This window comes from Bos javanicus, chromosome 8 (assembly GCF_032452875.1).
Source record: "Bos javanicus breed banteng chromosome 8, ARS-OSU_banteng_1.0, whole genome shotgun sequence".
Lineage (NCBI taxonomy): Eukaryota > Metazoa > Chordata > Mammalia > Artiodactyla > Bovidae > Bos > Bos javanicus.
This window is the reverse complement of record NC_083875.1, coordinates 69961154-70080495: the sequence shown is the minus strand read 5'-3', so window position 1 is coordinate 70080495 and position 119342 is coordinate 69961154. Positions and strand designations below refer to the sequence as shown.

The 119342-nt window shown below is 51.3% G+C and overlaps 5 protein-coding genes across 13 annotated transcripts; 2 read left to right on the top strand and 3 right to left on the bottom strand.

Annotated features, from left to right (window-relative positions):
* Positions 1-12617: 12617 nt before the first annotated feature.
* On the bottom strand, positions 12618-18972 carry POLR3D (RNA polymerase III subunit D). Of its 3 annotated transcripts, none has more exons than XM_061425834.1 (9): positions 18772-18972; positions 18414-18583; positions 17416-17459; positions 16062-16213; positions 15773-15897; positions 15195-15363; positions 14373-14638; positions 13535-13687; positions 12618-13377 (listed from the first exon to the last, which is right to left on the bottom strand). In XM_061425834.1, the coding sequence occupies exons 2-9, from the start codon at positions 18576-18578 to the stop codon at positions 13255-13257; spliced, it is 1197 nt and encodes a 398-aa protein (XP_061281818.1). In that variant the 5' UTR covers positions 18579-18583; positions 18772-18972; the 3' UTR covers positions 12618-13254. The 3 variants fall into 3 exon arrangements, with proteins under 3 accessions (XP_061281818.1, XP_061281819.1, XP_061281817.1); XM_061425835.1 differs by having other exon boundaries at positions 18814-18972; XM_061425833.1 differs by having other exon boundaries at positions 18824-18972.
* A 14182-nt stretch (positions 18973-33154) lies between these two features.
* PHYHIP (phytanoyl-CoA 2-hydroxylase interacting protein) lies at positions 33155-45617 on the top strand. The gene is made up of 5 exons (XM_061425832.1): positions 33155-33664; positions 37121-37314; positions 38722-38896; positions 41196-41313; positions 43469-45617. The coding sequence occupies exons 2-5, from the start codon at positions 37150-37152 to the stop codon at positions 44001-44003; spliced, it is 993 nt and encodes a 330-aa protein (XP_061281816.1). The 5' UTR covers positions 33155-33664; positions 37121-37149; the 3' UTR covers positions 44004-45617.
* Positions 45618-51285: 5668 nt separating this feature from the next.
* BMP1 (bone morphogenetic protein 1) lies at positions 51286-98880 on the bottom strand. 2 transcript variants are annotated; one of them, XM_061426923.1, is made up of 20 exons: positions 98453-98868; positions 90159-90272; positions 86976-87146; positions 86630-86747; positions 86149-86327; positions 85317-85422; positions 83533-83657; positions 82881-82996; positions 71889-71991; positions 70046-70162; positions 69653-69798; positions 69347-69542; positions 67560-67685; positions 66564-66724; positions 65756-65936; positions 61694-61819; positions 57022-57149; positions 56465-56678; positions 54203-54453; positions 51286-52032 (listed from the first exon to the last, which is right to left on the bottom strand). In XM_061426923.1, the coding sequence occupies exons 1-20, from the start codon at positions 98604-98606 to the stop codon at positions 51898-51900; spliced, it is 2967 nt and encodes a 988-aa protein (XP_061282907.1). In that variant the 5' UTR covers positions 98607-98868; the 3' UTR covers positions 51286-51897. The 2 variants fall into 2 exon arrangements, with proteins under 2 accessions (XP_061282907.1, XP_061282908.1); XM_061426924.1 differs by lacking the exons at positions 51286-52032; positions 54203-54453; positions 56465-56678; positions 57022-57149; positions 61694-61819 and adding an exon at positions 62139-62499 and having other exon boundaries at positions 98453-98880.
* Positions 98881-99464: 584 nt separating this feature from the next.
* On the bottom strand, positions 99465-106266 carry SFTPC (surfactant protein C). Of its 3 annotated transcripts, none has more exons than XM_061426958.1 (6): positions 106085-106266; positions 101425-101583; positions 100713-100835; positions 100364-100474; positions 99869-100016; positions 99465-99669 (listed from the first exon to the last, which is right to left on the bottom strand). In XM_061426958.1, exons 1-5 carry the CDS (start codon positions 106163-106165, stop codon positions 99879-99881), a joined length of 612 nt encoding a protein of 203 aa, XP_061282942.1. In that variant the 5' UTR covers positions 106166-106266; the 3' UTR covers positions 99465-99669; positions 99869-99878. The 3 variants fall into 3 exon arrangements, with proteins under 3 accessions (XP_061282942.1, XP_061282941.1, XP_061282943.1); XM_061426957.1 differs by lacking the exon at positions 106085-106266 and adding an exon at positions 102313-102477; XM_061426959.1 differs by lacking the exons at positions 100713-100835; positions 106085-106266 and adding an exon at positions 102313-102418.
* Positions 106267-108525: 2259 nt separating this feature from the next.
* On the top strand, positions 108526-116799 carry LGI3 (leucine rich repeat LGI family member 3). 4 transcript variants are annotated; one of them, XM_061426929.1, is made up of 9 exons: positions 108802-109158; positions 110001-110072; positions 110852-110923; positions 111241-111312; positions 111417-111488; positions 112742-112911; positions 113044-113208; positions 114108-114428; positions 115340-116799. In XM_061426929.1, the coding sequence occupies exons 1-9, from the start codon at positions 108953-108955 to the stop codon at positions 115948-115950; spliced, it is 1761 nt and encodes a 586-aa protein (XP_061282913.1). In that variant the 5' UTR covers positions 108802-108952; the 3' UTR covers positions 115951-116799. The 4 variants fall into 4 exon arrangements, with proteins under 4 accessions (XP_061282915.1, XP_061282913.1, XP_061282917.1 ...); XM_061426933.1 differs by having other exon boundaries at positions 114108-115174; positions 115340-115427; XM_061426931.1 differs by having other exon boundaries at positions 108526-109158; positions 114108-116799.
* The last annotated feature ends 2543 nt before the right edge of the window (positions 116800-119342 follow it).

The following is a 119342-nucleotide window of genomic DNA, read 5'->3' as shown; positions in this document are numbered from 1 at the left end:
TAGAACCTGTGTCCCCTGCATTGGCAAGTGAATTCCTAACCACTGCATCACCAGGAAAGACCTGAGTTGATTTTTGAGGAGGCCTTTCCCATGCTCAACAAGCCCACATGCCTATGGATGGTCGGCCAATAGGAAAGTCCACGTGTGGACTTTCCTGTGTGGAAAGTCCATCAAATACCTTTGGGTTTGAGAGCCCATTGCGATTAAAGGTACGTCATCATCAGACTGCAAATGTATAGAAAGCCAAAAATGTAGCAAAGATTAGTTTTAAGGGCTACAGTGTCTGGCCAGAGTCAGCTGACTGGATTGAGACGGCAACACTACAACCTGAAACAATGTGGATAGCAGTGAGCCCCAGGAGGAGGACACAGTTGGATGGCTTTGCCCTGTGCAATGGGCCTTATTCACCGAGACCAACAGTAGACCTTTTATTAGGAGGTGCAGGTCTGGCACCCCACTTGGAGAAGGAAATGGCAACCCACTCCAGTGCTCTTGCCTGGAGAATCCCAGGGATGGGGGAGCCTGGTGGGCTGCCATCTATGGGGTCGCACAGAGTCGGACATGACTGAAGCGACTTAGCAGCAGCAGCAGCAGCAGGTCTGGCATGCAGTAGAAGCTGGTACATCTGAAACATAGAGCCCTTTACTGGGGCCCCAGTCTATGGTGGTAGGTGTGTTGCATGTCTGGTCCAACGATGGGTCCAGGCAGCAAAGATGGCTATCTGGGTGGTACAGGCTCAATCCACAGCTTCATTCCAGTCAGTCTTATCAGGGAATGGGCCCTCACCAGGAGGGCCAGATGATTCTGCCAGCAGCCATGATTTGTGTCCATGGTTGGTGACCCTGAAGAGGGAAGCCTTCAGTCTGCCAGCCTGTAGTTTTCCATGTGGCAGACCAAACAGCTGGGCCATTGTCAATAGCCTAAACAAGAGTCAGCAAAAATATAACAAGTTTCATCAAGGATTACTGGCTGGAGCTGTGAGAATGGCTTTGAATTTTGCCTACCAAGCAGAGTGATCACATCTGTTTTCTGTTCCATGTAGCTGAATAGCCACAGCACGGTGTCCACCATGGACACCATGCAGTTCAGCTTAGCCAAACCATCAGTGAATCAGGCCCAGACATTGAGGGGAACCACTGAGGCCTAAAACAACATTCAGAAAACTAAGAGCACGGCATCTGGTCCCATCACTTCAAGGCAAATAGCTGGGGAAAAAAATGGAAACAGTGATAGATTTTATTTTCTTGGGCTCCAAAATCACTGCAGACAGTGACCAAAGCCATGAAATTAAAATATACTTGCTCCTTGCAAGAAAAGCAATGACAAAAAGACAGTGTATCAAAAAGCAGGGACATCACCTTGATGACAAACGCTATGTCAAACTATGATTTTTCCAGTAATCATATATGATGTGAGAGTTGGACCATAAAAAAGGTTGAGTGCCAAAGAATTGTTGCCTTTGATTTGTAGTGCTGGAGAAGACTCTTGAGAGTCCCTTGGGCAGCAAGGAGAGCAAACCAGTCAATCCTAAAGGAAATCAACCCTGAATATTCATTGGAAGGACTGACGATGAAGCTGAAGCTCCAGTACTTTGGCCACCTGATGTGAAGAGCCAGCTCACTGGAAAAGACACTGATGCTGGGAAAGACTGAGAGCAGGAGGAGAAGGGGGTGACAGAGAATGAGATGGTTGTCATCATTGACTCAATGGACATGAGTTTGAGCAAACTCTGGGAGATAGTGAAGGACAGGGAAGCCTGTGTACTGCAGTCCATGGGGTCGCAAAAGAGTCGAACATGACTGAGAGGCTAAACAACAACCACAACTGTGGACTGAGAACTGCACTGAGTGAGTGGCTTTGCTTCAGGGTGTGGAGCGGAGGACAACACTTTCCCCAAAGGGAGGCTGCCTGTTTGACATGTAAACCTGAAAACGCCCCCAGGGCCCGAAGACCTAAATACACCATTTCCATCTGACAAGGGAGGTTTGTTTGGCCCTCCCCACATTGTTAGTTATTGAGTCTGAGTCAACCTCCCCTCCCAGCCCCAATATTGATCACAAGCCCTCTATAAGTGTTTGTTTTAACAAGTTTTGACAAAAACCCAAGAGCAAGGTAAGAGGTGCTTTTCAAAAGAGGTATACCTCTTAGCATCATCAGAGAGACAACAAACCCCATCAAGGGACACCTCCCAGTGGAGGCTACCTTCCTTTGCCTCCCAAACATTCTGATCAGAAAAATAATCAGGACTTCCCTGGTGGCCCAGTGGATAAGAATCCATCTGCCAATGCAGGGGACATAGGTTCCATCCCTGATCTGGGAAGATTCCACATCCCGCAGAGCAACTACTAAAGCCTGTTCACCTAGAGCCTGTGCTCCTGTGCTCCACAAGAGAAGCCACTGCAACGAGAAGCCTGTGCACCAAAACTAGAAGATCCCACTCACCACAACTAAAGAAAGTCAGAGCACAGCAACGAGGACCCAGCACAGCCAAAAATAAATAATTTAAAAAAAAGAAAAAAAGAGAATCAATCAGAAAGATTTTTAGCTCAAAGGGATCATAGGGTTATGGGGTCCCAAAGACACTAGCGCCTCTCTAAATGCAGCAATCTCCCATCGGTATCATCCCTTCCGGCATTTATGAGCATTCATGGAACATTCATGAAAAACACCAAATGCCAGTTACACAGTCAGCAGCAGAAGCCACAAGGACAGTCCATTGAATTGGCCCAAAGCCCTACCCAAAAGGTTGGCCAGCTTCTGTCTTCTGCTTGGAAAAGTGAGGGCCATTCTTCCCTTGGGAGGAAGCCTGCTGCTGCTGCTGCTGCTAAGTCGCTTCAGTCGTGTCTGACTCTGTGTGACCCCATAGACAGAAGCCCACCAGGCTCCCCCGTCTCTGGGATTCTCCAGGCAAGAACACTGGAGTGGGTTGCCATTTCCTTCTCCAATGCATGAAAGTGAAAAGAGAAAGTGATGTCGCTCAGTCGTGTCCAACTCTTCACGACCCCATAGACTGCAGCCTACCAGGCTCCTCTGTCCATGGGATTTTCCAGGCAAGAGTACTGGAGTGGGGAGCCATTGCCTTCTCTGGGGAAGAAGCCTAGGAGACTTCAAAAGTCTTTTTTCTAGACTTGCTCAGAAATGTAGTTGGGGTTTCCCAAGTGGCATAGTGGTAAATAATCAGCCTGCCAATGAAGGAGACACAAGAGTTCGGGGTTTGATCTCTGGGTGGGGAAGACTCCCTGGAGTAGGAAATGGCAACCCACTCCAGTATTCTTGCCTGGGCGGTCTCATAGACAGAGGAGCCTGGCAGGCTACAGTCCATGGGGTTGCAAGAGTCGGACAAGACTGAGCAACTAAACATGCACTCACACAGAAATGCAACCGTCAGTTCTTTAGCACACATAGCCTCCACACAGTAATAGTCATACCTTCATTCTTTCAACTAACATTTATTTGGTGTCTATTGATGGACAGGGAGGCCTGGTGTGCTGCGATTCATGGGGTCGCAAAGAGTCAGACACGACTGAGCAACTGATCTGATCTGATGTGCAAGAGTCTATCTTAAGTTCTAACTTCTGTCTCTACTGTCCCATAGCTTATGTTTTACTGGGAATATCAGATTTAAAAAAGGGAAATAGATAATAGGACAGATGATCAATGTTATGGAGAAAAAGAGCAAGGAAAGGGGTTAAAAAGGAGTGTCAGGAATGGAAGTTTCCTAATTTATACAGGATGGTCAGGGAGAGGCTCAGAGACCTGGAAGGAATGAAGAAACAAGACATGAAGTTCTCTGGGAAAACTGGGTTCTAGGCAGGAGGGAAATAACGCAAAACCCAGAAGCAGGAGTCTGCCTTCTCTGTTACACAAGAATCGGCTGGAGTGTCCAGGAGAGCTGGACCCAAGGTCACAGGGATCATAGGAGGATCCTATAAGGTCTTGCAGACTTGGCTCTTAGTCTGAATGAGATGGGAAGTGGCATAATATGGCACATTTTACCAGGGTATCTCTGACTGATGTGTTGAGAGCAGACTGGTGTGGGGTAGGGGGCGGGATTTGGGTATAGAAGCAGGCAGATCATTTAGGGGGTAACTGTTAAAAATCCCACAAGAGAGGATGTTATTTGGTCAAGAGGAATGATGCTGGGAGTAGTAAGAATCAATAACATTCTCAATAGATTTTTTTTTTTTTAATTTCTTTTGGCCATGTGGCTTGGGGGATCTTAGTTCCCTGACCAGGGATTGAACCCATGCCCTCAGTAGTGAAAGCTTGGACTCCTAACCACTGAACCACCAAGGAATTCCCTTAAAATTATTATTTTGAAAAATATAACCACAACACCATTATCACAGTTAAAAACACTAACAATGATTTAATATTATCAAATATCTAGTCAATCATGATTGCCTCATGATTTTTAAAAAATTTTGTAAAAAATATCAAAGATAAACAAAGCCAGGTATTAGTTAAAATGTGTAAACATTTTACTCAGTAACTATTGACAATAGGCCAAAAAGCTGAGCTCCATCCTGATTTGCAAAAAGGCACTGTAAAGGGAGAATGGGTGCAAGGACTCACGTGAAAAATTACAAAGGGTCAGTCCCTGCACACATGATTAGGTTAGCAGTATCTGCTGGCTGGTGATTATGGACTTTAGGATTCTATCTTCCCAGAGACTGGGAGACAGAAGCCCTCTCTTTCCTGATAATTACATTTCAGGAATGGTTTTCGAGTCCTTAAAACATGACAATTCACAGTTAGAGAAGATATGTATCATCTCAAAGGGATAGAGAATGGATTCATAACTATAAACCCTTTCTGAATAAATAATAAAGGGAGGTCGGGGGGGCTACGTCAGGTGTCACCTAAAACAAACAGCAATTATTTTTTGACAAACAATAGATATTTTTTGACAACTCTAAGCTTTTCCAAACAGGAACTCAAAAGAGGCTGGATAGCCCCAGACACATGACCTTAAGCTGATAGAAGAAGCCACATTCAAGTTTGGTCAAGACTCTCAGTGCAAGACTTTTTTTTTTTCAGTACAAGATATGAATGGAGTCTTCATGCTGAGAGTTCATTGCAGTTCTCAGAATCGCTATCCAAATAAGGTTAATACAAATAATGCTATTTGCAGCAACATGATGGGTCAAGAAATTATCATACAAAGTGAAGTACACCAGAAAAAGACAAATACCATATGATATTGCTTATATGTGGAATCTAAAATATAACACAAATGAACACATATATGAAACAGATACAGACTCACAGACATAGAGTACAGATTTATGCTTACCAAGTAGGAGGGGTTGAGGGGGATGGATTGAGAGTTTGGGATTAGCAGATGTAAACTATTAGATACAGGGTGGATAAACAGCAAGGTCCTACTGTATGGCATAGGGGACTATTAATATATTTGATATTCAGTAGTAAACTATAATGGGAAAGAATATGAAAAAGAATATATAACAATGTATAACTAAATCATTTTGCTATACATCAGAAACAAATTGTAAATCAACTATGCATCAATAAATATATAAAATATATTTTATTTATATATTTAATAAATTTATTATTTATATCTATAAATTTAATAAAATATTTATTAAATAAGTATACTTAATAAAACATATAAATTTTAAAAATAAGAATAATATTAAAAAAGGTTTATGTATTACAACCAATTAACATTATTTCTCAAATCTCTTTTTAATCCGTAGGTTCTTCTTTTTTCCCTTAAAATTTGTGGAAGAACCTGAGTCATTTGTCCCATAGACTCAAGGCTTTGCTGATGGGACCCTCATGGGTTATCTTAATATGCTTCTTGGTGTCTGTATTTCCCAAAATTGGCAGTCAAGGGTGAGTTGCCTACTAGACATACATGAAGAGATGAAGGAGTGGCAGCTGAGTATAAGGTTGGGAGATAGGAGAGAGGTCCTGGCTGCAATAATACCTTGAGAATCATAGGCATGCAGAGTTTAAAGCCATGATTCTGGTGAGATAGTGAGGGAATGAGAGCAGATAGCCAAGAGAAATGCTCGAAGGCCTGATACGGAAGGGAAAGGATATGAGGAGCAGATCAGCTGAGTATAGGTCAGCATCTTTTGGGGGTTCCCCTGTGCCTTAGTCGGAGAAGGCAATGGCACCCCACTCCAGTACTCTTGCCTGTAAAATTCCATGGATAGAGGAGCCTGGTGGGCTGCAAACCATGGGGTCGCCAAGAGTCAGACACGACTTCACTTTCACTTTTCACTTTCATGCATTGGAGAAGGAAGTGGCAACCCACTCCAGTGTTCTTGCTTGGAGAATCCCAGGGATGGGGGAGCCTGGTGGGCTGCCGTCTATGGGGTCGCACAGAGTTGGACACGACTGAAGCGACTTAGCAGCAGCAGCTGTGCCTTAGTGGTAAAGAATCTGCCTGGAATACGGGAGACAAAAGTTCAATCCTTGGGTTGGGAAGATTCCTTGGAGAAGGGAATGGCTACCCATTCCAGTATTCTTGCCCAGGAAATCCCACAGACAGAGGAGCCTGGTGGGCTACAGTTCCTGCGGTCACAAAGACTTGGACACAACTGAGCACGAGCACAGCGTCTTTGTTATGTTTATATAGCTCAAAAGCAGAATCGTGATTATACATCTAACTTTACAATTGCACAAGCAACTCTTACACACTGTTGATGGGCATGTGGACAGGTGCAAGCATTCTGGAGGATGCGCTCTGCCAAAAGCCTTAAAGATGTCATAGAATTTGACACTTTTAAAGTCAAAATCCCTGGAGAAGGAAATGGCAACCCACTCCAGTATTCTTGTCTGGAAAATCCCATGGATGGAGAAGCGTGGTTGGCTACTGTCCATGGGGTCGCAAAGAGTCGGACACAACTGAGCGACTTCACTAAAGTCAAAAAAGACTTTTCCCACCACACCTCGCAGCATGTGGGATCCTATTTTCCCAACCAGGGCTCAAACCTATGCCCTTTGCATTAAAAGCTCAGAGTCTTAACCACTGGACCACCAGGGAAGTCCCACTCCCCTTCTCCCCCCCACCACAAAGCCATTTTTAATTTAAAAAAGATCCTAAGGAAATAAACAGGATATCAGAAACAATTTAACTATAAAATTATCACATTTTTTTAAGATAGTGAAAAATTGGAAAGACCAAAATTGTTCAGAAATCAGGGAATATTTGGGTGAAAAAGATGGAGTCTAATGCAGGCATTAATGTTATGTTATATAGTGGAAGAGCTGTTTCTAAAATAATTCCTGTATTATCCTGCCCTAGGGAGAGGTGTGAGAGTCACGCTCAGTATGGTCAGTCTTAGGTATTGTGTTTTCATTTGGAATACACTGTTTTGAGGGAATGAATCAGAGAGAACTTTGTATTGGCAGCATGACATGGTCACAGAAAGCTTTATCTTCAAATCTTGAGTCCTTAAGTCAACTTCTGTGAGTACAGTTGATCAGCACACATCAATTACCACTTCATAAAACGTCAGCCTGGATTACCGGGCCTAGAAGGGGGATGCTACATTTCCCAAAATCTCTTGTGCTAGGATTCTGGGTGTGAACTAGGTTTTACCGTTTTGGATTTGAAAAGTGGAGGTACAGGCCACCTTCCTACTGCTTCAGCTGTTTGATTCTTCCCTTTCTTTCATTTGCCACATTTCCTCTATCAGCAGATCAAGATGAGTCTACTTTTGAAATAAGTGTCTATGATAAAATCCAACTCCTTCCCTATACCTCCACTGGTAACCCTGGTCCAAGCCACTGCCATCAGTTGCCTGGGTCAGTGTAATACCCTCCAAACTGTTGCCCCTGTTTCTACCCCTGCCTCAACCCCACAGCTAATGTGAGCCTTTTGAAACCCAAGAGACACGTGTGACAGCTAACCATTTCCCTTAGTACGTGTGCTCAATCACTTCAGTTGTGTCCGACTCTTTCACCCCACGGATATATGATTATCCCGGCAAGAATACTGGAGTGAGTTGCCATTTTCTCCTCCAGGGGATCTTCCCAACCCAGAGATAGAACCCCTCTCTCCTGTGGCTCTTCCACTGGCTGGTGGATCCTTTACCACTAGCATCACATGGGAAGCCCCATTTCCCTCAGGATAAAGCCAACGTCCTTACGACAGCCTCAAAACCCTGTAGGACCTGGGCCAGTCACCCCACCTCTGATACTGTGTCCAGTCGTGGTGTAAGCTCCAGCCAGTCTCCATGCTGATCCTGATTCTAGCCGCCTCCTACTGATCTGCTAGTTCTTCAGATACTTTTTCATCAAAGCCTACTCTATTTGTGACACTACCAGTCAGAGACTTAGTTTTAAAAAAAATTCCTAAGCACCCATCACCGTCTAAATGCTATTTACTTACTTACTATCTCCCTCCCTCCTGGTAGAATGCAAATTCCACCAGGACAGAGGTTTTCTGTCTTGTCACTGACCATCCTAAAACTGGAACTGTACTGAGCACGCAGACAGCACTCAGTACATGTGTGGGGATTTTTCTTCAAGTTTTCCAGGGTGCAACCTTTAGCTCTGTGGTTTTCCAGGTAGTTGAAGACTGTGGGTGTTTCCTGATCCCTGGATTGCAGTCATACAGGGTGTTCTGGAACCCATAGCTCCATCCTGGTCTCCGCCTTCCTGGTTTTAGCCAAGGCCATAGCTCCTCTGGTGGACCAGTTCTCCAGGGTTCTGATTCCTGGAGATTCAACCTAGGGCTCACACCTCCAGCTTTCCAACAGGTCTAAAAATATGCACTTTCCTGTCTTAAACTTCTCTACTTAGGGTACCTAGAATGGTTTCTGTTTCTCCACTGAATCCTGAAAAGTCTGCAAGATAAAACTGTTGGGCCAATGATTATCAAAACCGCTTTTTTTCCCCGACCAACTGGGTCTTAAATGTAAATTAGCCAAATAGAAGGAAGTCCAACCTCTGCCTCGGCTTTCAGGGTGTTGGACCAGTGAGTGCCCCAATGGAAGGGGACAGAAGTGCTTCAGAAGAACCAAGTCAGCAGTTGGCCACACAGAGGGGATCCTAGAGTTGGTAACCTGTCTCCATGTTTTCAGATGATGTCCTTGAGACCTAACCCCACCCCAGTCTCCACCCTCCATCAGTAGAACTGTGGCAGCTGAACCACAGTCCCAGAGCAGCTGTTAACATCGGTCACCACAGCTGTAGCCCTCTTAAGAGGGGAATGCCCCAACTGCAATGTATCCTGCATGAGGCAAGGCGATGGATGTCACTTTTTCCACTGTGACTAAGGCTTCTCAGGCGGCGCAGTGGTAAAGAATCTGCCTGCCAATGTAGGAGATGCAGGGGACACAGGTTCAATCCTGGGTCAGGAAGAGCCCCCACAGGAAATAGCAAGTTGCCCTGGCATTCTTGCCTGGAAAATTCCATGGACAGAGGAGCTTGGTGGGCTACAGTCCATGGTGTCACAAAGTCAGACATGACTGAGCGTATCACACATACCTAAGAAATAAGCCTATTTTCCTTTAAAGAGCCAAGTGTGAATCAGTTAGACCAGGTGGGTAGGTCTGGGAGAATTAAAGGGCATTGTCTCTGATATTTTCAGCTAGATAAGAAATATCTGAAGTACAAGATACTTATTATTAACCAGGAAGGACTGTATTTGAGTGAGATGAAATCAGTAATAAAACAGCATGTTTATATATGTAACACACAATTTTGTAGTCTGAAAGAATATGCGCTAAAATGTTAAAACTGGTTATTTTTAAAACTGGTATTTAGAGTAAAAGATAACTGAACATTAAAAAAAATTCTACCTAGATAGACTTTATGATTTAACAATAGACAGCATTTTTTTTATCATGGTGGTACTTATCATGAACCATCTATACCTGCCTTTCCTGTTTCCTCCCTCCTAACAAAAACCCTGCCTCACAGGCAACAAGACATTAGTGCTAAGGGACAAACGGGTCCACCCATCCTTTTTTGCCAGTGCCCAGCCAAGGGTGGGTATGTGGTCTGCTGTATCAGACACACAAGGCCAAAGCTCTTTGGGCCTCTGAAGCATATTCCTCCCTGACATAAGCAGAATGAGGAGAAAGTTCCTTTACTGCTATGTACTTTGCTTCCTGCTTTGGCTCTGAACACTCTCATTTTAAGAAATGATGCTGAGTTGTTCTAGCCACTTTAGAACGCCAAAGATGGTGGAACACACGCATCCTAGAAAATCTTGGCTTTGGCAAGCTTTGGCTGCCACCCGACCCTGGAACCATCTTATCTCCAGACTGCTGGCTACATGAGATAATTAAACATCCCATTGCTTACATCACTGTCAGTCTAGTTTTCTGCTACTTGTGCTGATCCCATACTGATAGCAGCACTCTTTTGTCTTGCATAAGAAAAACTTTGTGTCCATTGTAATTTAAAAGAAACTTTATTTTTAAAAGTACTATTCTCTCAATTTTTTAGAAAATAAGTAAAACTGAGCTTAGGGAAGTTAAGTAATTTTCCTCCAAAGTTATACTGGTGGAGTTATATTCAAACTCAATCCAGACTCTAAAGCCGTCCATAGTTATACTGGTGGAGTTATATTCAAACTCAATCTGGACTCTAAAGCCCACATTCTGTCACTTACATAGTTAAGAAACGAACAAGCCTATAGTTTACTTTCCATGTCTTAACATACATACACGGGTTGTAATAAATTTTCATAATTTTCACTCATACGTGAACCTGGCTTTGGGCTTTTTACTCCTGTTACTTGTATTTATTTGTCAGTACAAATGTATGCTTTGGAGGCTTGTCCAAGAAAGCAGATGTGTCCTGTCTTCTCCCCACACTTCTACTGTCCAACCTGTATATCAGGAATATAAGACAGGCTATGGGGACTCTGATTCAGGGTCATAATGTTCAATCCCCAATACACATGAAATGGCACAACAGTGAGCTATAAAGTGATACAAGCTCTTCCTCAAGTTTTTGTGGAATAATCAGAGAATTAAAGGCTGTGAAACGTCAAATGTCTACTGAGGCAGGGACTTTTGGGTTAGCCCAGAAAAGCAGAAGAGTTTTTGAACCAAACAAACCCAGAGAGGGACCACCTCCCTAGTGGTCCTGCAGTTAATACTCCATGCTTCCACTGAAGGGGGCACAGGCTGGATCCCTGGTCACAGACCTAAGATTTCCACACGCCACAGCATGGCCCCGCGAAACCAAGAGAAAGGATTACAATGGAGACTTACTGGCAAGGCATTAGCTGTAGAAAAGGAGCAAACATTAAAGCTCAGAGAACAAAAAAGCAGCTGGTTCATCAAAACTGTCTTAGACCAAATAGGACTTCCATGGCACATGTCTTCAAGACCCTTTCTGCTCAGCTGCCCTCTACAGTGACGAGAGAAACCAGAACAGCACCATCTAGCAGAGCTCAATGAGCTCTTACCTAAAAAGGGGCAATGTGGGGACTACATAGACAATCCCGCCTCCTAGCTGCTGGTGAGGCAGCTTGAAGGGCTTAGTGAAAAGCCCAGCGGTGATGAATTTCAAAAGAGGCTCAAGGAACAGAAGGGCTTCCCTGGTGGCTCAGACAGAAAACGAATCTGCCTGCAATGCTGACAGACCTAGGTTCAATCCCTGGCTTGAGAAGATCCCTTGGAGAAGAGAATGGCAACCCACTCCAGTATGCCTGCCTGGAGAACTCCATGGACAGAGGAGTCTGGGCTTTAGTCCATGGTGTTGCAAAGAGGCAGACACAACACAGGAACTAACACAAGAACAGAAAGGAGACTAAAGAAAGGAGTATCCTTCCCAAACCTCTAGGGCCAGCTACATCAGGAGGGAGCATTTCTCATGGAGCCTGTGTGGTTCCCAACTGTTCCAGAGGCAGTTTGCTAAGCTCGAAGCAAAGGGAGCTGCAATGCTGTGTCTAATGACCACAGACACTGCAGCAGGCGGCTTTCCCTAACCTCCAAGGTGTCTCCATGATCCTGCTCTGCAGACAAGGAATAAACAAAGAGACGCTGCTCCTCAGGGACCACACACTGGATGGGTCAAGAGTGCTGAGCTGCTGAAAGGAACAAGACGACACAATGAACTACAAGGCCAGTGCGGCCAGGGAGAGCGGGATCCAAGCCGATGCCGGGACAGGAGACAGGGGCAGGCTTCTCAAACTTAAAGCTTTTGAAGTGAGAGGTCATCCATCAAGTGTTGATGAGGTCATTATTCAATCATCTCCACTTTCTTTTTCACCCAGGGCTGTTTTTCAGCAGTATTTGAGTTGGTGGGGTGATAATTATCTATGAGCAGTCACAGGTTTCTTCTGAGAAATAATTTAAGTGGAGCTGGAAGAGGTGAGGGTGGGAGGAATGAGTCCTGGGACCACCGTGACACCCAAAGGCACCTGTAGGGCTGGGAGGAGTTAAGTCTTTGCTTTCCTCTCTTCTGATGGCACCTATGGCTAGGGGCTCACAGCAATGAACAGAAGTGCTTGCCTAAGATGCTTAGGAGAAAAAAGGGCACAGAGAGGCCCAAACTCAAACCGTTAGAGCATCAGTCCAGAGGGGTGGGACATGGAGTAAGAATGTGGGGAGCAGTTCCATTCACCTTTTCTGAGAGATCCTTGGAATCTATTGTTTGAAAACACTCAGGCGAAGGAAAACTAAACTAACATTTATTGAGCTCCTACAGTGTGTGTCCAGCCTTGTGCAAGGACACTTCATCGACAGTATTCCACAGCATCCTCACGCCAACCCTGTGAGGTAGGTATCGTCCTCGATTTGTCAGATGAGGACTCTGAGGCTCAGAAAGGTTAGGTAGTTTGTTCAGTCACACAATTAGTAATGGACAGAACTGAGGTTGAGTCTCAGACTCCAGACATCTCTGTTCTCTCTCAAGCGCTGCCTCTTGGGAGGAAGGAGGGAGCAATAGCGTCTCCTACCCTGAGAACCAAGACATCCCCAGAGAAGGAGCCTGTCCTTGCCCAGACCAACACTTCTCCGCCTGGGGAGGGTGCAGTCCGCTGAACAGCTAAGACATAAATATAAAAATAAATAGCAGGGACCAACCCCCTAGCAGCGAGGGTGTGCGGTTTCCTCACTGTGGGAAGGTCATCGTGCTGTTCACAGCTGCCGTGGAAGGGAGCCACGTGTGGGCCCTGTGGGGAAAACTGGGACAATGGCTGGAGTGGGTGGGCTAAACAGGCCCCTTCTGGGTCGAACAGATTTGAGAACAAAACGTCTGGAGCAGGCAGCAGTCGTGGGCACAGTCACCACCGTCCTCCATCTGCTCGCTTTACCGGTGTCTGTGATCCAGCAGGGATTCGAAGTTGGGAGAACAGACAAGTTTGTGCTTTATGTGTCCCAGGACTGTCATGTCGCCTGTCCTGCTGTCTCCAAGGCCCACGGACACCAGCTCCTGCCAATCAACAGAGACGGAGATGAAAGACAAGACCACAGAGCCACTGCTCAGTCCTATGACTTGAATGTAATGATCCCAAGAGCCCTTCCCCCGTACTCAGCACCAAGTCATCAACATCCTGAACAGCCTCCACCCCGACCGGACTCATTCTCACCTGCAGGAAAGAGCAAGTGGTCCCCATCGTCACGTCCAGAGTCACCTTGCCGAGGAGGAGCTGCACCTTCCCCGACTTGCGGATGAGCAGCTTGCCAACCTGTCCCTCTGTCAGGTCAGCCAGGGTGCAAGTGTTCTCTGCCAGCCTGGCTTCCTGTGAGGACGATCAGGGGACGGAAGCTGGCTGAGGAGCTGTCTCCTCCATCCTTCAAGAACAAACCCTTTCCCAAAGGGAGGCATCAGCAGCAAAGATTAGAATGAGCTCCCAGACTTCCTTGGTGGTCCAGTGGCTAAGACTCTGAACTCCCAATGCAGGGAACTAGACCCCACATGCCACAGCTAAGAGTTAGCATGCCGCAACTAACACCCCAACCCAGGGATCAAACCCGGGTCTCCTGCATTGCAGACAGACGCATTACCGTCTGATCCACCAAAGAAGCCCTTTAAAAAAATGAAGAATACTAAAAAAAAAAAAAGAAACAAAAATGAGCTTCCCAGAGAGGGCCTTTTCCTCGGAATGCCTGCCACTGGTCAATAAACAAAACAAAAAAACCCCAAATCACAGATAAATGGTCAAAATATCAGTAACTGCTGAAGCTAGGTGATGGTACATGAGAACTTATATTCTCTCATTTGTATATGTTCAAAATAGTTCACTGTGAAAAATAAACACACTCACAATTTGGGCTGAAGCACAGAGCCCCAAACCCCTTGCAGGCAGAAAGAACAAATGCGTATTATTCTCGAATTTCACTACAGGCGACACCACTCTGCTTCCCCCTCCAGGTGGCTATTTCCCCTCCAGGTCCTGTGCATCTTCACAGCACTCACGAGCATACCCGGTCTTTCTCTTGCTTTATTACCACCATCTGCCCGTCCTCGCTCTGCACCTCCGTCTTGATGGGCTTGATGTCCTGAGTGGGTGGCTGGCCGGGCAGTGAGTCTGGCAGCTGCAGGAACAGCAGCTCTTCCTCCTGCGTGAGGCTCAGCTCCCTGAGCAGCTCAGCCACAGACACGTCCTTCGGGAGGCCCGGGATCTTCCTGGCTGCTCTGAGAGGAGCCTTCATCTTGGCTTCCTCATCCTCATCTCGGGGCTCCTCTTTTACTGCCCGAGATAACAGAAAGGGAAGGCTATCAGAGGCCACCTCTAGGCCATCTCACTACACCCACCCCTTCCACCTGATCTGCTCCACTGTCACTCAGCCAAGAAGCTGGAGGGAAACTTTGTGCTTAGAAAGAGGGATCCAATAGTCATGTGACTTATTTTAAAAAGAGTGGTCCAGTGATTAAGAATCCTCCTGCCAATGGCAGGGGACACAGGTTCGAACCTTGGTCTGGGGAAGATTCCACATACCGCAGAGCAACTAAGCCCACGTGCCACAACTACCGAGCCTGTGCTCCAGAGCCCAGGAGCCGCAACTACTGAAGCCCGCAGGCCCTAGAGCCTGTGTTTGGCAATAAGAGAAGTCACTGCAATGAGAAGCCCACACACCACAACAAAGAGTAGCCCCCACTTGCTACAACTAGAGAAAGCTGGTGTGGAGCAACGAAGACCCAGCACAGCCAAAAATAAATAAACAAATCTTAAAACAGTCAGGCAGGCTCACTCCTGCGGGAACAGCTGGAGAAAAGGAGACGAGACCTTAACTGACACAGAGTACCTTTCACAGCAGGCATGTCCACCTCCATATCCTCTTCCTTGGGGCCAGCCAGCCGTGGTTTAACATCTGTTTCCTCATTCTCTTCCTTAAAAAGCCAGCCCGAGTGAGCCAGTGGCAGTTGCACAGGCATATTTCGAATATCATTCCTAAGCCCAGGGTCATCGATGAACTGCCAAAGAAAAGTTGGGGGGTCACACAGCAGGGCCAGCATACACACGTACCTGGAGGGCAGTCCACCTTGCCCAGTCACTCGGTTGTGTCTAACTGTAGCCCTCCAGAGTCCTCTGTCCATGGAACTTTCCAGGCAACAATACTGGAGTGGGTTGCCGTTTCCTTCTCCAGGGGATCTTCATGACCCAGGGATCGAACCTGTGTCTCTTGCATCTTCTGCACTGCAGGTGGATTCTTTACACCACTGAGCCACCTGGAAGCCCACAGTCCACCTTAGCTCTTTTCTAATCAAAGATTCCTGCCGCTCACCAGACTTGCAGGACATTAGAGAGCTTCCCCCATCCTGGTTCCCTGGAAGTGCTTTTCATCAGAAAAGAAGCCCCTTCCCCTAGTCCACTGGTACCTACATCATCCTTCTCCAGCATGCGCAGGATCTGTTTTGTTTCTTCATCTGTCTCCCTCTTCTCCTTTTTGATGTTGATGATGTGAGAGGGCCCCACGTCTGACATATCCACAGTCTTATCCCAGTTCCCTGTGGAAAACCACCCATAGTTCACCAGGAGGGAGGGAGGAGCCAACAGCAAGGAAGGCTAAACTGGGAGCAAGGGGGAAATACCAGCACCCTGGTCCTTCTCTTGGGCAGTCTGCACTGAAATCCACTGATTCCTTCCTCCCAGAGCCCCGGCAGCTTTGTACCCTTTTTCTTCATCATTTCGGCGGGGCCCTGCTCGAAGATGGAGTGGGACTGGATCACTTCTGGGCGCCCCCGGCCCCGTCCATGGCTGTCTCGCTGTCGGTCTCTGTCCCTTTCACGCTTCTCTTTCTTGACGGTTACTTCTTCCTTGGGCCTGGAAAAGCGAATGGGTCAAAGGAAACTACTGACATCGCCGGCATCCGAGAACTGGTCTCACTCTCCCACACCACTGTGCTCCACCAGAGGGGAGTTTATGAGCCAACAACTATATCATGAGAAGCACAGCACCCACCTGTGTGGGTGGTCTAGCACCTCTTTCACTTCCTTGATGAGGCAGAGTCCTTCAGTTTACGTACTTTACCTTTTTGAAGAATTATAACACAAAAGGTGAATTATAGAGACTGCCCCCAAATGTGGATATTTTTTTTTTGGTATTGACTGAAAGCAGGAAAGTTGCAATGCAAAAGAACGTAAGGGAAAACCTGATCCATCTCTGCCCAAACTATTGGCTCTCAACTCTGGCTATAAAACATAATCTCTCTCTGAAGTAAGTCAAAAAAGAAGAATTGTATAACATCCCTTATATGTGGAATCTAAAAAGAAATTATACATATGAATTTACTTCAAAACAGAAAGAGACTCACAGACTTAGAAATTGAACTTGTGGCTGCGTGTACACACTGCTATATTTAAAATGTATAACCAACAAGGACCTGCTGTATAGCACACAGAACTCTGCTCAATGTTATGTGGAGGCCTGGATGGGAGGGGAGTTTGGGGGAGAATGGATACATGTATATGTAATGCCAAGTCCCTTCACTGTTAATCTAAAACTATCACAACATTGTTAAATGGTTATACCTCAATAAAAAATTAAAAGTTAAAAAAAAAGATAATCACTGTTTCACTGTAAATAAGTTAAAACAATTTTAAGGATGGATTCCCAGGCATCAGTATTTTTTTAAAGCTTGCACATTAGAATCACCTGGGAGCCAGGGTCAGCAATCACTACTGCAAAGAACTAAATCTACAAATTCAAACTTCCGAGCCACCTACTTAGTTATTTCCCCAAAGGTCCAAATTCAGAGCATGTAAACAAAGAGGTAAGGCTTCCCAGGTGGCACTAGTGGTAAAGAATGCAGGAGACACAAGAGATTCAGGTTCAGTCCCTGGATTGGGAAGATCCCCTGGAGTAGGGAATGGCGACCCACGCCAGTATTCTTGCCTGGAGAATCCCATGGACAGAGAAGCCTGGGGGGCTACAGTCCATGGGGTGGCAAAGAGTCGGACTCAAGTAAGCGACTGAGCACACACGCACAAACAAGGCGCGAGTATTCAGGAGGCCTAGCTACTTACTCTTCCTTGATCTTCCGACTGATGATATTTGGGGTGAAGGTTTTCTGAAAGTAAAATACAGGAGTCACTGATTTGGTAAATTCTGGTCCCAAAGTACAGAGGAAAAGAAAAACTTCCAAAGGGCATCTTCCATGGATGAAGACCAAAATGGCTCTCTTCGGCACATTCCATACTGTTGTCAAAGATTTACTGAAATGGACAGGTGCTTGAAAAGAAGGCATGTCATGCCAAGTCAACGGTGAAGCTATATATAGAAAGCTATATATATCAAAAAACATTTAAATGGCAGCCTTAGTTTCTGCCTCCTGAAAGGACAACCCTTCAGGACTCTAACAGTAGAGGAATTTACCTATTCTCACACTTCATCTTCAAACTGCTATGAAGACCAGACAGTATTATAGAGAATGAGCTCTACCAGCAAGGTTCAAATGGCAAAGACAGATCTGCCAGCATTCACAAACTGATGATTGGGTTAGAATGCCACCAGAATTTATAAAGAGAAACTGAGGTCTTCAAAAACTGGCTGCTTTATGCTCTGTCATCTTCCCCACTCTCTTTACAGTCTACCCTTCACATCTACAGTCACAAACATAATAGAAGACACAGAGGCTCTAATATCACACCTAAGACTCAATATTTTGGACCAGAAGTCTGCACACTGGGATCCTGGGCAAATTCAGAACTCTCTTAAATTGCAGGCAAAGTTTATGTCTGCGTGGCTTTCATGGGTTTCTGAAAGGTATCCAAGACACACCAAAAGGAAATAAACCCTGCTCAAGTTGCTTCTGAGCTAATTAGGATTCTCTGCTCTTCAGCCATCTCTGAGAGCCATGTCAACATCTTGGACCCAGTATCTTGACTTGAAGGTAGGGCAGGCTCCCCAGAAATTGCAGGCCGAAGTCTGAAGACAAGATTCGCAAGGCCCAACATCACGCCTGGCACACGGTAGGCCCTTCAGTTAAACCCCCTAGTGCCTGGAATTCAGCGTAGTCGGGTACCTTCTTGACTCCCCCGAGGGTGAGATCCCTGGAGCGGATGGAGGGAAGGCGGCCCGGGGTGAGGGGAGGTGCCGGCCTTCGCCCAATAAGCCCCCGCGCCCCAGAAAGGAGGGGTCGGGGCCCTCCCGGAGCGCTGGGCTCGCCCGCGGCGTTTCCTTCCGACATGATGCCTGAGAAATGAGGCGAAAAGGGGTAACGAAGTCACTCGAGGGAGAAGGACTCGCGGACCCTGAGCGGAACCCCACCCACGTGGCCTCCCGCCCCCCCAGTCGGCGCGTCCCTCCGGCAGCGACTCAGCTCCTCCCCCTCCCACGTGGCGGGACTCCCCGGAACACCCCGGCTAGGGCCCTTGGCTCGCCTTCTCTCCAGGCCCCCGGCCAGGCACGAGGCAAAGACGCACCCCTTCGCACCCAGGCTGTAGTTCCACACCATGCGCGTCCCGATTTCACCTCCGACGCGACGCGCAGTGGGTTCCGAGTCTCGGCGCCGGGCGGAAGTCTGCGTGGCAGGGCCAGGGCGCCGCCATCTTGTCGCGAGGCGGAAGTGATGTTGGTGGGCGGGGCCGGGCCACAGTATTTATCCCGCGGCGTCTCGCTCCCCTCCGCCTTCTCTTCCCGGTTCTTCCCGGAGTCGGGAAAAGCTGGGTTGAGAGGGCGAAAAAGGAAGAGGGGAAGGGTCTAGGGGAGGGGTACGTTCGCGGGGTCTTGGCCCCGGGCATAAGGTGGGGGCGTCCAGTTCAGGTCTGGGGGCCGAGACGCCGTCTGGACGCAACGTGGGAGTTCGCCGCTGGGGAGCCTCGGGGTCGAGACTCGGGATGGGGCGGGGATGCGGGGCAGAGAGCGAGACCCCGACTCAGAGTCCTGGAGCTCTAGGCTGGGCTCGGCCGAGCCTCGATTGCCGGCTTTATGATGACCTTGGAGTGGTCACTGCACCTCCGGGCTGCGTTCTCGCCCTTGTTCAGGGGATCTCTTCGTCGGAATCCTGGTGGGGTCCTGGGGTGGGGCTGTGGACATGGGGCTGTGAGCACAGTGCTGGAGCAGCTGCAGCGGTTGAAACGGGTGCCTCAATCGCACCTGCCCTAGGTTCGTGACTGTGGGTCCTTGTGTACACGCTTGTTCCAATCCTGGAACCTGAAAAACGAAGTTTTTCTACTGGGAGGGACAGATTTAAAGAAGTTTCGTCGTGACTCTGACGTTTGTAATTAAACATAAAAAATGTCCTTTACTGTCATTCCCTCCACTCCCAAACCATGTAAAAACCATGTAACTTTAGAGATAACTTGAGGGAAGGGAAACATTTGTTATAATTTCACACAGAGTAACTATTAAAACTTTTGCAATGTATTCCAGCCCCATCACAGAGATTTCATATTGTACCACAATTTTGAATCCTCCCTTTTCAGATAACATTTCTTTGTGGCTGTATCAAACAACTGCATAATTCTTGGGTGGCTGTGTCATGATTTGCCTGTGTCGCTGTTTGGACACAAAATGGTTCCTTTTTCCTGTTGTAAATACTACTGTTTTGAACATCTGGTGCCTTTAAAGTACTTTAGTCTTTTGGGTTCTATTCCTAGGACAAATTTCCAGACTTGAGATAACTGGTCAAAAGAAGATGTACTTTATTATTTTTTTTTTTTTTGCTTTGAAGTAATAGTAGATACATGAGTAGTTGTAAGAAATAGTGCAGAAGGACTACCCTGGTGACTCAGTAGCTAAGACTTGCGGCTCCCAAGACAGGAGGTCTGGGTTTGATCCCTGATCAGGCAACTGTGTTTCACATGCCTCGAAAGAGATGAAGATTCCAAGTGTGGCAACTAACACTTGGCACAGCCAAATAAATAAATAGGTTAAAAAAAAAGCACGTGGAGATACCAAGTATGCTTTACTTAGTTTCCCCAATGGCACCATATTGTAAACTAGTATAGTATCACAACCAAAATATCGACATTGATCGTCACATGCAAGACAGTCTTTCACCACAAGGATCCCTCAAGTGCCCTTTTATAGCCATACTTCCCTCCTTCTCACCGCCCCCTGGTAGTTACTAATCTGTTCTCTATCTTTACACTTTTGTTATTTCCAGAGTGGAAATCATTCAAAGACGGAAGCAGTGTGTGACTTCTTGGGATTTCTTTGTTTACTCAGCATAATTCTCTGGAGATGATCCACGCTGTTGCATGTTATCATGCATGTATAACTAGTTCATTCCTTTGTATTGCTGAATTTCCATGGTTTATTTATTCATCCTTCGAAGAACATCTGGGTTGTTTTTAGTTAGGGGCCATCATGAATAAAGCTGCTATGAACACACATGTACAGGTTTTTGTATGTTTTTCTTTCTCCGGGATAAATGCCCACAAGTGCAATTGTTGGGTTGAATGATAGTTGTATGCTTCATTTTATCAGAAATTGCCAAACTGTTTCCATAGTGGCTATTCCCTTTTGAACATGCACATTTTATGGTTGTTCGTACATATTGCTGAATTACTTTCAAAAAGGATTGTGCCAATATGCATCACTGATAAAAATGTATACATGAATATATATCATATATGAGAATATACGTAACATTTTACCACATTGTTTTGAGTACTGGCTTTCAGAAATTTAACCTGTCAATTTAATAATATTATAGTAAAATTTTGTTGTGTTGGTTTCTAAACCAGACTTTTTTCAACTTTTCTCCATATTGGTTTCATGATAACTAAACCTAACCAATGGCAACCCACTCCAGTGTTCTTGCCTGGAGAATCCCAGTAACAGGGGAGCCTGGTGGGCCACCGTCTATGGGGTCACACAGAGTCAGACACGAGTGAAGTGACTTAGCAGCAGCAGCAGCAAATCTAACCAAAGGAGAACACTTCCTGTCCCCCACAGAGCTACACACAATAGCTCTTAGCTTCTCACTGAGGCACTAGAACTGCTTTGATTTCATTCTCTGGGCTTTGAGGTCCACCAGCTTTCTCGCAGCTCCTAGGTTTTTGTTTTGTTCTGTTTTTTGTTTTGTTTTTTTACAGAGACACTTATTCACTATAGAAAGTTTGGAAAATTTTAAGAAGCATCCAAATATATAGTGATATGGATATAAGTGTATGGGCTTCCCTTATGGCTCAGTGATAAACAATCCGCCCACAATGGAGGAGAGGCAGGAGACTCAGGTTCAACCCATGGGTTCAGAAGATACCCTGGAGGAGGGCATGGCAACCTACTCCATTATTCTTGCCTGGAGGATCCCATGGTCAGAGGAGCCTGGCGGGCTACAGTCCATGGGGTTGTAAAGAGTCAGACACAACTGAAGCGACTGAGCACAGCACATGGGTATATATGTATATGTACACATAGAAAGACACACACAGTTAAATACTACTCAGCCATAAAAAAGAATGAAAACTTGCCATTTGCATACCATTTACCTGGATGGACTTGAAGGGCATTATGCTAAGTGAAATTAGTAAGACAAGAGAAAGATACTGTATGGTATTACTTGTATATGTAATCTAAACAATACAAAACACTAGTGAATGTAACAAAAAAGCAGACTCACAGATATGAGAACAAACTAGTGGTTACCAGTGGGAAGAGGGAAGTGAGAAGGGGCAATGTAGGAGGAGGGGATTAAGAGGTACAAACTGTTAGGTATAAATGTATAAAATGAGCTACAAGGATATATTATACAAATTGGAGAATATAGCCAATATTTTATAAATGCAAATGGAGTCTAATAACAACTCTATATCAAAAAAACAACTTGATTAAAAAATGGGCAGAACTGAACATTTTTCGAAAGAAGAAATGCACATGTTGAGCATGAAAAGATGCTCAATACTACTAATTATGAAAGAAATACAAATCAAAACTACAATGAGATATCACCTCACACTTGTCAGAAAGGCGATTATCATTTGTACACTGTTGGTGGGAATGTAAATTGGTGCAGCCACTGTGGAAAATTGTATGGAGGTTTCTCAAAAAACTGAAAATAGAACTACCATATGACCCAGCAATTCCACTCCTAAGTATATGTCTGAAGAGAAGACAAACACTGATTTGAAAAGATGCATGCACCCCAATGTTCACAGCAGCATTATTTATAAATGCCAAGAGGTAGAACCTAAGTGTCGTAAGAAACAACCTAAGATGAATGGATAAAGAAGATGTGGTACATATATATATACATATACAATGAAATACTCAGTTCAGTTCAGTTCAGTTCAGTCTCTCAGTCATGTCCGGCTCTTTGCGACCCCATGGACTGCCGCGCATCAGGCTTCCCTGTCCATCATCCACTCCCAGAGTTTACTCAAACTCATGTCCATCGAGTTAATGATGCCATCCAACTATCTCATCCTCTGTTGTCCCCTTCTCCTCTTGCCTTCAATCTTTCCCAGCATCAGGGTCTTTTCAAATGAGTCAGCTCTTCACATCAGGTACCCAAAGTATTGGAGTCCCAACTTCAGCATCAGTCCTTCCAATGAATATTCAGGACTGATTTCCTTTAGGACGGACTGGTTGGATCTCCTTGCAGTCCAAGGAACTCTCAAGAGTCTTCTTCAACACCACAGTTCAAAAGCATCAATTCTTTGGCACTCAGCTTTCTTTATAGTCCAACTATCACATCCATACATGACCACTGGCAAAACCATAGCAAGTCTACCACTGTTTCCACTCTTTCTCCATCTATTTGCCATGAAGCAATGGGACCAAATGCCATGATCTTTGTTATCTGAATGTTGAGCTTTAAGCCAACTTTTTCACTCTCCTCCTTCACCCTCATCAAGGGGCTCTTTAGTTTTTCACTTTCTGCCATAAGGGTGGTATCATCTGCATATCTGAGGTTACTGATATTTCTCCCAGCAATCTTGATTCCAGCTTGTGCTTCTTCCAGCCCAGCGTTTCTCATGATGTACTCTGCATATAAGTTAAATAAGCAGGGTGACAATATACAGCCTTGACGTACTCCTTTTTCTATTTGGAACCAGTTCCATGTCCATTTCTAACTGTTGCTTCCTGACCTGCATACAGGTGTCTCAAGAGGCAGGTCAGGTGGTCTGGTATTACCATCTCTTTCAGAATTTTCCACAGTTTATTGTGATCCACACAGTCAAAGGCTTTGGCATAGTCAATAAAGCAGAAATAGATGTTTTTCTGGAACTCTCTTGCTTTTTCCATGATCCAGCAAATGTTGGCAATTTGATCTTTGGTTCCTCTGCCTTTTCTAAAACCAGCTTGAACATCTGGAAGTTCATGGTTCACATTCTGCTGAAGCCTGGCTTGGAGAATTTTGAGCATTACTTTGCTAGCATGTGAGATGAGTGCAATTGTGTGGTAGTTTGAGCATTCTTTGGCATTGCCTTTCTTAGGGGTTGGAATGAAAACTGATCTTTTCCAGTCCTGTGGCCACTGCTGAGTTTTCAAATTTGCTGGCATATTGAGGGCAACACTTTCACAGCATCGTCTTTTAGGTTTTGAAATAGCTCAACTGGAATACCATCACCTCCACTATGTTCGTAGTGATGCTTCTTAAGGCCCACTTGACTTCACATTCCAGGATGTCTGCCTCTAGGTGAGTGATCATACCATTGTGATTATCTGGGTCGTGAAGATCTTTTTTGTACAGTTCTTTTGTGTATTCTTGCCACCTCTTCTTAATGATCTTCTGCTTCTGTTAGGTCCATATCATTTCTGTCCTTTATTGAGCCCATTTTGCATGAAATGTTCCCTTGGTATCTCTAATTTTCTTGGAGATCTCTAGTCTTTCTCATTCTATTGTTTTCCTCTATTTCTTTGCACTGATCACTGAGGAAGGCTTTCTTATCTCTCCTTGCTATTCTTTGGAACTCTGCATTGAAATGGGTATATCTTTGCTTTTCTCGTTTGCTTTTGGCTTCTTTTCTTTTCACAGCTATTTGTAAGGCCTCCTCAGACAGCCATTTTGCTTTTTGCATTTCTTTTTCTTGGGGATGGTCTTGCTCCCTGTCTCCTGTACAATGTCATGAACCTCCGTCCATAGTTCATCAGGCACTCTGTCTATCAGATCTAGTCCCTTAAATATATTTCTCAAATAGATTTCTCAAATCCCTTATAATTGTAAGGGATTTGATTTAGGTCATAGCTGAATGGTCTAGTGGTTTTCCCTACTTTCTTCAATTTAAGTCTGAATTTGGCAATAAGGGGTTCCTTATCTGAGCCACAGTCAGCCCCTGGTCATGTTTTTGCTGAATGTATAGAGCTTCTCCATTTTTGGCTGCAAAGAATATAATCAATCTGATTTCTGTGTTGACCATCGGGTGATGTCCATGTGTAGAGTCTTCTCTTATGTTGTTGGAAGAGGGTGTTTGCTATGACCAGTGTGTTCTCTTGGCAAAACTCTATTAGCCTTTGCCCTGCTTCATTCTGTACTCCAAGGCCAAATTTGCCTGTTACTCCAGGTGTTTCTTGATTTCCTACTTTTGCATTCCAGTCCCCTATAATCAAAAGCACATCTTTTTGGAGTGTTAGTTCTAAAAGTCTTGTAGGTCTTCATAGAACTGTTCAACTTCAGCTTCTTCAGTATTACTGGTCGGGGCATAGACTTGGTTTACTGTGATATTGAATGGTTTGCCTTGGAAACAAACAGAGATCATTCTGTCATTTTTGAGATTGCATCCAAGTACTGAGTATGATAGCAACTCCATTTCTTCTAAGGGATTATTGTCCACAGTAGTAGATATAAGTGTTATCTGAATTAAATTCACCCATTCCAGTCCATTTTAGTTCGCTGATTCCTAAAACGTTGATGACGTTCACTCTTGCCATCTCCTGTTTGATCTCTTCCAATTTGCCTTAAGATTCATGGACCTAACATTTCAGGTTCTTTACAGCAATATTGCTCTTTACAGCATCAGACTTTACTTCTATCACCAGTCACATCCACAACTGGCTGTTGTTTTTGCTTTGGCTCCATCTCTTCGTTCTTTCTGGAGTTATTTCTCCACTGATCTCCAGTAGCATATTGAATGGAATACTGCTCAACCATAAATAAGAATGAAAAAAAATGAATTTTTGCCATTTGCAGCAACATGGAGAGACTTGGAGGGCTTTATGCTAAAGTGAAGAAAGTCAGACAGAGAAAGACAAATACTGTATGATATCGCTTATTTGTGGAATCTAAAAAACACAAGAAACTAGTGAATATGACAAAAAAAGAAGCAGACTCACGGATATAGACAACAAGGTAGTGATTACCAGTGGGGGCGGGGCAGGAAGTACAAACTATCAGGTATAAGATAGGCTCAAGGATGTATTGTACAACAGAGGGAATGTAGCCAATATTTTGTAATAATTCTAAGTGGAAAGTAACCTTTAAAAATTGTATAAAAATGAAAAATTGAAACATTTTATATGTGGTTCTATAATCTGCTTTTTTTCACACCATGTACTATAAACATTTTTCTGAGTTATTAAATATTCTTCTAAGCTACTGTTTTTAATGGCTAAATAGTACTCCTCATTGTTCTTGTACACCGTGCTTTGTTTAACCAGTTTTCTTACTGCAATGCTTGTTGGATTTACACAGCATTTTTCATGCCTAAAGGACAAGAGGAGAGAATGCTTAAATCAAGCCTTCTATTAATACCTTTTACGTTTTGGGGCTTATTTCCTAACAACAATTACTATAATTCCCCATTAAGAATACACTCCAGTTTTCCCTCTAATTAGGCTGATATACTTTTGGCACCATTCTGCTGTCTTTCTTAATTTGCTCCACCCCTCCCTTATTTTCTCTGGAGGAGGGTTCATTCTCTTATCTAGCTTCAGATAAAAGTTGTAAGTTATTATTAGCCAAACAGACTTTAATTTGTTACTAAGAACATTTTATTGTACTTTATTTTTACATATTTCATAGTAAATATGAAAAATTTACATATTTCATTCTCGTTTTTGTCTGAAATTAATAATCATGGACGTATGGACACAGTGAAGGAAGGAGAGTGTGGGTTGAATTGAGAGAGTAGCATTGAAACCTATACATTGTGTTCTTTAGTCACTAAGTCATGTCTGCCTCTTTGTGACCCCGTGAACTGTAGCATGCCAGGCTCCACTCTCCATAGAATTTTCCAGGCAAGAATAATGGAGTGGTTGCCATTTCTTTTTCCAGGGGATCTTCCCAACCCAGGTATCAAACCTGCATCTCCTTCATTGGCAGGTGGATTCTTAACCATGGTGCCATGTGGGCTTCTGAGAAGGAAATGGCCACCCACTCCAATATTCTTGCCTGGAGAATCCCATGGACAGAGGAGCCTGGCAGGCTACATACAGTCCATGGGGTCACAAAGAGTTGGACACGACTTAGAGACTAAACCACTACCACCACTTGGGCTTCAACATACACATTACTGTATGTAAAATAGATGACTGGTGGGAAGTTGCTGTATAATACAAGGAGCTCAACCTGGTGCTCTCTGACAACCTAGAGGGGTGGGATGGGGTAGGGGGTGAGAGGGAGATTCGAGAGGGAGAGAACATGTGTATACCTATGGCTGATTCACAGTTACATGGCACAAACCAAAAAACATTGTAAAGCAATTAACCTACAATTAAAACGTCTTCAAGAAGGGATTTTTGGAGTCTAAATACAGATTTCAGAAGGTTTAACGGATTCTGTCTATGAATTCTCGATGGGCAATGGAAATGCTAAATGAATAAAGAACCCTTCTGAATACATATCAGTAGAATAAAAGGAATATGTGGTCTGGAAATGTTATCCGAGTTCAAGTTATTACATATTATCTATGAATAATTTATCCTAATTTGTTTACATCATTTTGAAGCCATGTATTTTCTGGTTCTTCCTCATCTCCTTGACCTCAAAACACTAGAGAGCTGTAAGATTCAGTTCTCAGAACTTCCCTTTTCTCTTATACTTGCTCCCTCGGCAATGGTCCAGTTTCTCAGCTTTGAACTGTGTGCTGTATGTGACAACTCCTCAGGGCTTATCATCTGGACCTCTCTGCTTTCCAGCTACATCTCTCTGCCTATCCCACACCTCCATGGGGATGTCTGCCCGGCATCTCAAACCTATATCCACAGCCAAACCCTTGATTTTCCTCCTCAAACTACTCCGGAGTACTCCCCATCTCAGTACCCAGCAACTCCTCCCTCATAGGAGATCAAGTCCAAAATCTTAGTTATTTTTGCCTCTTTTTCTCATGTGGTGCATCTAACATGTCAGCTCTCCCGGGTATAGCCAGAGTCCTACTGCTTCTCACCAGCTTCACTGACACCCCACCTAGGTCCAGGCCACCTCTAGTGAGGAGGCTGTGATTATTATAGGGGCCTTCTAACAGCCTTCGTGCTTCCAGCTGAGCCCCCTCCGCCAAGCCTTGGGAGAGCACAATTAACATATTTCACATCAGGTCAGTCTCTGCTCTAAACTTCCCCATGGCTTCCCATTTCACAGTACAAACCAGAGGTTTGAGAACAGCTTACACACCCCTGCATCATCTGTCCCTCCACCCACCATCTCTCTGTCCCCAACTTCTGCCACCCTCTCCTCGCTCCCTCTGCTTCTGCTGCACTGGTCTTGCTGTATCTGGAACAATTTGGCTCTCTCCTGCTTCAGGGCCTCTACGTCCATCCGCTAATGGGAATGCTCCTCCCCCACATATTGATAATTCTGCATGCCTCCCTCCCTTTGGATTTTTTTTTTTTTTTTTTTGCCCAAAGTCATCTTTCCCAGGCCTTCTCTGATGGCCTTCTTTAAAACTGTAACCTCCCACTCTCCCTGCCTGGAGGGCTTCCCAGGTGGCTCAGCGGTAAAGAATCCACCTGCCAATGAGGAAATGTGGGTTTGATCTCTGGTCCAGGAAGACCCCCTGGAGAAGGAAAAGGCAACCAACTCCAGTATTCCTGCCTGGGAAATCCCATGGACAGAGGAGGAGTCTGGTGGGCTATAGTCCAGGGGATTGCAAAGAGTCAGACACAACTGAGCACACACGGACTCCCCCAAGACATTCCCTATCCCTACATCTGACTTATTTTTCTCCATAGCACTTTTTTGAAATATTGAATGTTTTCTTCTTATTCTTAATATTTCTTTATTTATTTTTGACTGCGTCAGGTCTTAGTTGCGGAACTTGGGATCTTTCATTGAGACCATGCAGGCTTCTCTCTAGTTGCAGAGTATGGACTCAGTAGTTGTGGTACATGGGCTTAGTCACCCCATGGCATGTGCGATCTTAGTTCCCCAACCAGGGGTCAAACCCACGTCCCTTGCATTGGAGGGCACGTTCTTAACCACTGGACCACCAGGGAAGTCCCTCCATAGCACTGAGCGTCACCTAATATAGAGTTTATTTACTGTCTGTCTTCCCCTTGCCAGAAAGTAAGTCCCCAAGAGCAGGGATTCTTCTCTCTCCTCCCACAACAATATCTTCATTGCCTAAAACAATGCCTGATACATAGTGAAGCATCCAATAAATTTTTCTTGAATGAATGAATGGATTTCAGTTTGTGGCGAGGCCAGGCAGCCCTATGTGCTTTAGAAAAATAAGGATGGATTGTTTCCAGATAGATTGTATCAGTAATTTAACTTTTACACCATTGGTGTAAAAGCCATCTTTGTGTTGCCTTTTCCTATGTCTTCTCTGTAGGTTCTTCTCTATGCAGTTCTCTAAATAGAATTATTGTGGAGGAAAGCCTTTGCAGCATGGTAGGAGTTTGATATTCAATATGTCTAAGTGTTACCCCAGTATCTTGCCATGCAGTGCCCAGAGGTATTCCATAGTCCCAACTTTATGCTGGTCCACTTCAGGCATAGTTTAGTGACTATTCCAGCACCATGGTTCTATCTGATTAGTTCTTCCCCTTCTCATTTCACTTGTGATTCTTTCTTTATTGTTTTTGATCTTCTTCCCTTGAAATTTAACTCCTCCAACATTTCATTAATGTCTCTTCTAATAACTTTTCAGTCTCCTTAAATATAATTTGGTATTTTTCCATGCCTTAAAATTGTTACATATTTAAGTTTTCAAAAAGCTTTAAAGTGTATTATATTCTTTAGTTGAGTCCATACTCAGAAATGTGTCCAGTTTTTAGAATTAATATTCTTTATAAGTTCGAAATAGGTGGGGGTTGTAGGAGGCCTAAACATAATTTCAAACAGGTAAAGTAAATAAGCACTGAGAAATCCACACAGTTCTCATAAACAGCTACTGCCCACTCCTGTCATTGTCAACACTTGTGAATGAACAAGGTGGTTTTTATGGGCTATCTGGGTGTGTCTGCATTCATTGGCCTCTGAAATCTCCATACTTACTTCAACCATGAGGAAACACATGTAAACATTTTGAGTCTAAAAGGTGCATGAGGGACTTCCCTGGTGGTCCAGTGGTTAAGAATTCCCCTGCCAATGCAGGAGACACTGGTTTGATCCCTGGTCTGGGAAGATCCCACATGCCAAGAAGCAAGCAAACCCGTGTGCCACAACCACTGAACCCGGGGGCCTAGAGCCTGTGCTCCACAAGAGAAGCCCATGCATCACAGCTAGAGAGCAGCCCCTGCTCACTGCGACTAGAGAAAGCCTCAGGCAGCAGCAAAGACCCAGCACAACCAAAAATAAATAAATAATAAAATAATTTTCAAAAAATAAAAAGTGCACAAGCAATGTTAAGACTGTAGATTTTTTTCATGTGCAGCCTCATTCTCTGTTACCTAAGACTTTATACTTGCTCTATGCCCTTCTACCATGAAGAACCCAGTCTTTGTACTCAAACCTGAATTTGACTCTACCTTGACTTCTTATGGACCAAGTCTCATTTTCCACCATCCACTTTTCGAAAAAAAGCGTTGCTAGATCTACCCCTCAAGGCTGTTATGAGAATCACCTGCCTAGCACTGGGTCTTGGTGCTTAATAAATGCTTTTGTTATGACTGTATTGTAATCATAGCTTAGATATAATGTTTAACAGGGAAACTTCCAAGCATGCACAAAAATGGAGAAAATAGCTTATTGAATCTCAAAGTGCCCAGCTTCAGCAATTATCCACCCATGCTGATCTTTCATATACACATCCCACTGAGTCCCCCTGAGATTATTCTGAAACAAATCACAGATATCATGTCATTCATCCATAAATATGTATCTCTGAAGGATATTCTTTTAAAAGAATAACCCTGAAGGAGGATCAGAACTAATAATTCCTTGTTATTGTTTAGTTGCTAAGTCATGTCTGACTCTTGTGACCCCCATGGACTGTAGCATGCCGGGGTCTTCTGTCCATGGGATTTCGCAGGTAAGAATACTGAAATGGGTTGCCAATTCCTAAATATTATCAAAATCCAGTTAGTATTCAAATTTTCCAGTTGTTACATAAGTTTTTTTTTAATGGTTTGTTTAAATCAGTATCCAGTTAAGGTCCCTTTGTATTTATTATACCACTTAATATTTTATTGGAAAAATAATTAAGGTGTGGGAAGGGATTTTGCTGTAAGAATGTTCATTGCAGTGTTGTTTAGAATGGAGAAAAAGTAAAATAAGTTAATTATAGAAAAGATAAGCTTCAAAGAAATAGAACATATTTAAATTTAAAATAGTAATGTACGTAATTCCCTGGCCACCCAGGGGTTAGAACTCTGCACTTTGACTGCCATTGGCCTGGGTTCAGTCCCTGGTCAGGGAACTAAGAGCAGTGCAGCCAAAGGGGAAAAAAAAATGCTCTAGAAAGACTGTGATGAACAGAAAAGGTATTGGTAAGTGGAAGAACCAGGTATAAAACAGTATTTATACTTTCTATTTTTGCTAATAAAATATGTATCTTATATGCCTATTTCTAAATGGTAAGGAAACAAGCAATTATAATGCTCTCAAATTTTAGAATTAATTTTTCTTTTTCACGTATGAGTTGTGTAATAAAAAGTTATTAAAAATAAAAATGCAGCAGAAGTGCATCTTGGCGGCCGTTTTGGTTTCATCCGGAGTTAGTTATATTTGGCCTGTTATGCTTTCTTCTTACCATGCGTCTCCTCATGTGATCTGCAGAGAAGTTCTCTGAGGCGAGAAAGGGCAGGAGCTCTGAGGGTTTGTGCCTTCACCTGAAGCCAGCACCAAGCTCCACAAAAGCTCATTCAGATGGCTATTGTTCTCTGATTGGGACGCATGATCTCATGCCATCCCACGAAGGTGGGAGGCAGGGATGTGCTTAAACTAGTCTTCCTTTAAAGGGGAGTTGCTGTCTGTAGGTTGGCTCTAGGGCCAGGTTTTGGTCCAGATGTCTGCTGCTGGCCATAATCATGAGACAACACGTTGCATGTCATTGGAGTTTCAACATCTCCGTGTAGGTATATGAGGGGAAGGACCTCCTCTTGTTTGGCCAAGGGAGTGCTTAATCCTGCCTCCGTGTAACACTACACATCTCACTGTGAGGTTCGGGATCTGACCCAACTTGCCCTGGTTCTCCACACCCCTTTAAGGTAGGATTGGCTTCTGCTTGTTTTCACTTTCAGTAAACTGTTCACTTTCTAACCACTGTCAACTCCTTTAACCTTTGTGGCCGATGCCTGCAGTCTCTGAGTCCCTCTCAGGGAGTTTTCCTATGCTCAGCTCAGGCCCCCTGTGGCTCTCTGAGTCCCTCACCCAGGGCCCGCCTGGTCGGCCTGCTGGCCCTGCACCAAGCCCTCCCCACCCCCACCACACTGCTGTTTCCAGTGTCTGGGCTGTGCTCCACCTGTTCTCTGGAGCTGGTCCCCACTCCTCCTTTTTCGAATCCCCATCTATACCCTCAGTTTAGCCGTATATTCCTTGTTCTCTAATTGGGTCTCTAGATGTCCATCTTTTCTCCCATACAAGGCTGTGGGCTCGTTGCAGGCAGGCACTGTCAACAATGATGCTGATGATAACAGCTCTGATGTGACTGGGCATCAGTATGACTCTGGGTGACTGGGCACATCTCCTGGACCAGCCACAGCTTCATGATTTACAAAATTTCTCATCAGTGATGACAACAAGCTTGTGTCATTATTCCTCTTAACAGATGCAGAAATTGAAGCCTTGAGAGGGTAAGTAACTTGTCCAAGGTCACCCAGCTAGAAAGTGACAGAGCAAGAATTTTTGACCATATATATCTGTCTGACTGCAAAGTCTGTGTTTTTTCACACCCTGCATACTCTTTGTCACTGTTGGTTGCTTGATTCAGATTTCCTTGAGTGTTTTCACCATGACATCCTTGGGGTCCTCCTTTCTCAGTGATAGAAAACCTTCCTGTTAATCAGAGAGCAGATGATAATCTCTCTGGCCAAGGTATTCAGGGCTGGGCTCTTCTGAGCCCAGGGAGTTGGCTGAGATGGGAACACGCCAAGCTCTGTGAGCTCCTCCTACCCCCGTTTCCTCGTCTCTGCTATCCCTTCACTGCCCCACAACTTCTTTCTCTTGTTTTTTCCCTGGAGAACTTACACAGCCAGCCATTCTCTCTAGATGATCAGGGGGCCCTGGAGCTGCAGGTCTGATAGCTCTTGATAGAGTTGGTAAGAAAATGGAGCAATGGATCAGCAAGAATCCAGACTGTAAACAAACCCCCTATGCCTGCCCCCTGCAGCTCGCATACTCCCGGTGGACTCTTCCCTGTACTCTTCCTCCTCCCCATCCCCCAATCACAATCCAGGCCTCGGAGCTCCTGAGCCCTTAGGCTAAGCCCCACCCCTCTCCCAGCATCTTGAAGTTTAGGGGCTGCTTCAAGTGAGAGATTCCCAAGCAGGGGTGTGTTGGAGAGACTTCTGGGGGCGGCCGGTCCTGGGAGCATGTGGGAAAGGTGATCCCTGCCACCGTCTCCAAGGACATCGACTGAGCTCCCTAAGAGACCCTCTGCCCTTTCCCCCCTCCCAGCAGCCCAGGCGAGCAGGGACCAAGCTTGCTTATTGTCACCTGACGCTGGGCAGCCACTGATCCCATTGGTGGAGCCAGATTCGGTCTGGCTCTTTCGTTCTTTCTCGCCTTCTCTGCCTCTCTCTCCTCCACGCCGCTTTGATTTCGCTCTCGCTTCTCTCCCGGCTAGGAGCATTGCCTCTCCGGGGGCAGAAGCGTTGCGCTGCAGAGTCAGGCGGGGCATGGAAGAAGCCTCCTTGACAGTCGCAAAAGGAGCTAGGGGAGCAAGCGAGTGCTGCTGACTGTGACCTAGACGTCCGGCTGCTGCCCCTCTGCCTGAGGAGCACGTCCACACAGAGGTCTCTCCCTTCCCTCCCATCCAGATCTCCCTCTGCAGAGCCCGGTGGAGCCAGGTGAGTGTTCTTCCTCCCCAGAACATCCTGCTGTCAATCTAGAGACGTGGCCAGGGGCTAGGAGCCGGGGGCACCAGGGTCCCGCCATTGCCCGCGGTGCCCACCTGGAGTGCCAGGAACGACAACCTTGTCCCCCTTTCCCTGGGCGCTCAGCAAAGGGGTTCACAGCTGGACTCAGTCCCTGGGGCACCACTGTCACCCCGTGACCATTCTGCTGCAGTCAGCGATGCCACTGGGGACAGGGTGGGGGGGACGCGTTCCCTCTGGCATGCAGTGGCTGCTCTGAACAGGCACGGGCGGCCTGGAGTCATCAGTGTGTATAGCTTGAGTGCTTGCTTGTCAGGGGACTAGAGGCTTGCTTGCGTACATAGTTCTGTCTGCCTGCACTTATGTTCACACGTGTTGTGTCTGGAAACATACGTTTCTTTCGCATGTAAGGTCCATGTGTGGGGGACCAGTTATCTGAGTAGCTTGGGGGCTGTGTGGGCTGGGGGTGATGTGAGGCAGTATATTTTTGGGATGGACATATCACTTGTCATGTGTGTGGGAGTGCTTGTTGTTGGGGGAGGGGAATGCATGCGACCAGAGAGGGTTTCTAGGTGGGGAGGCACAACTCCGGAGCAGGAGGAGGGATGGAGGTGGAGAGAGTGGGCAGAAACCTCTGTCCATGGGTAGGTCCACCTGCGTAGGTGCGCAAACCTGTTGGCATGAGAAGGATGGGGCTGGCAGAGCCTGGCAGAGACAAACGCATTCTCCAAGTCTGTGGCTTTGAGCCCGGAGGAGCCGTGAGCGAGAATACCAGAATATGGGCAGAGGTTGATGTGTGTGTGAATGCACACGTGTGTGCAAGAAGGCGGAGGTGGCACGCATGCATGTTAGTGCCTGTGGCCTCCTTTCTTCCCCAAATATGGCTTGTGGGAAGGCGTGTGTGCATACGTGTGTGTGAGAGCCTGCGGATGTGAACATGCGTGGGTTTGTGTGGAGGTGACAGCTTGTGGAGAGCCAGCTGTAGGACATTCTTAGAATGCAGAAGGTGGTGGAGGGGACCTTAGTGCATAGGTGAGTGAGGAGGACAAGGATGTCTGAGGAGGTGTGTGCAGCCATGTGTGGTAGGTGTGGGTGGGCAGATCCAGTGCGTGTGCCTCTGCGTGTGGGTGTGTGTAAATGCTTGTCTTAGGGTGGATTACATGGGACCATGGGTGTTTCTCAGGTGCTATCTCAGCCTGTCCATCAAACCCTGCCTTTCCCCATCATCTGGGCTTAGAGACCTGGGTGCACGCCCATCCTTGGTCCTCTTGGCTTTGTTGTTCTCCCAGTGTCACTCACAGTCAACCCCCAAAGCTAGTATGGGCTCCCCAAAGCTAGATCTGAGCTCTCCTAGAACTGGAGAGAGGAAAGGAAGAGCCAGGTGCTGGAGATCCCACCACCAAACACGGCTGCCCCTGCCTCTGGGAAGAGTATGAGAACAGGAGTAAGGGAGCAGGGGTGGGTGTCCGCCCTCGGGGTCAGCGTAGACTGCATCCCATGTGGGTGGGAGACAGCCACTTGGGCCCTCTGGGGGATGTGTTTGTGTGTGTCTGCGTTGGTGTGTGTGGGTGCATGTGTGTGGGTGCATTTGAGGGGGCACGTGTGTCTCCCAGGGAGCTCCTCACTGGTAGCCCGAGGGATGGCAACTGCCCCCCGCTCCACACCTGTCCCCATGAATTACCAACTGTTTTATTACCACGCAGTTGTTTCTAGACGCCCATCCCATTCTGTTTGATTCGGGGGTGGACCTGGGAGCAACACCGTGCTTATTTACCATAGGATTCCCGTACACAGAGCCACCGGCATTTGGCTGCATTTCATCACAGGCAGGCACACACTTTAGGGTGGAAAGCTAAGATGAAGCAAGGACTGAGCTGACATCCTAGGACTGGTGGGAGCCACCACCCATATTCTTCACCCTGTGCCTGCTACCCAGGCAGCCCATGGGTTAATTTAGAGGTGCCAGGCTCCCGAGCAGGCTTAATTGACAGGAGAGTGTGGGTTGGATCTTATGAGAGCTATAATTAGAAGTACCTGCTTTCGAAGGTACAAGGTACCCTCACCGTTAGCGCCTGGGTGAGGGAGAGAGACAGGGAGAAAAGGAGATGACACCCCAGAAATCTGAGTGTGCTGACACTGGGCTTGAGGAAGGCAGGAGCTCTGTGGGGGACGGAGAACACACCCCAGGGCAGAGTCTGATCATGTGCTCTTGGCCCAGAGACAGCACCCCTCCGCCACCTCCTCCTCCCTCTCAGTTCCCCACCCTGTTCTTCAGAGGTCCTTTGAGCCAGGCCAAAGTCAAGGCCAGAGCCAGCTTGTCCCAGTTACAGTACAGGTGAGAGTGATGATGTTGTGGTCCTTTCAAACCCGGAACAGCAGCCAGGGATAGAAAGAGGTGAGAGAGAAGGCAATTCCTTGAAAGGGAAGGATGGAAAGAGGAAAAATAAATAGCAGTAGAACCATGAGCACCTGGCATACACAAGCACATAACACATGTATCACGCATCACACACACACGCGTGCACACACACACACACACACAAGAGGACAGAACCTTAGCTTAAAGATAAAGAGCTTAGACTGTGGAATTAGACCTGCATTCCAATCATTTTCCAGCTGAGTGGCCTTTGGCATCTTAGTACCACCCTCCATCCCCGACCTCAGCTATTTAATCAGTAAAATAGGGACAATAATAATAATTGTGAGGCTTGCACGAGATGATGTTTGTGAAATTATTAGCACGTAGTTGGCCTGCAAGAGATGTAAAGGTTAAAAACTAGTCACTGAAGAGTCAAGTAACCACAGGATCTGCTGAAAGAAAAAGAAAAAAATGGAGTTGAAAAGTTACAGGTGCAAGAGAGCTACGGCCTGCTGCCCCTCTTGCCACCAGTGGATCCATGTCATCTCCATGGTGCCTGTGCTCCCAGCCCCTCCGTGGTGATCCTTGCTGAGTCACCCCCAGGGTGGAGGGGGGCCTGGGCTCAAGAGCCCTGGCACCCAGGCCTCTGGGCTGCCGGTGCCCCTGCCTGCTGTGCCCTCAGCCCATCTTCTCGCCACTCCTGCACCTCCGGCACCCCCCTTCTCTGTTCACGCCTGCTGGCTGCAGGCCCCCTCCGCGGCTCCATCTGCTGCAAATCTGTCCCGCCCTGTGTCTGCAGCATTCCCACTGCCTCCGCCACCTGTCAGGTGCCGTCTGCTCTGCAGACCCCTCCGAAGAGAGAGCCAAGAGCCCCCGCCAAGGGGCCCCCCAGCCCACCTTCAGATTCACCCCTCCAGCCCTCCCCATGCCATCTTCCTATCAGATCCGACAAGGCAGGTACAAGTGAAGGCTCCTCAAGGTTCCACCTGGCAAGGGATGGTGGGAGCAAGACATTCTAGAAGGTTCCGGGGCAGGGAGGGAGGTACTGAAGCTTCTTTTCCCCTCTGCAGTCCTCACAGAAGCCAAACCAGCGGGGAGCATGGAGCTGCTGTCCACGCCCCACAGCATTGAGGTCAGCAACATCACCTGCGACTCCTTCCGCATCTCCTGGACCATGGAGAACAGTGACCTGGAGAGGGTCACCCACTACTTCATCGACCTGAACAAGAAGGAGAATAAGAACTCCAACAAGTTCAAGCACCGGGTGAGCGCACCGCCCAGAGTGCTTCCTCCCAGAGGCTGCTCTCCAAGGAGGCGGGCCGGCAGAATGCCTAGAGAGGGCCCGACTCCAGCCCAGCTCCTCCTGGGGAATCTTGGGAAAGTTTAACCTCTCTCTTCCCCCGGTAAAAAGGGAATAATAATAATAATAATAATGCCAGCTTGTGAGAGGCTTCATGGAGGTAACTGTCTGTGTGGTGTTCGACTTGGGCCCAGCATACCTTGAAGAGCGCTATCAGCATCGTGACTGGACCTTCACACGGGGTGGGAAAAGCCAGGGTGGGGCCACAGACGTCACACCTGGGGATGTCTCAGGGGTCTGACAAAGCCCCTAACTCAGGAAACAGCCTTGTTTTTGATGGGGTGGGCCTTGGGCAGGGGTGGGGCCCATTGCTTGGTTCTCAGGCCCCTGAGGGGTGGTTTTCTAGGTGGCGCTAGTGGTAAAGAACCTGGCTGCCAACGCAGGAGACAGAAGAGAGGCGGGTTCGATCCCTGGGTGGGAAAGATCCCCTGGAGGAGGGCATGGCAATCCACTCTAATATTCTTGCCTAGAGAATCCTATGGACTGGCCTGCCACAGTCCATGGTGTTGCAAAGAGTTGGACACGACTTAGTGACTGAGCACACACGCATGCAGGCCCTTGTGATCCTTTCTGCCCTCCCCCTCTGGGCTATCCTTCACTGGGTTTAGAAAAGAGATGGCGTGGTGAGCCCTCTGATGGCTGGGGTGTCCTTTCCCTGGGTTAGAGCTAGTGTGGGGGTGGGCAGGAGGAAGGCTTCTATCTTCTCGAGCTGGCGAGCTGGCAGAGAGGCAGGGGGAAGAGTGAGGTGGGAAGGAGCTGGTTCCCACGACGACCGCATCGTGTGGGTTACTCACCCTCTCTTTCTTTGGAACTGGCTCTCCAATCTGGGTGTCTTTTGGCAGGCCAGTTGCCACGGTGACGTGAATGTTCAACACCACCCCCTTAACCCTCCTCCCCCCAAAGAAGAAGGCATATTTTCCTTTCCTCCCTGGCTTCTCAGCATTTGTCGTTGCCGTGGAGACGGCGCTGCAGTGTGCAGCGCTCTCGAGGTGTCCCTCGAAAATGAAGGTCTCACCGCCCTCAACTTTGCAGGCCTCCACCCCAGTGGCCTTTCTCCTCCGTTCCCAAGAGAACAGGCATCAGGGGTTAAGCAGGTGGAGGCCAGGGAGGATCTGTACGGCCTTCCCAATGGCCACTGCTTGCTTCTGCAGGAAAATGGTGGCCAGGGCACCGAGCCATTGAGTCCTTAAGACTCCGGCTATCTTCAACAGGAAGGTGGCCATTGGGGGAGTGAGAGGCCTGGGGGAATGCCAAGGGTGGACGTGACCTCCAGTTTGACTCTTGGCTCTCTGTCTGCACCTCACTTCTCAGGATGTCCCCACCAAGCTTGTTGCCAAGGCTGTGCCACTGCCTATGACGGTGAGAGGCCACTGGTTCCTGAGTCCCCGCACTGAATACAGTGTGGCAGTGCAGACTGCTGTGAAGCAGAGCGACGGGGAGTACCTGGTGTCTGGCTGGAGTGAGACGGTCGAGTTCTGCACTGGGGGTGAGGTTCTGCTGTCTGGCTGCTTTGGCTGATTTAGCGATGGTCAGGAGGGGGCTTCCTCTTAACCCAGCATGCATTTAGCAACTCCTGCTGTATGTAGGCACCATGCTCTGGCTGACACCGTGGATGAGACCCACTCCTGCCACCCCAAAGCCTGCAGTCTGATGCAGGAGGCAGATGTGAGCACTGCTAATTGCATTGACCATACCACTTCTGGAAAGGGATGGAGGTACTTCTCTGGCCTGGAGCAAGCATAAGTGTGGGAAATCACACATAACAGAAACTTACCACCTTAACCATTTTTCAATGGACAGTCCAGCAGGATTAAGTATGTTCATGTTGGCACACAATCCATGTCTAGAAAATGTTCATCTTCCCAAGCTGAAACATTATGCCCCCTTAAAAAACAACTTACCTTTCCCCTTCATTAAATGCCCCAGAAACCACCCTTACTCTTTTTGTAAATTTGACAACTCTCAGTATCTCATATGGGACTTCCCTGTGGCTAAGACAGTTAAGAATCTGCCTCCCAATGCAGGAGACCTGGGTTCAATCCCTAGGTCGGGAAGATGCCCTGGAGAAGGGAATGGCAACCCACTCCAGTATTCTTGCCTGGAGAATCCCATGGACAGAGGAGCCTGGCTGGCTACAGTCCAGTATCTCATATGAAGGGAATCATACAGTATTTGCACTTCTGTGACTGGCTTATTCATTTGGCAAAATGTCTTCAAGGTTCATCCGTGTTGTAGCATGTGTCAGAATTTCTTTCCTTTTTAAAGCTCAATAACACCCCATTGTGTGGATGGACCACATTTTGTTTATTGATCATTGGTTGATGGACACTGGTGGGACCATCACATTTTGTTTGTCTTGAGCCTCCACTCAGCCTCGGAAAATGGCCCCGCAAACTTGCCTATTAACTTGCAAACTCCAACATGAACAGACACTGGGGCTTCTGCGTATTGAGTCACTGGTGACCCAGGATCTGCCCCACAATCTTCTATTCTTTTGTTGTCCACGTGAGAATTGCTCCAGATCTTCCCCTGTCATAAGGAAGGGGCAGGAACATCCTTAGCCTCAGGCCTCAGAAGCTGCTGACTCCATCCTCTGCCAAGGTCTGTGCCCCAGCTCTCCTTGACCTGCCTTTCTCTTTTGAGTGCTGTTTTTTTCCTTAACTTGGCTTCAAAACCCCACTCTCTGGAGGTACTCCTGCACCTTGCAGGGAACGTCTCTTGGTGTACCCCAGAACTCTACATGCAGTGGGAGTTCATTCAAACTTGGGAGCTGGGGATGGCTGCAATCCAGTTCCTCCTTCTCTTGTCAATGCAGCGCCCTGGCCAGGGCTGCATTAGCAAAGAGGAAAGGGCAGCTTTTCCTGCTTCGTTCAAAGGTGCTGTCTAGATGAGCAGCAGCCCTGCCTGGACCCCACAGCCCTAGCCTCTGGCCTGGCCCATCCAGTCTAGTTTTACCATTCTGTTTCCAGCCTTCCTCCTTTCTCCTGGGATGCTGAGGCAGAGTCGTTGCCCCTAACCCTTTCTTTCCCTCAGTTGTCTGCAGTTTCCCCTCAGTTATTGTTCAGTTGCTAAGTCGTGTCTGACTCTTTGCAACCCCAAGAATAGCAGCATGCCAGTCTTCGCTGTCCTTCATGATCTCCCTGAGTTTTCTCAAACTCATGTCCATTGAGCTGGTGATGCCATCCAATCATCTCATTCTGTCCCCCCTTTCTCCTCCTGCCTCCAATCTTTCCCAGCATCAGGGTCTTTTCCAATGAGTCGGCTCTTCGTATCAGGTGGCCAAAGTATTGGAGCTTCAGCATCAGTCCTTCCAATGAATATTCAGGATTGATTTCCTTTAGGATTGACTGGTTTGATCTCCTTGCTGTCCTGAAATTACCCCTGACTTCCATATAGTGGTGTGGACAGGCTCATACCTGCTGGATTTGAGGGGCTCTCTCCAAAGGACCTCAGATTCTTTCCTCTCAATCTTTTGCCTCTTGGTTCTCTTTTCACATGAAAATGGTCTGGGATTACAGTCTCTGGGTCCCTCGACATGATTGTATAACTGGGCAGCCCTCTGCCCTTTTCTAGTGCAGAGCCCTGAGCCTCTGGTCACAGGGCATTGAGGTGACAGGACAGACAGCCTCCAGCTGCCCAAGTTCCCAGCCAGGCCAGGTAGTCCTTTCTGGTCCCAGGTACTGTGACTGTCTGGTTTCCCCTGCACCCTGGGGGCAGTGGGTGATCTGAGGGGGAAGCTGTGATCCCCCGCCTGGCCCTCAGCTCACCCACCTGGACTCTTGCAGATTATGCCAAGGAGCACCTGGCCCAGCTACAGGAGAAGGCTGAGCAGATTGCAGGCCGCATGCTCCGCTTCTCTGTCTTCTACCGCAACCATCACAAGGAGTACTTCCAGCACGCCAGGTACGGCCAGCTCTGGACTTCCTGCCGCGGCTCTGCCCACTACCCTGGCCCTCTGAGGTTACCTCCACCCTGTTAGTTGCCAGACCCCCCTCTGGTGTCCTCACCATCGCCCTATATCCCAGGCTGGTTCGGGGGGAGGGGGGGTGTTGGGCTCCAGAGAAGGAAAGGGGCTTCAGAATGGGGCTGCTTGGAGGCACTGCACTAACAAGCCTGAGTGAATGAGGTCCTGGGTTTAATCCTCCCTTTTGCTGAGCTCTAAGGCTACAGGTTGGGCTTTCAAGGTGGCACAGTGGTAAAGAATTCACTTGCCAATGCAGGAGACACAGGAGATGTGGGTTTGATCCCTGGGTCAGGAAGGTCCCCTGGAGAAGGAAATGGCAACCCACTCCAGTATCCCTGCCTGGGAAATCCCATGGACAGAGGAGCCTGGCGGGCTACAGTCCATGGGTTCACAAAGAGTTGGACGTGACTGAGCACGCATGCACACAAGGCTACAGGTCAGCTGTCCCTCCAATTCAGGCCCTGGTCTCAAGGGAGGTGGTGAGGGGAACACAGAGTGAGAGGATTCTGAGCAAGAAGGGTCGTGATCTTCAAACTGTGTGCTGGGAAGCCTGGAGGCTCCGGGGAAGGATCTCAGGGCATCCTAGGGTGGTGCTGAAGGGTTAGTGAGGAACTCAGAGGATGAGGCCGGGTGAGCCCCACCCCCATCATCCAGCCAGGGCAGCTTCAGGTTTGTTGCCTCTGCCTGCCTGTGTATAATTTCCTTGGGGGATACAAGAGGGGCTCTGCTTGAATGTTTGAAGTATTTTTAACATATCTGAAAATTGGTGATTTGATCCAACACTCTAAGCCTACAAATGGGGAGACTGAGGCCCAGAGGGCCAGAAGGGCCAGGGGCTGCCCATCCACTCTTCGCTGCCTGATACGGCTCCAAGTCCTTCTAAGGCTGGGCCAGGGCAAGCTGCCGCTGTTACTGTTTTTATCACGGCAGTCTGCTGGGGTGGGGCATTCTGACCTGACCCCAGGGAGTCTTCTGTGTTTATACTAAAGAAGGGAGGCAGTAGGTGAGTGGGGAGGACACTGGCCCAGTTTGGGCTCCTCTATCAGCAAGCAAGGGAGAGACGCAGAGCATCCATATATGCTGGAATATAAAGATGAATAGGGACTTCTCTGGTGGTCCAGTGGTTAAGACTCCATGATAGCACTGCAGGGTTCAATCCCTGGTCAGGGAACTAAGATCACTGCATGCTGTAGAGTGTAGCCCCCCCCCAAAAAAAAAAGAATAAAGGCATAGCCCCCGCTCCTGCAAACCTGAGTCTATCAAGGGGACAGTACAGCCGGATGGAAAGTAGTAAGTGTGTGTGATTGCTGAGTAAAGTTCAGTGCCCTGCACACAGTAAGCAGTCCAAGTTTTGTTGAATACAAGTGTTTGCTGTTCCTGGAAGGTTTTTTTTTTTTTTTTGGCTACCTCGGGTCTTAGTTGCATCACGTGGGATATTTTTTTGCAGTGTGCAGACTCTAGTTGTAGTGCACAGGTTTAGTTGCCCCGAGGCCCATGGATTTTAGTTCCCCAACTTGGGATTGAGCCCACACACCCTGCACTGGAAGGCAGATTCTTAACCACTGGACCACCAGGGAAGTCCCTGGAAGGTTTTAGAGGAGAAGGGAGGGGACACCTGTTTTGGACTTTGCAGGATGGTTAGAAGTTTGCCAGGCCAGGTGGGAAAAGGTAGAAAAGGCAGTTCAGGCAGAGGGAAGAGCACTGCAAAGGTACAGAGGCAGGAAAGACCTGGGGTGGGGTTCTTGCACGGCTGGAGGGTGTTACCTGTGAGTGTGGGGGTGGTAGGAGGTGGGACAAGAAAGACCAGATCTTCCCGATCTTGCTTTTTTGTGCAAGCCCCATCAAAAGGGTTTTAAGCTGGGGAGTGGCAGGTTCAAATCTCTCCTCCGTGAAGGAGTGGGCTGGATCAGCCCCATCCCTTCTCTTGCCTTCTGGAATGTTCTATTTGTGACTGGTGGAGGCGGTAGCTGGTGGGAGAACTGGGAGCTGGGCTGACTTCCTTCTTGGTCACACCACAGCCGTCAAGCCTCAGTCCAGCTAACCAAAAGCATTTTCTCTTCCTCATGGCATTTATTTTCCCCCTGTGGTGGGCAGGACACACTGCGGGAACATGCTGCAACCCTACCTGAAGGACAACAGCGGCAGCCACGGCTCCCCGACCAGCGGCATGCTCCACGGTGTCTTCTTCAGCTGCAATACCGAGTTCAACACTGGCCAGCCCCCGCAGGACTCCCCCTACGGCCGCTGGCGCTTCCAGATCCCCGCCCAGCGCCTTTTCAACCCCAGCACCAACCTCTACTTTGCGGACTTCTACTGTATGTACACGGCCTACCACTACGCCATCCTGGTGCTGGCCCCCAAGGGTTCTCTGGGGGACCGCTTCTGCCGCGACCGTCTGCCTCTCCTGGACATTGCCTGCAACAAGTTCCTGACCTGCAGCGTGGAGGATGGGGAGCTGGTCTTCCGCCATGCCCAGGACCTCATCCTGGAGATCATCTACACGGAGCCGGTTGACCTGTCCCTGGGCACCCTGGGGGAGATCAGCGGGCACCAGCTGATGAGCCTGTCCACCGCCGACGCCAAGAAAGACCCCAGCTGCAAGACCTGCAACATCAGCGTGGGCCGCTAGGGACTCCTGGGGAGCCAGGGAGTTAGGGAGAGATGGCAAGCAGGGTGGTGATGGGTGGCATAAACGCAGGGAGCTGGCTTTCTCTCCCTTGCCCCCCTGCTCCCTCCACGCCATCCATCTCCCTCTTCCCTTCCCTTCCCCAGGGCATTAGAAGCAACGGAGGGTGGTCCCTTGGCAGGCATGGCCTGCCCATGCCTGGCCGAATTGGGAAGGCTTCTTAGCTTCAGCAGGTTGGTGGGGAGGGCGGGTGGATTTCTGGAGACTTCCCCTTTCCTTTGGTTTCCCTGCCCTGTTATTTCTTGCCTCATGCCAGGCCTCCATCTCAGGAGACCTGCCCCTCTAGGGTTCTCCCACGGAAGCCTTCCCTCGCAAGACTCACCTGTAGCTTGCCTGCCTCCAGAGGTGAGCCGAGAGCTGTGGGCGTGTTCTTCCTTAGCCCCACCCACCCCATTCAGGGCCAATCACAGAATGCCCCCTCCCCCACGAGCCGGGCCTTGGGGGCGTCCTACTGCAGGCCCCACCCTCTCCCTCTATAAATAGTCTCCTGCACAGCTGTGACCCCCCCCCCCACCCCAACTCCACCCGGTTATTCCTTGCCCTGGAACACCCTCTTCCTGCATGGGGAGAGCCGTCCCTCTCCTTCTCCACCTGCCCTCTAAAAAAGGGCCCTCTTTCTCTTGGCTTTGGGGGCACCTGGCTGCTGGGGGGGTTCCCCTTCTTCTGCCTGGAGATGGTGTAAATCCCAGCGGACTTTCTCCCTTGCTCAGAGTGCTGGGGTGTGCAGTGGCAGCCACTGGGGTCGAGGAGGGGGCCAGAGACCCCTGAGACCCAGAGGGACCCCTTCCTCAGCTGGGAGTGGATGGCCTCACGCCGAGGGGTCCCGGCGTGGAACTGGAAGCGAGGGCGTTCCCACAGGGCCCTGGTACCCCACCTGGCTGCGCGCTTGCTCGCTCACTCTGCCGGGGCGCCGCCACTGCACTGTGCCTGCGTGTCATCTGGACCGTGGCTTCCCTGCGCCCCCCGACCTCGCGCCCCCGCCCCCGGCACTGTTGGCTCCTCACCTCACCGCGAAGCCAGCCTCCTGGCGGAGAGCCCCTTCCCTGGGGAGTTCTTGGTGAAGTCTTTCCCGGGCCACTCAGTGTTTTCACCTCTTTCCTACTTTTGTACGGGTCATGGGAGTGGTGAGGGTGGACCGTGGAGACGAGCAGACCTGGTGGGTGATGAGGAGAGGTGTCAGCTAATGCATCCAGCTGTTTGAGGGGTGGCAGAAGGATGCCAGGTGAAGGAGAGCAGCCTCCACAGTGACAGCGGACTTCTGTGATGAAAGACAGAAGGGGGCAGCGGGCCAACAAGGCCATATCTCAGTGAGCGGGCGAATGGGACAGCTGGTGGCCTCTTCTGTAGCCACAGGGAATGGTGTGGTCATCTGTCTTTGTGGCCTGGATCAGGGCTGGGGGCCGTGGGAGGTGCATGGAGGAGAGGACGTGGGCCCCAGGCCCTTTCCCCTCGCTGAGGGGATGGCCCGCTGCCCCTCCCCTGGCCCTGTGTCTGCCCTGGGCTGGGGGCACACCCACCTGTGCTGTGCTTGCATCAATAAACCACCATGGTCTGAGAGCCCTGCCTTTCCTTGGGCTCTGGGAAGGGAGGGGTGGACAAGCTGTAAAGTCAGAGGAGCTCGGACAGGCCACCTGGAATCCTTTCCAAGGGTGTTCCGGACTCACTGTGGGAGCCAGGGCTCTGAAAGCAGAGCCACATCTCCAGCTTGGGAAGGACGTTGGAGGTCAGTGTGGTGCTACTCTGCACTTTGCAGATAGGAAAACTGAGGCCTCTTTGGGGAGAACCTGTAGCAATCTGGAAGCGTGACGCAGGTCCACAGGCCCCCTGTTTGGAGCCCCTCCCACTGCAGCCACCTGGACTGCATCAGCCCCACAAGCCACTGAGTTCCCCTCCCCCAGAGCCCAAGTGTCCCCTCCCCAGCAGGGCTCCTCGTTTGTGGATCTGAGTCACCTCTGCATCTGTTATTATGGACTTATTAAAATGATCCTCTGCTGGAGTGGAAAAGCTCCAGAAAAATTAGAGTCACCTCCGTGACACTGCTTGGCTCAGGGCTAAATGAACATGTGTCATCCAAAGCTTGGGGCCTGGTCTCCTTACACCAGGAAGGAAAGCTGAAGGGTAAATGCCGCTTCCCGAGGGCCTACTATGTGCCCAGGCATCCAGCCAGGTGCTTTCACACACAACTCCTTTAGTCCCCCACCCTCCATGATTCCTATTTAACAGATGAAGAAACTGAGGCACAAGGAGGTTAAAAGGCTTGCCCGTGTCTAACAGCCAGTAGGTAGCAATGCCCTGGATTTGATTTAGAAGCTAGAATCTTCCTATTTCACTGCCTGACTCCCCAGTGTATGCCAGGAATCCCCTGGGAGTGTAAGACAGGGGTGGGGCAGATCTGTCACAGCCGCCTTCAGGATGGTCTCCACAGAGCTTCTCGTCTATCAAGACCATGCCTAGCTCCTGGATAACACCAGGGGGCACTGTGGAGTCAAAAGTGCCAAGGAAGCTCATTTTAAAGGCGTAGCAGGGAATATTCGGAGCCCAGGGTTTTAGGGTGGCTTCCTAGGTGGGACTAGTGGTAAAGAACCCTCCCACCAATGCAGCAGACACAAGAGACATGGGTTTGATCTGGGTCGGGAAGATCCCCTGGAGGAGGGCATGGTAACCCACTCCAGTATTCTTGCCTGGAGAATCCCATGGACAGAGGAGCCTGGCAGGCTACAGTCCATGGGGGTCAGAAAGAGTCAGACACAACTGAAGTGACTTGGCGTGCACAGGGTTCTAAAGATGGGGCGGTGACCTCCAGGGTCCATCCTTCCACCTCTGGGCAGGACCTGAGTGGTTTTCAGTGTCCCCGAGAGGGACAGGCTTCAATCTTCCTTTTGCAAATCCTTTGTGGGTTTTTAGGAGAAGAGATTGGCTTCCAGGGTCCTCTTAGTGGAAGATGAAGAAGCCAGGTGAAGCAGAGGTGGTGGTGGGGTTGCATATAGGTTTCCTTCGGAGAGCCTCTTCTTGGTTCTCCCCAGATGGCCACTCTCTGGCACTCCGGCATTGCTCCAGGCACCTGTCCAATAGTCTGCCCTGGGGTCCCTTTTGATCAGTGTCCCTCTAATCTGATCTGGTAGAAGGAGAGGTCTACATGTGCACTCACACACGCACACACACTGCTTCCCTGGGCTGGATATGGAAGACAGCCTTGGTGACCACAGAGAGCTGCAAGGTGAAGAACAACCTTAGACTGAGGCAGCCACTGTCCAGCAGAGGGGCTCCAAGTTAGCCCTGCTCCAGTGCAGTCAGGGAGGGACAGTGGGGGGCTGGCCACCAAAGGGCACTTCCAGGTTACAGGTGGGATTTTGCTGTGCAGGTATAAACACAGACACACCCAACACATGGACATGGCCTCACACACTCCTAACCCTCCACCACACACACATGCATACACACACATACACACATACAGAGACTCACACACATACGCAGTCTCCTCTGCCCAGACATATACCTATAATTTCCTATCTGTTCCTTTCCCCCTGGAGTAGCATCTTTATTTTAATCCTGGATGGATGACAGGCCCCCTCCAAGGAAGTGGGAGAGAAGGCGCCAGTTCCAAGGACCCTCGCAGTTTCGTCTGGCTCTGACATGCGTCTCTTCTCCATGTTAGGAAAAGAGGTGGTAGGGGTTCCAAGGAAGAGGACGAGGAGGGACCATTCCCCGAAATGGAGGGAGGCCTTCAGGAAGCTGAGCTGAGGTGATTGGCCATAAAACAGCTTGGCCACAGCATCTGGAAGAGATTGGAACCAGATGTTCCTGGGATGGGGGAGGGGAGGGTTGGGAGGGTGGGAGGGAGCTGGAGCAGGAGAAGCAGACTGGTCAGCAGGGTTGGGGGGCCTGGGTTGGGGGCCTCCTGACTCTGGGAGAAACATCTAGCTGCTCCCGAGTCAGGCACTACTATTTTTGCAAACTGGGACAGCAGATCTCTTCACAGATTCTAGAATCAGTCTTGTGTGTGGGGACAGTCAAGCACAGGGTGTGACTTGGGAGGTGCCCAGAAAGTCTACCAGCTTAGAAAGAAATATGTCGCCTGCCGCCCTGCAAGCCCCGCCCTGCTGTGGCATAAGCATTGCCCTTTCTGGCAGACAGATGCGGTTCTGCGCTCAACTCCTAACGCACGACTGGAGACTGGTGAACCCAGACGTTTCCTTTTAGCGCAGGAAACACGTCATCCGGAAACTGGAGAATTGTTCGGCGGATGACAGGAAAAGAAGACCCATTTACAGAGTGCCTATTTGCTAGGCACTTTGACAGGCTCCCTTCAATGTGTATCTCTTCCTTTCTCTCTGTTATCGTCCTTTGGGTCAAGATGAAGAAACCAAGGTTCAGAGCAGTTAAATGACTCACCCAGGGACACACAGTCACCAAATGGGAAAGCTTGTATTCGAAATCGTCTATGTTCTTATTTTATCATATTTTATTTATTTTCAAACTTCTTTTGGCCATGCCTCTCAGTGCGTGGGATCTTAGTTCCCTGACCATGGAGTGATCCTGCACACCCTGCATTGAAAGCGCAGAGTCTTAACCACTGGACCGCCCAGGAAGTCCAGAAACTGGCTGTGTTACATTCAAGACCGAGAAGCATGTGGGGTTAGAGTGCAGCAAAGGGAAAGAGAGGGGCAAAAAGGAGTGAGGGAGCAGTGAGGGGTATCCAACCTTCCTTCATCTGCACTTGAGCCAACAGTTGGCCCTGGAAGCCCCCAGCTGCCTCAGGAGCCTGACTCTTGGAGACTACACCCTGACAGGAAGGGTTGCTGGGGAAAGATGACAGACTGGGGAGCAGAAGCCCAGAGAGGGGACAAACTGGCCAACATCACAGGACGAAGCAAGGCAGAGCTAGGTCTCCTGACTGCCAGGCCAGGGCTGGCTATGTCCCCCAGGGGTTAGAGAAGTGCACCTGGAGAGGAGAGCCTGGGGCTCCAGGGTTTGGGGTTATCTCCACCTGGGTTTCCAGGCTGGAAGCACCCTCTGGGACAGGATCATTCTAATTATTCTGCTGCTGGCCACACACTCAGGACCAGGGGACCTCAGGGGGATCTCAGGGGCTTGGGGACAGTTGGAATTGGAAGGGTTCTGTCCTCTGACGTGGAATCACCTGAACGATTGGGCAGCTGCATTGAGGTTCATCTAGTCTTGAAGCCTGCAAGCAGCCAGAAGGTGAGGATGGGCTGGGTCTGGAGAATCATTCATTAAGTTCTGGAATGTGTATCAATGGCCTGCTGCCAGCTCCCAAGCAGCCTTCACTACCCAGAGGTAGCCTCCGGGAAGAGGGGCCCAGGGAAGATGGAGGGCCCAACCAGCACAGGCCCCTGGCTCATTAGAGGGGCCCAAGTCTACGGCGGTGATGGAGCCTAGGAATGGGTCCCCTGGGCAGCTGTGTGGGTCGGTCCTGACCTGCGTCCGGCTGTGCTGACCTGCGTCTGGCTGTGCTGACCTGCGTCTGGCTGTGCTGACCTGGGGGGAGGATGGGGTACTCTCTGCCCTACAGACTGGACCTGGGCTAGGATCCTGGCTCCCTTCACACATGTGACTTGTACCAAGAGTGTGGTCCTCTGAGCTTCAGAGCAACCTGGGGGTGCTGGTGAGGGGAGCTGGGACCACTGATGATGAACTCTGCTGCAGAGCTGAGCCCAAGTTGGTTGGCAAAGTGTCCAGATGAGATGCCCGGGTGGCTTCAAATGGTTTGGGGGCTTTTCTGTTCTGTTCATGGTCCTCTGGGCTGTGCTGAACATTCTGGTCATGACATCACAGCCTGGGACCTAGCTGGCCCTCCAACCATCACCTATTCCCTCACCTGCAGTCAGGACTAGAAGAGAGGGCCGCAGCCTGGCCATGGGGTCACATCAGCCTACTTGCACATGGGACACTAGCCATGTGCCTGGTTTCCATTGTTTAAAGGACCAGTATGGGATGCAACCAGAGAAGGCAATGGCACCCCACTCCAGTACTCTTGCTTGGAAAATCCCATGGACGGAGGAGCCTGGTGGGCTGCAGTCCATGGGGTCGCTAAGAGTCGGACACGACTGAGCGACTTCACTTTCACTTTTCACTTTCATGCATTGGAGAAGGAAATGGCAGCCCACTCCAGTGTTCTTGCCTGGAGAATCCCAGGGATGGGGAGCCTGGTGGGCTGCCATCTATGGGGTCGCACAGAGTCGGACACGACTGAAGTGACTTAGCATGGGATGCAACACTCCATACTGTTCCCTGAGGGTGGGTCCCCCCACCCCAGAGTCCAGATTTAGTATCTGGCACATCTGACTCTGCTATAGGGAGAAGTCTAGGGCCAGGAAAAGACCCACAGTCCCACTGGAGGCCCTCAGGGAGCCCCAAGGCTTGGAGCAGACCACTGGCTTGCTCTGGAATCTGGGAGTAGCCAGTCTAGGCAGGGAAGCTGGGTCCTCTCTGGGTTTTCTTTCCCTGTGAGATCCACGGAAAGTAGGGAGAGAGGGTCCTTTGAAAGGAAGGAGCAGGGATGTGATTTCTCTCCTGCTGGCCTCCGGGGAGACAGGTCTGAGGTCTGTACCTCACGGTTGGCTGGGGAGGGAGAAGGCAGAGGCAGGAAGGAGAGGCCAGACATGACACAGCCATGAGTTGCCTCGGGAGAGGGAGCCAAAGCTGGAATGTTTGCTCTGTGGCTGCCTAGTGTCTGGCTCTTGTCTCCCGGAAGAGAGATGGTCCCAAGGGGCCAGCACTCAGGGGTCTGACCTTCAGGAAGGAAGGTACTGGGAGCTGACTGATGGATCTGCTCTGGCCCATGATGGTACTCTGGGTCTGGGTGGTGGGCTCTTCTAGCCTACCACCCAGACCCAGAGACAGAAGACCCCGCTGGACACCGTCTAGACAGACACACGCCATCATCCCATTGACATACCTCCTTCCTTCCCATTGTACAGCCGCTTTACAGAACATTCTGTTCTGCCCCTTGGGTTGTGTGGGAGGGTTATGAGGTACGGGGGCACCTACAGGCTCAAGTGTGCAAGGCATCTGTATCTGTGTGTGCCCCAGTGTGAAATCACACTCTCAGGGGCCCTGGAATCAAGGCAGGAAGGGCAGCCGGCGAGGCCAGGTGTCCTGGCTATCCGCCGGCCCCAGACTCACATCTGGAAGATGTGCGCCCTCACCACCCCCCTCCACTGCCATCCCCACATCCCAGACAGCCTCTGGCACAGGACACTGGCTGTAACACTTTCGGTTTATTGGCTGGGGTGCCCTGGTGTGGCTGACCAGCCGCTGGGCCTGAGAGAAGCCCTGTCTTGATGCCCCCACCCCCTCCCCTTCATCCTCCTGCCGCTGCATGTGGCTCCTGTGGGACAAGCACGGAAATTCGCGCCCCAGGAAACGGGGAGGTGGGGGCTTCCAACAAAACCAAATCCGGGGAGGGGGAGGGGGAGGGGTGGGAAACATACATTACAATGAAGATATGCCACTGGCTATACACAATAGGGTGCTTGGAGATGGGCGGGGAAGGTGGGCGGGTCCTCACACACTGGGCTGGGCCCCAGAGAGGAATGGCCACTTCAAGTGTCTCAGGGCAAGCTCTGGCACCCTGGCCCTGGCCCCTCACTCCCAGGGTTGGGGGCGAGGGAGGAAGGGATCGAGGGGCAGCAGCTCATGTGGGAGTCCAGTGCCCCACCTCCCAAGGACAGCTTCACCAGGACCATCAGCCCGCAGGTCCTGGCACCAGGGGGGACAGAGACGGGGTACCCACTTTCTGCCCGCCCCCCGCTGTCCGGCTCAGGTGACCGAGGGCAGCAGGTCTCCCATCCCTGCCGTGTGAGGGCAGCGGTCACTTTCTGCTGTGTAGAGTGTCCTGGAACTTCGTGCTGGTGTACCGCAGGTGGAAGCCTTTTTTGGTGATGGTGTCATCCGAGTGGAATTTCACCAGAACAGAGTCGCCTGCCGAGTACACCTCCTCAGGAGGCTGTTAGAGGAAAGAGGTGGGCATGAGGCTGAGGACCGGGGGCCGGGACTGCTGTTTCCCTCCCCAAGTTCTCCTGCTATAAGGAGGCGGGTGGCTCCAGACTCCCGCCAGGTTCCCCCAGTGCCTTGAAGCAGGAGGAGGACTCTTGTGAGCTGGAGTTTAATGGGGCATTTGGAGTAGGGGGAGGGCTTCCCAGCAGGCTCTGGTGGTAAAGAATCTGCACGCCAATGCAGGAGACATGGGTATGATCTCTGGGTTGGGAGGCTCCCCGGAGGAAGGCATGGCAACCCACTGCAGCATTCTTGCCTGGAGACTCCCATGGACAGAGGAGCCTGGCAGGCTACAGTCCATGGCATTACAAAGAGTCAGACATGACTGAAGTGACTTAGCATGCATGCTGGAGTAGGGGAGGTACAGGGGGCTGGTCTTAAGTTCAGAGTCACACTTCCATTCTGTACCCAGTGCCTAACTAGTTAGCTGTGATGTCTCAGGCAATGCACTGACCCTCTCTGGGCCTCACTCCCCTCAAAAGCAAACAGGAAGGAGCAAATGCTCTCTGCTCTCCAAGTCTAGAAAGGTGGGTGGAGGTGGCAGGGGCGGGGGAGACAAATAAGAGGATGGATGTGTCAGAGTTTTGCAAAGGGATTTGCAAAGGGAGTAATTTGTCAGCTGCCTTCTTGCAATCCGCCTGTCTCTTGGAGAAGACTGGACAGCTGGATCCCCCAGACCTGGACTTGGCCTCTATCCTCCTCCCCTCCTCAGATGCAGGCCATGGTGGGCTCCAGGTGATGCCCCTTCTGAGGCTCCTGCAAGCCCCTCCTCGCCTCTGTGTGCAGCGCTCAGAGTAGCAGCTGCCCATGGAGCATCAGCACACGGAGGCCCTGGCCCTCGAGGCATGGAAAGGATCATTTCCGAGAACCTTGGGGATATTTCCAGCAACCATGCCAGGAAGCCTTGACGGAACTGGGTTCCTTCCCCAGTCCCCTCCTGCTGGCTCCAGCCTGATGGCAGTCTCTGCAAGAAGCCACCTGGGGACACCCAATTTGGTGTGTGACTCACCCGAAGGTGTCAGGTCAAGGGAGATGCAAAGGGCAAAGTGGTGAGGGGGGCACTCGCTTGGTAGCCCAGGGATCCAGAGCAGCTGAGCCCAGCTGGCAAGGGGGCTGTGTGCTCCATGTCCCCATCCCCCCAATTCTGTCCCCCCAATCCTTTGCCAGTTGACAAAGGCTGAAGCTCTGCTCCTAAAGGGAGACTGCACTAGCCAATGCTGGGTCCAGCAGCTGCTGCAGCTCCTGGGAAGATTAACCCTTTCTGGGGCACCCAGGCTGTCCTAGAGCACGGCCATGAGAGGCAGGGGAGCAGGAAGTGATAGGCAGGAGGGCATGTCTGAGTGTACATATGAGTGTGAGTACATGTGCCAAAGTGTGTGTGGGTATGTAGAATGGGAAGAGGAAGATGGCATTCTCTGAAGGAAGCGAGGATTAAAAAAGAACAGGAAAAAAAAAAAAAAACACCAAAGAATTCACAGGCTCTGCCTGGAGGAAAATAAATCCACCTCTGTGGTTTTCCTGTGACCTTAGTTAAAACCCTATCAAGCAAATTCTTGCCCACTGCCTCTGAAAGTACCATTTTATGGACCAAGAAATGATGCTCAGTGTCTGCTTGGACAGCAGCACCAATATGCTTTGGGACCAGCTGGCCTGTCACCAAGAAGAGAAACTGGCAGCGGAAGAGATGAGGGTATTGTTATGGCTCGGCCAGGATAACTGCCCAGCGCAGCTCAGCTCAGCCCTGGGCCCTGGCTCTTGCCCCAGCCTCTGCCCTCATTCTGGGCCCTGCTCAGCTGCCTCTGGACCAGGGCAAGGGAATGAGGGGGCAGAGGGAACTCCAATGCAAACTGCCTTGGAGACCCAACTGAAGTGGTGCTGAGCAGGCTTGGGTCAGGGTAGGGTCTATCCCAGAGGGTGCAGGAACCTCAGCGTCAGCCAGAAACAACCTTGTTTCCTGGGTGGGGATGGCCCAGGGCCGGGTGGGCCTTTGTGAGCTGGGAGACCCACCAGCCTGGACCTCTGGCTCCTGCAAAGTGCCAGGCAGAGGCTGCTGCACATGTCTACAGAGGCACTGGGTCCCTGCACTGGGGTGAGAGGTGTGAGGAGTGTGGGGGCCTCACCCCTGAGCCACAGTAGCGTCCCAGCCTGGGGGCAGTGCTGTCATAACCGTCGAAGAGCTCCATGTAGTCATAGCCACAGTCGGTCTCCTCTTCCACCTCGAAGGTCTGGAACACCAGCTCCACACCATAGCCTTCCTCGGCTACGATGACCCACTCACAGTCCACTCCCCCCGGGTAGTTGTTGTCACCAAACTGGGCATGGGAGTAAAGGTCCTTGGTCTTCACCTCTGCCCGAACCTGGCCACCACACTCTAGAGGGAGGAGGGGGACACAAGGTCAGCTGCCGCCCCGGAGCACAGTTGTAGCCCAGGCACTATCCCTCCCCACGTGCAGCCCTCCTGGCCGGATGGAGGCCCTGGGACAGTGCCACATGGCTAGAGATAGGTGGGTTTGGATCCAGCCCAGGACTTGGCCTGGAACTAGTGCTCTGCTGCTCTTTCTCTGGAGAGATGCCCACGGAGGCCCAGGGACGCAGCAGGTGAAAGGCCGTTCTCCCTGGAGGCCCCAGGGAGGATGCACTTGTTGAAAGAGAACGTTGCTAATTTGCTCCAGCTGATAGCTGTCATGGAAGAATGCGGGCTCTGTGACGCCAGAGCTCCCGTTCTTAAGTGAGAAGATGTCCATCTGGGTTTTATGTGAAAACTCCTAATTTTTAAATGTTGGCTCAGGTTTTTAAAAAACACAATGTGGGCCAAACATAGCAACTCTGAGAGCCATATGGAGTTCCGGGCCTCCAGTGTGTGACCCTGTGCTGGGAGGGGCAGACGAGGGCAAGGCCATCCGTGTACACCACACCTTCTCTGAACGTCCTCTGGTCTCCGGGACACCTGGGCTCACGGTGGGGGTTGAGGGGAGGGAGGGAAGTAGGTGGGCATGGCCTGAGCTGAAAGGAAGGAGGAGAGGCTGTGGATCCATCAGTTTTGGGACCTCCCCAACAGGTAGCTTAAGACTCCAAGAAGCCTGCCAAGCCCCCAGAGGCCACGGCTGGCCTGACATCCCAGGCCTCGCAGGACCAGGCTATAGCCTTTCTCTGTAGCCACACCATCCCCAGTTCACTGCTGTCATCACATGCCCATTGCTCTAGCCACACTACATGATCTGCATTCACTTGTGTACACCCAGAGCTATCTGGAGTTGTGGCTGTGCTTGGGCTCCTCCCCTGCCTGCAATGACCCATCATCTCACACCCAGAGCAAGGCCCTGATCGTGTTTTGTCTTCTGTTGGAATTATCTGTCTGGGTCCCGTCTCATCCCCAGGCTGTGGGTTCCCAGGTGGGCAAGGTGAAGGGCTCATGGCTGATTCATTTCCCCATGCCCCTCTGAGTCCCCTGCAGGGGGCCAGGGATCCATAAAAAGTTGTTGAATACATGAACGAGCAGATGCAGAGTAAGTCCCTCAAGGACTGAGGTTTGTCTGCTTCGTTCATTTTGTGACCCACACTCAGGATGCTGCCACATACATGCTGCATGTTAATGAATGTCTGTAGGATGAATGAATGAGTGGATTTGGGGGGTGGGATGTGGGTGGGCTACTGCACACTCAAGTGTCCTGCCACTAGGGACTCCGTAGATTCCCTCCCCATCTCTGGGTTCTCTATTCCTTGTTGTTACTGGCCTGTTTTCTGACCTTCATACCCCAAATCAGAACTTCCCCTCCTTTGCCCAGAAGGCTTACTTTGCTTTCAGTAATATTTTAAAAAATATTCAGTAAATATTTTTTGAGCACCTACTGGGGCCAAGAACTAGTCTAGTTGCTACAAAGACAGCAGGGCCAAGACAGAAAGTTCCTGCTCTGTGAAGGTTTACTTTTAGAGGGGCAAGGAGAGTAGATAATAAGCAAGTAAACAAATATATAAGATAATTCCAGTTGGTGAAAATAAGCACGTTGGTGAAAATAAAGCTGAATGATATATAAAAAAGGAAGAGGGCATTGCTTTATATTAGATGGGCAGGGATGGTCTCTATACTGAGGAGGCATTTGAGCTGAGTCTCAAATAATGAGATAGAGAAATGATTCAAGGGAAGATGATTTTAGGTGTTTCAAGCCAGAAAACTGCTGGTGCAAAGGTCCTGAGGCAGAAATCAGCTTAGTAGCCTTCAGGACATGCTGTCTCCCCACGTGGCCAGGGGCTGGGCCTGTCTGTCTTCAGGAGCTATTTGTAAACCCACCATCCAAGACCCTGGTCTGCATTTGAGACCAGAATCAGCAGATGCCTCCAGGACAAATGACTGCATGAGGGCACCTGGCCTGCAGTGGGCTCACCTGTGGAGTGGGATGCCTGGAAGCCCTTCCTCTGCACGGAGTTGTCAGAGTAGAAGCGCAGGAACATGCGGTTGCCAGTGGCCAGGACAGGCTCGGGCTTCTTGCTCCCGCAGAAGCGGCCCAGGACGGGGGCCTTAGAGTCACGCCCGTCATACACCTCCAGGTGGTCGTAGGCACACTCAGGCTGGGACTCGATGTCCATCTCCATGAAAGTCTGGAGGGTGTGAGGGAGAACAGAGAATCAGGAATATGGCCAAGGGCAGGAGACGTGGGCAATAAACCAAGACCTCTGGACCCCAGTTTAGGACAGTGGCCACTGCTGGTGGATGGGGAGAGGGAGGACCTAGGAATGGGGCAATGGCAGGTATACCCCAACATGATGCTGGGGAAAGGGCCTCTGTCCAGGCCAGACTTGCAGTTCCCATAGGGATGCCGGCCCTGTGGGCTCAGCCAGTCACCAGCCTAAGGTGCTCTGAGTGACGTGAGGCTTTGGAGCTGATGGGAAGTAGGTGATGGGTAGATGGCATGGAGGAGCAGGCCTGGGAGTGGCACCTTACCAGCTTGACCCGGTGCCCAGGGGTGCTAGAGATGGCCCAGGTACACTCCTTCTTGCTGGGGTACTTGTCAGGCCAGTTGGGACTGGTGATGGTGCCGCTGCTGGATGTCACCTTGTGGTCACAGCCCGCTGTGGGGAGGTGAGGCAGGGAAGGGGATCAGTGGGGACCCCTGGGTTCTAATAGCCCCTATGAAGAAAGGAAGGAAGACATTTCCTCCGTCCCACCTGCTCCTTTCTTGCTTCTCTTATCTTCTACTTAGAAATGAGTTGAAGGCTCACACAGCTTGTTTTCTATTCAGCCATCCAGCCTGGGGATATCTGGCTGCTTGGTTCCAAGCTGGCCCTCGCCTGGCAGCATCTATGGAAGCAGCCCTCCCAGGTACCCCATGGACCTTTGAGGCCATCTGGCCACAACTCCTCTGCCCCCTGCGAAGCTAGCATCCTCTGATCTCCTGCCAGGCTTCCATATTCACAGAAGACTTTGGCCCCTGACTCAGTTCTCTCCACTCCAGTCCTGCCACCATCCTAGGTGATGTCAGCAAACACATGGATGGTCCACCCGCATGCTGGCCTCTCCTGACCTTCTCAGATCTATGAGTTCTCACTTCCTTCCCCACAAGGCTCTGCCGTCACCCACAAATTCTTGGTGCTGGTGGCCACCTCTCCTTCTTCCAGGGCACTCAGCGCCAGCACACCCCCCTCCCCCATTTCCCTTAACACCTTGTCAACTTTAGAGACCTCCACGGTGTTGATCCTTCTGATTTCTCCCAATACTTCATCCTGGGGTTACTTACCTTGCTTCTCTATCAGCTGGACCACATGGCCCATCACCCCGATTGCTCATCAATGGCCATGCTTGAACTGTACCATCTTGGAAAACCCCATTCGTGGTCTCTAAGTGTGGCTGGGCCCCCACTGCTTGGTATTCTTTGGACTTACCCTTTACCAGCTCCATCTCTCACCTCCTCAGCTACGGCTCCAAACTTTTGGCCCTCTCCTCAACTCCCAGCTCCCCCTCCCAGCAGACCACCTCACCTCTTGCCTCTTGGGGAAAGGCAGAGTCTGCAAATATGAACAACTTCAACTTCCTGACCCCTACCTGCAAACTCACCTCTCCACTCACCTTACCTCCTGCCTCATCTCAGAGAAGGTGTCCCTCCCCTTAGGCAGGACTAGATTTTCCTTCATGAGCTGGAGCTCACTGCTGCCCACCATCCGGGGACCTCTGTATCACACGTTACCCACGCTCGCTCTCTCTGCCAGCTCGTCCAGCCCACGAACCTTCCTACACTTTGCGCATCCTAAAACAACACTCCCTTCTGACTACCATCCATCCTATCTCCCTTTTCTTCAAGAAAACGTGCTATGTCACGTTCTCACTGCTCATGACTCCTTGATCCATGCTTTCTGCCTCGGAAAAGCACAGCCTCACAACTCCAACTGAAACGCTGATGCTCTTTATTCGTTATCATCCAATCTAACAGGTCCCTCTGAGGAAAAGCCAGTGCACTGCTGGGATGAGAAGGAAAAAGGGGTGGGTGGTGTGCAGTCCACACAGCTGCACCTATAGTCAGAGGCTCACAGGATGAATGCAAGGCCACCAGGGTCCAGAGAGGAGCAGGGCCCTCGGGGCTGTGCAGAGCCGCTGGTCTCCATGTTTGAGCTACGAGCTGCTTCTATTACTCACCTTCAGCTTTCCTTGTCCACACTCACTGTCTCCCCACTTTTACTGGTATTCCCTGCCCTCTAATTTATTTCCACACCTGCTTCTCTTCCCAGCTAGACAGCAGTCTCCTCAAGAGCAGAGGGGTCCCCATCTTTAATTCCCCACAGAACTTTGTACAGTGCTGCACCCTCTGCAGGGGGTTAGGAGATACTGATTTGTTACTAGCCCATCACTTGGTATGATCACTCACCTAGAGCCAGACATCCTGGAATGTGAAGTCAAGTGGGCCTTAGAAAGCATCACTACGAACAAAGCTAGTGGAGGTGATGGAATTCCAGTTGAGCTATTTCAAATCCTGAAAGATGATGCTGTGAAAGTGCTGCACTCAATATGCCAGCAAATTTGGAAAACTCAGCAGTGGCCACAGGACTGGAAAAGGTCAGTTTTCATTCCAATCCCAAAGAAGGGCAATGCCAAAGAATGCTCAAACTACCACACAATTGCACTCATCTCACACGCTAGTAAAGTAATGCTCAAAATTCTCCAAGCCAGGCTTCAGCAATACGTGAACCGTGAACTTCCAGATGTTCAAGCTGGTTTTAGAAAAGGCAGAGGAACCAGAGATCAAATTGCCAACATCTGCTGGATGATCAAAAAAGCAAGAGAGTTCCAGAAAAACATCTATTTCTGCTTTATTGACTATGCCAAAGCCTTTGACTGTGTGGATCACAATAAACTGTGGAAAATTCTGAAAGAGATGGGAATACCAGACCACCTGACCTGCCTCTTGAGACACCTTTATGCAGGTCAGGAAGCAACAGTTAGAACTGGACATGGAACAACAGACTGGTTCCAAATAGGAAAAGGAGTATGTCAAGGCTGTATATTGTCACCCTACTTATTTAACTTCTATGCAGAGTACATCATGAGAAACGCTGGGCTGGAAGAACCACAAGCTGGAATCAAGATTGCCGGGAGAAATATCAGTAACCTCAGATATGCAGATGACACCACCCTTATGGCAGAAAGGGAAGAGGAACTAAAAAGCCTCTTGATGAAGCTGAAAGAGGAGAGTGAAAAAGTTGGCTTAAAACTCAACATTTAGAAAACGAAGATCATAGCATCTGGTCCCATCACTTCATGGGAAATAGATGGGGAAACAGTGGAAACAGTGTCAGACTTTATTTTTGGGGCTCCAAAATCACTGCAGATGGTGATTGCAGCCATGAAATTAAAAGACACTTACTCCTTGGAAGACAAGTTATGACCAACCTACATAACATATTGAAAAGCAGAGACATTACTTTGCCAACAAAGGTCCATCTAGTCAAGGCTATGGTTTTTCCTGTGGTCATGTATAGATGTGAGAATTGGACTGTGAAGAAAGCTGAGGACTGAAGAATTGATGCTTTTGAACTGTGGTGTTGGAGAAGACTCCTGAGAGTCCCTTGGACTGCAAGGAGATCTAACCAGTCCATTCTGAAGGAGATCAGCCCTGGGTGTTCTTTGGAGGGAATGATGCTAAAGCTGAAGCTCCAGTACTTTGGCCACCTCATGCGAAGAGTTGACTCATTGGAAAAGACTCTGATGCTGGGAGGGATTGGGGGCAGGAGGAGAAGGGGATGACAGAGGATGAGATGGCTGGATGGCATCACCGACTCGATGGACGTGGGTTTGGGTGAACTCTGGGAGTTGGTGAGGGACAGGGAGGCCTGGCGTGCTGCGATTCATGGGGTCGCAAGGAGTCAGACACGACTGAGCAACTGATCTGACTGAGTAAGGAACCATGTGGGCTTCTCCAGTGACTCAGAGCCACACACAGGCTACCCTCCCAGGAATTTTACACCTGCTCCTGCTCTCTTGTTGACACTGGTGTGGAAGGTTCCTTAGCAAAACCTTCATTTTCATAGAGAGCACAGAGATGGCATGCAGTTCAGAAACAGCATCAGAAGAAGGTCCTCCCCCTAGCTAAACGATGTGGGGGCTCTGTGAGTCAGTGGAACTCCGTATCTGGGAGACTGAAGTGATGGGCTGAAAAGCCCTGGAGCGTCCACTCAGTGCTTCAGCTATGTTTATTCTAGTTGGCAGTTTATTTACTGGCACCTTGGTTGTGCACACAGTGACCGTGTGGAAGAGGCATCTGCCAGGCCCTGTGCTAAGTGCTCAAAGCAAGGGCTTGAAAGCTTAGGGCCATCTCATGGGTGAGACAGTTGAACTCAGAGGGGTGAAGGGACTGGCCCAAGGGCACACAGACACTCAAGGTCAAAGGCGAGTCTGCGTTGTGTAGCTGGGGACCATGCATCGCCAGCTGGCATGGTCCACAGTGGTATTGACCACAGGGAGCAGGCCAGGGTTGTATTGTGTACAAAGAGGAGGTATCACGTGATATGGGAGAGGACACAAGAACTGTTTTTGAGCTTCTGCAGAGCCTCAGTGTCAGGGAGGCAGCAGCCCTGTTCTAGGTGCCCCCAGGGGTCAGAGCATGTGACCAATAATGGTGACACATGTGATTGTGCTTGCTACGAGCCGGGCACTTCTCGGAGCACGTCACAGTGTCGCTGCCCAAGCAGGCAGCACCTACGAGCAAATCCAGGCGTGGAGGGAGGGAGTCAGCAGCTCAGGGCCCACAGCTGGCTAAGAGGTGGGGCTGGGCCAGGCAGCCTGGCTCCAGAGCCCAGCTCTTCAGCACGGTCCCAGCTCACCTCCCCCCGGACGGAGGGAGGCTGGAACGAAGAGACACACCTGAACATGGATTTGAACGAGCGCTAGTTACCAGATCAGCTTGACGACAGGGCCTGGGGGGAGCCGCAAGCCCCTCCCCTCCGTAAGTGTGTGTGGCTTGGATGTTGCTGGTGGAGGGAGGAGCGTGGAAGGCGAAACGAGGTGACCTCAGAGGTCACTCAGCTTCCTGAGTCCAAACAGAGGCCGAGGGAGATGGCGTCTCTGAGCCCTTTCTGCAGTCCTGGTTCTCAGGCTGCCAGCTGGCCGGGGCACTGGGGCCACTTACCTTCCTTGCAGTCGTGCTTGTTGTCGTGGAGGACGAAGCCGCTGCGACACTGGCACTCGTAGCTGCCGAAGGTGTTGACGCAGTCCTGCTGGCAGCCGCCGTTGTCCTTGGAGCACTCGTCCTTGTCTGCAGGGGAGCAAGCAAGGGAGGACGGGTCTGTGCACGGGCCAAGGGCAGTGGCACCCCAAGGGAAGTGGGGGGCCTGGCCGGGCGTCCTCCCCACCCTGGGGGAGGCAGGGCAGGGAGCAGAGGTCAAGGCGATGGTGGGGGTCCGGGGCACTGCCTCATGCAGAGCCAGCTGAGGGGGCCCAGCTGTGCGGAGAGAAAGTTGAAATGGACGGAGGGAGGGTTGGGGTCTGGAGCTGACCAGCATGGGCACCCTCTACCATTACCTGCTTACTGGACAGACGGACAAGTGGAAAAACAGACACATGGACAAGCAGACTGCAAGAGAAAGGAGCAGGACGCAGGGGTCCCTCTTTTACTTCACAACAGGAAATGTCACAGACACCATCAAAATGGGAGGGGGCGGGGGGCAAGGAGGGGCCCCTGTCCATGTGAGGGGGGTGGGGGCGAGGAGAGCACCAGTTCTGTCCGGCCAGAGGGAGGTGGGCCGGCAAGGCCGAGCGGAGGTGGGGGTGGGCGGCCGCAAAGCCCCCAGCCCGTTCCGTCCAAGGTGAGGTTCCTGAGTAACAAAGAGTCCGGGAGGCCAGGCCGGCCTCACTGGGGGGTCCGGTTTCTTTTCTGCACTCGGAATTTGAGCTGGTGGGGGCGTCCCCGGGGGGGCTGCAGAGCTGGCCTCTTTTCTGAAACGAGAGAGAGAAGGAGAAAAGGGACCAGGGGGGTGGAGGGCGGGGGCCAGGGAGGGAGAGCAGTGAAAACCAGGCCTGGCTCCGAGGCGGGGGTCCACGGGCAGGGCAGGGGGCGGGGGGCAGCGGGACACACATGCAGGACGGCCATGTCCGGCGCAGCCAGGCCACGGAGGGGCAGCGGGGTAGGGGCAGGCACAGCAACAGGGGACGGGTGGGAGGAAGCCTGCGGCAGGGACAAGGCCTGGGTGTGAGGAAGAGGCCGCACGCTGGGGAAGGAGACTGAAGTCTGGCAGAGGGGAGCGGTCCATGGGAAGGGGCCTGATCCAGAGCTTGGCTCTGTCCTCCTGGTGCTGTAGCTACAGAGTGTGTTACAGACAGACGCACACTCACATCAACACAGCAACAGACACAGGATCCCTCACCCTGCACTGTCCTCCCGATCCGGCAGCACAGACACCCACCCACAGGGACACACACACACATACATGTGCACAGGATACATACCAGCCCCTCTCACACAGACACCACACGCACACACATCGGCCATCAGCCACCTGTGCACATGTGCACACACAAACAGACGCTGGTTGCTCACTCCTCACATGTGAGGAAGCACACACAGGTGCAAACACAGGGGTCACAGCTGCCCTCAGGGCCCTGCACGTGGGTACAAACGGAGACACACTCGAATGCAGAGACCCCGGGCTGATCAGCGACCTGCAGAGGGCGCACACATTAGCTGCTCCGGCTCGGGTGGGTCTGAACATGCACACTCCCATGAACACAGAAACTAATACACAGAGAGACACGTGGTCACAGGCATGCAGTACGTCACACACACATGTTCTCCAGTCTCTCCGCAGTCATTCTGGGCACTGGGTGCCTGGCACGGAGGCAGACATTCATGGAAGGGGGTTGTGAGATGAACACAAGGATTCCAGAGATGAACCCCAAGCTAGAAAGATGCCTGCTGGCACTCACATGGCCAGGCGAGGTCTGTGACAACAGGAGCCCTGTCCTTGGTCTCCCTTGGGAGAAGGGCCTGAGGGCTGGAGCATGGACTTGCAGGTGGCCTTGCTTATCCAATCCCCTCTCAGGCCAAGAAGGATCCAGAAAAACCCAAGGTCAAGAGGTGGAGTCGCCAAGTCCTTCCCCAGGTCTCCTAAGTTAGAGAACCATGGGGACCTTGAGCGAGGGCCCTGTGGAAGCTGCCTTTGCACAAGCCCTGTGAAAACGTGGGGGTGGTGAGTACCCTACAGCCCATCCTGGGAGTTCACTGAGGAACACACTGGTGACCCTATGCTGGGAGCTTCAGGGGTTGCAGCTACATGGAATGAGCAAAGATTTTCCTGAAATTGACCCTCAAACCTTCCTCGTATTTCCCCTAAATACCAAGTATGATGCCTGGCACATTGCAGGGGTCATAGAGATACTTGCCCAGTGAAAAACTGAGTGGGGGAGTGTGGCTGAGTGCAGCAGTGAGAGCCGCGAGCCGCGAGCCCCGAGGAGGGCCTGCTGCAGTGCCTGGGGCGGGGCTCTGGCACGGTGGTGGTGGGGATGGCCTCTCCTGGGAGCCAAGAATGCAGGTTGCAAGAAGGGCAGGAGCGGGGGTGGACACAGGCCGGGACAAGGAGATGGCACTCACCCTCCAGTGCCAAATGCCCCGGAAGGTGGCTGGGGTCACACTGAAGGTCTTCAGGCTCTCTCTTCTTCTTGCCTTATGGTCTCCTTGCTGGGTGTCCCAAAGTCCAAACAGCCCCTCTCCTGGGGGGCCAGAGTCAGGTGCCCCAGGGCGCCCTGAGGGCTGAACCTTGATGCCCAGTGGCGAGGGTCCTCTGCAGGTTTCTTGTGCAAAAGGGCACTGCATGTGTGCGTGCAAGTGTGTGTGTGTGCGTGCATCTATGCAGGGCTGAGAGTGGGGTGCACACAGTGGTGTGCCAGGGCAGGGCAGCAATCATGGGTGGAGAGCCCTGGGCTCTAGGTCTGACAGATGCAGTACTGGTCACCCCCCACCACCCCCCAAGACTAGAGCAACAGAAGGGCAGGAAGAGACAAGAGTAAGCAGGTAATGGTTTCTCTAGCACCGAGCCCACCCCTGAGTATAGATGTTACATCCCCTCGGCCCTCTGGTGAGCACCTTGAGGAGTTCTGGGGATGTCCCCAGGGAAGAGAGGGATTTGCATTGCGGGGTGGTCTCAGCCAGCAGTGGGGCCAGGGCTGGGGACACTGTATGCAGAGCAGGGTGGCTGGCAGTGCCAAGCGGGGAACCAGTGCACAGGGGCAGTGCATGGCATCCAGTGGGGTAGGCGGGGGTGCAGGGCAGCCACAGGGGCTCAAGGATGCAGGACTCCGGGCAGAGGAGGGGAGAAGGAAGGCGGCAGGGACCCGGCCGGGGGCTTCTGGCCTTTCTGCCACCCATGCCCGGCCCACTAGGTGTGCTAAGGACCCCTGGGCCACTCCAGCCAGTCCACGCCCCCCAGCCCCCCACACTCTCTCCCACCCTAAACGCTGTCGGTGCCCCAGGTCCTACTGCCTCCAGAAAACTACCAGCCTCCTCCCAGCCTAGCCCTGGGTGAAGGACTGGGGGTTACTAAAGCAGGGGAGAGGTGTCTGGGGACCCCTGGAGGTCTGCTTGGAGAGGCTGGGCCGGTGCTCTGACTACCATTGAGTCTGCCCAGAGATGAGGCCATCAAAAGGACTGACCCCTAGCCTTACATGCAGCAGCTCTCAATAGACAAGTGCTGATTGGATCTGAATCTCCCCACCGTGGGCCTTGGGGTAGTGGGGAGGCTTTGGGGTTGACTGGAGGGGCTCCTCATCTCTTGTGAAGCCCCCAGTATGACCCCACTTGGCACATGCAGGGTCTGATTAAAGATCCAACCACTGCCAGATAATCTGCCCCACAGTCCAACACAAACACCCTCCTCCTCTGCCTGGGGCAGTGTCCACCTCACTGTGCTCCCTGTTCCCAGGGCTTGCCCTCTGTTAGGGTTCCTAAGCCCTAGAGCGCCCTCTCCCTTCCTTTCTGCAGGTCTACGTACTGTCTGGCCTCAGGGTGGCTCCCATACTGCTCTGAGGGCTCAGGAATAGAGGAGTTCAGGCAGGAAGGGGCTGGCCTGGTGGTGGAGGGCTAGTGGGGGGAGCAGGGGACAGACCGTGCCGCCCGGCACCGGAGGGGCTGGGGAGTGCAGGGGGTGCAGCAGCAGTAAGAAGGGGAGGCGGGGCCTGAAGCGGGGCAGTCCAGGGTTACCTGAGAAGAAGTGGGCCTTGAAGCCCTTTTTGGAGACCGTATTGTCGGACTTGAACTCCACACGCATGTTGTTGTACTGGGAGGTGATGACCTCAGGCTTCTCGGAGCCACAGAACTTGCCGTGCAGCTTGGAGTCGGCCGTGAGTCCACTGCGCACCTCCACAAAGTCGTACTTGCACACCTGTGGGGCAGCACAGCTCCAGGCCACCTCCTCCAGGAAGCCCCTCCTGACCACCCCCACCTAGGGAGGCTCCTTGTTCTGTGGGTCCTTTCACCGTTGCTATGTATGTGCTCAGTCATGTCTGACTCTTTGCCCCACAGACTGTAGCCAGCCAGGCTCCTCTGTCCATGGGATTTCCCAGGCAAGAATACTGGAGGGGGTTGCCATACCCTCCTCCAGAGGATCTTCCCAACTCAAGGATCAAACCCACATCTCTTGTGTCTCCGGTATGGGTAGGCGGGTTCTTTACCACTAGTGCCACCTGGGAAGCCCACATCTCTTTTGTCACATCTAGTAATTAAAAAATGGTGCCACTCCCACCTCGTCAGTTCCTCCTGTGCTCCCCACACAAGCCCCCTAGCCCCATCTCTCTCCAAAGGCATCCAGACTCCATGTCCTTCATTCCCATATGCCACATGCTCTATGGCCTTTAGGGCCCTCCTCCCTGAGCCCCACTGCTTCCCTGAGGGGCTCTCCATCTCTACATTCCTGGAGTGTTTCTTTCAGAGGGTAGGAAGCAGGCACTGAGCCGAGCTCCCACACCTCGGACCTCTCTGAGCCTCCTCAACCCCTGGGGTGGGCACTTACGTCATTGCCCTCGGTCTCAAAGAAGTCGAACTGCAGGGAAATGCGGTACTGGGTGGGTGCCACCAGCTGCCAGATGCAGTTTTTGTTAGGGGGGTACTCCTTGGGCCAGCCTGGGCTGGTGATGGAGCCATTGAGCTTGGTGAGGAATCCACCACAGGCAGCTGGGGGCACAAGGAAGGCAGTGTCACCCCCCAGGAGTCTCGGCTCTAGAGAAAGGGCATGAACATGGGCTGGGGTGCATGAAGGAGGAGAGAAAGATTTGTGGATTCCCCCAGCCCAAAGTGGGGGCTTGTGTCTGGTCTCTCTAGGGTAGAGGGGGAGGAGGCAGGGTGAGGGGGTGTCTTCAGAGTAGAGGGAGTTGAGGAGTTGTGTGGTCATTTCTATTTTCTCTGTGAGAGAACAGGCCAGGCACTTGCTTGGGCTGGGGGTAGGCTCTAGAAAGGCAGTGCAGGCGGGCAGAAAGTGCTGGCAGGGAGGCAGAGGGGACTGGCAGTGGGCGGGGAAGACAGGGAGGACTGGAAGGATAGCAGGGAGGGCTGCGGGGTGGGGACCAGGAGGCAGGGAGAAGGAGCTGCTCAGAGGTGAGCAGAGAGAAGCCAGCAGCAAGATCAGGCTGAGCTGGAGTCAGTTAGCCAGATAGGGTTTCACTAGCCTCCTGGGAACATTTATAATGAGTGGCCGAAACTCAGTGCCCATCCGAGAGTTGCCAGATGGTGGATCACCACCTTCTGGTGGGTGATGAAATCAATCAAGATCAGCATTTAAAAGAAGAACAAGAACGAAAACAAAACAAAACCGAAGTACATCACACCTGGTCACAGTGTGTTCTGGGGGACTGAAATATACAACATATTCCTCATCAACCAGTGGTGACCAAAGTGCCAGAGAATCCTAGTTTTTCCAGAAAAAGGTCTGTCCGAAGGGCATAAGAGACCCGGGCTGGAGGGTTTGGAAGGGGATAGGGCACAGGGTCCTGGGTGGTCTGGGGGCACTCACCCTCACAGCGGCGCTTGTCGGGGGCCAGCTCGTACCCAGGGTCACAGCTGCACTTGTAGCTACCCAGGGTGTTGAGACACCGCTGCTCACAGCCCCCGCGGTTGGGCCGAGAGCACTCATCCACCTCTGCGGTCAGAAAGCAAGGGTGTCAGTGACTCCCAGTCTGGGACCTGGGGCCCTCTTCCTCCTGCTCTCTGCTTGAGAGCCAAGCCCAGGATCCCTCAGGCTGCTGAGGCCACTCTTAGCCATTCCAAGGGGAAGAAGTCAGTTGTGACCTTCCTTTGTCCAGTCAGCTCCGAAGACAAGGGCTTCCCTGCCCCACCCAGCCTTCCACGGCTGCTCAGAACCCCACTTGGTCCCAAGGGCATCCAGCTGAAGACAGCCCCAAAGGCAGAGCCCTGAAGGAAGGGACAGATGGAGCCCATGGAGCCTTCCTTCTGACCACACTAGCTGGGCTGGTGGCCACCTTCATTCACTGGTGTCTCTCCTGCGCCGTCCCTGGCTGAGTACTATTCTTGCATCTCTCCTTCAATCCCTACATGAAGCTTGTGATGGAGGGACTGTTGCTGTCCCCAGCTTAAGACAAGGAAAGGAAGTTTGGGCAGAATGCCCTCAATGCCCAGAATCACACTGATAAAAAGTCCACACTGTCTTGCCTCCTCCCTGAGCTGCTATGGCACTTCCTGCCTCCGCCTCTCACCAATATCCCTTCTGCACAAACGTGTGGACTTTAAAGCAACTCTTCAATTAAGTCAACTCTCAGTCAAGCACCTACCACGCATTGGCTACTTTTACCTAGGCGTGGCATTTACTCAACCAGGTATTATATGTAGTTATTCACTGGGACCTTTCCTGCCCGGTTAGGACATAACTTCAAGGACAGGGCGCCAGGGTCTACACATCTCTAGGAGTGTGTTGAGTGAATGAATGAGGTGGGGATGAAGCCACAGCAGCACAATTCACAATAGCTAAGGTGTCCACTGATGGATCAGGCTAAGGAAATCTGATCTGGACACACACTGGAATACTATTCAGCCTTAAAAAAGAGGGAAATTCTGCCATACAGGACAACACAGGTGAACCTTTGGGACATGGTGTTAAAATAAGCCAGTCACAGAAAGTTAAAACGTACATGATTCCATTCACATGAGGTATCAAAAACAGTCACATTCATACAATTAAAGAGTGGAATGGTGGGTGCCAGGGGCTGAGGGGTGGGGAGTCACAACTCAGAAGGCATAAATTTTCAGTCAAGGGACTTCCCTGGTGGTCCAGTGGCTCAGATGGTAAAGAATCCGCCTGCAGTGCAAGAGATTTGGGTTCAATCCCTGGGTTGGGAAGATCCCCTGGGGAAGGGCATGGCAACCCACTCCAGTGTGCTTGCCTGGAGAATTCCACGGACAGAGGAGCCTGGTGGACTACAGTCCATGGGGTCACAGAGTCAGACATGACTGAGTGATAACACTTATCCAGTGGTTAAGACTCCAAGTTTCTGCTGGAGGGGGCATGGGTTGGGTTCAGTCCCTGGATGGGGAACTTAAGATCTGCCATGCCATGCAGTGCAGCCAAAAAATAAATTTAAAATCGTTTTTTAAAAAAGTTTCAGTCAAGCTGATAGAGCTGGACAGCACCATACCTGTGCTGAATTGTACACTCAGTTGTGTTCTGAGTGTAGCTCTCATACTAAGTGTTTTTACCACAAGCAAATAAAATTAAGAAAAAGAAGGACCAGAGAGGATGGGTTGGCCACATGGGCGGGCCTGGTGGGGCAGCGGGGAAGGAGGCACCTTTGAAAAAGTTGACGGCAAACCCAGCCTTGTTAATGGACCCGTCGGAGACGAACTTGAGCCAGAGGCGGCTGGACGTGCTCTTGATGTCGTCGGGCTTCTCGTAGCCACAGTAGCGCCCGATGAGGGTGCTGCTCTCGCTGTGCCCGTCCCGCACCTCCAGGTAGTCGTAGGCGCAGCTGTCGTGGCGTTCGATCTGGAGGAGGCAGTGGGGGGCTCATCGGCAAGAGGAGCCCTGGCGGCCCAGACCCAAGCCCTGGAAGCCCTCAGGAGATGGGCCCCGTCCTGGGGGGGTCCCTGACCCACCTCAAAGGACTGGAAGGTGAGGCCCACGTGGAAGCCCTCGGACACCTGGATCCGCCAGACGCAGACCTTGCTGGGCCGGTAGTCATCTGGGTAATTGGGCGATTGGATGTGGCCATTGTCCTTTTTCACATCTCCCCCGCAGATGGCTTTGGGGACAAGGGACAAGGTGGGGAAGAAGGGAGTGTTGGTCAGAATGCTCTGAGCTCCTCTTTCCTTCTTCCAGTCCCACCCATATCCCCCAGCCTCTCAGGGTCCCAGGCCTCGGCCAATCCCATTGAGATCTCTGCTTCCTCCCTCAAGGGGCCTTGGCCTCACCCGTGGGTGCCAGGAGGGAGGGGCTCTAGGGTGTCCAGGGACCCCACCTCCAACTCCCCTCTCCCCTTGCCTCAGTACCTTCATAGACCGCGAAGAAGCCCTTCCCGACCCAGTTGCTGCTGCTGCGGAATTCAACCCAGAGGCGGCTGTCGGTGGAGACGATGGGCTCGGGGAGTTTGCCCCCACAGAAGCGGCCTGCACAGATGGGGCGGACAGAAGGCAGTGAGGCTCCAGTGAGGCCTCCTCCCTTCTCTCCCCAGGGCTGCAACTCCAGGGAGCCCGCCCCATCTCCACGGGCGGGTGCTAGACCCTGGTCTGCCCTAGACGCACATTCTCAAGACCGCACACACTCCAGTTGGCCTGTATCTGATCCAAGGTCCAGTATGGCCTTGAAGAGCCAGAGGCCACTCTAGAAGATTTCATGCACTTGAGGGAAAGGATAGGAAGGAATCTGTGTCTAGGAGGAAAGAGATTCCTCACCATAACCAATGGTGCTGTTGTTTAGTCACTAAGTCATGTCCGACTCTTTGCGATCCCATGGACTATAGTATATCCCTGCCAGGCTCCTCTGTCCATGGGATTCTCTAGGCAAGAATACTAGAGTGGGGTGCCATTCCCTTCTCCAGGGGATCTTCCCAACCCAGGGATCGAACCCACATCTCCAGCACTATAGGCGGATTCTTTACTGCTGAGTTACCAGGGAAGCCCATAACCAAGGATACCTGTGTTTTATTTATTGACACTTTTTAAAAAGAGCATTATCATCGTTACCTATCTTTTCTTACTTGCTATCCATGCTAACAAGCAATAACCAAAGGGAAACACAGCTTTCTTTGGCTATGACAAAATGTCATTTGCTCAAATGCCGGGGGTGCCATAGGAGCCCAAATAAACCCCTGAATCCAGGAACTGGGCAGAAAATGTTTTATTTGACGTGAAACCTGACAAGAATCCACGTAAGTGGGTGAGGTTGGCCATCTGTGAAATCCTTTGTAGCCGAGAATCAACTTGGGATGATTTGTGTGTTCCTAGTAAGATGGGTGTTTTCCCAACTTTTGGCAGGGGACGGAGGGTGCTGCCCTAGGAATGCAAGTTGTGAAAAAGAAACTGCAATCTTGGAAACATTCACACTTTCGTAGCAGGAAGTATCATAAAGACAGCTGCTTTGGGTGACTAATAAGAAATAGGCCAACATCAGAAACAAACTAGGGGGAGGGGGGAAGAGATGGTTAGTGAGGACTTGTCAGCCTGCTTCAGGCACAAGCTATGGGGCAGAGGTTCTTAAGCTAATGAGCAGTCCTGAGCCACTTAGGAACAGGTCCAGATCGGAGAAGGAAAATTCAGGTACCCTCTCAGGCTCTATGTCCATTACAGGATCTTCTGTCCTGTGGTTCTGACCCAGCCATCCCCCCACTTACCCACTCCCCCACCCCCACCACCCCACCCCAAGACAAAGTATCCTGTACAAACAAGTTTGGGCTATTGTGCCAGGAATGCAGGCCTCTGTGATGCACCAGGCTACATCGTGGGCACCCTCAGGCCACATCTCACAAACAAGAAACAGAGCCTCTAACATTGCCCAGATGAGCAAGAGAGCCTGGAGCTGAGAAGATGGGCCCGTCCATCTCCCTCTGTTACCTGGTGTGACTCCCCACCATGTACACTGATAAGCCACCATCTGCGAGAAGCCCAGAAGCCCATACCAAGGTCTCCACAAGGTCCAGACTAGGGAAGGGACTTGCCCAAAGTCACACACTTCACGATGGAGCTGGCAGCACTGACTACACCAGCACTCCTGGCTTCCATGCCATGGTGCTGCCCTTGGCCAGGTATTGGTGTCAGGGAGGATGCAGGCTGTGATGTGAATAATTACACCAAGGATTTGACTGTGGAGTGGGCAAGGCAAGGCTGGGGCCCGTACCTCGAAGGGGCGCCTTCCTCCAGAAGCCATCTCGGACCTCCACGTAGTCATACCAGCACAGGCGGCTACGGTACAGGTCCATGGACGTGAAGTTCAGAATGATCTGGGAAAATGGGGGAGGAAGAAGGTTACACTGCTGCCCATGCTTTGCTGACCTCACCCATCAGTCCCATGACCGCTGCCTGCCTTGTAAGGCCATCTGCCATGGGTTATAAATAGTTAAAAGAACTTCCCTGATGGTCCAGTGATTAAAGAATCTGCCTGCCAATGCAGGGGACATGGGTTCAATCCCTGGTCTGGGAAGATCCCACACCCCACAGAGCAACAAAAACTCGTGCACCACAATTACTGAGTCTGCATGCTGCAACCACTGAAGCCTTCACACCCTAAAGCCTGTGCTCTGCAACAAGAGAAGCCACTGCAGTGAGAAGCCTGGGCATCGCAACAGAGTAGCCCCTGCTTGCCATGACGAGAGAGAAAGCCAGTGCTCAGCAACAAAGACCCCAGCGAAGCCAAAAATAAATTTTAAAAAAATAGTTAAGAGTTCCAAAAAGGAGCTCCTGGCACAGAAATGTCCCTCCTCCCCAGCCATCTGCCAGTTCTAGTCAGCATTCTTCCCAGACATCCCGGGCCAGGCCTCACTTAAAATGCACGACCTCACTGAATATATGTTTGAAACCCAGGGTCTCATTTTACTGATCTCCTTAGTTAAGGAGCCGTTGCTTAGGGTTACACAAACCTAGCTCTTCTCGTGGTCAACTTAAATAATATAAATTACAACATCTTTAGAGGGAAGAGGTCTCCTTGGTGATAGGAAGGGCCCAAGACAGTATTTGGGTACTGGGGGGGTCTGAATGGGAATGCAGGGTCCAGAGAGGAAGAGCAGAGGTCACCTATCATCACATATTTATTAAATGCTGGTCCTGAGCAGGGGTCATGCTGACCACTGAGGAGAACATCAGGTCTGTATGCCTCCCGTGAATGGGTTTAAGATACTCAACGATACAGTGTAGTTGAGTATACACACACACACACACACACACACACATATCTCTATCAAGGAAATTAGGACTTAGAAGAATAAGACATGCATGAAAAGATCACCTAATGAGGGCCTTCCCTGGGGTCCAGTGGTTAAAAATCCTCCCTGCAATGAAAGGGGACGCAGGTTCTATCCCTGGCAGGGGAACTAAGATCCCACATGCCTCAGAGGGACTGAGCCCGTGTGCCGCAACAATTGAGCCTGCAAGCCACAACTAGAGAGTCTGTGTGCTACAGTGAAAGATCCTACCTGCGGGAACTGAGACCTGAGGCAGCCAAATAAATCATTAAAAAAAAGCATTATGTTAAAAAGATCACTGAGTGAAAAACTCAGGCCCCAGTCATTTGAGCCTCGGTTTGAATCTCATCTCTGCATTTCCTGCTGTGAGTCCTTGGGTAAATCACTTGACCTCTCTGAACCTCAGTTACCTAGTACGTAAAATGAGGAAAGACATCTCACCCTGACACAGCCCTTCATGGGTATAGGCACTGCCCTAAGCACCTTCTGCACATAAACTCATTTCTGCCTTTGAACTCATCAAATGTTCACCTAATACTGGAGGGACCTCTAACACCTTGGTAAGTACCGAGTCTCCCCAGTAGGTGGGCTCATGAACAGGTAGAGAAGCACACTTTCTTGCTTAGTAGCTTCTGGAGCGAGCCCTGAAGCTTGCTGTACTTTCTGAGTCCAACAAGCAGGGACTCCAGAGAATGCCCCCCTGCCCATCTGCAAGGCGTGTGCAGTGAGCATGTGAAGCTCCAAGGGGCCCACCTGTTAGGTGTGAACTAGATTCCCTGCTGGAGGAGAAAGGGACAAGGGAGTCCGTCTCCCCTCTGGCTCCCTGCAATGTTAGAGGCAGACAGAGTGGAGGCTGGAATGAAAAAGATCCCATACCTTCCAGGATGGCTGAGATGATAAAGAATCTGCCTGCAATGCAGGAGACCCAGTTTCGATCCCTGGGTCAGGAAGGTCAGGAAGATCCCCTAGAGAAGGGAATGCAACCCACTGCAGTATTCTTGCCTGGGAAATTCCATGGACAGAGGAGCCTGGCGGCTACAGTCCACGGGGTTGCAAAGAGTCAGACATGACTGAGCGGCTAACACAGAGTAGAGGCTGGAATGAAAAAGATCCCACAGCAGGCGCCGGCAGCTGCTGTCTGCAGCCAAGGTCAATGCTACCACTGGTCAAGAGCTCCTGGCTTATGGTCACTTTAGCACCAACCCCGTCAGAACTCCTCATGATTTCACCATTGACTTGCATGATCCTTGCCATTTCCTGACCTCTGCATTCCCTGCCCTCCTCTCCCACCCTCTCTCTGCCCCTTTCCAGCCAACACATCATGCCCTAAATCTTGTTAACGTCCACAATCTCAAACCCAAGGACCCCATTCTCTGTCCATGTGGTCCAATCTTTCCTCACTCACTCCCTCTGTGCATACAGCCCAATCCTTCCAATTCACTACAACCTTCAATCTACTGAGTCCATCATATTTTCACTGCTTTTCACCCCCACATGTCATCCTGACCTAGCTTAGAATCCATGGTCCACCTTTTATCTTTTCTTTTGATTCATACATAAGTTTAAATATGTTTGTGTTGGGGAGGCTTTCATTAATTTTGCTGCTTTGATGTAATCAAGTGGGATTACAAGAGGTAATCAAGTGAGATCATGTTTTGAAAAGTACACTATATTACTCTTTTTTTTGGTTGGTTTTTTTTTTTTTTTGGACACACTGCACAGGCTTCCCAGGTGGTGCTAGTGGTAAAGAACCTTCCTGCCAATGCAGAGGATATAAGAGACATGGGTTAAATCCCTGGGAAGATCCCCTGGAGGAGACTATGGCAATCCACTCCAATATTCTTGCCTGGAAAATTCCACGGACAGAGGAGCCTGGTGGGCTACAGTCCATGGGGTCACGAAGAGTTGGACACGACTGAATTCACACATACAGCTTGCAGGATCTCAGTTCTCTGACCAGAAATTGAACCTGGGCCATGGCAGTGAGAGCCTGGAACCCTAACCAGGCTACCAGGGAACCCTTCAAAAGCACACTATATTACTCTTGATGATGATAATTAATCATCATCGGGAGTATCATTATGATAAAAAGACAAGTCCTGACATTTTGAAAAACTGAAGTTGAAAATCTGTTCCAGCTCTTGTTCTAGAGCCAGCGTCTTATTACCCAATATTTTATCTTTTCAGAAAATGATCAAATGTGACCACAGAGGAAGTTTCATTCATTATGGAATCCTCAGTGCATGGCACATAGTTGTTGCTTAGTAAATATTTCTTGACCAGAATTTTGCCTTCTAGAATTTGTTCTACAGAGAAACTTGCCTAAGTGTATAAAGATATAAATTTCAAGGTGTTTATTTTGGTAGTAATAAAAGGCTGGAAAAACTTAGATCAGCATCCATCAAGTAACCTGCAGGATGGGCTTCCCTGGTGGCTCAGTCATAAAGAATCCTCCTGCCAATGCAGGAAACATGGGTTCAATCCCTGGTCTGGGAGGATCCCACAAGCTGAGGAACCCACAACTACTCTGCCTGTGCTCTAGAGCCGGGGAACCACAACTATGGAGTCCACATGCCACAAGACTGAAGCCTGCACACCTCGAGCCCATGCCCTGCAACGAGAGAAATCACTGCAATGAGAAGCCTATGCATGGCAGCTAGAGAGCAGCCCCCACTCGCTGTAGTTAGAGAAAAGTCCGTGCGCAGCGATGAAGACCCAGCACAGTCAAAAATAAATAAAAATAAAATTATATTTAAAAAGAGACCTGCAGGGGGTGATTAAATAATTAAATTGAGATGATGGGATGCCAAGCAGCCTCAAAAGTGATTGAGGTAGATAATATATGTGCGGACATAGACCGATGACCACGATTTATTGTTAAGTGAAAGGCAAGTTACAGAAGACCACACACACACTAAAAGGAGGACATCCCAAGTGTTACCAATGCTTAGTCATCTCTGAGGAGTGGCATTCAGAGGATAATCAAGGGGAGAAAGTTCATTTTTTACCTTAGGCATTTCTATATTGCTCAAAATTTTAATAACATGCATATGTTATCTTTATACCTAGCACACAACAAAAATATCTTTTAAAGAGTTGCTGGATGGGGCTTCCCTGGTGGTCCAGTGGTTAAGAATCCGCCTGCCAACGCAGGGACATGGGTTCGATCCCTGGTCTGGGAAGAGTCCACATGCAACACAGCAACTAAGCCTGAGAGCCACGTCTACTGAAGCCCGTGCTCCGCAGCAAGAGAAGCCACCACAATGAAAAGCCTACACTCTGCAACTAGAGAAAGCCCTTGTGCAGCAACGAAGACCCACCACGGCAACAAAGAAAATAAATAAATCTTTTAAAAAAATAAAAAAAGAGTAGCTGGATGGAAGAAGGAATGCAGAGGGCCAAGTGAGGGCTTCTTGGCTCCTAAACTTACTCTCTTAACCACTACTCCACGTGGCTTCTCTGAGCCTGCCAATCAAGTCCGCTCAGCAGCTGCACGGAGAATAGCAGCCACTTTCCCTTCTTCCCCAGAAACAACCGTGACTCTGTCCAGGATGGATGCATTCAGGCCCCCCAAAAAGAAACCACGTCCGGCTGGCAGACCCCTACAGGGCCCACCCAAGACCTTCCACGGGCAAGAGGAAGCAGAGGTCACCACAAGTAGGAGGAAGAGACCTGGGCTGGCAGTCAGGCGCATCTCACAGGGAGGTGCAGCTGTGGCTATATTGAGACCGGAGGTGTCTAATTAAGACTTGTAACGACTTCTGTCGTGTGGAAACAGCAGTGCTCTGGTGGCAGGGGCACTGCCCTTTGCCAAGGAAAACCTGGCCAGCTCTGCCACTTCCTAGCTGGTGATTCTGGCTCGGAGCCTGACTTTGGGCCTCACTGTCTTTGTCTGAAAAATGGAGGCGATCATAAGGATTCCACTGGGGAGTCGTGGGGAAAATGTGATAGGGGTGCAGAGTCCCCAGGTGAACCCTGCGTGTGGGAAGTATTCCTCATTCGTGTTGGGTGGTCTCAAGGAGGAACTGGGAGAACACATCAATCCTCGGAGACCAGTCGGCTGGCCTCAGGCAGATCTTGGGCTCATCACTGAACTCCTCTGTTTCCTTATTTGTGAGATGTAATGGTAATAGTGAGCTTCCCTGGTGGCTCAGCAGTAAAGAATCCACCTGCCAATGCAGAAGACGTGGGTTCGATCCATGGGTCAGGAAGATTCCCCTGGAGGAAGAAATAGCAACCCACCCCAGTATACTTGCCTAGGAAATCCCATGGATGGAGGAGCCTGGTGGGCTACAGTCCATGGGGTCACAAAGGAATTGGACAGGACTTAGTGACTAAACAACAATGACAACAACAAATGGTAATAGTACCTGCCTCATAGAGTTTAGGGGAATTGAATTATTACATGTAAAATTTAAGACCTTGTCTGACATCAGGGTCAAACATACGTGTCACACATCCATATGGCAGTGTATGCCACTCAATATATGTGGATTTCGCTCCTAGAGTTGAGTTTAGATAGTCTGATATTTGGGTCACAATATGGTCCACACCAGAATCCAGGAAAATAGAGGGAGGCAATTGAGGCACCCAGGGACGTTGACTAGGGCTTATTCATTAATAGATCAGGACTATAGAATGATACTTGCTTCCCAGGTGGCGCAGTGGTAAAGAATCCACCTGCCAAAGCAGGAGGGATGGGTTTGATCCCTGGGTCAGGAAGATCTCCTGGAGTAGGAAATGGCAACTCACTCCAGTATTCTTGCTTGGAAAATTTCAGGGACAACGGAGCTTGGCAGGCTAGTCCATGGGGTCACAAAAGTCAGATATGACTGAGCACATACACACACACACACAGAATGATACTAGCAGCTAACACTGAATTCCTGCTATGTTTAGGCAGTGCCCTATAAGCACTTTATGTACACTAACTTGTTTAACCTTTGTATCAACCCCATGAGGGAGGTACTATCACCAGGCCCATTTTACAGATGGGGAAACAAAGGCTCAGAGAGCGTAAGCAACTTCCCCAACATCATACATCCAGTAATGAGCACAGCTGAGGGACTTTCCTGATGGTCCAGTGGCTAAGACACTGTGTTCCCAAAGCAGAGTGCCTGGGTTCGATTTCTGGTTGGGGAACTAGATCCCACAACGCCGAAACTAAGACCAGGCACAGCCAAATAAATAAAAATTAACATATATATTAATTTTAGAATTGCAGTGCTAAAGAAGCTGCTTGAGAGTCCCTTGGACAGAAAGATCAAACCAGTCATCCTAAAAGAAATCAACCTTGAACATTCATCGGAAGGACTGATGAAGCAGAAGCTCCAATACTTTGGCCCCCTGATGTGAAGAGTCAACTCACTGGAAAAGACCCTGATGCTGGGAAAGACCGAGGGCAGGAAGAGAAGGGGCGACAGAGGATGAGATGGCAGGATGGCATCACTGGCTCAATGGACATCAGTTTGAGAAAACTCCAGGAGATAGTGAAGGACAGGGAAGCCTGGCATGCTGTGGTTCATGGGGTCACAAAGAGCTGGGCATGACTTAGCGACTGAACAACAACGGATATATATATTAAAAAAAGAACACAGCTGAGAGTCAAACCTAGGCTTCAACTCTGGCTCTTAAACTTATGCCGTTAACCTCTAGTCCCTGTGGCCTCCCCAGGCCTACCAATCAATTCTGCCCAACAGCTATACAAAGAAAGAGCATCAACTTTCCCTCCATCCTCAGAGCCCCACGCCCTTCAGTGCCCAAGAAGAGAGACTTAGGAGTGGACTCAGCCCAGGCCTTGCAGAGCAGGGAGGAGATGGGTCATCTCTGCCCAGTTGGGGAATGGGAAGTAGGGGTCAGGGAAGGCCTTACAGAGGAGGCAGAATTTGGGCTGGACCTTGAGGAAGAGTCAGGATGTCGGAAAGTAGGGATGGGAAGGAGGGTGGATACACCAAATCCAAAAAACATTGTATACTCTTATCTTCTTGGCTGCTCTACAACAATTGACTGTGGTGTCCTGAAACCACTCTCCTGCTCATAAAGGAGTTCCCTTTGTTGCCTGGGAAACACTGTAAATACTCTTCAGGGCAGCAGCTAATCACTTGTAGCGTCAAGGCTTAGGGATTCTCAGAGAAGTCCTCCAAAGTGACTCTTTCATCTGACATCACCGAGACTTGCGTGATTGTACAAGATAAGATTCACATATCACGTGCATTGCTGGCAATAAGCTGAGAACTGGGAGGCAAGTGAAAAACAACCTCTCAGGAGCCAAACAGATGTCAAAGTCCATTCGCTAATGCCATTAGATTTATTTAAGGTTTACTGTTGAAAGAGTAGACTTTGGAGTTAGATAGTCCTAGAATTGAGTGCTGGTTCCACCACTGCTACCGGAGCAAACTTGGCCAGGTCTACTGCCCTTTGAGCCTCGAGACCCTCCTCTCTCCAGCAGGGATAGCAGTACCTACATCATGACACTGCTGTGAGGAATAAAGAGATCATGCATATAGAATGCCAATACTTTGCACATAATTGGCCACAGGGAGTGGCTGTGACAATTTTATGATGCCATCTTCTTCTATTCTCCCCAGCTTTTAAATGTTTCTGTCCCCTACAGTTCCATCTTTCATTCGGTTATAATTCTATGGCTTCAACCAGGACCATGGGTATGTTTTGTGTGTGTGTGTTAGTAACTCAGTTGTGTCTGACTTTTTGTGACCCCATGGAGTGTAGCCTGCCAGGCTCCTCTGTTCATGGAATTCTCCAATCGTGCCTTGGTTAATCTGAATTTTTTTTTTAATCTCTAGCCTACTCCCAGGAGCTCTGGGCACACTGCTGAAAAAGGATGGTGAGTCTTGTGGGAGATATGGAGGGAGCAGGCTGAAGGCATACCAGGTTTTTCTAAGGTAAGGCCATATGTCCGCTAGAGCAGGGGTCCCCACCCTAATTGCCAGTCCATGGCCTGTTAGCAACTGGGCTATATTGTAGGAGGTGAACAGCAGGCAAGTGAGTGAAGTTTCATCTGTATTTATAGCTACTCCACATTGCTCACATTACTCCTTGAGCTTTATCTCCTGTCAGTTCAGCCATGGCATTAAATTCTCACAGAAGAATGAACCCTATTGTGAACTACGCACGCGAGGGATAGAGGTTGCACGCTTCTTATGAGAATCTAATGCCTGATGATCTGAGACAGTGATGCTAGCGCCAGGGAGTGGCTGCAAATACTATCATTAGCACAATAAACGCAGTGCACTTGAATCATCCTGAAACCATCCCTCCCACCCCAGTCCGTGGAAACACTGTCTTCCATGAAACCAGTCCCTGGTGCCAAAAAGGTTGGGAACCACTGCTCTAGAGACTAGGGCCAGCCCATGTCAGTGCAGAGCAAGAAGGGAAGAAGTGGGTCCTGACAAAGTTGTCCTATGCCTTCTGACAAAGCAAACCTCCTAAACAGGAAAGAAAGGAAGCTCTACCCTCCTCAGTGCTCCTCAGGGCCAGGGACTATCTCGGGCACCTGTCCATCCCTGGTGCCAGGCCCAGAGCCAGGCACAAAGTGGCCGGACAACACTGTTGCGGAAGGGCACTTAAGTAGTTGTTGAAAGAACAGAATAGGCTTTGGAATACACACAGTACTACAATCGCAGACTCTGATATCATAATCTAGGTTCTACGAGATCCTGGGCAAGTTAGTTTTTCTAAGTTTGCTTTCTCATATACAAAATGAAGCCAACAGGAATTCCCTGGCAGTCAGGTGGTTAGGTCTCTGTGCTTTTACTCCAAGGGGTCAGTTCGATCCCTGGTAAGGGAACTAAGATCCCACAGGCTGCATAGTGCAGCCAAAAAAAAAAATAATAATAAGGCTAACATTAGCACCCAGCCTTTAACGTTGTGGGGCTAACTAAAAGACATAACACAAAGAATTTAACACGTGCCTGGCCAATCATTAGTGCTCAGTAGTCATTACATGTTGTTATTATCTGTGGTGAAATTTCCAAATTCCTCAGTAGAGGAATGAAAGAATCCAGGGCAAGGTCAGTACAAGACAGCAAAAAGGACCACAATTTTTAAGTTAGATTCAGAACAAGGAGAAGAACAAGGAAGGGGTAGGTTCACTGTTGAGGGACGACGTAGAAAGCTAAGCGAGAGAGATAGGGAATTACTCAACTCTCAATGAAAGTTTGTTGTAAAAAAGGATGATCTTCAAATTACAAAAAATAAACATCATTTGAAAAGGAAAGAGAAGCTCAATAATATAGGAGGAGAGTCAGCAAGCGCCTATTTAAATTGGCTTTTGTCTCTAGACTCAAAAATGACATCAGAGGACATTCAAATAACTTGCAGATGTGATCAGTGTCTGTAATCTTGAGAAGTCAGAACAGAATCTTTCCAGTTTTCAAAAGGGGTGTGTGCGAGAACGTACACATGAGTGTTTGGGGAGGAGAGTTTGGAGTTTAATTCTGGGAATTGCAAACCATGGAGTTCAATGTTAATCCCCAATTCAACAGATGGTCTGTGACCATTTAAAATAGATAGCCTGTGACCATTTAGAAAAGAAACACTTGATTGCTAGGAGCCAGTTTGGGTTCACTGGAAATAAGACACATTAGACAAATCTTACTTCCTTTTAAAAAGGGGCTTTACCAACCGGTGAAATAGTACTTATGTTTGCTAAGGCAATCCACCCACTTACTTGGTATTTATTAATCACTTCCTATGCCAAAGACATAAAGATGACACAGGCCTGGTCTCAGAAATGGCTCCTACTGTGGTTGGTCAACCCAGTGGTGACCTGTGGCTGACTGGTAATGACTCTTAAAGTAGTCATCGCTAGTGGAATAGCTCTGCCTGAAGCCTGCAGATTACTGGGGCAATGTCAATTCAGAGGGAGATCTTGGGATCTGCTTTGATTCATGTCCTGTTCAACATTTTGATCAAAGGTTGAGTTTAGAAGACCCAGAAGACATGCATATCCAATGAGCTCATGACAGAGTGAGAATGGCTACCTGGTGGATGGTAGAATTCTGATTCAAAACGATCTTGAAACCTGTTGGAATAAGCAATGTGACTGATAATAAAATCTAACCCAGCTCAAGGTTGCACTAGAACATTAAGTACCAAGTTCCAATCAAGGGATATAAACCCTGAAAAGCTGTGGGTGCAATAAAAATATGAAGGACATGGAAGACCCAAGGGTGGGTGAGAGATCCAGACTCCACGTGAAAAGCCTGTGAATGGATCTGAGAAGCAAGTAGAAAAATGCGTAGCACATAATAAATGCTCTTCATGAGTTAGTGTTTGTATACAACTATCAGTAGAAGCCTCCCATCCTCCTGGGCTTCCCTAGTGGCTCAGATGATAAAGAATCCACCTGCAATGCGGAGAAGGCAATGGCACCCCACTCCAGTACTCTTGCCTGGAAAATCCCATGGACAGAGGAGCCTGGAAGGCTGAAGTCCATGGGATTGCTGAGGGTCAGACATGACTGAGCAACTTCACTTTCACTTTTCACTTTCATGCATTGGAGAAGGAAATGGCAACCCACTACAGTGTTCTTGCCTGGAGAATCCTAGGGATAGGGGAGCCTGGTGGGCTGCCATCTATGGGGTCGCACAGAGTTGGACACGACTGAAGTGACTTAGCAGCAGCAGCAGCAACGCGGGAGACATGGGCTCAGTCCCTAGGTTGGAAAGATCCCCTGGAGCAGGGAATGGCCACCCACTCCATTATTCTGGCCTGGAGAATTCCATGGACAGAGAAGCCTGGCGGGCTACAGCCCATGGGATCACAAAGAATTGGACACGACTGAGCGACTTTCACACTTTCCCATCCTCCTGTGGGGTGAATGAGTACATTTCCCAGGCAGGTCATTCACAGCCACAAGGACTCAGCTCTCCTACTCAGGGGTCCTGGCAGAGGAAGTGATGCTCAGTTACCTTCTCCCCAGGTGTGACCGAGATGCGCCATACACAGTGCATGTGGGCAGAGTAGCCATTGGGGTACTCGGGGGAGGAGAAGTTGCCTGTACTGTCCTGCAGGGTCTCTCCACAGGCTGTCAAGGAAAGGAAATGATCAGATTGCTTGCTGCAGCTGCCCAGTCCCCCCAACCTTCTGGCTTCTCATCCTGGGCCCTGGTGCCCTTTGGGGGACAGCAGACTGGTTGAGCAGAGCAAAGAGTCTGGGATGGTTCTGTCCCTTTAAGATCCACCTCCTTCTCTTTTTCTATCTAGTGCCAGGGATGCCCTGTTGTCAAGGCAACAAGGCTTCCAGAGTTAAGGTCAAGCTCCTTGGGAGGGCCTCATTCTGTCTCACTTCCTGGGAATTGCTTTGCACGTCCCCCAACCCTTGGCTTTTTCTACTCCCACTGCCCCTCACTCTCAGAGACCCTCAGAAGGTGGGTGGCTCAGCACCTCCCCACTAGAACCGAGCCCCAGTTTGGCTCTGTAACTTGAACACTGCTCCTACCTGGGTGCCCCCTCCTCAGAAACCAGGCTGCCTCTAACTTTTCTAAGTCTCACAGCTTCAACCTTCTTGGCCCCAGGGCCTGCCCTCCACCCGACTCTGTCCCGTCCCCACCCCTGCCCTGACCTGGGCACTTGTAGAGCTTGCGTGCCTGGGCAATGTCCCCCTTGCTGAGTCGTGTCCTCTGGCCAATGGGGGGCTTCACCCCATTCACCTCGTACTTGGGAACGATGGTGTCCAGGAAGATGCCCCTGGGGAGGAGGAGAAGCCCAGGCCCGGGTGAGAATCAAACGGAAGGAGGGTGGCTCGCCTGCATGCACCCAAGGTCACGACCCTGCCAGAGCCCAGACATTCCTCAGCAGGGTCAGGGACGGGTGGAGACATCTCACCCTGTCATTACACTGCCCACTGACCAGCTGCCACCCTGCTCCGTGGCAGCCACGCCACAGGGCCTGGGGGAGCCCCAGGAACACTTGGGAGGTTGAGAACACAGACCTAGGAGGCCCTGGGGACCCACCCGTGCCCTGGCTCTGTCTGGCCCACCTCCCAACCCTGGGAGACCTCAGACCCCCTAGTCAGCCATGTCTCAGCCCTGCTTCTGAGGCCCCTTGTGCTGTATCAGCCCTGCCGACACCCCTCCCAGGACTACCCAGGGCCAGCCCTTCTTTCTTCCTGATGGCACCTGGCACAAGGCCAAAGGGCAGGTTCCACTGTGGCCAGACCAGACCCCAAAACAGCCCCTCCAGCTCCTGACCCATTGTGTCTCCTGTCCCCCCAGTTCCTGCCTGCTGGGTCCCGGGTGTTTCCATCTGGGAAGATCAGAATGCAGGCAGAGCAGGCAGCCCTCCACCTCCCCAGGGCCCCTGACTCACACCCAGCTGGCTGGACCTCAGCAGGAGATGGGGTAGGATTGGTGGGAAATGGGTGGTCTGTGGGTGGGGGCTGGGGTGACCTCACCACCCTTCCTTGGTCTATTCCCTCAGGTCTGGAGGCAGGAAGAGAGGGTCTAGAAGGAGCGACTGAGGAGAGGGGAAGGGCCAGTGTCTGGGAGAACAGAGATGGAGGAAGAGGGCAGAGCCAGGCATGGGAAAGGCCAGGCGTGGCGGGTGAGGGAAAGCCTGAGGAGGGGGAGGGGCAGAGTCCCATACTCTGCTAAGGAGAAGCTGGGATGGGGAGGCTGGGCCAAGACTGCTGGGGGTTCTGCCTGTGGTTTCTGGGAACCTATGCTTAGTCATTCAGTCCTGTCTGACCCTTTGCAACATCCCCTGAACTGTATACCATCAGGCTCCTCTGTCCATGGGATTCTCCAGGCAAGAATACTGGAGTTGGTTACCATTCCCTTCTCCAGGGGATCTTCCCAACCCAGGGATCAAACCCAGGTCTTTCCCACTGCAGGCGGATTCTTTACTGTCTGAGCCACCAGGAAGCCTGGGCTCAGGATAAAGAGTAGGTGTATATGTGCTCATCAACTAGGGAGCGGGGCTGATCCAGGACAGAAGCCAGCCTTTGTACAGATCAGTCAATTACAAAAAGGCAGACCCACCAGAAAAATGTGCCCCCTTTGGCGGATGGTTGAGGGAAAAACTCAGCTCCCTTGGGCTGATACAGCTCCGGGGCCTTGGCATCCCACGTGCCTGGGCAGCAGCTGGGTTTCACCCTCCTGCGGCCACTGTGCCCAGTACTAGGTGAGGAACCTAGGCCCTGGGAGTCCCAGTCCTGCCACCGACCCACCGTGGAAGAGAGCAGCAGGGCAGGTAGCACCCATGGGTCCTCTGCTCCAGGGCCTCAGCCACCCAGGGGCCCACTCTTGTCCTCACTGATGACCCCAGTGGGGCAGGCTAGTGCAAAGTGGGAGGTCTACAGAGGGCAGGGCTGGGCTGCCCCAGAAGAGGGGGGCCCCCATCTCTCACCTGGAGAATGTGTTCCGGGCATAGTGCATGATACTGTCAAAATCATAGGTCTCCCCCAGGGACTCCACCTCCTGGACCTCCATCTTCAGGAAGTTATACTCCTGCCCTGTGAAGACCAGGAGAAGGGAGTGTGGGAGGGGAGGGGGCGGGGGCGGGCGGGGGCAGGTCTGTGGGGGTTGCAGCACTACCTCTTTAGGGTCGGGGATGGGGTCCTCCCTGCTCTTGAGAGGTGACCCCCTACCTGGGGGTCCAGCAGTGGCCCAGGGAAGCCAGGGGGAGAGGCGGGTCTCTAGAAGAGTCTGTCCAGCAGGGTGTAGCTGGGGTGAGGATGTGCTGGAGAAATGACTCAAGGGACGATAGGAAGGAGGCGCCCATTTCTAGAACCACTGGGGAGATGAGAGCAGTGAAGAGGGGAGGAGAGGGAGGAAGCAGGAAGGGAGGGAAGAGAGAGCATAGTAGGGAGAAAGGAGAGAGAAAAAACCCTTTAGAGGACAGAATAGGCAGAGAGCTGAAGACTGGGTAAAAGTGAAGAGAAAGGCTGAGGCAGCATGGAGACAGGGCCGACCCCTCCCCAACCCCCACCCTGAAGGCCAGGTGGGTTCTGGCTGCTCCAGGCAGCCCTGTGTGCAGGACCTAGACCTGTCCGGGCCTCCATCTGACAATGGATTTGAGGTCCCTGAGCTGCCACTGACCCAGAGAAGATGCTTCAGGGGAAGCGTTTGGACCCCAGGCAGGGCTGGGACTGTAATACCACGTTGAGCAAAGGTGATGGCTTAAGGGAGCAGCTCCCACCCTGACCAGAGACCCTGGAAGGGCAGGCAGAGGTCTGTACCTGGCTGGATGTTCTCGCGCACGATGGAGACGTGGCGGTCTCGGTCGGGTCGTGTGTGCTCGTGCCAGAAGCCGATGACGTGACCCAGCTCGTGGACCACGATGCCAAACTTGTCACAGTTCTTGCCAATGGAGATGGCCTGGGGGCCCCCGCCACGGCGGCCCACGTAGGAGCAGCACCTGGAGGGCGGGGCCAGCTCAGGGGGGCGGTCCCGAGCTGGGGGAGTGCATCCACTCAGGGGCCGGGCGTGGCTGCCGGGGGGGTCAAGGAGCAGAGGGGTGGAGGAGGGGCCCGAGCGCGGGATGCCCGGGTTGTGTGCTGGGGTCTGAGCCACATCCGGGGCAGCTCCTGGGGAGATGCTCCCATGGCAGGAGGGGACACATGACCCAGGGCCGTGCCCGGGGGGACGGCTGCAGTACCCAGGACCGAACACGGGCTGGGGCGATGGCCGAGGGTACAGCGCCCAGGGGCCCCTGCTCACCCGCAGGGTCGGTAGGTGAACACGATATAGCTGTCCTCGTCCGTGCGCTCTAAGAAGGTGACACAGGTGTGCTTCTCCCAGTGCCTCATGGCCTGCCGGAAGACTGCCCTCTGGCTGCCTGCGGGGACAAAGGAGGCCAGGCTGTCACAGTGTCCAGGGGGCTCACCTCCACCCTCCGCTAAAGAGTCAGCCATTCATCAGACAGGCAGAAGGCACCACTCACACCACCGCGTGTGAGGCTGCTCGGCGGGGGGGGGTGGGGGGCCTCCACCCCCAACCGCCCCCGGGGGGGGCCTCCACCCCCAACCGCCCCCACCGCCCCCACCGCCCCCAACATCATGCTCACCAGTGAAGTTGCCCCCAATGACAAAGGGGATGACTCCATCAGGCCACACCCGCTCTGGTCTGGACGTTGCTGCCCGCCGGCTCCGGGACCGGCTTTTCCATCTCCCACGGCTTCTCCTCTGAGGCTTCATACTAGTGTTCTGGCTGTTGAGGGTAGAGGAGTTTCCTGAAACTAAAAAAGGAAGCCATTGGTAGCAAGGGCATGAAGGGCAGGAGGAAGCAAATGACAACCGATCCTCATTGTCTAGGGGTTCTGTACCTGCCCACTCCCTAAAATTTGTAAACCCCCCCAAACCAAGACCATCAGCTCTTTCATGGTCACTGGCTGTGATGCAGAGCAGTGAGAAATTTGAGTCACCCAATGTACATGACCTGGCTGAGCCTGAACAAGAGGACAGGCTGCCTCCCTATTTCAGCTCATTCTGTAGGTAAGTATCTTCTTCATAATTTAGTTAGCGCCACTTTTTTTGTGTTGTTTTTTTTTTTTTCATTTTTATGCCTTTTCTTGGTGATTTCACTGTCTAAAATGACCCTCTCCCTAACTCCCAAGTGCAAGAGGGCTGGGATGTATATAGAGAAAATACCTGTGTTAGATAATCTTCATTCAGGCTTGACTTACAGTGCTGTTGACCATGAGTTCAGTGTTAATAAATCAATGACATAGCAAATAAGATGTCTTTAAATAGAAACACATATATGACTTGGTTATGTGTTAACAAGTTGATGAAAATGTGACCAGAAGCTTGTAGGAACTTAACCTTGTATTTCTCCTAGGAGTAATGGCTCAGAATTCACTAATTCAGTGTTTGCAGTGACTTTATGGAAACTAACTATAAGGTTATAGTTATAACCTTATAACTATAAACTGTAGCTGCCATGAACAATAAGAATAGACTACAAGTAAATAAGAGAACAGTGGTGTACTCATTTCCCTGGACCTACAGGGAACCTGAGACTAGGAAACATTCCTGCTCAGCTAATGAAAGTGTTAGTCGCTCAATCATGTCTGACTCTATATGACCCCGTAGACTATAGCCCACTAGGCTCCTCTATCCATGGAATTCTCCAGGCAAGAATACTGGAGTGGGTTGCTGTGCCCTCCTCCAGGGGATCTTCCCGACCCAGGGATCAAACCAGAGTCTCATGCATTGCAGGCAGATTCTTTACCGCCTGAGCTACCAGGGAACTTTCATAATTGTGGAGCATACAGAACTTAATGTCTTCTTTAAGAATTCCCAAGTACAGGTCCTCATTTGACACAGTAGCTCTCATGCTGGACTGGGCAAGTGTCACTACCTACATTTGACAGATAAGGAAACTAAAGCCTAGGACTTGTCCAAAGTCAGATGGTAAGTGGCAGGTCCAGGTGATCCAAATCTCCATTCAGCTTTCCCCTTGTCTTTCCCCTTATCCCATGTCTCCTAGTCCCCCCACTAAGGTCAAATAAGCCTTGCCAGTTATCAGGCTACCAGGTCACCCTCCAGTGCCAGCTGCTCACTGGCATAGTTTGACCTTTACTCCATGGACTGCCCAGCAAAGATCCTCCCTCATGCAGACTGGACAACTACCCAGCACCACCAGAGTATGCCCAGAACAGGCCCCACTGAGAATCCCCCACTTTGGCAAGGGGAGGGTTATCTGTGAGCAGGACCACGGTGCAGAGCAGTGAGAAGGCTGGACAGAACTAAAAGAGCCCAGGGCCTCGACCCCACCCCCCCCTCCCCCATTCACAAGTGCCAGGCTGGCTGGGAGGTGCTTGGACCCACTGCTGACCTTGAAGAGCTTCAAGTCCAGCTGGGGAGAGAGAAGTATAAACAAGTCATTGCAGTGTGATTTGACTTGTGAGATGCTAATAGTGTAAGCCCAGAGCAGAGAGAGCACAGCAACTGGTGGCCTGGTCATGCCTGGGAGACGATCAGGGAAGATTCTCTGATCAGGAAGATCAGAGAAGCTCTTGAGATAGGCCATGAAGGATGCGTAGAGACTTGCAAAATGGGAGCAGGAGGAGAGGCCAGGAGGGATTGTGGGGTTGAGCAAAGAACTTGGGATTTAGAGTGTGAAGGCTTGGGTTCCTGTCCCGGTTCCGCCACTGACTAGCTCTGGGATCTTGAGTAAGTCACCTTACCTCTGTGACTCGGTTTCTGTAGTCTCTGATTTACGATGGTTTGACTTACAGTGTTTTGACTTTATGATGGGACGAATGTGATCCACACTCAGGAGAAACTACACTTCAAAGTTTGTTTTTTAAGTTTCCTGAGCTAGTGATAGGCAGTGTCCTCTCCTGAGATGCTGGGCAGTGGCAGCAAGCTGCAGCTCCCCACCAGCCACACCATCGTGCCGGGAAACAACCCACACATTTGCAACCATTCTGTACGCAGACCATCATTCTATTTTTACTTTCAGGACAGTATTCAATAATTACATGAGGGATACATCATTTTATTATAAAATAGGTTTTGTGTTAAGATGATTTTGCCCAATAATAGGTGTATGTAAGTGTCCTGAGCACCTTTAAGATAGGCTAGGCTGAGCTATGATGTTCAGTAGATTTGGTGTATTAAAAGCATTTTCAACTTCACCTATTTTCAATTTATGATGGGTTTATCAGGATATACCCCATCTTGGCTCAGATAGTAAAGAATCTGCCAGCAATGCAGGAGACTCAGGTCTGATCCCTGGGTTGGGAAGATCCCCCAGAGGAGGGAATGTCTACCCACTCCAGTATTCTTGCCTGGAGAATTCCATGGACAGAAGAGCCTGGCGGGGCTGCAGTCCATGGGATCACAAAGAGTTGGACATGACTGAGCAACTAACACACTTTGACTTTTTCACACTTTCAGCCCAACCATAAGGTGAGGAAGATCTGTGTCTGTAAAGTGGGAGTTGTCCTGACCTACCTTTGAAGGTGGTTGGGGACAGTCAAGTTAGAAAAAAGTACTTTTTGAAAGTACTTCATAAACTGTAAGCAAAAACAACATGGGTGCTTAGCTTTGGGTATGTCTACACTTGCCACTGTACTGGGGAAGGGATAAAGATACACTAGGAGAAGACAAGCCCTTATGCTGGATTCAAGTTCACCACCTCTGTCCTGGGAGGGCCTGGCTGAGAACAGAGGCATTCCCTGTTTCTCCAATTCTGGAACCCGTTTCTGGGACAGAGGAGGGCTGGCCTGTACCCAGTGTACCTGCAGCTTTGATGGAAGACCTGCGGGTTGCACGCTGTCTGAGGTCCGCAGCCTGCTGCACTTGGAAGGCCCTCAAGTCCTCCTCGTCCAGGGCGATGTCCCCAAGGAAGGCAGCTGGAGAGAGAAGAGGCGAGGACAGTCAGTCGCCCTGTGCAGCACTGACTGCCTGACCCGTGGCCACTGCCCCGGCCCTCACTGCAACTGTAATCCTCAAATGCCTTCTAAGGAAGAAGAGTAGTGGGGGGCCAGCTTTGCGGATCTTTTAGGAAACTCAAGCTCATTTTTCAGTTGAAATCTCATCAAAGCTGATGCTCAGCCTCACCAGACTCCTCAAAGACAGGGTCATTTCATGTATTCCATCATTCTTTAGCAAATGCCTAGTAATGTCTCAACAGTAAAGAATTCACCGGCAAAGCAGAAGATGTAGATGGGGGGTTGGATCCCTGGGTCAGGAAAATCCCCTGGAGGAGGAAATGGCAACCCACTCCAATATTCTTGCCTGGAGAATCCACAGGCAAAGGAGCCTGGTGGGCTATAGTCCGTGGGGTCACAAAGAGTCTGAGCACACAGTAAGCACCTACTGTGGGCCAGGTGCTACTCTACTGTTGAGCAAGACAGAAGTGGTCCCCACTCGCTTGTAGGAAACTGACCTTAAAGATATACAAGTAAACAAAAACAGAGCTGGAGAATTCCAGGAGAGGATGGGTATTCCCAACAAAATCAAAGGCATTAAGAGGACAGAGTGTCTACTTTGGGGGTCCAAAACCTTGGCATTGTGTTGGGCATATGGAATTCGCTTAACAATTGCCATTTCAATTACACTGAGGGGGACCCTATGAATAAAAATGGGAGCAGGAAAGTGTGGTAGGGAAGTCAGGACACCTGATGGGCTCAGAGGAAAAGGTTTAACAGTGATTCCAGTCTGAGTCTCAAGTCCCCTCTCAGGAGGGAGAAAGATCTGGGGGAAAAGAGTCCCCCACCCCACGGCGTTTTGATTTCTGGTGCTGTGGGGAGAGGTTTCCTGAGGGATGTATGCCCAGCCAGCAGTGGGATTGCTTTGTCATATGGCAGTTCTATTCCCAACTTATTTTAAGGAATCTCCACACTGTTCTCCATAGTGGCAGTACCAGTATGCATTCCCACCAACAGTGTAGAAGGGTTCCCTTTTCTTCACACCCTCTCCAGCATTTATTGTCTGTAGACTTTTTGACGATGGCCATGCTGACTGGAGTGAGATGACACCTTATTGTGGTTTTGATTTGTGTTTCTCTAATAATGAGTGATGTTGAACATCTTTTCATGAGGTTTTTAGAGGGATGGACTGAACAGTGTGCTTTCTGAAAAATACAGGGGGAGCTGAACCCTTTGGAAGGTGCTCAGATACAAGCTTTCACGCTGGGCTGCGGTATGGGAGGCAGGAGGCGGCATTGGAGGTGGAGCAGAGAGCAGCCTCCCACAGACCCACCCACAGCGACATCTGCTTCTCATCCCCAGTGCTACAGAGGCCTGGAGAGCAGCATTACACAAACTGTTCTAACCTTGAGGCCTTGCACACAGGTTTTTCCTCACCAGCTGGCCCACTGGGTGGACACACACATACACACCCCTCTAGTCATCACCACAGCATCATACACAGGGGTCAGTGTTTCACCAGACTCATGGTAACATCCACACCTCTGCCATCCAAAACAGAGCTCCAAAAGTCACATAGACATTCCTGCACACACGAGCAGCACCCACACCACCCCTTCTGGTAGTGGCAGGCACTCGATATACATTTGTTCAAGTCAAGTGTCATGCTGACATACTTCGGGCTTGCAAACATGTGCCAACAGACACTCACTCTTCGACAGGTGTGACCTGGAGCTGGATGGGCAGAATGTGGAATGACTTTATCAGTTGTCTAGGCCAGTGTCCCATTTTATAGATGCAGAAACTGAGGCCCAGAAGGGCGATGATTTAATGGAGATCATGCTGCTAGTCACTACCAAGGCTGGATTTATACCTCAGGCCTCCCAATTCCCAGTCCAGCGCTCACTGCACTCGAGTTCGTCAGCTTGTAGAACCCACATTCTAAATTGTTTGTTTAGTTGCTAAGTCATGTCTGACTCATTTGCGACCCCATGGACCGCAGCCCGCCAGGCTCCTCTGTCCATGGGATTTCCCAGGCAAGAATACTGACATGGGTTGCCATTTCCTTCTCCAGGGGATCTTCCCAACCCAGGGATCAAACTCCCACCTCCTGCATTGGCAGGCAGATTCTTTTCTAATGAGCCACCAGGGAAGGCCCATATTCTAAATACATATACACAAAAATACTCATTCAGAAACACACATCCACCAAAAAATATACACATCACAGACAGTCCTAAAACACATGCAGAAGCTCCAACACACACAAACCAACAGCAAGTTCCAAACCCTTTAAGCCAGTAATAGTAGCAATAATGACACCTTATGTAAATATCTGTTGAAATTTGCCTGGTGCTTTCCTGTTGACAAAGTGCTCTCACATTAATGAATTCATTAATCCTGGCCCGCCAGGGATATTCCCAATAAGCCAAACTCCAGCCATACACTTGCCAAGGAGCATCCCATTACAAACTCTTGGAGAAATAACCTAGTGGTTAGATTTGAGCCCTCCTCCCTGACTTGAGTGGTCCGGGAAACGGTGGCTGAGTGGTAAAGAATCTGCCTGCAATGCAAGAGCCAGGTTTGACTCCTGGGTTGGGAAGATCCCATGAAGGAGGGCATGGCAACCCACTTCAGTATTCTTGCCTGGAAATTCCCATGGATAGAGGAGCCTGGCCGGCTACAGTCCATGGGGTTGCAAAGAGTCGCACACGACTGAAGTGACTTAGCACGTGCGCTCACGCCAGCCCTGACTTGAGAGATCAGAACACTTGAATGTGAGATGGGAAATGACTTGGCCAAGGTCACCAACTGGTAAGTGGCCCAGAACTTCTTCCTCCACATGGGAAAGATTTTCTTACTGAAAACTTCTTGGTGGCCTTGGCTCAGCAACTGATGGGACAGCAATACAAGGTGCTTCTCAGCTGTGGTCTGAGCAAGGACATGGGATGGGAGACACACCCCACGGAGGTGGTGGCGGGTCCCATGTGCTAAAGTCTACACAGGCACCCAGTGCCACATGAATGCCCCTACACCTCTGCTCTCTTTGCACCTCTACACGGACACTGTACCCTCAGGCTCACACAGCCACAACCATAGGCATCACAAGGATACAATGTGACTGGATATTTAAACTCATCTTCGGACACAGCAGCGAAGAACAAGGTCTTTGGAGTCAGACAGATCTGCTTTGAATCTGCGTGACTACCCTCTCACTGACAAGTCACAAAAACTCTTCTAAATCTCAATTTTCCCCTACATAAAAAAGGAGCTAATAAAAGAATCTGTCTCCCAAGATAACTGCACAAAATAAAGCATGTAAAGAGAGCATCCAGCACAAAGCCTGGAGCATAGTAAGCACCCACTAAATGGCCACTGTTAATATCACCCCAATAAGAGCCCCATGGTCTCAAGGTCAGCTCTCTACTTTCAAGGCCATACAGTTTTCACCCACACAGGCCTCTGGGCTCATTGAAACCCCTGAGAAGCAGAACATTTCATTCCAAGTACAGAGGCCACAGAACTGTGCTGGCCTGTGGGAGCAAGGCAGTATGGAGGGCTAGCTGAGCAGAAGGCAGGACCAGTCCTGGGCTAGGCTAGAGGCCCTGGGCTAGTCTAGAAGTGGAGCACTCACTGTCAGCAGCGGCCAGTGGTGTGAATGTCATGACTGAAGAATGTGAAGGAACCAAGGCGGGAGGGTTGATGGGGTGGGCAGGAGACCCTTATGGCCGGGAGCTGAAGGCCCTGACCATGCGCAGTGCCCTCCAGGGCAGTTAGGGAAACTGGATTCTGGAGAGTCCAGGAAGCCCCTCCTCACCCAGAAGGAAGGGTCAAGGTCAGAGTAGTAGTTGTTTTCAACATGGAATCAAACGTTTTGTTTTGTTTTCAGGCTATAAATCAGCCAGGGGCATTTATGAATGCTCCATAGCCAGTCCCCCCACCTCAAGCAGGATATGAAAGACATCAAGCTGCATCCCTTGAGCACATCCTTTGGTTGGCCTTGGGACTCCACAGAGTCGCCTCCCCTTTTGGAAGGACGGAGAGGAGCCTGGCTGGTGTGATACAGAACCATGTATACCAGGCGTCCTACACAGGTCCCACCCATCACACAAATGCAGGCTTCTAGCAAGCTTCTAGCTGGGGGAGGACATGCTTAAGCTCCTGCAACTGTCTGTGTGTGTGTTTAGTCACTCAGTCATGTCTGACTTTTTGTGGTGCCATGGATAGTAGCCCACCAGGCTCCTCCGTCCTTGGAATTTTCCCAGGCAAGAATACTGGAGTGGGTTGCTATTTCCTCCTCCAGGGGATCTTCCCCACCCAGGGATCAAACCCAGGGTCTCCTGCATTGCAGACAGATTCTTTACCACTAGTGTCACTCGGAAGCCCCCCTGCAAGTGTTTGCATGTACTTAATCACAGCCATACATTTACACACAGGGGCATATGAGCACATACACATGTACTCAGGAGTACCCACACGCACAGTTGAATAGACTTGCCCATAGAGCAGGGACACACCCACAGACATGTAAAAACACACTAACTGCTTCCCTGTGCAAGTCCCAGTGTTTTCAAATACACAAAGAACTGTATGTGCACACCCCATTTCACAGGCTACACCCCCTCTCTGAAGGAGAGGGGCACCTTTAGAAATGGAGAGAGGAGAGGAGAAAGGGAGAGTAGCTGAATCCCTTGGCTATCCTTAGGAGGTCTTTAGTGGCCTGAGGAGTGATGCACTCTACTGCATCCCCTCCTCCCCCAATATCTTTTCCCAAAATCCCTGGAGAAACTAGAGTTTCTGGAGCTTCTTCTTCCAGGAGAGTCCCAATGTTTCCCCGTTCATCCCGAGTCCAGGAAGATTATAAGACTTTTCCTCCTTCCTTGGGGCACCGAAAAGAGAAGGTGACTCATGGAGCAGGGGTATAGGTGGGTGGGTGACTCATGCAGCGTGTCTGGAGGGGGGAAGTGGTCTGGCAGGAGAAGGAATTGCTTCTCAACCTCCAGAGCCTATAATCTACTCCTCTGAGGCCCTGTGAAGTCCAAATCTGGGTTACAAAGCCCCTGGGATAAGGATGGTGAGCTACTAGACCACCTGGCCTCCCCATAGCATATCTCTGAGCTGCCAACTGAGGCAGAATTAAGGTCCTTGCTGGCTCAGGAGCATCCTGTGGGCTTCTCTGCTGAATGGAGCAGCTGCGTCCCAATTCTTGCCTCTATGGTCTCTCCCAGAGCCCTGAGTCATCTGGAGCAGAAGGAACTGGGAATCTTGGGAAACAATTTCCTTGATGGTTTGGCATCCCAACATACAAAAAATGAGGGCTGAGTCGCAATCTCCCTGGGAGAGAAAAAGAGGGCTTGGTGGAAACGGCTCTGAGCACACACAGGCTATTTTGGCTTCCTGCCCTTTGCTCTGGTCTTGCCAGAACCTCTCCAGGGTCTCAAGGGTCTTAATTCTGTCCTTACCGCCAACAGTAACCCCAACTCTGACAGTCAGAAGAAGGAGAAGGAAGAGAAGGGAGCTGGAGAGCATCAAGCAGGTACAGCCAGGTGCATTCAAAGGAAGTCAAGTCAGACACCATCTGCCACCAGCATCTGGAGGTCAGGGCTCAGCTGGGGCAAGAGGTGACGGCAGGCAGGAGAAGTTAACACAAACAGAGGAAAGAATCTGGGGACCTGAGGCCCGAGGGTGCTGATATGGGGTCTTAGGAGTCAGGCAGGAGGGAGGAAGGGCTGTACCAGTCACACTAAGGAGGGAAGCCCGCTCCAACCCCAAGTCTTGGCCTTGTCAGGCTCTCCTGGCCACCCCTAGGTCTGGCCCAGCTCCCCACAAGCCTCACTTCACCCTAGTGGAGAACTTGCTCCAAAGCCTTCGTTTGAAGTTCCAACTCAGCTAGCCCCACCCAGCCAGCATGAAATCTGAGACTGGGATGGAGCCCTGAACCTTCCCTGCTCCAAAAAATCGCTCCAATTTCCAACTGGTAGTGAAATACATCAGCCTGGCTTCCTTCCTATTCTTTAAGGCCTTGTCCAGCTCTCTTTCTCCATGAAGATTTCCCAAGCCTTCCCGGCATGCTGTGATCACTGTTTCTCTGCCAGCACCACTACCATGGGGCAAGAGGTTCCTTGAGCCTTTAAGGGCTTTCCCTCCAAGGTGGCACATAAGATATCTTGGTTTGTGCAGTTGGTTCATCCACAGATGTCTTGTGCCCCCTTTGGACTGTAAGCTCTTTGAGGGCAGGGAGCCTGGCTTATAATTCTTTCTCTCACAACATCAAGACCATGGCCTGGGACCTTTCTGTAATGGAATTCTCCAGGCAAGAATACTGGAGGGGTAGCCATTCCTGTCTCCAGGGGATCTTCCCCACCCAGGGACTGAACTCAGGTCTCCTGCATTGCAGGTGGATTCTTTATTGTCTGAGACACCAGGGAAGCCCAAATGCAGGCCAGTTGAATGAAAATGACACAGGACGGGGTTAGGAAGCTATTCTCTTTTCCTGAAAACCAAGCCCATTTTCTCAGGAAAAAAAAAAAAAAGTAAGTGTGTGAGGCACAGAAAACATGGGGTAAGCCACCAATGTTTATTTAGTGCTTCCTGAGTGTTAAGCTCTAATACACATTTTATATGTGTTCTCACATTTAATCTTCACCACCAACTCTACCGAGAAATGTATTATCAGTTCCATTTTACAGGTGAGAAAAGCAAAGTCCAGAGATGATAATTACTGTTCCCAAGATGCTACAGCTAATGAGTTGTGGGTCCAGGATTGAGAGCTATGTCTGCCTGCCTGCAAAGCCCACACTGTGGCCACTTAGCCTTATGTCCACCCCAAGCCCAGTGAGAAAGATGGAGGCTAACGTCTGGTTTGCTCACAGCCCAGCACGGGTGGAGGAGGAAGGATTTCGGCTTCGGCTTCTCCTGCTCCCACTGGAAGGTCCCTTATGCCTGTAGTTTGCTCTGCTCCATCACCCGAAGAGGGGTCCCCTGGGTCAGAACCAGAGCAACCTGACCCCCTGTCCCCCGTGCCACCCACAGGTATGTCTAGAATTCCAAGCACCCCGAGTCATTCCCCTGGCCCTGGCTATTTGGAGACAGTCTGAAATCAGAGGCTGGAAGTCGAGGAAAGGTTCTGATATCTTATGCCCTGTGTGTTCTCTTGTCCATGGCAGCCTGTTCAGGGTCATCCGATCAGGCAAATGGCTGGAGTGCAAGACCATCTGGTCACTCTAGTAGGGGGGAGGGGGGGAATCCCTCTGGGCCCAGCAGGAGTGAAGGGGTTACACCAGGTCTTCATGGACAAAGAACACACACACACACACACCCTCTGGGGCCCTGACCTGGGCTAATTAACCTTCAGTGTCTGCAGGATGGAGAGAGCTGATATACAGTACCTAAGTTCCGTTTTTCCCCCTTTCCACCACCACTTGGCCTTGGCAGGGGCCTCTGGCACAGGGGGACAGAAGTCAGTCCCAGTCCTGAGCTGGCTTCTCTGACTTTTGACAGCTGTCTCTGAGGTCTCAGTAAACTGCTGCTGCTGGTGGGGAAATGGGATCCCCAGGGGGCATGATCTCAGAGGATCCCTTGAAAAAAACTTTCTTCCACTTGGACTGGGTGGGTGGGGGGGTGGGGGTAGGTCTCAGGAGACCTGCTTGGAGACTGAGGCCTCCCTGAACCCAGCCGGACAGATGTGTAGCCCCTAGGGCAGCCCAGACAGACAGGATGGAAAACACCAGTGTGCTGGAGCCCCGGATCTGGCAGAAGGGAAAACTGCGTGTGCACACACACACACACACACACACACATACACACACACAGGAGTTTGGCCGGAAAAGTTTCCAGTAGAAGGAAAAGCCTCCTTGGCCACAGGTTTCCTCCCGGTATCCCGGGAGGAACCCTCCTGGGGTCACACCAGAGGTAGCCACTGGGCAGCTCACACCAATCGCAGCAAAACTTCAGTCCCTACAATTCCCCCAAACTTCCCCCCTCCACTCTCTCCCTCTTTCTTTTGTTCCCCACTGCATTGCCAACCAGGCAGCTCCCAGCTTCCCACACCGGACTGTCCTCCCCCGAACCCTCAAGCAGCCGGCGCCTCCCTCCGGGCCCCGGGCCGCCCGCGCCCGGCCCTGGTGCCCCGGGGACCAGCCGGCGGAGTCGGGGGCACCTACCCGCCTTGCAGGGATCTTTGTAGTTGAGGGGCTCTGCGTCGTCCTCCTCCCCCAGGTCATAGGTGTAATCGGCCAAGTCGAGCTGCCGGCCGGGGCGCGCGAGCAGCAGCAGCCAGAGCAGCAGCGGCAGCGGCGGGCGGGCCACGCCGGGCATGCTGGCGGGCGCGGCGGCGGCGGCGGCGGCGGCGGCAGCGGCGGCGGCGGGTCGCACCCGGACGCGGGAGCGGGCGAGAGGGGAAGCGGAGGACTGGCGGCGAGGGGAGGGCGCTCCCGGCCGCCCGCTCTCCCCCCGAGCTCTCCCTACCTCTTCCCCTTCCCTCTGCTCGCCCTCCCTCCTTCCTGTCTCCCGCCCCCTCTCCGGCCCGGCTTCTCCGCTCTCCCTTCCCTTCTTTCCGTCTCTTTCCTTCTCTCCCTCCCTCCCTCTCCCCCTCTTTAGGGAAATGAGCTCGCTGGAGGGCGGGTTTTCGCCCGGAGCTCGGCCCCCCTCGGGGCCGGGACGGCGATCGGCCGGGCCGGGACGCACGCCAGCCGGAGGCGGGGAGGGCACGGAGCCGGCAGGCCTGGAGGGGGCTCGGGCGGCGCGGGGCGCGAGGCGGCGGGGCCGGGGAGGGGGCGCCGGTCCCCGGGGTGTCCGGCCCGAGCCCCCTCCTGGGCCTCCGGACACGCCGTCGGGTCGATCGTGCAGCCTCCGCCCCGCTCTAGCCCCCCTTGTCTCGGATTGCGTTTCCCCGCCTGCGGCTCTCGCTGTCTCCGGTTCTCGGACCCTCGCTCTCGCCCATCTCAGTCCCTGTCCCTCTAGTTCGGTCCTTCGGTCTCTCGCCGTCTCCGTCTCGCTCCCTCCCTCGGGAGACGCCACTGGAGGGCGCCTGGAGCCCGCGGATTGCTCCCCAGTCTCCTCACCCTGGGATCGGGGGAGAACGGGAATGCTGGCTTGGCGCCCCCAAGGCTCTAGCCTTCCCCTGGCCGGCCCCCACCAAGAGCCGGGCTGTGAGAGGACAGACGAGGTACACCCTTCGTTTTGCAATCAGGATGCTTTAATCTTTGGTGGTAGGAGCCCCCTTGGGCCCTAGGAGCTGCTTCTCCTCTGCCCACCTCCTCCCACAGTCCCATTTCTGCAGGACCAGTCCCAGTGGTGTCGACAGGATCTGCTTCCTGCCAGTCTGCACAAGACCCTTTGCTCCTGGATCTCCGCTGTCCCCCTGGGGCTTCCTGAGGCCCTGGGAAGCGAAGAAACACTGTTTATTATGTGAGGGAGAAGGACTGGAGGGGATGTTTGTGAAACCCTCCCTCCCTGGAGCTCTGTAGGTGACCCCATCTTGTTGGGTCCCCCAGTGCCTGGTCAGCTGACATGAAGAGGTGGCCCAAACCGTCCCGGGCTGCGTCTGTTCCCGTGCCCTGGAGGTCACACCTGCTCACCTGACCAGTCCTAGGTGTAGTACAGGGGCACGTCGCCACACAGGGTGCTCACGGTCCTGCCCAGGAAGGCCAGGTCCCCAGAGAATGCTGAGCCGGCGTCATGGCCCTGCTCCTGGCCCAGCTTCGAGGAAGGCACTTGGGGCTTGGCCTGGAAAGAGCATCTGGTTTGGAGCCTGGGAACTGAGTTTCTGTCTCACCTGTGGTCCTTATCGTGGGACCTCAGGTGTGCCAGGCAGTCTCTCTGTGTAAAGAAGGTGTTGTGCTAGAATCAGAGCCCCCAGGGGGTATGTGGGCTCAGCTAAGCCAGCAGCTTGGCTGCAGGGTGGGGATGGGGAACTTGGCTAGGAAAGGTTCAGTGCAGGGGAATCCAGGGAGGACATTCACCTGGCAGTCCACGAGGAGCAGCGTTTTACAGGTGACAAAATCATCATCTAAAATGCTCCTGCCAGCAGCCCTGGGAAAAGCCAACCCACTCCCTCTTACCCATACACCCACCTGGAAGTTCTGCAATTTTCTGGTGAGAGCCTCGAGACTTGGGATGTTCTGCGGAGCCATCTTCATGATGTAGCAGCAGGTTCCGGGGGCTGGCTTGTAGGCAATCAGGAGCTGGGCATGGGGACATACAAGAGGGTCAGTTAGTAAGGTGCTGCCTAGCTCACTCCCAACTCTAGGCCATCCCCCTCTAGGTTGGGCACTGGAAGGAGTCATACTGGAATCTGGGGCTTAGCAAAAGCGCTGGGGGTGGGGAGAGATGAACCTGTAGGAAGGCCAAACCTGAAGAGGTCTAGCACAGAATTATCACTGGTTCCCTAGCCTTGGGGTCAAGAGGTCCGAGCATACCCACCCGCTGGTAGTCATAAACCACAGTGCCAGTGGAGCCAATGGAGAAAGTGGCAGTGGTTCCCACACGCTCACTCAGGGCCAGGCGTTGCTGTGCTTCTGGGCCTGCGATGCTCATCTCTAGAACCTAGAGGAGGGCATCGTGCTGCCTGGCATTCCTCTTTCCCCACTCATCCCAGCAGCTCATACCCACCCTCAGTTCCCTTTGTGCTGTGCTATGCTCAGTCACTTCAGTCATGTCCAACTCTTTGAGACCCAATGGACTGTAACCCTCCAGGCTCCTCTGTCTATGGGATTCTCCAGGCAAGATTACTGGAGTGGGTTGCCATGCCCTCCTCCAGGGGATCTTCCCGACCCGTAAGAGATGGAACCTGCATCTCTTATGTCTCCTGCATTGGCAGGCGGGTTCTTTACCACTAGCACACCTGGGAAGCCCCAGTGTTCTTTACTCAAATGCAATTCTTTCTTTCCTGGGAGCTCAGAGAGGCCCAGGGAAACCAGGCACTGGAGGAAACAGATTGTTTAACTGTGGGGTGGGGGCTGGTGAAAAAGCCCAGGCTAAGTTTGCCACCCTGTTTCCCTCTGTCCTTCCCTGAGGTGTCACTTGCCTCCTCGCCTCATTCCCCGTGGGCAATTTGCTCTCTGCCCACCCCATCCCAGGGCCTCTATCTGACCTGCCCTGTATCCACTGCCCACCCCATCCCAAGCCTACTCACCATCTCTGTATGTTTCTGGCTCATGTGAAGGCCCATGAGCAGGGCCCCTACGATCACCACGACAACAAGGACCACAACCACGACCACGATGAGAAGGCGTTTGATGTTCACGGGACAGCAAGGGATGAGGAGCCGGCCCCCAGGGACTGCTGTGTAGTCCTGACATGTGGGGCAGGCGGGGAGACAGGTATGAGGTCATGAAGATGCCCCTTCTCCCTGCACAACTGAGACACCCTCCCACTCTCTCCCAGGACTGAACAACCAATGCCATGGACGTGTAGAAGAGGGCTGAGCCGGTTAGAGGCTTCCTGGAGGAGGGGGCCTGGATTCCAACAAACTCATAGATGCTTAGAAGTGAGGTCTAGCTTGAACAGATCCAAGAGAGCCTGTTTCACCAGTCTCACTTCCTGCTGTTTCCTGCACACCTCTGACATCCCAGCCACACCCATACCCTCCAGTTCCCCTCCAAATCCATGCTTTTAGGCGTATGATCCCTTCTTCCAGCAATGCCTTCCTCCTTCTCCACCTGGTGAGCTCCAGCTTGTTCCTCTGGAGCCAGCTCAAATGTTAGTTTTTCTGCAAAGCTTCCTGTGACTTCCTGCATAGTGGCTCCTTTCCCGTGCTCTCTACAGTCTTTTCCACGGACCCCTTTGATGGCTCGCAGCCCCTTGTATGGGAATTAGTGGCTGCTGAGTCTGCCACTCCGAGTCTCTGTCATAGTGGTTGGTGTCCCTGTCTTAATTTAGCACAGTCCTAGGTTAGTTGAGTGAATGAATTTGGGTGAGGAAACAGGCCCAGAGAGGTTGGAGGAGGTAGAGCCCATCGTACACAGATACACTCTTGCACATGTACACACACACACATACATGTACACACGATCAGACTCACCGGCGGGCTCTCCATCAAGACCTCTTTGCTGCCCACATCCATCTTGCTGTAGACACCTTCCCTCCTCATCTCTGAGTACGACGAGGGTCTTATATGTGCCAGCATGGACACAGGACAGAGGTAAAAGACCCAGTCCCTGTCTGCCAACCAAGCCCTCAGCTTTGAAGCCTGTTTGTTCCTGGCCCTTCAGAGCCAAGGGCCGGATAAGCCAGCTGCAAGAGCGCCTAAGGGCCCTTGGCCCTGGCGCGTGAGTCCTGTTGGCCCCAGGGAAAGCAAAGCTGGGTGAGCTGAGCAACCTTGCCCTTGAGAAATCTACACCTCTCACCGTGGGTGTCTTCCTGGCGTGCCTACCATTCTTGCTGGCACCTGCCCCTGCCATCTTACGGCTTTTCCTGTTCTTCTGCCAGGCTGAACCTCTTCAGCAACCAAGGGCCAGACTCAATGGGTCTAGCACACTTCCCAACAGATTTGCCCCCAGACTTGCCTCGAAATTGCCCCTGGAGCCTAAGCTCCAGGAAGGGGAAATCTTGTGGACCCACAGGGACAGTACCAAAGGCACGAGGTGCTTTGGCATCAGTGCAGGGTTTCATAAATGGTTCATAAATTTCCTGGGAGTGTCAGATTTTCAATTCAAGTATACCTGCTTTGCCTACTCCCACACATCTTGTACCTAACCTCAGACATGCCCCTGGTCATTCTTTCCCAAATTCTGAAAACTGTCCCTTCTAGTTATACATTCTTACTAACATGCAGTTTTTCTTTCTTTGTATGGGCTTGTTTGTAAGCTGAAGGGTTTTTCTTTTTAACTTGGTTTTACCTTTTTTGCATTTATTTTTAAGTTGTATTTATTTGTTTACTTTTGCTGTGCTGGTTCTTCATTGCTGCTTGTAGGCTTTCTCTAGTTGCAGCCAGCAGGGGCTACTCTCTAGTTGCAGTGCATAGGCTTCTGTTGTAGAGACGTCTTGTGTTGCGTAGCACTGCCTCTAGAGTGAGTTCTCAGTAATTGTGGCACACCAGCTTAGCTGTCCCAGGGCAGGTGGGATCTTCCCGGACCAGGGATTGAATCTGTGTTCCCTGCATTGGCAGGCAGATTCCCCACCAGGGAAGTCCCTGCAATTATTTTATGCTGAATTTATTTTCCAGACCATACATTTTTGCTTCTTCAGTTTCTTCTGGGAAAGCTTTCTCTTCTGCGCAAGTTCCTGTGCAAGTTTAGGAATAACTGGCTCTTTTCCCAGTCAGGATCATCTCTGTGTGGCAGGGGGAGTCCCACAGGGGTTAATCCGACTGTGAGCTCTGCAAAGTTCTGTGCGGCATCTTGGGGGTTTATTGACCACAGAATCCACATTGAAACCCTTCAGTTCAGCATTACTGTCTGCATTTTTAAGCACGTGCAGCAAAACTCAGCATTCTTTTTGGGTCGCCAACCCTATGTTTAGCCCCGCTGTTTGGCTTGGGCACATCAACCAGCTCCACAGTTGGAACAAGGGCACAGCACACATTGCTTCTCTAAAGTGACATCCTTCAAATACTTGGTGGCTTTAGGAATATACATACCCTTGATAGCCTGTGCCGTTTCATGAATGTTCCTAAAGTGAACACGAAGATTTGAACTTCTGGATTTGCATGTTTCTGTGGGTTTTCTGCATCAAGGGAGCAAACCATTTTCAGAGATCAAGCTGGAGGGTTTGTTTTTTTTTTTTTTTGGCTGCACTGGGCACTTGAGACCTTCTATCATAATTGTGGCATCAGGATCTATCTCCTTGATCAAGGATTGGACCTGGGCCCCCTGTATTGGGAGTGTGGAGTCTCAGCCACTGGACCACCAGGGAAGTCCCAAGCTAGAGGCTTTTGATAGCAGTTCCTCACCTGACAGTTATGCCCAGACAGCCTTGCACAGGGCTGGTGGTGGTGTCTGATGGGGGTCCCCATCTCCTTGTCCTTGAATCAGCCCACTTGCTTAGTGCTGCCTCACGCCCTACCCTCTCAACACTCTTCTTTTTATATCCTCTGTTCCTGCATTTGCCCTGAGGATGCTCTTACCCAGATCTGAACCGCTTCTGGATCTTCTTCTTCTCCTCTCTACCCCTTTCCTGTCTCTTTCCCCAAAGTCGTCTCTGTTGCTTTGTAGCAATAAACCACGTCAATTAATGACTGCCTCCTTTCTCTCCAGCTCCCTCTATTTGCTGGGCCAAGTGGTCTCTACATTGCCTTCACCTCTGAACTTTAACTCGAGTGTAAGTCAGAGCCCCACACCTCACTCCTCTCTTGGCCTCACCCCATTCTTCTTGTACTTGAACTCCAACACTTCACCCCAATTCCTGTCCCTTGCTGGGCACCCCCTCCCACCTTGGCCCTGCCCTTCAGTCACGAGCTGGCCCCCAGCTCTCCAGCCCTGGCAGGTTCCCTTGTCTCCACAAGGACCCCCTCTCCAGCTGGAGAGCCTTTAGCCTCCAGGTTACACAACGGCATGGCATCTGAGCTGAGAGTCCCAGAAGAGAAGCTCCGGAAAGGAGAGACAGAAGTGTTTGTTCCCACCACCCTCCTCACCTCCAACTGCTGCTTTAAATATTTGCCTAAGCCTCTAGCAGCAAGTGTCCTAGGAGGAGGGAAAGAAAGGGATGGGAGTCCAGGAAGAAGGAGGGAGGAGAAACATCCTTCTGGGGATTGTATGCAGCCTCAGCTGCTGCAGGTGCCAGATGCAGGAGACAGCCTGCCTGCCGTGCCCACCCCTGCTGGCCCCAGGGCCCCCACTCCCACCCCGGTTGTCCTGGCAACACTGGGATTGATTGGCTGACTCGCACGTACTGGACCTGAGCCAGATGGGCAGTGGGCCAGCGGGAGAACCAAGGAGAATGGCAAGCATCTTGGGGGTCCCTGTGGGCATCCTGGGGGTAGGTGGGGCATGATCCAGCTGTGGGGCTTGTTCTGGTTCTGAGCAGGCGCTGTGCCTGGAGCTTGCCAGCATCTCTGGCTGCTGGGGAAAGTCTCCCCTGCCGGCTGTCGTTAGGCTGTGGTTCTTACAACTTTGTTTTTATCCCTTTCTTTATTAATTCATTTTTGCCTTTTTGGAAGTTGGGGAAGGAAGGGTGTTCTCAAGTTTCATAAGGGAAATTTACATGCTGGCACTGACATGGAAGGTCTTGGGATTCTTTTCTTCCTTCCAGAAAGGGTCAAGGGACCTTCAGCTGAGCATGCAGGTTGTCACCTCACCTCCCCCCACACTATCCCAGCCCTCCGCTATAGGCTTTTCACTTTTTGGCCTTTATTTAGGCCATTTCTCCTTGCTGGGAAGCGTACCTTCAATGCCTCTTTACCTCTCTGAATACCACCCACCCTAAAAGACCAGGCAAGAGCCAGTGGCACCCCCTCTGTGCTCCCACCCTAACCCACAGCACCCCTTCCCTCCTGCACGTTCACCTGCCACTTAGCAGGCACCGCTGTCCCCTTCAGCTCTGTGGGTGTTTTGTGTTGCCCTTCTTCCCAACCAGGCTGCCAGCCCTTGGGACCAGCCCTGAGACCATGCCTTCCTGAGGCTTCACACAGGGCCAGGCACATGCATGCAGCCAACCTGTAACTCTACTCGGTGATAATGAGACTGTCACCAAACATGACAGGGCTCCTAATGAGGGGTCAGTAGTTTATTCCCTCAGTATGTAGAAGACACAGTGCTTCACTGATAAGCTCAGCTCTGGGACCATGGATAAGTCATTCTGCCTTTCTTGGCTTTAGTGCATTCATCTGTGGGCTTCCCAGGTGGTAAACAACCCACCTGCCAACGCCAGAGACATAAGAGATGCAGGTCCGATCCCCGGGTCACGAAGATCCTCTGGAGGAGGGCATGGTAATCCATTCCAGTATTCTTGCCTGGAGAATCCCATGGACAGAGAAGCCCGGCGGGCTACAGTCCATGGGGTCGCAAAGAGTCGGACACGACTGAAGTAACTTCGCATGCACCCACGTGTTCATCTGTGAAAGGGAACTAATACAGCCTATCTTGCTCCTCTTTCCAAGTTGTTGTAAGGATCCAATGACATCACGATGTGCAAGTTCAGTCGTCATGATTATCATCATGGACTTCACCCCCCAGGGCACCTCTTCTCACTGGCTAAGAATAGGACCCAGACTGCCCTGTTCTGTCTGTATCTGAGTTAAAGCTCTCTGAGAACCATGGGTGATGGAGAAGCCCATGGTAGCCACTCCTGTGTGTGCCTTCTCTTTTTCCTCCTTCTGGCCCCTCAGCTGCAGGGGAGGGACAGGATTCACTCTGCCCTTTGTGTTCTGGGCACAGCCGTGCCAGGGACGGGTGGGGACAGTTGTCCAGCTGCCCAGGCCACCCTCCCCACCCCCACTGCTTGTCTTCCCACAAACTGGCATGGGGAGGGCGGCACGGGCAGCTGGACGGGCAGTAGCAAGTGAGCATCCAAGGGCAGGGGCATCCCTGGCTGGGAGAACATGGACTTAACGCTCACACCAGAGAATCCCTGTCTGGCAGAGGCTAGGGACAGCTGGGGAAGCATCTTCTATCCAGTGATCTTGGCTTTCTGGACTGATGGAAAGAGCACTGAACTGGGAGCCCATCCACCTAACTGTACCTGTGAGCTCTCAGACAATCATCCTCCCCCCACACACACACTCCTGGGAAATAACATAGTAGAGAGCAGCAGTTCTCAAACTTCTTGGTTTCAGGAACCCTTAACACTTAAAAAGTAGTGAAAACCCTAAAGTGCTTTTGTTTATGTGTCTTACAGCTATCGATACTTACCATATTGATATTTACTAAGAAATTTTAAAAACTGAATTAATTTAGTTAAAATAACCCTGCATATTCATTGGAAGCACTGATGCTAAATTTGAATCTCCAATACTTTGGCCACCTGTTGCAAAGAGCTGACTCATTGGAAAAGACCTGGGATGCTGGGGAAATTTGGGGGCAGGAGGAGAAGGGGACGACAGAGGATGAGATGGTTGGATGGCATTATTGACTCAATGGACATGAGTTTGAGCAAACTCAGGCAGATATCTAGTGAAGAACAGGGAAGTCTGGCGTGCTGCACTTCTTGGGGTTGCAAAGAGTCAGACACGACTTAGCGACTGAATACCAATGTTTTGTAGCACATGTAACATAAATTATGTAATGAAATTAACTACTTTACAAAACAAAAAATTATGGAGCAGGACATCATTGTTTTACATTTTTGCAGATTTCTTTAATTTCATAGAAGATATGTCTTGTAACCTCTGGAAAATTCCAGGGTACTTCTGTAAGAGTGTGAAAATGAAAAGGGCAAATAATGCCTTAACATGATTAGGAAAATTGTTTTGACCTCAAAGACTCCCTGGAAGGTCCTCAGAGCCCTGGGCTCCCTGGACCAGACTTTGAAAATCCCATGTGTAGAACGGTTGTTGGCTCTGGAGTCAGGTCGTGTGTTCTCTGTCACTCATCGTGTCTGACTGTGACCCCATGGACTGTAGCTTGCCAGGTGCCTCTGTCCTTGGGATTCTCCAGACAAGAATACTGGAGTCTATCGCTTCTCCAGGGGATTTTCCAAGCCCAGGTAGCAAACCAGAGTCTCCTGCCTTGCAGGTGGATTCTTTACCAGCTGAGCTACCAGGGAGCCCAGGGAGTCAGGCAGAGTGCGTTTTAAACCCTTGCTCTGTCCCTTTCTTTTTTGGGTACTACAGGTCTCACTTTCCTTATCTGCAAAAGGTGTTTAATAACAAAGACCTCAAAAGGTTGAGGCGATAAGTACACAGAGTACACAGCAGCTAGTAGATGTGATAAGGCTGGCTGCTTTCCTCTGCACTGGGGCTTTAGTTTCCTCCTTTGTTAAACCAAGGGCTGGACTGGAAATGCCCAAGGCCGTTCCCAGTACCCTCGACCACAGACTGTGCCTCATGAGGAATGTTCTGGATTTCCACACATTCCCATTCCAACTCCAGTGATATTTCCCCTTTAGGTTCGCACAGACACAAAGGCACATTCTGTTGACTAGCCTTCGGAGATGTGAACAAATACACGCACGTCACTTATGACACATGGCATGCCACGAACTCTGCTCACAGGCCGCTGAGGGCCAAGATAGAAGCACAGAGGCACATAGATTCAAAGCGTAGCAATGCCTGCCCCGGGGAAATATATGTCCGTGCAGAGACAAGTGTGCACGCGTGAAGGTTGCACAAGGAGATTTTGCGCGCGCGCGCACGCACACACACACACACACCCCCTCGCGCCCAGCCGCTTTGGGTGCCAGGCCGGTGAGCAGATGGCCCCGGAGACCGCCTGCAGGGCGCGCAGCGGCCGACCGGGGCGCAACCACTCCTTTCTGTGGCTACTCCCCTCCCCACACCGGGGACTCCCCCGCTCCGCCCTGCGCGCCCCCGCCGCCCGCCGCAGTCCGCGTCCTCCCAACCTGTCAGCCCTCGGCTCGGCCCCCGGATCCGCGCATCTCTGCATCTCTCCGAGTGCTCGGCTCGCGGGAGCGAGCAGGGGCGGGGACGGCCGCCGGCGCCCGAGGGCCGGAGGAGTAGCTCTGCAGAGGACAGCCAGGGGGACCCTAGCTGTCACAGCGGCTGCTCGGGAGCGCCCGCACGGGGTGGCCGGGAGCGGTGGGGCGGGGGCCGCGAGCTCGCAGGCAGCATGGCGGGGCTGCAGGCCAGGCGGGTCTCAGGGCTCCGGCTCCTGGCGCTGTCTACCCTGGGCCTCTGCCTAATGCTGCAAGTCGGCGCCAAGAGACCCCCCAAGACGCCCCCCTGTCCCCCGAGTTGCTCCTGCACTAGGGACACTGCCTTCTGCGTGGACTCTAAGGCAGTGCCCAGGAACCTGCCCTCCGAGGTCATCTCTCTGTGAGTGCTCTGGACTGGGGTGTGGTTGGGTGGGGGGCGGGAAAGAAGAAGGCAAAAACCCTGCTCTGGGGAGAACCCTTGCTCCCTCTCTACAGAGTGTGAGGACCAGGAGGGCTCCAGCCTGGCTGGGAGTTCTGCAGTCATGCTGGGGAAAGCAGCCATGGCTGGAAAAGCGAGTGTTTATGGCCAAGAATGAATCATCATCACCATCAGCATTAATGAGACCTACTGTGTGCGGGAGGGAGGGGGTTGTTTACATGAGCATGGGGGAGGGAGGGGGTTGTTTACATGAGCATGGGGGCCCCTGCCTGTGATGTCATACCAAGGACAGAAGGCCTCTTGGAGGGGGAAGGTGGCAGCAGGGGGAAGGGTGGAAGGGAGATACACCCCTACCGTGCCCTGGCCCTGGTGGACGCCTGCCACTGGTCTCGCCAGCACTCTGCTCGGGGCCAGCCAGCCTATCACTTGCAGCAAGCAGCCTAAGGGACTAGATAGGCTGTGTGGTTGGTCCCTGAGGGCAAGATGCTAATCCACCACCCCATCCCAGTGCTCCATCCCTCAACAGCACCCAGCACACTGTGGGTGTTTGGATGATGAAGCAGGTATGGGTAATGGAATCTTCTTTTGGCCTTGGTGCTCAGGGAGTCAGTAGTGGAGGATGATAATGAGCTTGTGAGAAGGGAAAGATAGCCTCAGGTTGAGGGGGAGGGGGGTGGAGCCAGGTGACATGAGGAGTTTCCAAGGCGAGTGTATACAGAAGACATTGCCCTGTCCACTTCATGCCATCCCAGCACAGTCCTGTATTCTCCCCTTGGTTACTGACCCTCAGATGTCCCCTGCAGGACGCTGGTGAATGCTGCCTTCTCCGAAATCCAGGATGGAGCGTTTTCCCACCTTCCACTGCTGCAGTTCCTGTATGGACAGGGCCTCGCTGAAGGGCAGGGTCGGAAGGGGAAGGGAAGACTAGGGGGAGGGGAGAGGAGAGTGATCCTAAGTTGCCTGTGGAGGTCAAGGTGCACGTGTCCCTTACTCTCGCTCCAATGGGAAAGCCACAAATAGTGAAGCAGTGCAGAGTCCAGAGGGGCGCAGAGAGCAGCAGTTTGGGGAAGGAAGGTCCAGGTTGCACGCAAAAGCAAAGAACGAGGATATTTGGGGCCCAGTTAGGAATGGACTTGTGTCCTCTGGAGACCCCAAAGAACTGGGTGTGATAGTTCGGGCTGGAGCCAGAGGGTGGACAGTGCAGGTGAGAGAGGTCACCTTAGAGACAAGTGACCCCAAGGATCAGGATTTGAAGAGAGAGCCTGGAGCTGAAAGGGAGGGAAGACAGGAGGGTCTGGAATTCCAAAGGGAGCTATTTATGCTTGAAGCCCCAGTCACAAGAAAAGATAAACGTGGTTATCCTCAAAGTTGCCATCGGTCTGAGACGAACTGGAGTGAGCTGGGTGAGGGTGGGAGGCAGAGCTGTGGGGAAGGACCCAACTTGGCAGGAGAGATATACCCTAGGAGCAAATGGGGGCCCTGGGAGCTTCTGGGACCAGAGCAGATTCCCGCCTGGACTTGCCACCCAGGCTGCTCCAGGACCCTCCGCTAGGGTCCCCAGGGTGGGAGGCATGGCTTGGGGGTGAGGCAACTGGCTGGGAGCTGGCACAGCAGGAGTGCCCTTGGAAACGCTAATCCGCCTTTGTCTCTGCAGGTTACTCAATTCCAACAAGTTTACACTGATTGGAGACAATGCCTTCACAGGACTGTCACACCTGCAGTACCTGTGCGTGGGAAGGAAAGGGGAATTGGGAGGAGGGCTGAGAACAGAGATGGAGAGGGGAGGGCTGGGGGTGAGGTGGGAAGAGAGCCCTTGAATCCTCTGACTGCAGGGCCCGAGCAGAAGGTCGTTTCATCCATCCCTCTGCGTAAACCATCCCACCTGAATGCCTGTCACCACAGGCTTCATGTCCAGATTCAGAATGAAAGCCTGCGTTAGGGTCATGGGATGGAATCTAGAAGGGCCATAGGGAAGCAGCTGGGGTTGGGGGAAGTGGTCTGGGATGCTGAATGGCAGCTGAAATAAGTTCTTGTTTTCTCCAGCTTCATTGAGAACAATGACATCTGGGCATTATCCAAGTTTACCTTCCGAGGACTCAAGTCTTTGACACACCTGTGAGTACATCACGCTCATACACTGGCCCAAAGCCCCCTGTCTCCTGTGGCCTTTGGCCTTGGGCATGACCTTCAGGTAGGTGACCCAGAGGTCTCTCTTTCAGCTCACTGGCCAACAATAACCTGCAGACACTGCCTAGAGACATCTTTCGGCCCCTGGACATCCTGAGTGACTTGTAAGGCCTGAGTCCTACTTTTTGTTGACAATGGCACAAAGGGGCGTGGCCCTGGAGGGAGCAGTGTGGGAGCCAGAATTGGAAGACCATAAGGTCTTGACAGGCTGGGAGGGTTTAGGTTTGGGCGGGGGAGAAGGCTAGGTTGATTTATACAGAGATTGGTAGCCTTTCAAGTTGAGGTTCTTCAAGGCATTTGTGGACCCTCTTAAAATGCATGCAAGACATTATGTGTATATTTTTTCCAATTTGGTAAGTATTTTATTTTTTAATCTATTTTTAAATGGAGGATAATTTCTTTAAAACGTTGTGTTGGTTTCTGCTGTACAGCAATGCAAATCAGCTCTGTGCATGCCAAGTTGCTTCAGTCGTGTCTGACTCTTTGCCACCCTATGAATTGTAGCCCACCATGCTCCTCTGTCCATAGGATTCTCCGGGCAAGAATGCTGGAGTGGGTTGCCATGCCCTCCTCCAGTGTATCTTCCCCACCCAGGGATCAAACCCTCATCTCTTACGTCTTCTGCATAGGCAGAGGGGTTTTTTACCACTAGCGCCCCCTGGGAAACCAATCAGTATACGTATGTCTTCTCCATCTTGGGACTTCCCTGGTGGCTCAGACGGTAAAGTGTCTGCCTGCAATGTGGGAGACCAGGGTTCGATTCCTGGGTTGGGAAGATCCCCTGGAGAAGGAAATGGCAATCCACTCCAGCACTCTTGCCTGGAAAATCCCATGGACGAAAGAGCCTGATAGGCTACAGTCCATGGGGTTGCAAAGAGTCGGACACGACTGAGCAACCTCACTTCACTTCACCTCTCCATCTTGAGCCTCCCTCCTACGATGTACTTTTTGAATACGTGCTTTTAGAACATATGTTTGATTTGAATCTGGTTTAAGTCCAGTAGCATAGCCACAGTCATTGATCAGTATTTCTACAAGAAAGCAAAAGCCCCAGACTGAGGAAGGTTTGGAGGAACGAGGATGAAACAGATAGATGTGGAAGTCTTACACAGGAAAAGGCACCTGGCCAAGGAGGCAAGTAGGGGCTGAAACTCAGCCTGTACTCTCCTGGTCAAGCACGTGTCTGCAGGGCTGAGCCCACCCTGTGGGGGACCATTCTCTGACCGGCACAAAGATGCCACGTGAGCAACCTGCAGCAGCCTTGCCAACATCTACTGAAAACCTAGAGGGCCTGGGTGGGCAGAGCAGCTGAGAGCCTGCCCCTCTCTGTGCCTCCTCCATCACCCTCACGATCCAGGGACCTGCGGGGCAACTCGCTCAATTGCGACTGCAAGGTGAAGTGGCTGGTGGAGTGGCTGGCACACACCAACACCACGGTGGCGCCCATCTACTGCGCCAGCCCACCCCGTTTCCAAGAGCACAAGGTGCAGGATCTACCGCTGCGTGAGTTCGACTGCATCACCACAGGTAGGAGATGCCCCACCTTGGCCATCAGGCTGGGTCTCCCCTGGAATGCTCCCTGTGCCCTGCCTTGCCAGTCGAGTAGCCCTAACCCTTCTCCCTAACCTAACCCTAACCCCTAATCCCTCATCCCTGCAGATTTCGTGTTGTACCAGACGCTGTCCTTCCCAGCAGTGTCAGCCGAGCCCTTCCTCTACTCCAGCGATCTCTATCTGGCTCTGGCCCAGCCAGGAGCCAGCGCTTGCACCATCCTCAAGTGGGACTACGTTGAAAGGCAGCTTCGAGACTATGATAGAATCCCAGGTATCTAGGCCTGGCCTGGCAGTGGTGGCCCTGAGGGTGGGGTGGGCTCTGTTGTTTCTCTTCCTTGAGTTCCTACAGGTAGAAGGATAGATGAGACATGGTCTCTGTCCACAAGAGGAACTTTTCTAGTTTTTGGCGAGGGGGGAGGTTGATACATACACAGATAACATCCATGTAATACATAGGTGCCAGGAGGAAGATATGACCACAATGCTCTGGGGGCCAAAGGAGAGGCCTACCCTGGGCAATCAGGAAAGGTTTCCTGATAGAGGGGATGCCTAAGCTGAATCATATATATATATATATATATATATTTACTTATTTATTTATATTTAAATTTTGGCTGTGCTGGGTCTTCGTTGCTGCATGGGCTTCTCATTGCAGCGGCTTCTCTTACTGTGGAGCACAGACTCTAGAGCACGCAGACTTCAGCAGGTGTGGCCCGGATGGGGTCAGCACGGGTAGGCTCAGTAGTTGCGGCTCCCAGGCTCTAGAGCACAGTCTTAATAGCTGTGGTGCAGTGGGTTAGTTGCTCCAAAGCCTGTGGGATCTTCCTGGATTAAAGATAGAACCTGTGTCTCCTGCATTGGCAGGTGATTCTTTACCACTGAGCCTTTGTACACAATAAACTGACATGATGGTTATTCAGTTGGTCAATATCTAGCAACACCTATTTTGTGCTCAGTGTAAGCTTATATTGGAACTCTGGAGTCAAAGGCAAGGGGAGGGTGATGGTGAGATGGATTCTTAGCTGTGAGACAATTAGAAAGCATTGAGCACACGATGGACATTCAGCAGGGAGAGAATGCTGTAGCAGAGAGCCTTATTCGGAGGGCCCAACCCTCTTTTCTGAGGGTGTGGCGTGGGGGGCCCCTAACACCACTCCCCTCCACCCGCAGCCCCCTCTGCAGTGCACTGCAAGCCAATGGTGGTGGACAGCCAGCTGTATGTGGTGGTGGCCCAGCTGTTTGGGGGCTCTTACATTTACCACTGGGACCCCAACACCACGCGCTTCACCAAGCTGCAGGACATTGACCCTCAGCGTGTGCGCAAGCCCAACGACCTTGAGGCCTTCCGCATCGACGGCGACTGGTACTTCGCTGTGGCCGACAGCTCCAAGGCGGGTGCCACCAGCCTCTACCGCTGGCATCAGAACGGCTTCTACTCCCACCAGGCCCTGCACCCCTGGCACCGTGACACCGACCTGGAATTCGTGGATGGTGAGGGAAAGCCACGTCTGATCGTGTCCAGCAGTTCGCAGGCTCCCGTCATCTATCAGTGGAGTCGCACCCAGAAGCAGTTTGTGGCTCAGGGTGAGGTGACCCAGGTGCCTGATGCCCAGGCAGTGAAACACTTCCGTGCAGGCCGCGATAGCTACCTGTGCCTCAGCCGTTACATTGGTGACTCCAAGATCCTGCGCTGGGAGGGTGCCCGCTTCTCCGAGGTGCAGGCCCTGCCCTCCCGGGGCTCGCTGGCCCTGCAACCCTTCCTGGTGGGCGGCCGCCGCTACCTGGCACTAGGCAGCGACTTCTCCTTCACGCAGATCTACCAGTGGGATGAGGGACGGCAGAAGTTTGTGCGGTTCCAAGAGCTGGCAGTGCAGGCCCCCCGGGCTTTCTGCTACATGCCAGCTGGGGATGCCCAGCTGCTCCTGGCGCCCAGCTTCAAGGGACAGACTCTGGTGTACCGACATGTGGTGGTGGACCTCAGTGCCTAGGGGACTTTGGGGGCCTCGGGGTTCCTCGGGCAACACTGGAGGCTGGGTGGGAGCCTCCAGGTGAGCCACATATGCGCTTGTGGGAAGACACACACAGCCCATCCATGACACGTGCTCTCACGTGTACACACCCCATTGAGCACGGGCCGCACCATGAACTATAGCCCAGGGATGCCCCTTCATCTTCACTGGAATCAGCATGAAGACTTGTGTGCGCACCTGGCAACCCAGCGCCCAGTGCCCTCCCACGTATGGACGCCTGTTGACCCCGCCCGCAGTCGCCCTCGCTCTGCTGCCTTCCACGTGCTCTGGCCTGGGGAGGGGTCCTGGGAGGGAGGGAGGGAGGCTGAACTGCTCCCTCCTGCTCTTTGGCTTATCCTTCGGACCCTCTGGTCTTTCCTGTTGGTGCTCCAGTTGTCTGTTTACCTGCTCATGCTCCGCATTGCAGCCCGTGGCCACATCCTTCCTGCTGCCGGGCACACTCTCCCACGCCACGCGCCCTCCGCAGGCACATGTGGACTTGGACACCCTTCTTCAGTGACATGCACACACATCTGTCTACACGCCCATCTCTGTGTGCACATGTACAGCTTCAGTGCTGCCTGAAGGGGGTCTCCTCTGTGACCTTGCCTCTCTTCCTGGAGGGGCTCATAGTACCGGTCCTCCTCCACTCACCCCCTGGTGTGCCCACCCCATGGCTGATAATGATGGGAATGGTGGTACCAGCCTCTGGGTACCAGCCGGACTTCCTGGGGGGCAAAACCCCTCCGCCTGAAGCAATAACAACAACAGCTGACCCTGACTTCTTCCCAGCGCTGTCTCTGTTCCCACTGGAGTTTCCTTCTCTCACCCTGAATCTGGTTCACTGGGGGACAGGAGACCACCCAGGTAAAGGCCTTCTGCTTTTCTTTCCTGTAGCTGCCCCTGCCTCTGACCACCCTCTGGGTTCAGCCCTACCTTTGGGACATGGACCCTGTGCTGTATGGGCTCCTTTGAGTGTGTCCAAGGGCTGGCCAAGCACCTGAGGTATCTGGGCAGGTGCCAGGAGTGGAGAGCACCCTGGGGTCCCTGGCACCCCTCTGAACCACAGAGACACACCCCAAAAGCACTGCCTTTCAGTGCAAGCTGAGTCTTGGAGTGGGGAGAGAGGGAAGGAGGGTCCAGAGGAAGCGGCTCCTGACAGCCAAGCTTCTGCTGCCCTCTGCTGTACACCGGGAATAGAAGGCTCTGAGATGCAGAACTGGTGGGGGAGGCACAGGGTGGGGAGGCTCTTCCCTGTGCCTAGATGGTGTGAGGGCCCCCAGGTAGCAAGATGCCCAGAGGCACTTGGGGGCAATGATCTGATTCACTTGTTTCAAATAAAAATCCCACCCCACTGATGGCTCTTAGGTATCAATGATGATGATCTGCAGCTCCTATTTCCTTAAGAACAAAGCTGTGTTTTCTGTCCCTGATGCTTAGAGGGGGCCAGCATCAGATGTCAGACCCCCTTCCTCCCTGCTCCCCTCCCTCTAAGGAAGGAGTAAGCATCCCAGGGTCAGCTGGTGCTGGGGTCAGGAGTTCACGCTGATGACACTCAGCTGCTGGGCCAGTATGACTAGTCTCGATCACCTGGGGCTGACTCACGACCAAGTGTTCCTTCCTGGAGATCACAGTCTTGGGGCCCATTGTCTGTCCCTCGGTCAGGTCAAGTCCAACCATTAGGGCTAAGGACCAGCTCAGTGGTTGGTCTCCTCTCCATCCCCCTCTGCTGGACAAACGTGCATCATGGCTGCCACCCTCAGACCTGGTGTGAGATTTCAAGCAAGTGGACTGATTTCCCCCAGCTGAGCGTCTCTTTCTGTAAAGTAGATAATAAAACCTACTTTGCCTGATCCTGATTGTGCCACTTACTAGCTGGGAGGTCTCAAGCATGTTCCTTCACCTATCTGAATCTCAGTTTCCTCATCTAAAAAATGTGGCTAACCATGCTACCTACCTGACAGGGTTAGTGTGAGATTTGAATGCATTAGATTTATAATATGTTGATGTATGTATGGAAACAGTGACATTTTATTTTCTTGGGCTCCAAAATCACTGTGGATGGTGACTCCAGCCATGAAATTAGAAGATGCTTGTTCCTTGGAAGGAAAGCTATGACAAACCGAGACAGCATATTAAAAAGCAGAGCCATCACTTTGCCAACAAAGGTCCATATAGTCAAAACGATGGTTTTTCCAGTAGTCTTGTACCGATGTGAGAGTTGGACCATAAAGAAAGTTAAGCAACAAAGAACTGATGCTTTTGAATTGTGGTGCTGGAGAAGACTCTAGAGAGTCCCTTGGGCAGCAAGGAGATCAAACCAGTCAATCCTAAAGGAAATCAACCCTGAATATTCATTGAAAGGACTGATGCTGAAGCTAAAGCTCCAATACTTTGGCCACCTGATGTGAAGAGCCAACTCATTGGAAAAGACCCTGATGCTGGGAAAGATCAAAGGCAAACGGAGAAGAGGGTGGCAGAGGATGAGATGGTTGGATTGCATGAGTGACTCAATGGATATGAGTTTGAGCAAACTCTGGGAGATGGTGAAGGACAGAGAAGCCTGGCATGCTGCAGTCTATGGGGCCGCAAAGAGTCAGACACAACTGAGCTACTGAACAACAACAATGTGTGTATGACACTTAGAATCGTGTGTCTGGCACAAAGCTAAGACTTTTTTGGTTGTAGGACTCTATGAGATACCCAAGTGTCTCACAGAAGACTGTTTAATGGCAGGGAGAAGGCTGATCTTTGAGGAGACCTGCTTTCTATGGATTAGGATTCTACCCATCTTCAGTCTCAGAGCCCCTGTTGTTGTTTAGTCACTAGGTCATGCCCGACTCTTTGTGACCCCATGGACTGCAGCACGCCAGGCTTCCCTGTCCTTCTCTATCTTCACAGAGCCCCTGTACCCTACATCTTACCGTTAGCCTCAGATGCCCACTTCTCACAACAGGGAACCTCATAGATGATATGTCTGGGTTTCCACCTTCTGAAACCACATTCACGTGCTCTTGGCTTAGCAGGTACCTCTCGGGTCCCCCAGCCACACTGTCCTGGGAATGCCTGTCCTACTTTTTCAAATGGGGTCTCATCCTGTGCCAGGGGAGAGGTTGCCAGGGAAAGTGGGTTGAGTCTTCTAGACATGTTGGCATTTTGTCACCCAGTAGAAAGATAAACCAGAGAAGGCAATGGCAACCCACTCTAGTACTCTTGCCTGAAAAATCCCATGGATGGAGGGGCCTGGTGGGCTGCAGTCCATGGGGTCGCTAGGAGTCGGACACGACTGAGCGACTTCACTTTCACTTTTCACTTTCATGCATTGGAGAAGGAAATGGCAACCCACTCCAGTGTTCTTGCCTGGAGAATCCCAGGGATGGGGGAGCCTGGTGGGCTGCCATCTATGGGGTCGCACAGAGTCGGACACGACTGAAGCGACTTAGCAGCAGCAGCAGTAGTAGCAGAAAGATAAACATCACTCTGACTGTCACTCCCCACCCCCCACCAGGGCACCTCCTGGGGATGAGAGACACTCCCCCTCCTGAATGACCAGCTTTTTGCACAAGGCAGGGCTGGAACCCACCATATGCCTGCATGGTCACCTGCCAAGGGCAGGTCATCTGTATGTCCAGAGAGCTGCTTAGCAACCTAGTGTAACCGGGTGACTGTGTCAACAGCTCAGGACCAAAGGGCGTGAGAGGCAGAGTCCACTCACTCTGCCAAAGCCCAGGAGGGTAACCCCCCTCAGCTGTCAGCCTTACACCCCTCCCTGCTGAGCTCTGCTTTCAGCCACAGACCTCTGGCATATTGTCTCTTACATTTTCCTAGCACAGTCATTGGGACCAAGAGTCTCCCTTTGAGAGATGGTCCCAGTTGGGTTGGCTTAGAGTGGGCATGGGGGAGCTCCTCTCCAGTGAATGGGGGTAAAGCGAGGCCTGTGATGCTGAGGTCAGGTGACTCTGGAAGGCATCGAGGGTAGGGGAGGAGAGGCAGATCTGCAGCAAGTACTGAAGGCTGCTGGAGGTTCACATGCACATAGTCAGCCCAGGCAGCTTTATTTCCAGAAGAATCAATGTCCTTTCCTTTTTGTGCACTTCCCCAACCTGCTCCTCCTGGCTGTCCAGAGGATCAATCACATCCTTCTACCCCAAGAAGACAAGGATATTTTTCACCTTTGTTACAATGTTGCATGGCGGTCAGGACCTTCTGGCCAGCACCTTAGCCCTGGATGGTTCTTGTTCCTCCAGTCTAGGTGGGAGCTCCAAACAATGTGAGCAGGTGGGGGCGGAGAGAAGGAGGCATCAGGGCCTTGGGGGTAGTTTCTCCTGTGGGCCAGTTTCACTGCAAGCTCTCCTACTCAACAGTACCAATAAAACTGATGATCATAATTATGACT

Coding starts and splice junctions, on each gene's coding strand:
- POLR3D (XM_061425833.1), bottom strand. CDS start 18,845: ATGGTGTGGAACTACAGCCTGG. Junction 18,584..18,823: donor GGTGTGGAACTACAGCCTGG/GTGCGAAGGGGT, acceptor CTCATTTCTCAG/GCATCATGTCGGAAGGAAAC. Junction 13,378..13,534: donor CCACTTGCTCTTTCCTGCAG/GTGAGAATGAGT, acceptor GTTGATTGGCAG/GAGCTGGTGTCCGTGGGCCT.
- PHYHIP (XM_061425832.1), top strand. CDS start 37,150: ATGGAGCTGCTGTCCACGCCCCACAGCATTGAGGTCAGCAACATCACC. Junction 37,315..38,721: donor CCAACAAGTTCAAGCACCGG/GTGAGCGCACCG, acceptor CTCACTTCTCAG/GATGTCCCCACCAAGCTTGT. Junction 38,897..41,195: donor GGTCGAGTTCTGCACTGGGG/GTGAGGTTCTGC, acceptor GGACTCTTGCAG/ATTATGCCAAGGAGCACCTG.
- BMP1 (XM_061426923.1), bottom strand. CDS start 98,606: ATGCCCGGCGTGGCCCGCCCGCCGCTGCCGCTGCTGCTCTGGCTGCTG. Junction 85,423..86,148: donor GCGCGAGAACATCCAGCCAG/GTACAGACCTCT, acceptor TGGTCTTCACAG/GGCAGGAGTATAACTTCCTG. Junction 61,820..65,755: donor CAAGGCCCACTTCTTCTCAG/GTAACCCTGGAC, acceptor GCTCCCCTGCAG/ACAAGGACGAGTGCTCCAAG.
- SFTPC (XM_061426957.1), bottom strand. CDS start 102,417: ATGCTGGCACATATAAGACCCTCGTCGTACTCAGAGATGAGGAGGGAA. Junction 101,584..102,312: donor TCTTGATGGAGAGCCCGCCG/GTGAGTCTGATC, acceptor CCCACATGTCAG/GACTACACAGCAGTCCCTGG. Junction 100,836..101,424: donor GCCAGAAACATACAGAGATG/GTGAGTAGGCTT, acceptor GCCCTCCTCTAG/GTTCTAGAGATGAGCATCGC.
- LGI3 (XM_061426929.1), top strand. CDS start 108,953: ATGGCGGGGCTGCAGGCCAGGCGGGTCTCAGGGCTCCGGCTCCTGGCG. Junction 111,489..112,741: donor CTGGACATCCTGAGTGACTT/GTAAGGCCTGAG, acceptor CTCACGATCCAG/GGACCTGCGGGGCAACTCGC. Junction 114,429..115,339: donor CGACCTGGAATTCGTGGATG/GTGAGGGAAAGC, acceptor TTGGTGCTCCAG/TTGTCTGTTTACCTGCTCAT.